This window comes from Salminus brasiliensis, chromosome 7, assembly GCF_030463535.1.
Source record: "Salminus brasiliensis chromosome 7, fSalBra1.hap2, whole genome shotgun sequence".
Taxonomy (NCBI): Eukaryota; Metazoa; Chordata; class Actinopteri; order Characiformes; family Bryconidae; genus Salminus; species Salminus brasiliensis.
Genome location: NC_132884.1, coordinates 9,556,488 through 9,685,434, shown reverse-complemented (window position 1 = coordinate 9,685,434; position 128,947 = coordinate 9,556,488). Strand labels below are relative to the sequence as shown.

The window sequence follows — 128,947 nt, the reverse complement described above, 5'->3', positions numbered from 1 at the left end:
GGTCTCCAGGGAAGGCAAAGCTTGGGCAACCCTGGTCAAAATGTGCCCCTGATACTGTAAATAGCTAAAAGAGTGGAAGCTAAATTATGACCAGACTTTCAAAAGTTAAACATTTATTTATTCATTTAATTAATTTTTTTATTTTATATTCTACAGTTTCAAAACAACAAAAAATGGTGAAATGCCAGGAGCAAATATTTGAGCACCCTAGTACCTAGTACCAGTACTTGGTAACATCACCTTTGGTAAGCATCACAGCTACTAAATGCATTTTGTAGCCAGTTAAGAGTTTTCTAGCTAGGGGTGGGCAATATTGCTTTGTGATACAGTTTGTGGAGAGTCTTTTGAGAGTCTTTGAAATTTGCATCACCTGGCCTTTCCTAATGAGAAACAAGTCATAGATCTAATTTTAAATAATTCTAAATAAAAGTCTGAGACCTTGGTAAAAGTTATACTATATGGACAAAAGTATTTGGACACCTGCTCATTCATTGTTTATTCCAAAATCAAGGGTATTGAAAAGAGTTTATTCTGCTTTTGTTGATACATTTTTAACCCTCGGCAGCCAATCAGTAACGTTATCCAACATATCCAACAATACACAGGAAGTATTATACTCATGGCCATTTGTTTTCTGACTGTACTATGTATTTTTGTAAAAGTAGGGAGCACCGATACCACTTTTTTCTTTCCAATACTAGATTTTTAAGTATCTGCTGAGACAGAGTACCGATATTAACTCTGATTGAAATACCTGGGTGGTCCAGGAGACTAAGGCGCTGTCACTGTGATCAGACCTGATTGCGCTGCTAGGGCGTGATCATACTGTGCTCTCTCGGGGTGGGTAGGTGGTGCTCTTCCCCACATCACACTAATGCAGTGCTGGCCGTCGCTGGCTTCTGCTAGCCGGTGTGTCATAGGAGTCGTGTGTTGGTCTCACCCTCACTAGTGTCGGGGGCATTGTATGTGATTGGGAGGGTGAGGGGTGATCTAAATTGAAGAGAAAATAGGTAACAAACCTGAAATAAATTTATATTAAAAAATAATTAAAGTACTCAGTAGATGGCTATTTTTATAGGTAGTACTTTTTTTTTATCTTATCTCAAATAAGATATTATAAGATCAAAAGAACAGCATGTACTGGTTGAGGAACTGCACATTTAAAAAGTAGAGAAGCATTATCTTGCTAAGATCAACCAAACAACTTATTTTATTGGTTTAAAGTGTTTATGCAGTAATATCACATTCAGGGACACATCTCTATGTAAAAAAAGGTACTAAACTTCAATGTGTGTTCTTTAAACAAGCTGCTTCCACTGAAGAGTCTTTCACTCTCAGTACTACTGCATGGGGCACTCAGGAAATCGTGTTTGGCTAGTTCTCTAGCACTCCTATGGATTGCTTGATCGAGACACTGTTCAGAAAGATAAGCATGGATCACCAACTGTAGCACTCATGCTTGTGTGGCAGGATTCTGGTTCATGCTGCTACAGGATTTAATCAAATAAGCCACCAAGACATTTTTTCCTCTGATTCCTGGCATCTACACGTGGCAGTTGCAGGACCTTTTTCTTCCATCCTCTCAACCATTTGTGTCAAAGCAATCTTTGCCTTTTGCAAGGAATCTGAGCTTGTGAAATACCTACAACAAACAATATATATATATATATATATATATATATATATATATATATATATATATATATATATATGTATTGCTAGGCCTATGCAAAATGGCAATTTGCATCTTATTAAAACAATGTTATCTATAGGCCAAAATCTAGATTGTAGGAATTGGGCAAAAATAATCGGTGAAAAAAACAACCTGTCTTTGAGTAACTGCACATTTGAAAAGCTTCAGAGAACAGCGAGTGTTTTCTCGAGCAGCCCCCAATGATTAGTGGTTCATGTGGCTGGCAGATCATGCTCATCTACATAAGCAACACAGCGGCTGTTTCTGTTCAGTCAAACTTTGGACCATGTAAAACGTGCTGTTCCACCTGGTATCTACCTATTTTAGGTTAGCCTGAATATTCCCTAGGTGGGTATATGCCAACAGGGAGTGTTTAAAATGGCCAATGATTTTCCTTCTGCTAGCTAGTGCATCACATATAGCATGTTGTGACAAGAGACCTTCGTGCACAGCGAGGTTTAGGTACCTCCAAATCCTTCATGGCCTTTACCATGTTCTTTGCTTTGTCTCTCCACACTACATGGTCCTGGTTCTTTGGAATATTTTGCTTTATATTGCTTAATATATTACTTAAGCATGTCCTCAAATTTGCTGCGATGGCAGTGTGTGATCCGCGGAGTGGTTTGGCTTGCAGAACTGTACCTTTTAGCATGAAAATCTTATGCACTCATGTAGCTGTCATACTTAATAAGGTCATCGGACACATGTCTGATGACCTTATTACACAACTCCAAATGTCTGAGGTGAAGTTAACCACGGAAACATCTTTCAAGCTCTCCTTCACATATTCATAGACTCGGGTGTATAGCTGTGGTAGAGCAGTCTCAGAAAGGTAGGGCTGATTAGGCAAGTTGTCCCTTGGTTCTAAATGTTCATTTAGTCATCGAAAACCTATAATAGCAAGCCTGATATGGACTGGTCATTCAGCGTGACAAATTCAACCAGTTCCTCAGTTATTGCTTTCGCTTTGACACTTCCTTTTTTGTGCTTGCTTTGAAAAAGTTGCTGTGTTTTTGGTGTGGTTTCACTTTAAATGCTGAATTAAATTTGTTGTATTGACGTCTTTGCTGGTTGTGCCACCCCTCAAAATACTGGTGTTACAGATTTTGCTACTGCCTGTCTCAACAAAAAAATGATCTCACACCTCGGACATGCTATCGGCTTCAGCATTTGTTGTTTTGTCCTTTGTGTTTCTTCTGTTTGCCTGTTTAGAATTTTGTAATTTAATGGCTAAACAGGGTCTTTCCTGCACAGTTCAATGTTAACTTATTAACAAATATAAACAAATGGTAGTGACGGGGTTGCTTACTTAATCGCCATTGTAATTCACTGTACAACAGAGAAAAGTAATTAAAGTTCGAAAAAACATTGTAACATGTATGCTAATAATATCTGTCCTGGTTTGTCCCTCTTAGTTTATATGTAGTGTTACAAATTGTTTATTTTAGAGAATTGAAGCTGGCAGTATGAACAAAAATACTCTAACTGCTCTAGACTGCGCACAGTTGACTTGTGTACTTGAACAGAGTCACTCACTAGGTTTTGAAATGACCCTGTAGCGAAATCTTGAAAAATATTAAAAATATTACATGATTTCTTTTTGTATTCTTACTTATGTATAATTAGTGGTGTCAATTGATTCTAAAAGTTATTTTGTATAATAACTTACACAAATAAATGTGTGGTATGCCTAAAAAACTGAATACTATCTTAATAAAGTCTTGAGAACTGCAGCTTCGAACACAACGAAGCTTTAATAGAGAATTTTTTTAACAACAACAGTTTTTTAGGGGATTAGTGGATGATCAGTCATTGGGCTGGATTAAGCCAGCCAAGAGAGGAGCAGTTGTGCGTGTGTATGTGTGTGTGTTTGAGAAGGAGAAAGAAACAAATGAGGGCGGGGTGAGACAATGAGAGTTAGTTATGAAACTTAATCCATATTTCAGCAAAAATAAAGTAAAATCTACCCTTAACAGGTAGCTCAACAGCATCGCCGCTGTTAAATCGCTACATAAAACCACTAATATGCCACTAGGCTCTGTAAATAGAGTGACCTACAGGAGGAAGTTGGGGCCAAACTTGATAAGATGGTGAAGATAAATTATTTTTTTGCGTTAACGCATTAACAGCACTACTCATAATACTTAAATGTCTTACCAGATTTAAAAGTATGTGCTTTCAGCCAGATCTGCCTCACTAGACAAGACTGCAGCCCAACGTTGCTCTGTACTCTCTATTCAGTGTTCTGTGTGAGTTGTTAAAACTTTGGCCTCTACATCCAAATAGTCTAGCAGGGACTTGTGAATGCATGTCTGAATCTTGAATGGCTTGTTTGACATATTACACTGTTAGGGTGCAGAGGAGGTTATTGTAAGACTTACACAGCATGTTGTTTAGAGAATGGGAAGCTTTGTGAGATTCTGCCCCAGTGTGAGAAAATTGACTTGACAGTTGACGTTGACAGATCCCACCTATTAGGTATGTCTTCTTGATCACATGATGCCACCAGCAGTGGCAAGGTGAAGGCTAGCACATGATTCTTCCGTAAAATGTAACGCACCACCATGGTGGTTTGCATGGAGAATGCTAACTGTCCAGTTCTGCTTTTGGGTAGTATTGTGCTGAGTAATGTAAGGGAGGAAGGGCTAGGTCTAATCTAAAGAAAGTTTCTATCACCATTCTCAATCTAAATGTACTATGCACAGATTTATATGACACAGGTGTACACTAAACTAACATTTTAGCTCTTATTTATCATGAAACTCTCCTTTTGAAGGCACCTGTGCCAAGGTCATTGTGCAGATGTCCGCCCCATATTTTAGTTGTGCCATGACATGAGTCTTTTTGGTTTTTTTTTATATCACATTGTAACTTTTATTTAAGTATTGTAATATTATTTTCACCCATTCAATATGTAACATATGTTTCAGCTTAGACTATTTTTGAATAAGGCACGATACAGGACAGCTAGTCAAAACAGAGATCATTTACATGTTACAGTCTTAAAACAACATTGTATCGTATGTAGCATTTGTGCCTTAAAACAGGGGCCTTAGAATCATGTTGATGCGTCACTGACTAATATGGAGAACGGCTTCTCTGTTATTCCCACTCTGGGCTCAGCACAGAAAAGTGGAATTTGACCCTGAACTAACAGTTGATTTTTGATGAAAAAGACTGGGTTTTGATCACCACTCAGTTAATCTTAAGAAATATACACAGATTATATATCATGCAGGCGTACTACTAAGTGGAACGTGACATTAAACTGACAGCTGTAAGTATAGTGTATATAGTTACACAGACGTCAGAGTAAGGTGAGTACTACTGACAAATGAGACAAAAGTGGAGAACAATTGGTCGGTGCTTCACTGCAGTTACGTTCCTAATGACCTGAGTTTCTTTGAATATCTGTTTAAACCATAGAAGACCTTCTAGTTTTGTAAATTATGGTGGATTGTTGATGGAATTTTGGGTAGAGTTGATTGGAAAAAAAAAATGACATTGGCTAATGTGTGCTGGACAGAACCTTCAGCCAGACCTGTAATAGGGTGTGTATTGAGGTGGGGCAGCAGTTTATGGTGTATGATCTTATTACGATATGTGTGTCTATTGTGTGTTGTTAGTGCTCTACTGCTTGTTTGTTGTGTTATTGGGCAGTTTGATCTATTTTAGGATTTTATGATCTGAGATGAAACAAAGCTGAGGTGCAGAATAAATTACAGGAATATGAAGTTTACATGTACATTAAGTTACGGTGACCTTGGCATCGAGTAGAGCAGGATTAGGCTGTATTTTGAAATGTACACACTGTAAAAAATAATCATTAATGCCATATTTTGGGTATATATGTTGTTTTCAATTATTTTATTTGTTAATCAACATTTCCGTTTCCATGTCAGTGTAAATGTGAGTTTGCTAATAAGCTAATTTCCAGTTGTAGTCCCTGGGCAGGTTGTTGCAGACTAAATGCCTAATGTCATCTCAATAAGCAATAAAAACACATGCAAAAGCAGCAATTACACATTTGATTTGCTTTAACCACATCTTTAGTTGATATTTGAGCATTTGGTAATAAGTACTTTTGTAGGTCGCTCTGGATAAGAACGTCTGCTAAATGCCGTAAATGAAAATGTAAGTGCTTTCTCTTTCTCTCTTAGTTTCTTTTAGTAAATAATTCCAGTAATGGGTTGCTCTACCTGAGAAGACAGTTTGCTCAAGCTGTCCCCCTCTGGTTGTAGTGTTATACAGATACTGGTAAATCATATTGATACTTCATCATTAAAAGTGGTACAGTATCCCATTTATTCAGTACCAGTATTAAATGAATGAGGACGTTTTAAAATAAGGTAAAAAGGTAAAGGTGCACATATTTGTCACTGTACTATGTACAGTGAAATGTGTCCTCCGCATTTAACCCATCTGTGGTAGTGAACACACACACACACACACTAGTGAACTAGGGGCAGTGAGTACACACACACACCCAGAGAGGTGGGCAGCCAACTCCAGTGCCCGGGGAGCAGAGAGAGTCAAGGACCTTGCTCAAGGGCCCAAAAGTGGCAGCTTGCCGAGCCCGGGAATCGAACCCACAACCCTGTTATCGATAGCCCGGCGCTCTAACTGCTATACTTGTGAAAAAGCCAAGATATGTTGCAAACTATGGAATCATTTTGCATACACAAAACAGTCAGAGCAACCCCATGGACACATCAAAACCACCACTTTAAACCTGTACAGACCAAAGAAGCCAACACCTCCAATCAAAGCATCTTTCTGACAGACATGCAGAGTTAAAATAATTCAAAGAATGTCAGGTTAGTGAATATAATCGAGCAATAACAATTACATCTCAAATACAAGCTCAAGTCAGAGCAGTAGGAGTCTTTTTGTGTTCAGGAGGCAGTTAAGGGTACTGATAACTGTTTTTAATGAACTGGCTTTTCTTTAATTATAACTACCAATGTGGCGAACATATAACATTATGTTTACCCAAACTTCCTTGATGCTAAATAGCAGGTGTTCACAAGTAGATCAGCACCAGGTATAAAAAGGCCTGTTGCTCTAATTACGTTATCAACTTATCGTATGATAAATGAATATGACCAAATACTTGTACTTAATACTTGTTTCGGTTTCTCGTTCTTGTTGTAGTCTGTACAAATATTGGGTTTTTGGGTTTTGGTCACCACTCAATTATTCCTTAGAAATATACACAGATCATGTACGTGTTTGAAGTGGAACTTGAGATTAAGCTAACTGCTGGCACTGTACTGTGCTGAAATACGTCATTTCTTCTGTTTGCACTTCACATTTGCAATAATCCCGTTTAGATCCAGGAAGCTCTGCGATGAGAAACAAAGCCAGAGTGAGGTAAGTAGGTGTACCCATCAACACTGGCTAATGCATTACTGACACTGACGAATGCATACTTCTGAGACAGTAAACAGGAAAATTACTGCACACTGACTAGCATGATGTAACCGTCAGCCACCAGCAGGGGCCAGGCCAGCACAGTAGGAAAGCTGGTGGAGCTGGAGCAAAGAATTCCAAGCCCTAGGAGCCCAAGCGGTAATCAATGCTGACCTGTGTGGCACGGTATGAATACACCCAGCCAAACACACTTCCCCATCACACCTTTGTAGAGGGCGAACGGTAACAGTGGTTCCAAGTTGTGAGCAGTGAAGAAAAGCTGGAGTTAAAAAGAAAGAGTTTAAGTTGTAAACAGCTGAAAAGAAAGTTTGTTGTAATCAGTGGAGAAAAGGAAAACTATAAAAAAAGAAAATGGTTTGAGTTGAAAAAGGGTTTAGATTGTCCTTTGTTTAAGTATACACCACTCCTGGTGTTTCCTTTGTTTGTTTTCCGCCCTTTTGTCTATATAGCTTTTAAACAGTTGTAATACTGCCACCTCTCTCATCTGTGGTGGTGCAGTGGAAATGGAATGGTGCACTGGGCTCCCATTTCCAGGGTGGGGAGTTCAAGCCCGCCACAGTCTCCCCAAGCACCAATCTTGTATTGACTTACGACCTTCACCATCTGTTACACGCACCATAAAAAAAGGTGAGTATCATTTAAATAAACTAACTGCACTTGAGTCCAAACCCCACACCACACCGTAACACATGACGCCTGATAAACTAAAAGCTGAGCTTACATTTGATAATACACTATTTATTCTTCATAATGGTACAGTACATTTGTTAAAAAAATCTAATTTACACAATTTTTGTATTTCCCCTGTAGTTGATTCGCCAAGACATCTTTGCTTTGTGAACTGTACTATTAAAGTTCTGGAGCTAATATGCTAATGGGAGAAGTCATTAAACCTTATACCTACCAATTAGTGAAAACCCAAAACAGGTAGACAGAATAGAATCTCTGTTTTGTTACTGTTTAGAAGAAGGCAGTTGGCTGATTATATAGAGCTGCGTGTCATCTGCATAATGATGGAAGTTGACACCATGTCTACATATAACTCTGTTTGTGGTTACATTGTATAATGTAAATAATAGCGGTCCTAAAATAGATCCTTGCAGAACTCCATATCTCACTTTTGTGTAATTTGAAGATAAGTCTAACTTACGAACTGGTAATGTTCAGTTAGATTTGAACCATGATAGGGCTGTTCCTGTGATTTCAAGCATGTTCTCTGACCTTTCTAAGAGAATAGTGTGATCTGTCGTATCAAAGACTGCACTGAGGTCGAGTAGAGCTAATAAGGATACATAGCCTTGATCATTGCTTGTAATCTTCACTAGGGCTGTCTCAGTGCTGTGATGGGGTCTGAATCCAGATTGGAATTTCTCATGGATATAACTGTTAAGTTCGTGAAAAGGGTCTATAATTAGACAGTACACTAGGATCAAGATTTGGTTCTTGATCAAAGGTTTTATGACTGCCTATTTAAGAGTTTTGGGTACATGCCCTAAGTAAGGGACGAATTTTCTGTTGTTAAAAGAGGTCTAATTTTCTGTAGTTCTGGCTGTGGGAGTGGGTAGAAGGTTTCTAGCCCTTGTTATGCTCTAAATCAGCTATACCAGGTAACCTGTATGATACATACACTATATGAACAAAAATATTGGGACACCAGTCTCTACTGTCCAGGGGAAGGCTCTCTACTAGAATGTGAAACATTACTGTGAGTATTTAATTGCATTCAGCGACAAGAGAGTAAAGTGGGGTCATGATATTGGATGATCACCACCCCACCTCATGGAGCACCATCATTCCAGAGACGTTCCACTCATTCCACAATTCCACAGTTCCACTGTTCCACAGCTCAATGTTGGGGGGCTTTATATCCTCTAGCCCATGCCTGCTATTAGGCATGGTGCCAATAGGTTAATGTTTATCTGCTCCAAAAAGTCATGTTATTTTGGTAATACTTCTCTTCAGGAGCTAGACAAGCTGTGTATGTATTTGCACATCTGTGTCAGCATAACATTTGGACATATAGGGTACCTTACATAACTTGTGTTGAAAACATCATTCCTGCTTCCTCACCACAAAAAAGGTCTTTGGATCAATAAAATTATTTATTTTTGTAGTTTGGAGAAAAAAAGGAACCGCAGTGTGCATCAGTCATGCTTGTGTTGCAACCAGTGGCATGAACATTGCACTAGTAGAGGGAAGAATGGATTGAATACCAGCAATTATTGGGAAGCAAAACATCACACCATTCTGTAAAAGAGGATGGCTACCATAGCAGGATAGTGATCTTAAATACAGCTCAACATTCACAATGGACAACCTCAAGAGGCACAAGCTCTCACAGTCCCCTGACCTAAACATCATGGAAATTTTGTGGATAGACCTCAAAGGAGCAATAAGGCAAGGCGGCTCAGGAACCTCACAGCCGTAGAAGCCTTCTAGAAGGAAAGGATGTTATTTTAGATGAAAATAAAAAAATAGTATAAAGTACTGTTGCTTAAAACTGCCCAACAGATGAATTGACTTGTTTGCTTTGGGCAGCCCCACAAATTCACACAGATTACAGATTACACACATCTGCCTATATTAATGCAAAATGATGAAGTGATTAAATCAGACCCGAAAACACATCAAAGGTGGTTGTGACCTCAAACTTTTCACAAATATGTGGACTGTGCTTAAAAGCCAGGCCTGTCCCCCAAAAAACAATCAAATTGAATTGAATTCAAACCAACTTGTTGATGGCTATCAAATCTGGTCAAGGTGCAACTTGCTAAGGGACATTTACCTAAATAGAGTAGGTATGCTGAGTGTGTGTTTTTAAATCTGTCTGTATAATTTTGATCATTTTGATTTGAGTGTTGAAATCAGAATGGTTGTGCAGCTAACGTGTTTTCAACTGGTAGCTATGGGATCCTGGGGGTTGCTGCGGCATTCTAGGTGCAATGGTGTTGCTAAGCAATTACTACTTGGTTGCTATGATGTTGCTAAGTGGTTGCTAGGTGCTTGCTATGGTACCCACACTGGTTGCTGCAGTGTGACAAGGCGATTGTTTTTGTAATTCAGTCAGTTGCCATGATGTTGCTTAGTGGTTGAATGGGTGTTGCAAGGTGGTAGCTAGGCAGTTGCTAATGTATTCCAGGTGGTTGTTATGGTGTATCTTGTGGTTGCTGTTGTGCCCCATGTTGATGGTTGTGTGTTACAAGTGTATTAGTATCATCATTACATTTGAAGTGTGCCAAAACTTTTGCCCCCTATTCTTTCCTATGGAAGAAATATTCTGTTTCAACATGGAAACTATGTGTCTAAACGGTCTTGAAATCTCAATCTCAAATCTTTAAAGCCTGATATTGCCATGTCATTATGTGTATGTAGACTTTTGCATGTCATGACTGATATGAAATATCTACACGTTTTGAATGATGTGTTGGTAAACAATGTTGTGATATGTGCTGCATCAGTGTGACTCTGAGAAGTTAGAGTGGACACTTTGAAGTAAACTGACCACCCTGTAGTCACGCAAGCAGCAGTTTTACCAGGGATATTTTTTGATTTGCTAAAGGGGGGAAATGTTTCTTTAAATCTTTACATCTGCCTTACTTTCATGATAGATTATTTATCAGGGGGAAAGATATACACGTTACTAATCCAGTCTAAATGACATATGATGTTTTGTGGAATAATTTGGGGAATCCAAGAGAATTAAATCTGCTTTGAGAGTAAAGGGAGGCCCTGCTCAGTTGTAGTAGTGTTCCTATTAAACCTGAACTCTTATAAACTGCTTTTATTGCAGATTGTCAGTTGTCACAACAGATAATGACTATTAATAAACCAGGTTCATGTAATCATTATTGGTGATTGTCATGAGAGATGTGCCTTGTTTGATATCATGTTAACTCCATGCTAACTCCAGTAATTCATGTACACTCCTGTAATGTTACCCTACCTGCTCATTCCACATGCTTCTCTCACTTTGTCAGCCGAGAAAAATGTGTGCAACAAAGCGTGATTTGTATTGAGTGGAGTAATTGTAAATTACACTCCCAGGAGGCCAGGAGCAAAAAATACCAATTCTTACATAATAGCCTTCTTCTATAATTAATTAACATATGTTGTAAAACTCATGACTGTGAGCTATGTGTCAGTGTTTTGTAGAAAGACTCAAATAAAGTGTGACAATTGTTTTTAGCACTTCTGCAACAAGTAGTTCAAGTAGTCATTTTTGCGTTTTGTGTTCCTAGCATTTTCCACAGTCTTTCTAGTTAAAATGCCTCTTACCTGTAGCTGCCATTATAATCAGCCCTTTAATCAGCCAGTGGTATCTTCATTTTGTTTTCTGATTAATTTTATTTTCTGCTAATAAGGCCCAGCAGCAAAGAACAAGCAAATTGTTGAGAGACTCTTCTTAAGCGCTTGTCAAATTTGGGAAGAGACTAAAAATGCTAGTCTGGATGGGATTAAAATGATCACAGCGTTTTGTGAAATGCAGCAGTTTGTTTGGACTGTAGGAGGAGGGCGATAAACACTGACGTGGCCGATGTGGATGGAAATCCGCTTAATTTGAATTTGGCTGCTCGTGAGATAAACGAGGACTCTCAGTGAACTCATAGTGTTCACGCATTGTCAGTTCACTCGTTTTGCTGACGACAGATCACTTTAGCTGTTTTCCATATAGTCTAGGTTAATTACGTCTTGATGAGCTTTGTGGCACACGTTAGCCCCAATTGTGTAATTTGAATGATGCAAATTGGTGCAAGAGTCAAGTAAAGGCACTTGTGTTAAGAACCTGTCCAGAAGGGGCATACCAAGTAGTTCTCCATATGTTGTGGGCGTAATCAAACCTTATATCTCCTTTTCTCTTGTAGAGCTGGCTGAGGTTTACTAAACCAGGCCCGGCAGAATGAAGCTGTGGGGTCAGGGGAAGCTGCTCTTGGTGGATCTGATGTCTTGGATGCTGGTCCTGTCTGTTTTACTCTTATGAGATAGCACTTCGGGCCATTCAGGTTGGAGAAGGATTTTCACCTCACCTGTCCAAACGTGGCGGTAGAAGTCACATTCTCTGACTGACTGAAGTCTTGTGATCCAGGCCTAGCAGAATGAGGACTTGGACTAGGTTTATCCTGATTTGTGTGCTTGGCTGGGTGCTGATCTTGTTAATCTATTTCTCCAGGCCAGACTTTCACTACAATAAAGCCCGCTCAGCCATACCTTCAATGCATGTCCTGGGCAGCATCAGGGCTGCTGCACCCTCCCAATCTCCCCTTATCAGGAAATCCAGTGGTACCGGCTCTGAACAGCTGGTGAAGGAGAAGGAACACAGCAAAAACAATGCAAGGAAAGCGAAAACTTTAATACACCTAACGAGCTCGCAGAAGAATTTACCAAATGACTGGGAGGAGTACTTCTCTAATGGCAGGAAGGTGGTCCATGGTCTGTGGAAGGGCAACGTTTCTTCCAGAATGCTGAGTTTACGCTTGCAGAAGGCCAAGAGCAAGTATACAACCAGCAATACATTTAACGTGACTTACAGAGAACAGCCAAAAAAGCGGCTGACCAGGAAGGAGCTTCTGTGTCAGCTGAAGGAGCAAGTCCAGGTCAGGACATTGAATGGGACAGAGGAGCCCTTCGCTAGCTTGGGCTGGGGGCAACTGGTGCCTTCTCAACCCCTGGACAGGCTGCACGGCACTCCGTTCAGGACATGTGCTGTGGTCAGCTCGGCTGGCTCCATTCTCAAGTCATCATTGGGAAAAGAAATTGGTGAGTTTAAGAAAGAACACAAACTGCCACACCACGTTTAACGAATGCATATTATTGGTTGCGGTTGTTGGAGCTATTTGGATATTGAATGATCTTAATAATATTTGGGGATTTTCATTTTAATCAGTGGCAAAGCTGCAGATCTGCATTGCTCATGTTTTTATTGTTATGGGGCAGAAATAATAAAGGAATAACATAAACAAAGAAATGTACATTGCACAAAAAGATCTAAGAACTTTACATTAATATTCACATTAATTATCCTGTAATAATAAAGCACTCCACTTTGTAGAGCCACAGGGTAGGGGTGCTGTGGATGATGCCCGGTCTGAAAACAAGCCCACCGTAGTTACAAGTTTAGGGACACTAAGTTCGGGCAAGGAAGCCTGGATGAAGTAGTCTACTAAATGTGCCTGAACACAGTGGTAAACATTTACTCATATTGTATGAGACTTTATCCTCTTTATACTTTTGTGACTTAAAGCCTGAGTCTGTGCTGTGATGTGGTGTTTAGTCTGCTGGCTAAGTCTATAGTATTTCTGACATTCTGACCTTTTTCATCTTATTTAAGCTAAAAATTGAAATTGTGGTGGATCAGACGAAGGCAGCGAGTCGATGTTGTTAGACAGTTGTAAGGAGTGTTTGTGGAAACACATCAAACATGATAACGTTTACTTTATACTGCTTAATTCACTACAGGCTGTACAGTTACATCAAAGTGGAACCATTACTCCACTCCCTTCTCAATACCCCATTACTCTGCATCAATTTCCCAACGCCCATTTGCTCCACCTTCATCTCTTCAACGCACCATTTCTTCACCCAATCTCTTCAACATCCATCTCATCTCCTCAAAGCCCCATTACTTCAACACCCCTTTACTCCACCCTTATCTCTTCAGTGAATCATCTCCTCAACACTTCATTAATCCACCTTTGTCTCTTCAACACCCCATTACTCCATCTCATGTCCTAAACTCCACCTAATCTCCTTGACGACCCATCACTCCATCTCATCTCCTCAACTTTACGTCATCTCCCCTATGCCCCATTACACCACCTCATCTCAACACCTCATTACCCCACCCTCATCTGCTCAGCACCCCATTACCCGATGTCCTCTCCTCAATGCCCCATTACTCCATCTCAATTCATCAGTGTTCTAATACTCTACCTCATCTTCTCAACACCCAATTACTCCATGTCATCTCTTTAACGCCCCATTACTCCACCCTATCACAAAATGGCCTTTACTTTACCTCATCTACTCAACAACCCATTTCTCTGTCCTATCTACACAATGCCCTATTACTTTACCTCATCTCCCCAATGCTCTATTACTCCCAGTTACTCCATCTAATTTCCTCAATGACCAATCACGCCATCTCATCTCCCTAACTCCACCACATCTCCCCAATGCTCCATTACTCCACCGCATCTCTTCAATGCCCCCTTACTCCACCTTAATTCCTCGACACCAAATTACTCCATGTCATCTCCTCAACGCCCCATAATTCCACCTCAACTCCTCAACGCCCCATTTCTTCGCCCTATCTACGCAAACATAAAGTCACCCGGGGAATTGAACCCAGGCCGCCGCGTCGCGAGGCGGATGCTCTGCTGCTTCACCAAAGTGGCAGTTATGGGTGTGGCCGACAAACGGGGTGGAACATAAACAAACGCAGCGTCTAACGCGGGGGAAAGGTGGGTAAAGCAAACAAGGAAAATGAAAACTAAAGATAAAAGGCAAAGACACTGCCCAGGCACAGGGAACTCGAGGGAAATAGTGGGGAGAACTTGGAGTTTAGACAGAGGAAAGAAAACACAGGAGGAACACATTAAGGAGCGTGAGACCCACTCAGCCTTCAACCCGAACGTGGCTGATATAAACACTCAAGACGAGTCAAAAGATCCAGCAGTCGGCAACTAGATCTGAGTGCTTATGTAGCTTTTTGCCCAGGTGTGGTACATTGGGCTTATGTGATTCGGGGCCTCCCCCTGGTGCCCTAGAGCTACCCCTTACACATCCTCTACTCAATGCTCTGTTACTCCACCTCATATCCTGAGTGCCTCGTTACTTCACCTCATCTCATCAATTACTCCATCTCATCTCCTCAACACCCCATTACTCCACCCCATCTCTTCAGTGCCCCATTACTCCACCCCTGTGCAACTATGCAACACTATGTGGAACCATTACTCCATCCCTATCCCCAATTCCTCAACACCCTATTACTGTACCTCAATTCCTCAACACCCTATTACTCCATCTCAATTCCTCAACACCCTATTACTCCATCTCAATTCCTCAACACCCTATTACTGTACCTCAATTCCTCAACACCCTATTACTCCATCTCAATTCCTCAACACCCTATTACTCCATCTCAATTCCTCAACACCCTATTACTGTACCTCAATTCCTCAACACCCTATTACTCCATCTCAATTCCTCAACACCCTATTACTCCATCTCAATTCCTCAATGCCCTATTACTATACCTCATCTCAAAACCCCATTATTCCACGCTCATCTTTCCAACACCCTTATCTCTTCAATTAATCATTACTCCACCTCATCTGCTCAACACTCCATTACTTGATATAATCTCCTCAGCAACCCATCACTCCATCTCATCTCCTCAACTCCACCTCATAACTCAACCTTAATTCCTAAACGCCCCATTTCTCCACCCTGTCTACGTAATGCCCCTTTACTTTACATCATCCATTCATCAACCCATTTCTCCGCCTTATCTCCACAATACCCCATTACTTTACCTCATCTCCCCAACACCCTATTACTCCATCCCACCTACTCAAAACCCCGTTATTTCATCTCATATCCTCAATATCTCATTACTCCACTCTCATCTCCATAAAGCTCCATTATTCCACCACATCAGACCGTTAACAGCCCGTTGCTCCACCCCATTTACTCAACACCCTCAATGCCTAATTACCCCGCCTCTTCTCCTAACCACCTCATTACCCCACATCCTCTCCTCACTGCCTCGTTATTTCAACTCATCTCATTAATGCCTCATTACTCCACCCTCATCTTCTCAATGACCCATTACTCCACCCCATCTCTTCAACGCCCCATTACTCCACACCATCTTTTCAACACTCCATTACTCCACCCCCCTTATCTTTTTAATGCATCATTATTCCACCTCCTCTACTCCACATCCTCTCCTCTATGCCTCGTTACACCTCCTCATATCATCAGTGCCTCATTATTGCATCTCATTTCCTCATTTCTATAATTCCTCAACACCCTATTACTCCACCTCACCTCTTCAATGCTCTATTACTCCACCTTATTTCTTCAATGCCCTATTACTCCACCATATCTCTAACGACCCATTAGTCCACCTCAATTCCTCAACGTCCCATTACTCCACCCCATCTCTTCAAAGCCCCATTATTCCCGGACATCTCTATAACGCCCATTACTCCAACCCATCTTTTCAACACTCCATTACTCCACCCCATCTTTTCAACACTCTGTTACTTCACCCCATCTTATCAGTGGCCATTACTGCACCCTATCTTTTTAACACCCTATTACTTCACCTCATTTCCTCATCGCCCCATTACTCCACCTCGTCTCCTTAACACCTCGTTACTCCATCTCAGTTCCTCAACACCATATTACTCAACGTCTGATTACTCTATCCCATCTTTTCAGTGTCCCATTACTCCACCCCATCCCTTCAAAGCCCCCCTACTCCACCCAAATCTCGTCCACATCCCATTACTCCACCTCAGCTGTTCAACATCCCATTACTCCACCCCTTATCTCCTCGACGTCTTATTACTCCACTACATCTCATTGACACCTCATTATTCCACCCTCATCTCCATAACACTTATTACTCTACCCCGTCTCTTCAGTGCCCATTACTCCACCAATCTTTTCAACACCGCATTACTCCACCTCATCTCCTCAATGCGCCTGTACACGACCCTTATCTCCTCAACACCCTATTACTCCACCTCAATTCTTTAAATGGAGTTATGAAAATAAAAGCAACTGAAAGTTTGGGAGACGGACCCCGCCCAAACTCCTCCCCTCTATTACCATGCACTATAAAACGCTGCCTCTCACTTCTCGTTCTCATGACGTCAAACCTCCAGCACGATCTGGCCGGACTGCCATCCCGCGATCTACTGGTCCCTTTTCCGGGAGTGGTTCCGCCGCTCCTCCTTTCACCCTCTCCACCGCTTCTCTGGATGTCCATCGGAGGAAGTTTCTGAGTGTTTCATAATTGGCCCTTTCACCCTCCCCCTTTTCGTCTTACCGGATCTTCCGCATCACCATTGCTACTCGTAAGTACTCTGGCAAGAAGCACCTCGTCATTGATCTTTCGGACCCCATGGATTCGCTGAGCTCTCAGCTCATGAGTCTCAGCTATTCCACCGTGGACCTCGCCATCGCCTTGATTAAACTGGCTGGTCGTGGTGCTTGGCTCTCCAAGGCCGATGTCGTCTCCGTTGTCTTCGTCATTACTCTACCTAATGTTAACACCCCACTACTCCGCCCTCATCTCCTTGACACCTCATTACTCCACTCTCATCTCCTTAACACCCTATTTCTCCATCTTATGTCCTTAACTCCCTATTACTCCATCTCATCTCCTCAACTCCCCATTATTCCATCCTCATTTCCATAATGGCCATTACTCCACCCCATCTCTTCAATGCATAATTACTACACCTCATCTCCTCAACACCCCATTACTCCATCTAATCTTCTCAGTAACCCGTCACTTCATCTCATCTCCTCAACACCCCATTACTCCCCCTTATGTTCTCAACGCCCAGTTACTCTGTCATCTCCTTAACTCCCCATTATTTTACCTCAACTCTTCAATGTCCCATTTCTCCTCCCTATCTACACAGTACCTCTCTACTTTGCCTCATGTACTCAGCACCCCGCTTCTCCACCCAATCTCCTCATCTCCCCAACGCTCCGTTATTCCGCCCCATCTCTCAAAGCCCCATCCATTCTCCTCAATGTCTCATACCCCACATCCTCTCCACAATGCCCCATTACTCCACCTCATCTGATCAGTGCCTCATTACTCCATCTAACCTCCTTAATGATCTCCCTGCATCACTGTGGGCAAAAAAATATGCTTTGCTTCAAAAAAACATGTTAAACAGGAGTTAACACTGGAGTTAAAGTTGAACACAGAATTACTGACCTTTCTCCTGGACAGGTCTGTAAATCTGTATAAGGCACTGAAGTGTTTGAATCACAACCTTTTATGAAGTTATGTTTTATATTATAGTAGACTATATGTTAATAACTTTATATATACTTATGTTTTGTAATATATACTATATGTATATACTATATGTTTTGTAAACACTAAGCCAAAAGAGCCATAAGGCAACATGGCCACTCTTCAGCAACATCACTCTGGTGTGTGAGTTTAGAGCAGATTTCTATTAGTTGGAGGCCTGGGAATCTAATATGGACACTGGCTGAGTGTAAAAAGGAGAAATCATCAGGTAAGTTAACTTTAGAACAATGGGTAAGATCCAATAAATAGCTCCACTCAACCGCAGCACCATATACAGACAGTGTCAAAATAAGAGTCTGTAACACAAACTAACAGTGTTAGAATAAAAGTTACTAATACAGACTGTTACTAATGCAGATGTCAAAATAAAAATCAGTAACGCAAACTAACAGTATCCAAATAGATCACTAATACAATAATACAATAACTAACAGAGCGTGTCAAAATAAAAGTCACTAATTCAAACAACGCAGTAATGCAAAACACCTTTAAACTAAACATTGCCGTCTCACATTTGTCTCCCTTTTTGTTTTTGCTGATTCAAAACATCCAATCCATGATTCAAAAACCATAATGCAATCTAAACTGTGAGTTTTGTGATCCATTACACCACTACTCAATTGTAAGAAAGTTGATTTAACTCAGAAGTAAAGAAAACGGTTGGCATCGCATGTTGCATATATTCAACATACTTAATTTATTTGGATTAAAACTAAAGGGAAGATTACAGTGCAGTTATGCAAAAATGAAACTAAAAATGGTTGATACTGTTTAAAATCTTTACAGATAAAATGAATATTGAGTGTGGTCTGCGGCAAACGAGGATCTTTATTAGTTTTGTAGTAGTGTGAAGAACCCAGAATAAATTGAAAGTTTGTTTCTGTTATGGTCGACTCATGAGGAATTTTATGAGCTCTGCTCTGATTGACTGGTTTACAGTGAGGCATTGTCATTGTATTTTGTAAATAACCCTGACAAAACCAGTCTTACCAAATAGTGCTGTCATCCTGTTGTGTGTAGATGAATAGCTAGAATTCTCTTAAGTTCTGTGGTTTCGGTTTCATATACACTTTCGACAGGTTTGCAGATACAATTGATACAATATGAAATTCATAATGTACCTGCTACACAGGTTACCATCTGTGTGCAATTAAATTCCAAATAAGATCATGCATGGGTCATTTGTTTGGAAATGGTTTGGTTTCTGGAAGGAATGACACTTGAATTATGTGTCGCAAACTAAAGGAGCAGCATGATGACTTTATTTCACCATCTCAAACTATATATTCCTGTGGAGTTTGCAGAGTCTTATAAATCTCAAAATCTTATATTCTTAAAAAATAGATAATTAACACTTAATTAATTAACACTTGTTATTTACTTATATTACTTTTTGGAGTTACAAATAAATACTGATACTTTAACATTGAACTTTGTTAAATTTTTCATCATATTGTGTTGTATATTGTCGTTTCTATCTTGTGCATGTTAGCATTAGCCATCTTCTCTCTGTTGTAAATAGTTACTATAATTTTTTTGCACTTTGCTAAAATGTTTGTTGTATATTTGTTTCTTAGTTTTCCCTTCCTCAGAATGAAAGTCTTCTCACTAATAAAGTTACATAGGTTTTCTAGTGGTTAAGAATAAGGCTGAATTTCAGCCCCATTGGTTGTCATTGGCCATTACCAGGTGTAGTCCACTGTTCTGTATCTTCTCTCTTCCCCCTTACTCCTTTTCTTTCACCCTGCACATTCATTCTCCCTCATTTGGACTGGATTTAGTCTGCTGTTGAATAGGGCTGTTAATTTGGCTTGCTCTTGAATAATAACAATGCCCAAGGCCTAATTGTCAAAACTGTTGCAGGATGAATATTGGGGCTGACAGCTAAATGTAGCGGTGTAGTATTGCCTGTTCACTCTTAACGTTCCCTTATTTGAATAACGTTGCCTTATACTGCCTTAGGGAGTGGAAGATCTTTCGCTGGAATAAGTATCTGACCAGCAAATACACCGTATTCATTCTCTAGAGAAGTGGTTGTTCCTTGTCAGGTGTTCGTCCTCTAGCTCTCCTCATTGGCACTCCCAGAACTCCGCCCTCTTCCCATAGAAGGAGCTGGGATTCCAGAAGTTTACAGCACGCACGCAGTGGTCGGCTTCCCCTGAATACTTACTCAGTTCACCTGTTACTGCGGCTTTATAACCATTCACTCTTGTGTCGACGCCATGAATTCTTAGCATTTTCCATGGTCTGTTCAAGGGGAAAACCTCACTATCAGTGTCTTGTGTTTCTCCTCCGTTTCTCTGGTAATCAGTATCTTTGTTCCGTTACTTGTTTGAATCCTGAATCGCTGAAGCACTGCTCTGTAGCGCTTGTTCTTTCCCCTCTTGTTTTCCCAAGCAGGGTTTTGTGGTTTTCCATTTCTCCCTGTTTATTCCTGTCCCGCTCCTTCCAAGTTTTAGACACCCAAGCACGGCTTGTGGTTTTCTGTTGTAGATTTTTACATGCCCCTGCTGAGTGCTGCTCAGTGGTTTTTGGTTTTCCTGTTAAGCCTTTCCAGTATTATTCTCCTATCATTGTACCAGCTCTCATCCTCCCAGATCCTGTTTAGTTTTGCCCAGTCCAGGCGCCACTCCGTGAATGCCTCATTCCTTGGGCTCACTCGTCTGTCCTCTGGCCACCCGGGCAAGACACACTTAATCTCCTCACCCCTAATTACACCTAAGTGGTTGGAGAGCATGTGTGCCAATGTCCATGCCATAGTGGCTTCCTGCAGCACATGTACTCAATGTAAGCCCCCCTAAAACACTCCCCTCTGACAAGCTCATACCTCTACCTGTACCTGAGCGTCCCTGGTCCCACTTAGCAGTAGATTTCATCACAAACCTGCCCAAGTCTGAGGGGTTCACTGTAATCCTGACTGAGCAACTCGAGAAGCTTGTACTGTATAAATCTTTTAAATGGTGTTATCGAAATAAAATTGGTGCGATATTTGAGGGCATATAGTCCAGCACTAGGCATAATTACTGGTAGTAGGCATGATATGTAGCCCTTATCTCATTTAGTGTATTTAGTGTCTTATTGAATTGAAAGTATATTTTTTGTCCACGATGCTTTTTCCTTTGCTTCTTTCTTGTGGGGGCAGTGGTTGGGTAAAATTTCTGTTGTTTACAATTGTCTTGTCTCTTGTGTTAGTCTACAAAATTAAACATATGAATGCCACGCTTGATAAATCAGTCTGATTTTTGATGGTTTGATTACTGTAGATTCCCACGATGCAGTGCTTCGCTTCAATGCTGCTCCAACTGTGGGCTTTGAGAAGGATGTAGGCAACAAGACCACCATCCGTATCATCAACTCACAGGTGAGCCTTAGCCTGCTTCCTTCTCTGTCTCAAACACTCTTGATGAGGATCATGACAGAACATTATAATGGCTTGTGAATTTGACCTCCCAATAGGTCGTGGGTAACCCAAATCATAAGTTTGCTGGAAATTCTTTTTATAAGAATATTACTCTGGTGATGTGGGACCCTCCCCCATATTCTTCTAACCTCCAGAAGGTGAGTCTAACTTACTGTCTAACTACTGATGCCAGTTAGCATAGTTTTCAGATGTCTACTTTTCATTTACAGTAGCTGTGTTACAAATTGTACTTTTACCAATCAGTAGTTATTGTAAACAAGAGTAAGTCTTATACTGCTATTAGTTATTTCCCTGCAGAAGCTGAAATATGCAATTTGTAAAAGTATTCCAGCCCTCCACATTATTATATGTAACTTTTAAATAGTGCTACAAAGGCAGGGAGTGAATTTAAGTGTGAGTAATCTCAAACTTCAGTATTGTAGCAAACATAACCAATTTTGCCTTTCTGGATTGCAACAGAGCAGTTAAGCTCACCTTTTTTGTAAAGCTGCTTAAATTCAGATATAATGGTATGGGTACAAAATGCATGTTTGAGGCCCTACCACTTCATCTCTTCAGGGTACGCATCAGGACGAGTATGATTTAGTTCAGCCCCTATGCTAAACTAAATGTATTTTTACATCTTTTTATTCACTCAATATAACTTATTCACTCTAACTCATTCACTTAACGATATAGCTAAAACACACTTAACTTGGACTAAGACATGGTACATGGGTCTTTCAGCATGACAATGATCCCAAGCACACTGCCAGGGCAATAAAGGAGTGGCTTCGTAAGAAGCATTTCAAGGTCCTGGAGTGGCCTAGCCAGTCTCCACTTAACTTGGACTAAGACATGGTACAAGACATGAACATATTAGAGTACACTTTCACCACTAAAATGTATGTAGGCACATTTCATACCTCTACATGACAAGGAACAAACCAACACACAGGTTAATGTCGTCAGCCTGTGGCAAACGGTTTATTCCGAACCCACTAACCTAGCCAGAGGCTGTAGTTCCCATTGCCACTGAGTGCCCTCTGCTTTGTGAAACAAATGACCTATTAGCCTTAGTCCAAACAAATATGGGTATAATAAAAATTATACTAAGGTTTAAAACAGACTAAATGTAATCCAATTAAATGAAATTAAAAAAAATAAAAGGGAAAATTAAGGGTCCCTCTTTATTTTTACTGAAAATTATTTAACCCTTTTTTTTAGTCCGCTACGCTGTCCCCTACTTTTTTAGATGGCTCTGTACATCTTGTCAAGCCTTCAGCCCCCAAGTGACTGCCCAGGGGTAGAAATGGAATTCTGGTGGGGTAGTGTAAACTAGCATGGTAGGCACAGTATAAATAGTATTTACTCCTGGTGTCCATGGCTGATAAGAGTGTTGGCCTAGGTGTTGGTATGTAAATAGTTATTTTGGTCTCACAGTGCTTGCAGACCTTTGCAAGCCAGGTTACTCTTCCTCTTGTCTGGTCTGTCAGCTCTGAAGAAATTCCAGCCAGCTGCTGCAGTCTCCGGAACAAATTCTCAGATTCCTGTCCCTGCTCATGGAGTCTCTCTGGATATCCTAAAACTGGGTGTGAAGTCGTGAAATAGTTTCTCCGCCGCCGTTTTACTTGACTTATTAAGGTGGAGGTAATCCACAGCAACCAGTTCAAACGGTGCAGAGGGGACAATGGACCCCATGGGTGCCTTTTCATGAACAGTAGACTGCTTTGTCTGCACCTACCTGTCCCATGTCATTATGCAATTTCTTTACCGCCTCTGTTCTCAATTTACTTGGTAAGAAGGTAAGGTTTGCGAACACCAGTCTGTCTAAAAAGAATTATCAATTATCGATTATCAGTTTGTTCCACTCATGTATGAGTCTCTTTGTCTTGACTCATTGTTCTTTTGTCTTTGCCATTTGGCTTCCAATTTCTTTCCTTGTTTCAGAACCTGCTTGATTGTCTCATCCTCTTGCTGTGCTGTTCTAATGTCATGGGGTATGACTGAGGACACAACCTGGTGAAAGGTCTTCATCCCCGGAAGTAAACAGCAGTGCATCAGCCCATGGCACTTCCTCTTCCTTGGCTGCCTTACTCCCCTTAAATACAGTTGAGGTCATCTCCAGTGATATAGTCTTCGTGTATTCACTTAGGTTGTCAGTAAGCATGACCAGATAGCGTGATAGGGCGCCTGCATCTACATTCATCTTTCCTGGCCTGTATTTAATATCAAAGTGAAAGTCAATCAGCTCTCCCACCCAATGATGGCCTGCTACATGAAATCTTGCTGTACTCAAAACATAGATTAGTGGGTTGTTATTGGTAAACACAGTAAATGTGGGTGCATAGTATAGGTAGTCCCTAAACTTATCACAAATGGCCCACTTAATAGCTAAAAACTCAGGTTATAATAAACCTTACCCCTCACTGGATGCATCAGTTAACAGCTTAACATATCCACAAGCTTTGCCACCACGGCTTGGTGTTCAGGGGTCCAATTGACTAGTGTTTTTGAAGGAAGCTGCCCAGAGCTGCTGTTCTTGGACCTGACTTCTGATCTTTTGGATTCATCTGTCTTATGAAGGAGTCCAAAGAGAGGCCTGGCCAACCTTGAAAAATCATAAATAATAATAAATAATAGCTTAGAAAGCCGACCAGAGCGCTAACATCTCCCAACTGTTCTGGGAGTCTTCTCTTTTAATTGCAGGACTGCCTCCTTAGGGTCAATTTGGACCCTATCGCCAGAAACCAAACGTCCTACATATCTGACTTGATGTTTAAATAATTTACACTTCTGTGGCCGCAGTTTTATCCCATGCTAACGCATTCTGCATCCTCCAAATACACATCGGAGATCTTCCACATGCTCATCGAATGTCTTGGAGAAGCAAAGCACATTATCTAAATACCGGTACCAACATTCTAGTAATCCTTTCATGCACTTCTGGAAAGCAGCATTTGTAAGCCCAAATGGAACCCTCACCAATTCATATAGACCCCAGGGTGTGCTTCTTTGAGTAAGGTAGATGTGTGGAGTTTTGAATAGGGGCTTTGACAATCTTAGTGAAACCAAAGGGAACATCAACAATAGCTGGAAATACTTCCAAGCCATCTGGATAGTGGATTTCCATTGCTGGTTCAAATGACATTGTCCTTCTCTTGCACACTCTCTCACTACATTTGATGTCACATCCGACCAGCAGAATTACAAGACCTCTCTTTCCCACTTTCACCAAGTAGCCAGGTAAGGGTGTTTCCAACAGATTCAATTTGGCGACAGAACAGTTGTCTCCAGTGTTTTTTCTTAGATTTAGCACCTTGCTGAGCAGTGCACTTGGAGCGATTGTGCCAGTCTGTCTTTTTTGCGAATAATCTCTTCAATGACATTAAATGTTAAGACTGGACAGTTAACACAGCTCAGACTAACTAATATAGGCGCTTGAATTGCTAGACAGCCATGTCTTTTGCTTGCTAGTTCCAAGGACACAACTCGGACTGGAGTGGGACTACTGTTTTTAGGTCACTGACTGTCCCTTTCCGGGGACCTCACCCGATTTCTCGATCCTGATCGCCTAAGACATCCAACAGCTCCATGCTCAGTCTGCCCAAGAGATAAAACAATGGATAAATGTTTCTTTTCTACTGACTATTCTGGTCAGTATTAACCTCCTGAGCTACGTTAACAGCCACTGGTCTCTGTTTACCTATGCGAACCAAGCATTTTCAAGCTGTTAAACATTGCTCAGAGCTCGGTACTACTCATGGTCTTGAATATGAGATTTGAGTAGGAGCTTTAATCTATCCACTGTAATGTCAACATTGTCTGGTAAACTCTCACCAGGTTTTGTGACTCGGACGGACCTAATTTCTAACGGACCTAACAGACCTAATTTCTGATGCTGTGAATCCATCTCTCAAACCTTCATCTATCTGTTTACAGATGCTATGGTAACTGCTTTCAGACCCTGAGTATGAAATCTGCCCCGCCTTGAATTTTTTACTTTTTACAGGAAAGGAAAGCTGCTACTTCAGTGAGTCTTACCACCTGATCTGACCCCACTGAGGTACTTCTCCTGCCCACAGATGCAGAATCTTTACCAGCTGTACCATGCATCAGTGTCTTTGTCCCTGTTGGCTGGTATGCTGTTCTCTTGAGTTGCCGTGGTTGAGTCTGAAGATGGGTAATCACCTTGAGTAGGAGTCTCAACTGGCTGTGGAAGAAGTGTAGAAGAACAGTTCTGGTTTGCGAAGTGTAAACACGTCTGGAGCCTCTTCTACTGGTTCACCTTCTAAGGCCGCAGCCAGAGATCGCAGCAGTCTCAGGTTTAGTGCAGGCAGTGTTTTGTGGATGTCCCAGACAAGCACCTGACGTGGTTTGGACGGCATCTTCTTGGTGGCCACTTCAGGTGCCGCTATACCGGACGAGCCCCTAATTGTTGCCGGCCTCAAGGCCTAGGGGCACAAAATGTAATCATCGCCATGGATGGCTGTATAATGGCTGTTATTGGTTCTCTTGTTTTTTCTCTCTCTCTACATGACGAGGAAGAAACCAACACAGGTTGTGTTGTCAGCCTGTGGTAAAAGGTTTATTCTGAACCCACTTTCTGATCTGGATCAGTTTACTGCATATTCTTAATGACATGCACATTTTAAATACATGAAATAGTTGGTCGCTTCTGCAGATGCATTTTACATCACGTTAACATTTTAAATATAGACTATGATGCTCTTAATTCCTTTAAGTGTACACAATCCCTCTATAGAAATTGACACTGTGTAATGTGAACATCACTATTCCAATTTTTCATATATAAAAATAACCAGCTTTCCAGTATAAAGCTCATTTGAGATTTTGTGGCTGACCTATATCTTATTAGAAACAAACACTTGTAACACAAACACAAAGCACAGTACAAAGAACTTCATTGTACCTCTGGCTGTACCAGAGTAGCTAAGCTGTGCAACTGGGCTATTGCTTAAGACAGAAGCTCAAAACACGTAGTTAAAATTCTTAAACTTGTGTTGTATCAAATGCTTTAGACTTTTTAGTAAAAACACTGGAATACAGAACATATAAAAGTACAGAGAGATTCTCCAATTTGAACAGCCACATTTCATAACTACATGACAAGGAAGAAACCAACACACAGGTTAATGTCATCAGCATGTGGCAAAAGGTTTATTCTGAACCCACTAACCTAGGGTCCCTATTTATTTTTACTGAAAATAATTGAATTATTTTAACACATACAGCAAATACAAAGACAACTTCCGTGATCTTTTGTGATACGTTTTACAGGACTACATGATTTGGTATCAGCATTAAGATCTTAATTCTGTTATCATAACCTTTGTACCCGCAGTGAGTTTAGCTAGGAAACTGGCAGGTTTGCAGCGTGGCAGCGTGTTGGTGGGTGTGGTACTGTTGGTGATATGTTGTCCTGTAATAATGTGTCCTGTTGTAATAAATGCTCTATTAGTTTTGAAGGTCATATTTAAAATAACTTCCTATGTGTTACACATAACTTTCACAGTGGTACAAAAGCCCAGATGTTGACTTTTTCATGGCGTACAAGGAACACAGGAAACGTTCTCCCAGACAGCCCTTCTATATCCTGCACCCAACCTTCATTTGGAGCCTTTGGAGCATGCTTCAGAACAATACTGATGAGAAAATCCAGTCCAATCCACCCTCCAGTGGATATACAGGTCAGTCTCACTTGCATTTTGACCAGTAATGTCAGTAATTGGATGTCAGTTACTCCAATCCTTTTTCAGTAATGAGTAATCTGAGTTACTGTTTCCAATCCAGTAATCAGATTACATTTACATTTAAGGCATTTAGCAGACACTCTTATCCAGAGCAACTTACAAAAGTGCTTTGCTATTTACCCAAGAAAAACCTCAGCTAGTTTGAATAGATTACTTATCTAAGTCACTAAGTGCGTTACTATTATTATCATTTTCCTTGCTTTCATCTTGCGTCTCAGGGAGTAACGTCTGGCCTATGCAATAATTAAGTCACGTTTTCAGCATGAGGACAACATTGTACACTCTGTGCTGGTGACAAAGTGCTATCTAGCTTCAGAAACACTACGTCAAATTTGAAGAAACAAATTTCGCAGCACAGTCAAACTTACAGAGCAAGTCCCACCAGGTGGTGCGAAGCAGAGAGCTGTGACTAATGCACAAGATCCCCCTCCACCCAAACAACAAAAGCTGGACTTCAGTGTAAAACCAGTAAGTGTATTTTTCAGGAAATAGTTTTTCAACTTTAAATGTCAGGAGATTGGTACTGTTAAAAATGCGCTTCCAGTAACGAAGGGGGGTGGGTGGGTGTCGGGGGGTGTTGTCGGCAGCCGCTAAATGTAACTCATAAAGTAACTTGTAATCTAACTTAGTTACTTTTAAAATAAAGTAACCAAGTTACATTTTCAAGGAGTAATCAGTAATCAGAAATCCAATTACTTTTTCAAGATAACTATGCCATCACTGATATTGACAGTTCCAAAAAGCTCCCATGACATCAGCGTCTGTATGTCTGGCTTATGCATTTCAAGCCATTTCAGCATATTAGGTGCAATGCAGCATCTTAATGACTTTTTATGCTGCATTTGCTAATGACAACAGCTTTGATCTAGTTCTCATATGTATGACTGCATGTATTTGTATGCATGTGTGTGTTTATAATTTTTACCATGTGACCGGCACTTTGACCCAGAATCACATTTTGAGTTTTTACATTTTAAGTGTTACCTGTCTTCTAACTTTTTTTGGTGGAAAAAGTATTTGAAGTTTGCTGAACATTTTGTACATGCTGGCGCATGTGAGCTACATTCCTGATGTATTAAATATGTCACAAAACAAAAGAAGAAAGAAAGAAGGAAGGAGGAAAAAGGCTTTGCAGTTTGCAAAACATTTTGTACATGCTGGCACATATGAATCTGACATCAGCAACAGCTTCAACCAGCGTATCAAACATTTGTATTGATAGGGGAGAACCCCCAGAACCTTGCAGGGCTCCAAAAGGTGTTTCTTGTGTTACAGAAATATAAAAAATTGCTTTAGCCAAGATTGTCATATTTGTTATGTATTGAGTTTTGAAACCTCTGCAACATTTTCAGAGTGAACCTACCGGGCTGAGGGAATTCCCACACTGCCGTTCTGATTTTAGCGCTATAATAGGGCATTTATAATATAAGGGGCATTTTTGACCGAGAACACAAAACAAATTATAATGTAATGAACACAACAGGAGGCAAGACATACAACCTCAGTCAGCTTCAACTCTAACCTAATCTCTATGTAATTCCAGCCTCACATTTTGTTTGATTACATGTCTGTGTCTAAAGTTTGCAAAAGAGCATATTACGCTCCACAACAGTACTGGCAAAATGTTTTGAGGACAGATTAAACTAAGTTTTGGAAAGAACATGCAGCGCAACATTTGGCGTAAAAAGACAGTGCACATCACCATGAAAACATTATCCCAACCATTTAATATGAATTATACACAAATAAGACATACACCAAGATCTGATACCCAGCTGTCGCATTAACTTTAGATGCAGAAAAGGCGTTTGACAGGGTAGGGAGGCCCTTTCTCTTTACCTCCCTCAACTATTTTGGCTTCAGCCCACATTTCACCAACTTGCTTAAAATGTTATATAACTCACCTTCAGCATCTGTTCACTAATGAATTAATATCCTAATCTTTCACCTTAAATAGCCCTATCACCACCCCTTTTTGCAGTTTGTATTAAACCACTCGCCTCAGCCATGATCTTAACTATTCAAACTGATGTTGAGGTTTGGGACTTACTCTATAAATGTACTATTCAATCCATCAATTACCTCAGAATCCATATCTCAACAAAAGTAAAGAACTTTTTTTAATTGAATTTTACGAAACTTTTAAAAATCGAATTTTATAAAACATCAAAGAGAATTTCAAACAATGGAACAAACTTCCACCATCTTTAATTGGCTTTATTGCATCTGTTAAAATGAACATTTTCCCTGAAGTCTATTTGCCATGACACCCATTAACCCACCCCTGGGCTGGTTTTCCTCTCTGAATTGACCAGTAAATTTATTCTACTGGAAAGGTAAAAAAAAAAAAAAAACACGGATCAAATTAACCACCCTTCAAAAAACAAAGTATGGTGGACTTGATGCCCTAAATATAAAATAAAATTAATCTTTATAATTTGTTTCTCTCTCATCAGTTTACAGTATTTGTCATTGGACCAACAATTAAAATCCTGCCTGGATAGATATAGTACAACATCTGCAAAGACTTGCCCACCTGAGACTATCTTTATAGACAAATTAATTCATATTACAAATTAATACAATAGATACTACTCTCTCTGCCTGGTGGAAAGCAATTGAAATTCTCCGCCTGCAATTCACCCCATGTAAATCCACCCCTATCTGGCACAATGTTTAAAATAAGTAATAAACCTATCATCTTTGCAACATGGAAAAGTAAAGGAATGAACAGCTAGGATACTTTTCAGCAATGGCTCTCATTAACTTCTGAAACAGACACCAAACTGCCAAAAGAGATTAATAAAAAGTCAGCATCCCTCTCTCCCCCACCAAAGCCCTGCTTGGTGCCCTTTCCTCACTATCAATCCCAAAATATCTGCAAACATTTATCCTCATTTCAACAGTCGCTAAAAAATAATTTCACTTAACCGGGAAAAAACAAAATGATCAATAAAGCACTGGTACAATTTGCTTATTGATTATTCAATTTACCATAAGAAAATATCAGTTACTACAACATCTGGTCCCAATTCTTGCGATTCATCCAGAGCTGATCCCTACACTTATTTGTTTATTTATTTACTTTTATTTTTCTACTATCGGTATGCCTGCTTAATACTTACTATTACAATGACCCCCTGTCCTGTCTTGTCGTATGTTAATTTGTTTTGTTTGTAATCAGTTGAATGAGTGTGTTCAATAAAGGTCTGCAAGATGATATTTGTTTATTATTTTAGGCACACTATATTTGTCAGTATGCTTGACTTCGATGAGGATCAGATCACATTTGGAGATGCAGAAAACCAATAAAATTCCAAAGGGTTCGCATACCTTTTCTTGCCACTGTATAAACAGTAAATGTGTGTGTTTTCAGGGTAAAATGTGGGTTTTCAAGCCTATTTACAACCCTTATTTTGTGCCTGAATGAATTAATGAATGCTGATATTCCTCGTATGGAAGGCTTGTGTTTGACTGGTTTACCTCACCGTGACAGATCACAGTAGCCACATAGCGCAGTATAGTCTAGCACTGTAACAGAACAATCTTTTTTTGTATTATCAGAAAGTGTTCTCTGTGTCCTTTTGGCATGGTTACCAGAGATACTAGCCTAGCACCCACCTCACTTCACCGACTTGCATGAGGCATGTGGCAGACCTCCGGCTTCCGCCAATATTTCTCCCTTCTCCCATCAGCCTAGCATTAGCGTATAACTCCCTCTTCCTCATTCTTCCGAAGTAGTTGTTGTATTTAGCCTCAAAAGGCTTTTGTTAGTGGGTGAATATAAAGACAGTTTAGCGATTAGTGATATTAATGATGTGTGACTCTTGTTTAGTCTTTTAAGAATAATTTATTCTAAGATGTTTTTTGGGGGGGGAACCCAGCCAGCATTGGTAGACATAGCAAAACAAACATGCACATAATAATAAACAGTGTAGCACAAACAAAGACACTAAAGTGACAATATGGGCATCCAAATGCTGGTTGGCACAGATAATTTGCAATAAAAAGTTTGGGGAAACACTGCTGATATGACAATGAGCTGCATGTCCACACGAGTCTTTGTGTTGTTTTGTGAAGAAATGTCTAAGAGTTGATAAATTCGGTTCATTTTGGACTTTAAACGCACAGTTTACCTTCATTTAAAAGTGCTAGTTTATGATCCCAATGCCATATTTACACCTCCAACTAGACATTTCACATTTCACCAGAAGCACACACGTATTCCAAACATACTGGCCTCATTCATGTAACGCGAGCAGAACACATTTGCACGTAAATTGTGTGTAAAACACGTCATTTAAGTGTTCGTTGACACACTTAGTGTGTGTAACATTCAGAAACTCTTAAAGTGTAATTTCACATGACTTTAATTAAACTGAACATTGTAAAAGATTGTTTATTATTGTGATAAATAATACAAATCAAATCAAACAATTTTCTGACTAGCCTGTGCAAGGCAACTGTTTGTATTTAGTCACATTTATTTATTTATACATATAGATTTATTAAATAATGTTATGATAATTATAATATTTCACTATAAAATAGTCTAGGGTCTATAATAGCCACCAGTGGAAATGGCTGGTCTTGCACTGTTGCTGGTTTTGGCAGACAGAGCTTTGTAGAGGGAATGAGAGAGACTCTGGTTAGTCACTTCAGACTACAAAGAACCTTTCTTTTGTATTTATGCAACACTTTAGAGCCAGCTTTGAGAAGGGAGTCCAAAAGATTCCATGCTATTTACTGCACCTGTACAGGTGCTACTCATGCTTGGCTCTATGGACACTGGAACATTACAGTGGGAGGTAGCTTGACAGCATCATCCCAGAAATTGCTAGCTAGGTCAAGCTAGGTTTATAATTGGCAGTGCAACTGTCGGGAAGGCGTGCTCTCCAAAGTTGCTGCCATTGCAGAGCGTGCACCCTGCACGTTGGCCCCGCTCACGGTCATGGCACGTGGCCATACACCCTTGGATTTTCTGTAATTTGAAAGAGCTCTCGCAGAGCAGGTACAACTCTACAGGCATTTGTTTGATCCTCCTATGTGAGACCATAGAGTTAATAGTCAAATGGCTCACAACTCAGGGAGGGAGGTTTTGCCAAATATAAATGCCCAGTGTTTGCGCAGGATTGTGCTGGATCAAGCGTGACAATCTGAGCAAAATAACTTGAACGCCTTTAGTCTGTATAATTAATCAAATGCCTTGCTATATCAGGTTCCCCTAAGTGAGTGATGGATGTATGACAGAATGAAAATAAAATGTGCTGATTTAAAGGCACTTCATTCAATCTTGATTTCCTCTCCAAAATGTTCCTAATCTTTGTTTTCTTTTGCTTTTTTGTTGAGAAGTCAAAAGACATTTTGCTCATGTTTCATGAATGAAGCTCATTGACTTCTTTAGCACTTTTTTTCTTTCCAATGAAATATACACAGTGCATTGCAGTACATTTGTCAGAACCACTCAAGGATGTTGCTACTGAAATTCTGGTATTTCAGGTAATGCTACAGTTGTTTCATGTGTTATGATCAAGGGGAAAGAGTATAGTGCCATGCTCAGTTAACATAGGCTCAGGTCCAACATTCCAGACAGATTTGTGATTGATACTGATACACACTTCTTATTCCACCCATTAGACAATGAGTGATTGTCTGAGCTTGCTTGGTCATGTCAGGGCATGATGGTTAAAAAGTGGTGAGCTGGGAATTCGGGGTGATTTGGGGGGGGTTGGTCCGTTCCGAGACAGGGGTGCTGTACTCGTTGTTGAGTCTGATGGAGGTGGGCACATTGCCCGTCACTGTGTTGCTGCAGAGCCTGCGGTTCAGCTGGATGACCGTGGTCCTGGAGGGCATGGAGTGGCCATTTTCATGCGAGCTTTGCTTGCAGTGGAACAGGATCAGGAAACATCTGTAGAACTACACCAAAACACACAAATCAGTTTTGCATGGTCAGTCAAGTGTACTATATAGTTTCCTAATGTCCAAAAGTTGAGGTCTCTATGTCTGTGTTTTTATTTTTTAATTTTATAACATTGGTTTATCACTAATTTGGTTGCGTGTAAGCTATTTAATCCTAAGATAACATGGTGCGTTTTTGAATGTTTGTGACATGCTCTTGGTTCCCTGTCTGAGAGTTCCCCCTTCAGTCCCTCCTTCAAATATATTCTTTTATACCAAGAAATTGTTTGCCACTCCAACATGCAATAATGGCACCTTATTTTTGTGTTTGCTGTTTGGGACATGTACCGCTAAAACTGAAATTCTGATTAGGTCTACTGATTGGCATGGTTCTGATTGTCTGTCTGTTTGTTCTTATTGGTCAGTGGCCCGTAGGGATGCCTGGACGTTTTTGAAAATTGGTGGGTCAAATGCCCATCCACCATTTGGTTCTGTCAGCAATGCATCTGATTAGTTTGGAATAAGCACAGGGAGTCTCAAACATACAGGCGTCATGGTTTGTAAAATGTCCCACCTCCTGGATGAAATAAAGATGAAGTTTTTTTAGAGATGAAATGGAGATTTAGTTTCCTCAAGTATGGTGGAGCATACAGCTCTGAAATCTGGTGTTTCTTAAAGATCAGTGAAATTGAATAAAAAAATGACACTATATATATATATATATATATATATATATATATATATATATATATATATATATATATATATATACATACACACACATACATACACACACATTTTGTCTGTATCCTGTCCATCTGTGCAGATAGAAAAGTGCTTGAGGAACCTGTTGTTGCACAATTGTTTTCCAAACGGCCCCAGTGGTATAAACAGAGTAGCTGTTTAGGACATCTAGGGATGTCCTAATCAGATCTAGTGGATCGCACTATGCATGTTTAAACACATATCAGATTTATTAGTCTCAATCCAGTTCTGAGTCTTTGTTTTAACCAGTGTTCAGCATGCCATCTGGTGTCCTCAGGGTGTTTAACAGGCATTATTTCGAGCATAGGTAAGCGAAAAAGAGTTTAGAATGTGCAGCGTGGAGCTAAAAACATTGCATAAGAATGAAGCACCTGTCTTTAAACCAGCACTAAGAAGTCTCTACTAAACTAAATCAGTCAGCCTAGAGTGTCTCATTATAGAAACTGCTACTAAAAACATTGGGTTTTTACCTCAGTATTTATTGGCAGCACATCCTATCTAAACTGTGTGCCTGTATTATTCATATAAGCACAAAGATCACATTTGATACAATAACCTGATTGGGACATCCCTAGTAGCTGTATAATGCTGTATATTTCTTCAATGCAGGAACTGAAAGTAATGTCTGCTCTATAATTTCTTAGATCTTGTGGTTGTCTTGACAACCTGTGGTAGTTTTAATAGGGCTAGCCTGTTTTAAGAGGGGTTTGGCTTTGATGTCCCATTGGTTTGGGCATTGGCTTGGTGTACCTAGAAAGCTGGCCTGTGAATAAAGTCATGCCAGCTAGTTAATATGCAGCTGTGTGTATATGTTCAAGAGTGTGTGTGTGTGTACACATGCAAGAGTGCTTTTTTCTCTGATCTTTGCAGGGTGTCCTGTGTGTAGGCCTCTGGGCTATCAGAATAAACAAATATGAACGGCTCCATATCTCCTTCTGCCCACATGGCAGACCAGAGAAGATGCATTCCTCCCACCTTAATTTTACTATATTCATATAATTTATTAATATAATTTGTAAACATGTACATATTTAATTTTATTCTCTGTTTTAAATTTTATAGAGTTTATTTGGACACAAACATTTGCAACTGTAACAACTGCAATTTCCCTTCTGTAATAAAGTATTTCTGATTCTAAATCAGAATTCAGAAGGGAAATTGCAGATGTTACAGGCTTAATTCTCCCATTGTTGGCATCACATCTAAATTGCTCCAACCCTGCTAGACCTGGCTGTTAGAATCGCGACTAACCCACTCCAACCCTGCTGAGCCTGACTGTAGTTCCAGTTAACATTGTGGCTCTGACCCTCCAGAGTCCAGCTGTTAACATCACGGCCAACCTGCTCCAACCCTGCGGATTCCTGTTAGCATTGCAGCTCCAAGTCCGGTAAGCCCGGCTGTTAGCAATGTGACTAGCCTGCTCCAACCCAACTGAGCCTGGCTTTGATCACAGTTTGCCACAGTCTGGTCTTCCAAATTGTTAGTCTCTATTTCTGCTTTTAAACTCCTCTTGCAGTGGTGGATTGTGATACCTTCACACCTGAGTTACTCAGCTGGATCCCAAATTTCCACATTTAAACACCATTAAGAACTTGTGGGACTATATTAATGTGTAAAGAATCTTCTAAAAAGATCTTCACACTGGACAAAAGTATAATACTGAATAGTATTATAGTCAATTGAGGCTTTTCTTGAGGCAGTTTCATCCTGCCTCTGCTCTAATCTCCAAATAATAAGCTCAGTTTTAGTGTTGATCTGTTAGTCCTCATTTAACTCCATGTGCTTTGTGTTTTATTCTAGGTATTGTACTGATGATGAATCTTTGTGAAAGCGTTGACGTCTACGAGTTCATCCCATCTAAAAGACATACGTCGCTGTGCCACTACTATGAGAAACACCGTGACATGGCCTGCACGCTGGGAGCGTATCACCCACTACTCTTTGAGAAACTCTTGGTCAGAAGGATGTCCCCAACCTTAAATACTGATCTTGTACAAAAAGGCAAGGTCACCTTGCCTGGACTCAGTAAGATTACCTGTCCCCCATGATGTATCATATTCAAATATCAAAAGAGCAGCTGCTTAATAATGACATAGTTACGGTTTTAGGAAATGCTAAAACACACTCGCTAAATAACGATAAATTCTTTAATTAGTAGCTTCCTTCTTTAGACAAATTTGGTGAATCCTTTTTCAATGTTTCAATGTTGACGAGTGCTAGCTGTGTACAATGGGTACAAGACAAGGATTTTTTTTTTCACCTGCTCTTTGAAAACCTGTACTGAAACCTTTAGTGTCATAAAGGTCATAATGACATTATGTCATAGTGTCATAATAGTGTGTGCTTGATGTGTTAAACATTGTACAGGCATTCTAATGGTTTAAAGGCCCCTTGTCTCTCATGGTTCTTTTATATTACATGATTATTTTCCTGCTCAGGAATTTAACTGTATGTTTCTGTAATCTTTAAGAACTGTATGGACCAATACATTTGGAAACTAACAACGTCTGTAGGCTAGTGCAGGCAGTATGTATTTAAAGAAAAGTGATGTGAATATGAATTACAGTTTTTCATGATATGGACACGTTTGGCAAAATATCAATCAAAATATATATATATTTTTTTAAGCTTACAACGGGAGATGCTAGACTACTATTGCTAAGAAACTCTGGACAAATGCTGGGTTCAAATCTATCTGAAGTAGGGTAAATACAAGTTTCCGGCTTGGAAGTTGCATACGAACAAGAGTTGTGGGAAATTCAGAGATCATTTGACCCAACTTTTAACACAACTAAGAAGACAGAATCACTATTGGGTGATACATAGTTTTTAACAGTGCAGCTTTTTAGTTTTTAACAGTGCAGCTGCTGTTAATGGTTGTTTTAAATACAGTAACGTGTTCAAACTGTTCAAATGTAAATATTAATAATAATAAATAGATAATAAATATAAATAATAAGATACATAATATTTAAATGTAAATAAAATAAAAGGCTGTGGTTCTGTAGTATAGAATGTATAGCCATATTATTACCGGGATGAGATTGGGGCCCTTGTAGTCCAGTGTTTAAGTTAGCCTAGCATCTCCGGTTCTGCTCTAAAGAAGCGCTTGTCAGATATTACATGTCTTGGCTGATCAACTACTCTAAGTCACATGGTAAATTATAATAGGATTTTATAATATTATATAATAGGATAATAGGATATTTATAATAGTATAGTTCCTACTGACTTCTGCAATTTCAGATTATGCTTTATTAAGAATATGCTTTTTGCTTAGCTTGCTTTCTCATGAAGGCACTGAATTCCCTTGATTCGAAAGTACAAAATGTAAAATAATTTTCACATCAATTAAATACTGTAAACTGCCAGCCACTGCCACCAACTGTGATTTGTAAAAATGCAGCTTTCTGCATTTATGGGCCCGTCAGAGGTACTAACTATCTACCCCATCTCTGACTGACCACTAGATGGAGGAGAATGAAGCGAGTAATAACCTGCTTGTTCATGAGGATGTAAATAATGGGGTTGAAGACAGTGCTGCTTTTGGCCAGCAGGGAGGGCACCACGCTCAGCACGGGAGTAACGAGGCCTGGGCGTCCGAATGTTGCCGTCATGGCAACCACACCATACGGCATCCAGCACACCAGATAACACACCACAGTGGTGATGACCATGAAGAGGATGTGATACTCTCTCCGGCGGGCAGCCGTCTTCCTGAAGCGTCCCACCTGTGGGGAAAACAACAAAACAAGATGCTCCAGGAGATGCTCCTACAAGATGATCCTTAAACAGAAATGATTTCATTTCCATTATAATTCCTGAATTTGATGAATGGGTCTAGACAAAAGTTTACTGAGGTTCTTGACATGTGCACGTCTCATTCTTCATTGGAAGGGATTAATTACTGGCATCACTTTTGGGCAGCTTTCCTTTGAAGAGTGTACTCAGTGTTCGAAAGTATCTAGACACCAGCTCATCCAACATTCCTTCTAAAATCGATAACATTGGTGGGGAATTTGTCCCTCATAGGCTAGAAGTTGGAACACTTCTTCGAGGATTTGATTGCATTCAGCCACAAGAGCATTAGTGAGTAATCTCCACCCAGATTTGACCACCAGTGAAGCATGAACTGATGTCCAAGAGGCATAAAGTTATTATTATTATATTATAAATATTATTTTCAACAGTACAAGCAGGATTAGTGTTTCGTACAATTCTAGAGTGAAAAAAGGAAAGGAGCACTGTGCAAGGGTTTGTGTTTTTACTAAGGTCTCAGACCTAAATTAGCTTGTTAGAGCTATGGCTTGTTCATAGTCACTGTTAGGAAAGGCCAGGTGATGCAAAGTTTAAAGCGTTATAAATCTGTGAGCTCTTCAAAACTTGTCCCAACAATCAGCCACTGATCCCCTGAGCGGCCGCAGGTCGCTGTTTCCTTAGTTCCACAGTAACAGTGGAGGTCAAGTGGAGGTCTGAAACACCAAGAAAACCTTTCAGGACAACTGTTCGTAGGATTGCTAGAAACATCCCTTTGAAAACAAAAGACCTGTGCACTGTTCTACTAACCCCTTCACAAATATGACCTTAATGGAACCATACGCATCAGCATCAGACGTTTTTTCTAAAACATAAAAGCATTTACTAGCTGTAACAGCTTGACAGGGGGTGTTACTGAGCATGCAGGGCGGCCACTTTTGCTTGTTCTGTTATTTTGATTATAAAACTATAAAACTAAAAAAGAGGAAACATCTTGCATTTTGCAAATCAGGTCATCTTTTACTTATCAGAAATTCTAACCAGGGGTGTCCAAACTTTTGTAGGTCAATATATGTCAGAATAAATGTGACAATAACATTAAGAATTGTTTTCTTACCATTAAAAGGGTAAAGAGAAGAGCACTGTTAGAAAAAATTGCATTTCACTGCTAGACACAATATCTTGCAGTTTTATCCATAATTCCACATTTTACACTTACTATGGACAAATGTTGTCCTTAATGTTCTTTTGTGCTCTTAAAAACCTTTTTGGCTTATAGAGTCAGACATTGGCTGTGTACATGACAAGAATCAACATGCAGAATTACTCTGGGCCTTTTTTGGCCACTGCTGGCAAACATCAGTCAGTTGTGCACAGCTGAAAACCTTTTTTACCCTTTCTTCCTGTGAATAACACTGCGTTCAATTAATGACGGTCCTCTACTAAGACCACAGAGTCACAGCAGCGCTTTCACTCAGGAAATATTCAGCTGACCCCACACTGTGTTTTCTGTATTTATAGGTTAACCCCAATATTCGGACTGTAAATATTCATTGGATAGTGGAGATGGAAAAAAATATGGACGAGAGTATGAGGAGCAAATCGCCACTTCCAGACAAAAACCTTGTATTTCCATAAAGGCAATTTTACAGGACAACTTCCAAAGGAAAATGTCATGTAAAAAGCTTTTCTATCGGTCAATTCATCATGAATTGAACATCTATCTAATTTATGAATATACAAAAAAATATATGATCCATTGGAAGGTTCTTTATTGGAAGTTATTCATTACTGGTATTTAAAAAAATGGCACAATATAAACAGCAACTGTCAGATTTACATTATGTCAAAAAGGGAAAAACGGCTAGCTCTTGAGTAGTCCACTGAGGTGCTACCACTCCGGGACATGTTTTACTGTTAATTAACAGCGCCTATGGAAGCTGAGTAGTCCGGCTTTCTTGGTTAAAAGGATTCTGGTCAGGCAGCAGCACAGAAATGTAGCTGACAGGAATTAGTAAGTAAACCTTTCATTCTGCTAAGTATAATTACTTACTGTTAAGTGAACCTACTCAAGGTACCTTAAATTGTTGATATGTGACTGATAAGATTAACTAGTGCTGTAAACTTAACTTGTACCATTTATTTTTTTTAGCTTGTTAAAATTAGCTTGCTAAAGTTGTAATTCCCGCTGTCTTACTGGATGCTTGTTGTATTTTATACAATACAATACAAAGGTTCACAGCATTAGTGCAGAAAGCTCAACAGAGAAACCCTGAAGCTTCAGCTGTACCCCTTCTGTACATCATTTCCAGTCGACATGCACCATACATCTCTCTTAATCAGGACAACTGTGTGGACCCCAGATAACACCAGCAACACCAAACAGAATTGTGTGTTTGTGTGTGTGTGTGTGTGTCCAAGTTGGAGTATTTTATTTTGAGAGGCTGACCCAGTTTGGACATTCCAGGTCTGTGCAGGGATAAGACTTCAGAGGCATAAGAAATAAGGAGAGCAAACAGCAAAATAAAATATGCATTCCAGGGACATGTGAGGCACTGGGCCGTGTTTCAAGGACAGATCCTATGATACACCCTAACAGACTGTTAACCCCTTCGGACAGACAGAAAGTAAGATACTCTTCATTAATGCACAGATTTTCCTCAAGAAACATCATTTTGAGAAGGTGAATGAATATATAATTACCTCTTAGACCTTAACACTACACTCTTAAAAATAAAGAGGCTTCATATGGCTCTTTAAGCACCGCCATTGAAGAACCACGTTGGGTTACGTTGAGAACCATGGGCCTCATTTACCAACTGTTCTTCAGAAGATTTTTTTATCTTAAAATCCACTTACACACTATTCATGAAATTTCTAACATTCACCAATGTTTTCTTACTTGGAATTTGTTCAATTTATGAAGATAATGGAATCAATCATCAAAAGAGCAACACTGCGAACAGTTCTTCATTAGTTTGACAGACTTCTTGTTAAGACTTTTCTAAAGACCTCATTAAAGACCCCATGTTTGTAGCAGAGATGTGTTTTACACCTTTACATCACATTCAAACATCTCTATTATAAACATAGTTCTTTATGGAACCAAAAGTGGTTCTTCTATGGCATTGCTCAAAAAAACATTTGAAGCACCTTTATTGTTAAGGGTGTACATAATTACAATGACAGCCTGTTTGGTATCTCCATGTAAAAATCTTTCTATGTAAAGATTTTTGTTATATCTTCCTTCTTTGGTGGGTTTACTGGCCAGCTATCAAAGCAACTGTAAAAGCAAGTGAATATATGATGTATTTACAAATATCTGATCTGATTACTTACAGAAGTATTACAGAATCAAAAAGGTTTTCCATTATTACATTACTGAAGTGGCAGTAAAGATATTTTACAACAGCAGCAGATCATTTAGGACTTTTTGATATTGTCACTTGCTTGCATTCAACAGCAGCGTTGTGGCACTGCTTCCTTTGAGGCCGTTTAAGGTCTGAACCAAAGTTTATGTTTTTGTTCCATTGCATACATTTGTTCAGTTAGTTTTGGTGCTACTTCTCCGTGTACTTGACACCGACTGGTTTGTAGAGGGCGTGCAACTGACTTCAGCAAGTTGTCAATTTGACAGGTAGACTTTTCCGGAAAAATGAATGAACAGATTAATTCATTGCCACTAAACTGCTAAAAATATTGGCATTACTACCAGCAGCACCAGCTTCAAGCACAACACTCGCAACTAGTTCCAGTTCACCAAATGAATGTGCTTATCATGCAACATCAGTTTTACTACTATTGTGGTTCTTTTTCTCTTTCTATTGTTTAGCGGTTGATGATAGCCTGCCTTAATTCCTGTACTTGGTCTGAAAGTCCAAAAATCCAAAAAACACTGCAAACGAACCGTACCATGAGTCCGAGGCTCATTTCACAAACTGAAAAGTCTGATGGTCCTGACCAAACAAGGTAGGTGCGAAAGCCTACATAGACACATTTAGTGAAGTGTAACCAAAATAAGGCATTTAACATTTATGTGGTGCATTATTATGCTATTATTTCAAGAAGTAGATGTTAGAAGATGGATACTGAAATAGGATGTGGCGTTCAAACGGTGATTAATTGGTATTAACAGGCCTAAAGTGTGCCAAGAAGACATTCCCCACACCATTACACCACCTCCACCAGCCTGGACCGTTGACACAAGGCAAGTTGGGTCCATGGATTCATTCTGTTGGCTCCAAATTCTGACCCTATCACATGTGTGCCTCAGCAGATATCAATACTCATCAGACCAGGCTACATCATACTAGTCTTTAGGTTTCCAGTTTTGGTGAGCCTGTTTTTACTGCAGCCTCAGCTTTCTGTTCTTGGCTGACATGCGTAAGTGGAACCGGAGGTGATCTTCTGCTGTTGTAGCTCACCTGCCTCAGTGATCCAGTCTGTCCAGTGTTGGCTAGTCTGTGCCAATAATGTGTTGCATTAGTGCATAACAAACGAGTTAACTTTTGACACCACAAGGCTTTATAATAATAATAATCAGTCTGTTTTTCCCTTTCTGATCTCTGTCTTGGTTCTGTCCTCTGTTTGTATTTTGTCCTTGCCTCCTCCCTAGTCTCTGCCTTTGTCCCGCCTTGTCATTTGTCATCCAGGTGTTGTCCATTGTAGCCCTGCCCCTTTGTCAACTCTTCTCAGGTGTTCCTCAATTGTTTCAGTGTATATGTAGTACCGTTGTTTCCTGTGGATCGGGTTAGTTATTGTGTGTTTGTGAGTGCGTGTAGTTTGTATTTCTCACTGCTGTCACGTTTGGTCTCATTTGTTTAATATCTCTTGCTTGTTTTGGTTTAAGTTTATTAAAAACCATTACCCCTGACATAAGTCCTCCTTATCTCTGCCTGCCACCCAAACATGACTGCTATTTACAACACTGTCACTCTGCTGCATTATATTTGTGGATAGTTCTGGTGAGACAGAAATTTACAGGGCATATTGTTAAACACATTTTAAGTATCATATTCTTAAAATGAACATTTAGCATACAATACTAATCAGATAACGGAAATGAGCAGTGCACCTCACAGCCCACTGCAAAGACACTACAACATTCATCATTAACTTTAGAGCTACTGGAACTGTGTGGCATGAGCAGTTTACCTGTTTAACAGCGTAGAGCAGCCGGCCATAGCAGTACACCATGACGAGCACTGGAATGCCCAGGCAGAATATGAACAGACAGATGATGTAGGAATGGGATTGCAGGGTTTTGGACGTCCAAGTGACTGAACAGCTTGTCCCTGCCCCTTCCAGTCCATAACTGCTCCAGCCCAGCAGAGGGGGCAGTGTCCATAACAGGGAATAAAGCCAGGAGCCCCCTACTGCCAGCAGGGGTTTTCTGTAGTCCGGGGCCTGCTTGTTGTAAACGGTTAAAGTGCTGTACCGCTCATATGAAAGGACCACCAGAGAGATCAGGGATACGATCCCTGTCGGAAAATAAGAGGAGAACTAAATTAGTCATGTTTTACTATCAAAAAACTAACCACTTCATGTTCTCTGTATTTAATATTTGTTCTTATTGTTTACTTTATTTGTCCCCGAGGGCCACATGTCGATGTGTTTAATTCTGGGTAGAGTAGTAGAAGTAGAGTTGCACAAAGTACCGAAATCCCAGTATTTTCATGTCTTCCAACACCTTAGTTTAATACGTTTGCCCCATGTTGTTAAAAAATAGTTAATAGGGGTAAATAGTTATTAAATGTTCACAATTTTTTAAAAAAGTACTAAAGTTTAACATCTACATGCATTAATGTTCAAGAATTTGAGAACCCCTGCTTAAGTTTCATTTCTAGTATTTTTTCATCTAGTATTTATATTATATAGTAAACCTTTTTTTTACTGTATATATATATATATCAATTCATTGTTGTCATAAAAGCAAAATTACACAAGTAAACAAATAATTACAAAAAAACATGGTGCACAGAATTGTACATTTAAAAAATAACAATAAATGAGGAGTACACGCAAGGTGGACCAGGTGCAAATAAGCGGCAAGTGGAAAGAATATGCTTCTCTCTATTACATATTCTAGAGGAAAACATGCTACCTGACTCTGTGAGCTGCTACATATCTTGTTTATATAACCATTTGTCAACAAAAATGGTTACTTGGGGATCATCTGGTTGGTATGGGGCAACAGATAACCTGCCAGTGAGCTACTACACCATATGGGAGACTAGGGTTCGAGTTCTTTCAAGGCACACTGGGAAGAACAGGTGTTTTAAACAGCTTGTCATAATAAGAACTTATTATTCTTCAATTAAACAGATTATAATTGCAAACGATGTCAAACTGAAGTCTTACTTTCTTCAGTAACAGAGTCACAGTTTGAACCTAAAAAACGTTCCCCCTATCTGGTGGAAAAGGGATTCCATACAAGCATAAGACTTTATATTGCACTGGCCACATGTTAATTGTGAAGTTGTGGCTGTTAGTAAATAGAATGCTAAACAAACCATGCATACACTGTTTTTTAGTGAATCTGCCACTTGGTATCTGTAATGAGATCATTGGTAACTCTACCAGTCACTCCCACTGTTTTCATATTTCTACATATACATCTTATCTGCTTCTTCCTGGTCCAGACCCTACCCAGGATCTCTGGGCACCAGGAAAACCCCTAGGAAAGAACGTCAGTCAGGAAAACCCCATGAAAAGGGCGCCAGCCCATTGCAGGGCACCACACATGCCAATTAACTCACACCTAGGGGGCAATATAGCATAACCAATTTGCCAATCATGTGTAGTTTTTTTTTTTTTTTTTTTGGAGGTGTGAGGAAACCGACGAGAGGAAACTCACATATACAAAGGGTTAAAGCAGAGCAGGGACCAAACCTACAACCCCGGGCCACTGGAGCTGTGCAGCACAAACACTATCGCTGCACCACTGCGTTAACCCGCTGTTATTTATCTTAAAATGTTCTTATTCAATAACAACTAGTCAAATAATATGGAGCCCTGGAAAAAATGTCAGAAAATAGATAAACTAATAGTTAATAAAGGGTCTGAGAAATGCTATGCAGCCAGCAAACGTATAATTTAAAACACCACAACATAATAACCTCCACTTAATGTGTCTATAAAGTAGAGGAAAAATAAATCAACAAAATAAACACATATTTATCCATTTTAAACATAAGTACTTTTTCTTCAGAACGTTGCTTTTTCATACATACCATTTGTGAAGACTTCCCATCAATATTCTGAGGTTGTAAAAGCCAGAAACGGTTATAAAAGCTAGTCCGTTTATGTTCATTTCCTGGAGAAGGTCCTAATGTCCAAACAATGTCATAAACTGAGGGGATAAAATGATTGCTTAAGGAAATTTAAAGACTGAAAAAGTACCATGGTCCTTTTCCAGAGATAAAACTGTCAGCTAGAATTATATATATTAATTGGAAATACTCCTCTGAAGATGCTTTGGGGGGAATGGGGGATTCAGCTGGCTGGTGCAACACACTCACCATTTTAAAAAATATGTCTGTGTTCATACATGCAACCTAATTTCCCACTAGGAGTGGCAGCTACAGTCCCACGGGGAAAGCCCCAGCTTAGGCAGAGTTAGCCGGCAAGTTAGCAAACCGGCAAGATTTTCTGTTGTTCACTAGCAGTGAGATTAGCAGTGAGAATGTACTTCCTCTTCCTCTGAAAGCCTGCTTCTGAAGTCAGTAACCCCCGGGCAAACCCATCTCCACTGATAAGCTAGTGCTTTTATATCTGCCTTGTGGTGTGTGCTGCCCTAGGAAACTGCTGCACTATGAAAGAGACGTAGTTTTCTCTACATTCCTTATACACAGGTCAGAGTATCAGTCTGCAAAGGCTGCCCTATATATTGTTGTTGTCACAAAAAATGTGTCTATATTTGCTGATTTTCACTTTTTGACATAATGTGAACCTGTGCGGTTGTCCTTTTGGGTCAGAATTTCATGAGGACTGGCGCAATAGAAATGCTCCAGAATTACAAATATTTTTACATTGACTTCCATTAAAAGTGAAGAGGTTTGTTCCTTCTTGTTGCCATTTTGGAGGTACAAGGTTAGGCTGGTCTGAATTATAATAATGGGCAACACCCTACATAACACCTTACATAACACTGAAGTAACTATGCCATAAACATGCCATGGCAGATTGTATGGTGTAATGTTACCATTAGCGACATTTGTAATGACAGACGCTTAAGCCATTAAAAGAAGAAGCCATTAAAGGTCAAAGGAACCTCCCCACAATGTGAAGGTTCTCAAAAAAGCCTTTACATTGGTCTAGAACATTATGTGAAATGTTCTTTACATAGTTAAGAAATAACATTGGGAGGAAGACCAAGCCTGAAGCTCCTCTCTTTTCCCATCTAACATCCCATAGATTTCCATTTCTACCTTACATGTACTTGTGATTAAGGTTTCACACTCCATTACCACCCCATCTTCTCCTGGTTTCAATCCTGATTCTTAGTCCTACACTGCAAAAAAATGCTGTGAAATATTTTGCATTTTTAACATTATTATCCTGTTATTCTTAAATAATAGTTCTGTGCTATAAAATAAATTTTGGCTGTAAATTAACAGTAACAGTTTCATCCCATTATTCAGAGAAAATACACAGCTTTTTCCTGTGAAATGAATGCCTTGTGATTTGGACTAGCGGCAGTAGTTTCAGTCAGAAGGTAGCAGTGAGAGCTGATGTTCCTGGTTAAAATTGTGTTTAATTTTCAACCACATCCATCACATAAATGATTTATACCCAGCTAGCAGAGAACATTACAGGACCGCACATTACCCCACCTTAAACCCTCGCTCACGGCAGCACGCTGTGGTTCCAGGTTTGGTCGGCCTAGCCGTTTTTGCTGAGTAGCTGGTCCCCCAGCTTTCCTCCCTTTGTCGTTATAGCACAGTTTACGTTAACCCCTGTTTAGCCCAGGCTCTGCCTGCAGGATTCCTTTCTGGTCCCCTTTTGATTTTGCCCACAGCGTTAGCCGCTCGCGCCAGCTCAGCTCCCAGTCCCGGGTTCGTTTTGTTTCGCCATCTTGTTTGTCACGTTTGTGTTGTGTTTCTGTTTGTACCTGTTATAGTATAATAGTATTTTTCTGTTCTTATTCTTTCATCATGTAACAGTAATGCCCTGTATTTTACCATATTTAGTACTAACAGTAGTATACTGTTAAAAGTAACAGTAACTTCCTGGCAACGTTTCTGCCAGTTCTTTAGCGTTTCTTTACAGTAAATCTTTTACGGTGTACCTCTGTTCATTAGTCTTTATCATCTGCTCATTCTGGCCTTATAGCTCATACATGAGCTATAGGGCCACCCAGCTCTCTAGCCCAAGTTTTCAGAGTTCTCTCCCCATCTAATTTTAACTGTACATTGAAGAAGTGTAGTTCATCCTGAAACCCCACAATAATGGTTATTGTCTTGGATACACAGCTGCAAAAAAAAAAAAAAAACACTCCCACTCCCAACTTCTGCAAACATGCACCTCAGTGTTATCCTCTCCCCTGGCAATCTTGCTTGTTAAATGAATGTGCTTGTACAAAGACAGAGCGTAATCCTGCATGAAGTCCTCTCAATCATATGCGTCATCTCATGTAATCTCTGTGGGAAACTGCTTAGAGACTGATCAAAGCATTCCTCCTTCTCATTAGGTGCAATGACACACAAAGACAATTCTTAATCAACATAAGAGCACGTCTTAGATTATGTATAGGGCATTTCAGAGATTAAAGATTTGCATGGAAGGCTTTAAATGTGCAAGAGTAAAGGACCTCCATTTAATGCAAATATTCTTTAAGCCATACTAGCAAATCAAAAGCAACATTTTAAGGCCTTTAAAGCCAACAAGATAAGATAAAGTGAGGCAGCTTCTTGTTGTTATGCACCAAACAATGTAGAAGATTAGACACTTACACTGGTTCCTCCAGGTATCTTAAACCTTTTACCAACGTCACTGGGCAGCTGACCGTGGCTGAAAGGCATACTTCAATTCTGTTATGACAGACGCCTGCACTGGCTAGCATCAGGAGGGCCATCCTGCCCTAGAGAGTGTCAGACTAATTATGCGCTGCGTGACTTCTGGCAACACATACATATATATACTGTATATAAAATGGCTCTCTACTAGCCAGAAATCTTGCTTGTTTGTGGGTGACCAAATACTAATTTTCCACCATAATTTACAAATAAATTCAATCTACAATGTGATTTCCTAGATTTTTTTTCTCATTTTGTCTCTCATAGTTGAAGTGTACCTATGAAGAAAATTACAGACCTCTCTCATCTTTCTAAGTAGGAGAACTTGCACAAACAGTGGCTGACTAAATACTTTTTTGCCCCACTTATGGTGGTCTCTTCAGTTTTCATTTTCCTGTCTCTTAAGGCTTATTATCTTATTATTATCTGACATTTGACATCTGTCTTATTATTTGATTTATATTCTTCTAATTATTATTTTTCTGTCTCATTTAGCAAAATATCAACACCTGAGCAACCACTAAAGACACCGTAACAACAATCTTTGATACCACAGCAACTGCCTAGCAGTCACTAAGCAACACCATAGCAGCCACATGAGAAAACATATCAGTAACCTTATAACTTTGCAGCGCCCATTAAGCAACCACTTCGGCTCACCATAACAACCACCAGTGATACCATAGCAACCACTTAGTAACAGTATAACAACCACTTAGCAATAACATCTAGCCAAGCCTAGCAACTGCCCAAAAGTGGAAACCACTTTAGCTATGCAACCACTCTGCTTTTCCTTCGGGACATGCTCTTCTCTGTAAAAGTTGTAACTGGAGTTATAATATCACAAATCTTTGACAAATCTTTGTACAGATAATCTTTACTATTATCTGTAGTTTTTGCCCTAGAGCCAACTTAAATACTGCTACTACTACTTCAAATTGTTTCACTCTGTAATTCACCAACACTAAATTCCAGCAAATCTCACTTTCAAAATCTAGCATGACTGAATCTTAACATTATTACATTTCTTTTTTTCTCTGCCGATCTCACTGCACGTTTCTTCTTCCTTGATTAAAGTAGCAGGTAAAGATGACTGTGATTGGCTGGGAGATGCACTAATCATTCTGCAAACCATCAGTTCTAAAGCAATCTGTCACATAAGTAACTCGCCTTGTTTCCCTGCTTTGTTTGCCATGGACTACACTGAATAGCGCTTGTATGACTTGCATACATAATCATTCATAACTAGCTGAATTAGTGTCCATGTTATGTTTACTTAAATGTGAAAATGTGTTTACATAATCTGAATATTCTTTTTTTTTTGCTGTATTTTCTGATGGTTTATATATGTGATTTGGGAATCAACACTCAACATCCTTTTTGACAAATGTGTAGGTGTGTTGATAGGAGTGTGGTAGGGGTGCCAAGACAGAATTAGCCCCAGGCTCCGGTACATCTTAATATGGCTTGGTAGTGGCATGTCATTTTCTGTTTTGCTGGTACAAATGTAGCAGTGGTATTTATACATCTCAGTGTCACTGCTAGGTTAAAATTGTCAGAAACTGAGCATAGATGAAGGGTTACAAGATGACTAACACAATGGTGAAATAAAGGGGAGCTATAGTGCCTAACTATACAACTCAGTATAAGATGTAGCAATAAGACAGCTGTGTCTAATACTCACTAGTAATTGACCAATATTATGAGTAATTCTACACTCAGGTCTTTAATTTAGCCCTGTATGTAAGCCAACATTACTCATTAAAAACAGCAGTTTCAGAGGGCCCAAAATAGAACTATGTGGGACTCCACAAGATATGCTTAACAATTCATCTTGGTTTCTTCTTGAAGATTAATAGCTGAACAATAGACCTGGAGTTCAAGGGGTTAAAACATCTCACCCTATGTCAAAAAGCCAAAAACATTTTTACTTTAAGTGGTAACAGGTTTATTCTAAATCCAAACTTGAAACACAGCAAAGTAAATGATACTTCAGATGACTTCTTCAAAAGCAACATTTTACATCCAAATTATACCACCACTTTCACCTTCTGCCCTTTTCCACCGGTTCCTATCTCTGAGCCTTCTGAGTCAACGTTCACACCTTTGCTAGTTTCACTCAAACCACCTCGACACCTCTGCCTTCTGGCTTCTCCATGTAGAGAGGGGAACACTCCACTGGTGATGACATGGACAGGGTTAGATAACTGTGAGTCTGCCTGAGGCAGCACCAGAGTACATGCAAGAAGGACGACCATATACTCCATCATGTGCTGCAGAGGCTGGAAGGGAGAAATAGAATATGCTGGGTGATGGACAATGTGGAAGGTTAATTCCAGTTAATTCCAGCCCTTCGAGCTTCGAGTACGGCTCGACTCGACCCGCCATCCCTCAAAATCCACGGAAGACGAGGGTCTAGGCTTTTTTCTGTTCTGGCACCAAAGTGGTGGAACGAGCTTCCCCTGGGTGTCCGAACAGCAGAGTCGCTCGCTGTCTTCAAATGCAGAGTGAAGACCCACCTCTTCTGAGAGTACTTGGGCGAATAATACAGTGGTCACCTTACTGACTTGTGTTTAGTAATGTCTAAGCTTAGAGGATCTTTAAATTATTAGTCTATTCAAACTAGCTGAGGTTTTTCTTGGGTAAATAGCAAAGCACTTTTGTAAGTTGCTCTGGATAAGAGTGTCTGCTAAATGCCTTAAATGTAAATGTTTATTAGGCACACATTTCATGGTTTCATGTAAAATGGAGGAATCAATTTTAGAATTAAGAAGAATCCACCGTCTGTTTTTTTTATTATCCATTTAAAGCAGCATTATGTGTATTGGTATTTCATGCCTTTGGGCTCCCCCCTACAATCAGTAAGTGTAATTTGCACTTTAAACCAGGACACAAATTTCTGGACAAGCTCAAAGGCACAAATCTGTCTCTGAAACTGCAAGAAGCACGTGGATTGGGGTGGTAGAGTAATATTGCAAGATATTACATAGTTATGCAGCATTATACAGTTTCACCTAATAGTTGTCCTGATGGCTCCACAGTGCATAGAGTTACACAGTGTAGTTAGCAGCGTGGCAGGCCAGGAGTAGCAATGGTAAAGATGCTACTTTATTACAGGTCAATGGAGAATCAACATGATTTCAAAGCTGATAGTCAAAATGCTACAATATTGTTGCTTTAGTTGTTGCATGGAGTTCATGTGAAAGCTTCTGATAAATATTCAGAGAGATTAATCTGCATATGAGCTTTAAAGGAGGTGATGAGACTGTCTGACCTTTTTATAAAGGTCTTAACATGGTCAGTGTCACAGATTGCATTAAATATGAATAGGCATAGTACAGAATTCTTAATAAATTACTGTATCATCTTTATTTTATTATTATTATTTATTTATATACATTTCATTATATAAAGGTTTCTAACCTTTAAAATCTAAAACATCCATGTTTTTGATGTGGTCTTAGTGCTCCCTGATTGTAGATGCATATTGTAGTATACTTTACACATCAGTGAGGGACTACCACCAGACCACTGCTGATCATATTTTCAGAAGTGGATCATTCCTAGCACAGCAGTGAGGCAAATGGTTGCAATGGTAGTGTGTGTTGAGCGGGTTGAAGCGTATCCAGCTCAGGTTAAACACATTTATAGGAAGTATCTGTACCTTGTAGGCCCCTAGGAAAATAGTGGTGTGAGATTGTCCTACAGTGGGTTCTCTCCATTGATGAATGTTCTACAGTGACAGAAGTGTAAAATTGTAACTTTAATTGTAAGACTTTAACTGTAAGAAGCTTTGGATAACCTTCATCAGCGCAGCAGCAGCAACATACACATTTGATGATTACTGTGTAGAATAGCTATAGATCAATAATTGATTATAATGGATTTACACATTCACACACAGCTTCAACATTCATGTTAATGTAAATTACTGCAGCAGTAATTAGGCACATACATTTCATTAAATCCAGTGCTTCACATCTACACTGTAAATGTAACAAGTTTTACTCCCACACACAAATAAAGGCTGTGGATATTAATAATAAAAAAAAGACATGACTCAGTTTCATTTCATTTCTGTTTGTCTGAATCAGTTGTCAGTATCCTGTTGTGAGGAGCTCAGCTCTATTAAGCTTAATTTGTCACAGATCAGATGCTGAATAAATACAAATAATCTGAATAAATACAAATACACAACACATTGCAACTGTGCATGTGAACTTTCCTGAAAGAAGGCCAGTATTCACGGCTCGCCTTCAATAACTAGTTTATCTAATCTCTAAACAAATTAGTGAAGCTGAACTAATCCATCCAGTGTTTGGAGTTTACTCCTCTAACTCTGTCCTGTACTGACTACTACATTATTTGTATTTCTTCTACTGTCATGTAGCAAGACATACCTATGTGCAAATATATATATATGTATATTTTTTTATAGCAGAAAATTATATAGCAGGGGATTATAGCAGGAAAAAATAAGACATATACATATTAGTCATAGTTATATAGATAAATAGGTAAATAGTAAATATTAACATATGTGGCTGGCAATCAATTAAAAAGTTTAATCGTGTGAATTTATGATTAATGATTAAGATCTCAGTGTAGTTTTGAGAACTTTAGCCTTGAACATGACACAAAAGCTTTAATACAGAAAATGCCTTAACAACTTTTTAAGAGATTTATTGGATGGATCAGTCATTGGGCTGGATTGAGCAAGTTTAGAGAGCAGTGGCTGTGTGTTTGTGTATAAGAGGGAGGGGTAAGAGAATGAGAGTTAGTTATGAGATTTAATCCATATTTCAGCATTAATAAAGTGAAATCTACCCTCTGAGCTCATCAGTAGGGCTGCTGCCTTTACATCGCTAAATAAAACTATGGGAGGAAGTTGGGGCCAAACTTGGTAAGATGATTAATTTGCATGAAACAAAAGATTAATGCGTTACAGTTTGCAGATTAGTTATGTGCGTTAACGTAAACATAGAGGTATAAAATTGACCTGTGATATGACGATAATTAACTGACAGCACTGATAGTACTGACAGTACTGAAATCTACAGCGGTTCTTTACCATTGCCACTGAAATATATGGGAAATTACCATATTTTTGGTTTAACTGTTTTATTAATTATTAATTATTATTCATTCCTATTTCCAGAATTACAACAACAATAATCTGTGTACCAAACACACTGTGTACATGAGACATTAGTGCAGTTACATCTACAAAAGCTAATTCTGTCAGTGTGAAACTACAGGAAAGACAAGTTATCTAAACCACAAAAAACACCACTATGGTTAAAATCAACAAAAGTGGGAAATGCATCTGTCATTTCTATGGGGTAAGAACAGGGCTGCCAACCTTCCCACTTTGGCTTAGAGACGTAATTGGCTCTAATCTCACTTCTCACACATTTCTGATGATGCTTTGTTTCTCTTGCTGGGGATTTCACTGATTAAACACACTCTGGGCCGGCAGAGGCGCAGACTGAAGGAGTTAAGCTCAGCCAGCCAACTGCATAATAAACAACCGATACCACCAGGGGCGTCGTGTGGGGGAGGGGGTGTTAAGACTAAGCGCCTGTTAATGACAGGGTTCCTTCCTGGGGTGGGTAATTGCACCTAACACTTCATCAGATTTCCTAAAAGTACACATTAGACTTCAGGTCATTTATTTAACTTCAACAAATGTTCATCTGAGGTCCTTAGAAATCTCATTTGTTCGTGCCATGATAAACTTTGTAGCACATGCGTAGTAAATTAAAAATGACACCCACTCCTACCTGATTGGCAATCCATTGATTGATGATACCTCATTCTAATTTTACCTGATGGGCTCATCCTCAAGGTTTACATACTTTTGCCACTCACATATGTGATACACGCGTGGACAAAATGATTGGTACCCCTCGGTTAATGAAAGAAAAACCCACAATGGTCACAGAAAGAATCTGACAAAAGTAATAATAAATAACAGTTCTAAAATGAACAATGATGAACCATGCTTCAACAGAATTATTTCAAAAAATAAACTCATGAAACAGGCCTGGACACAAATAATGGTAATGCCTCCGACTGATTAACAAAAAGAGCACAGGTAGGTGCCTGATAAAACACACTGTCATTTACTGACAGGACGTAATTGTCATGATTGCAGTGTCGTTGTGTGATGCTCCTCGCTTTCTCAGTTTTCAGACAGTAAAAGAAGCTGTTAAAGAAACAGACAAAACTCATGGAGTTAAAACTACACATTTTTCACACTAAATCTAATGATGAGAAGTTTCTCTTTTTTCAGCATCATGATGAAAGAACCTGAAATGTGAGCAGTAGTTTTCCGGCTTCGACCCTGGATTTGCATCTGAGGGCTTTTTTTCAGTAGAGACGGGTTAGGTAACAAACCTTCTCATGTCAGTGAATGATTCCTCAGACCACCTAAAGCCACACATGCCTCCGGACAGCATGTTCCAACCTTCAAAGCTGTTGGATCATGGTTTTGTGTGCACCAGATCATGCCTTGGGACTGCAGGATGGGAGGGAATTCTAAGAAGAAAGCTAGAAGGTTGGACTGCCGTTGAAGGACTGAGAGAAGAGTGTAGAAGTAAGGCGATGTATTGGGAAATTTACCACTAAGAGATGGGTATGTTTCATTACAATAAAGAGGTGCAGAGGCGGAGGTGTAGGGCACTGATCATTTCACCTTACCAATCATGTGATCAGTGATAAGACAAAAAGAGAGAAAGAGAGAGATGTTGCAGGAGGCTAGAAAAGCACTCTATGTGCCTCAAAAAATATAAAACCTTCAGAGTTTTAGACATTTTGCACTAAACAACAGATCTCAAAACCATACACCGTAAACACTTGACAACTTAACAAGTTATACTGTTATTTATACACTAGTTATACTAGTTCTACATGTTTATATATATATATATATAGTCTTTCTACATGCAAAGCATCCTTGTGGGTTGTGAAAGGTGCTATATAAATTTATTATTATTATTATTATTATTATTATTATTTATATATTTGTGCCATTTGTTTTACTTTTTGGCATTATGTGAATCTGGCAGTTTATGAATATACCAATAGAAATGTTTAACATCACCTGGAAAGCATTTTTCCCATTGACTTCCATTAAAAGTTTTAAAAGGTTTAAAGGTTTAAAAGGTTTTTTCTTTCTTATGTAAACTTGCTGTTTTTTCATTACGGCAATTGCATGTAAGTGTCATGCATACACAAAGGCCGAAAGCAGCATAGGTGCATGCCTTACACTGCAAAACAGATGGAGTAGTTAGTTGTAACAGTTTCTAAAAAATCTGTCAAATTGATGCAAAACACAGTGAACATTGTCTAAAGCCATGTAACCTAAACACATACAATTTTAGATGCTACATACAGTTTTAAGTGTATCTCAAGCCTTGCCATAGATGAACCACTTTTGCATGCAAAAAAGAATCATGTTTGTTAAAGAGATATGTGAGTATGTAGAACATAAAACCTTCTATCAAGAGAACTTTATTAAATATATTTATATATATTTGTTATATATCAATATTATATCAATATTAATCTGCAAACTGGTAACCTTTTTTTAAAGCAAATTGATCATCTTAACCCCACCCTCATTTCTCTCTCTCTCACACACACACACACACACACACACACAGCTGCTTTTGTCTTAGCTCGCTTAATCCAGCCCAGTCAGTGATCCATTTATCTCTTGAAAAGTTCTCAAAGCTACACTGAGGAACATGGAGAATGTATTCCTCTAGCCAGTTTATTAGACATACCACACATTTATTAGTTCTCCCGCTCAAAAATTCAAGGGTGTGCTAGCAAGCATTCCAACTTGTGATTAACCACAGAATATTGTTATATCCACTTTTTAATGGACACCACTACTATGAACTACTAACTACTAAACTACTTGTCTGATTGAGTTGGGTTCGGCCCCTTAGTTACAGTCTAAAAACTGTTAAAATTCAGTGATGATTTTGCTTTGAGAATATGAGATGACCAAATGCATGTTGTTGTTAAAGCAAAGCTTTTGGGGGCAGTGGTGGTTTCATGGTTAAAGCACTAGGTTATTAATATCAGGGTTGTGGGTTTGATACCCGGGGTTACCAGACTGCCACTGTTGGGCCCCTGAGCATGTGTGAGCATGGTGCATTTACCCCCTGTTAGTTTGTGGCCTGCTTTCCCGCAAACTTTGAAATTTCTAACTGCCATGTATTGCATGCACTTCACATACATACACTTACTGAACAATTTATTGGAAAGGCCTGTGCTACTACTCATTTATTCAGTTATTCAAAAATCCAATCATGTGGCAGCAGTGCTATACATCAAATTATGCACACAGGCCAGCAGCTTTAGATAATGTCCTTATCAACCATCAGAATTGTCGATTCCAGACAGGCTGGTTTGAGCATTTCTATAACTGCTGATCTCCTGGGTTTTTCGGCATAACAATATCTAGAGTTTACTCTGAAGGGTGCAATCAAGAAAACACATCCAGTGAGCAGTTCTGCAGACGTAAACATCTTGTTGATGACAAAGGTCAATAGAGAATGGTCAGACTGACAAGCTTAAACTGACAGAAAGGCTGTGGTCACTCAGCCCTCTGTACAACTGTGGCCATGCATGGCACAGAAGGTTCCCCTGCTTAAATCAGCACACGTCCCGGTTTGTCTTAAGTTTTCCCATGACCATTTGGATGATCCAGAGGAGTCATGGGAGAAAGTTCTGTGGTCAGATGAGATCAAAATAGAATTTTTTGGTCTTAATTCCACTTGCCGTGTTTGGAGGACGAAGAATGATGAGTACCATCCCAAAACACCATCCCTACTGTGAAGCATGGGGGTGGAAGCATCATGCTTTGGGGGTGCCCTCTGTATAACTATGGAGAGCAGAAAAGATTTCTCAGAATGCACAACACGTCAAAGCTTGAGGTGGAGGGGCAACATCAGCAGACTACCGCGTCTGGTTGCACTTCTGTCAGCCAAGAGCAGAAAGTTGAGGCTCCAGTGGGCACAGGCTTCCCAGTACTCGACAGCTAAAGATTGGAAAAACGTAGCCTGGTCTCATGAGCCTCGATTTCTACTGAGGCATACAGATGGTAGGGTCAGAATCTGGTGCGACAACATGAATCCATAAATCCGATCTGCTTTTCTTCCAATCTGCTTTGGGTCTATTAATACCAATCATCGCTGTTCTGACCATGTGCATTCCTCCATGGCCACAATCTACCCATCCTGGTGCACCAAGTCATAAAGCACAGAACACCTTTAGGATGTGGTAGAACAGGAGAAAGTGCACTTTTTCTTTCTGGAACTGTAGAAAATGTCCAGCACTGCAATTTCACCTTTTTCCAGACAAGACTCTCTGCATATTGCCTGTCATTTGTCATAGCAGTAAAGAAAATCACACGTTGGGCCACTGTCCATTACCGTCCATTACTGTCCTGCCAGCTTCCAGATATAGCACTCCTGTATGACCTCCTTTAATAATGCAACACTGGGGGAAAATCACTTAATTATTAAACGTGTGATTATGCAAGGTACATCCGTGTCCACTTTGCTGAGCTTTAGGTGACCAGGTTGCTGTGGGCAGACAGTCAGCAGCCTGTAGAAAACCCCGGGCGAAACACCCAGTGCTCTGAGTCACCTGTGGCGCAGGACTCTGCCTAATCAAAAAGCATTAGGCCAGGTCGATTCAAAAAGCATTCAGGAGCAATTGGCTCATGCTGTGCTGGCCGGGAAATTACAATTAGCTTGGTTAGCATACATCTTCTTTCATAATTTGGGTAAGTTTTGCAACACACAGCTTCACAATCTGATATCTGACATTTCCCACACGGCCGTAATGGCTGTATGTCAATATTTTGGATGAAATAAATAATACTTGTCAGTGGGTCACACACTGTAGCATCAGATCTGAGACCTGCCAAAAGTATTCACTCACCCATCCAAAACACTGAATTCAGGTGTTTCAATCAATTCCATGGCCACAGGTGTATAAAACCAAGCTCAGTGAATTCCAGCATGGTACCATTATAGGATGCCACCTGTGCAACAAGTCCAGTCGTGAAATTTCCTCGCTACTAAATATTCCACCGTCAGCTGTCAGTGGTATTGTAACAAAGAGGAAGTAATTGGGAACGACAGCAACTCAGCCACAAAGTGGTAGACCATGTAACATGACAGCGCAGGGTCAGCAGATGCTGAAGTGCATTGTACAAACTTTCTGCAGAGTCAATCGCTACAGACCTCCAAACTTCAGTGTTGGATGCAGTGATATAAAGCACGGCGCCATTGAACTCTAGAGCAGTGGACACGCTTTCCGGAGTGACGAATTATGCTTCTCAAATGAAATCAAATAAAATTTTATTTGTTACATACATAGTCATACACAGTATAACGCAGTGAAATGCTTTTTTGACAGTCTGCCCACATCAAGCTATACAATAAAAATCTACATTTAAACTTAACTAAACCTTAACTTAATGAAGTAAAGTGCAAAAGTGCAAAAGAAAAATTAAATAAAAATGAAGAAAATAAAAATAGAATAAGTTACATTTAAGTTAAAGAATAAAATATAAAAATATGAAAAGATAGAAATATAAGCAAAAAAAAATACAGAATACAAATATACAAATATATATACAGAGATGAAATAGTGCGTCTGTGTGTGTGTGTATATATATATATATATATATATATATATACATATGTACATATTTATCTGTATGTGAGTGTATGTGTGAGTTAAAAAGAAATATTTTCATTATTGTCCGTAGTGTGTTTTCCGTGAGCCATGGTTGTGTATTGTAGTGAGTGAGGGTTTGTGTATGTAGATACTTTGATTTAGTGTCCTAGTCCCTGTCCCCATTCAAGGCACGGATGGCTTGTGGAAAGAAGCTCCTCCTCATTCTCTCTGTGAAAAAGCCTTCAGGGTTCTTAAGCGTTTCCCCGAGGGCAACAGAGAAAACAGTCCATTGTTGGGATGACTGGGGTCCTTCACAATCTTCTTGGCCTTGGTCCAACACCGCTTCTTGTAGATGGACTGCAGGTCAGGAAACTCCATCCTAGTGATTCGCTCTGCTGAACGTCTCACTCGTCGTAGCGCTTGCCTGTCCTGCTTGGTGCTGTTCCCAAACCAGACTGTGATGTTCCCCGTGAGGATGCTCTCGATGGTGCAGGAGTAGAAGGATCGTAGTACCTTGGAGGGCAGTCTGAAGTCCCTCAGTCGTCTCAGGTGGTATAGGCGCTGACGAGCCTTCTTCGTTATGGTGTTGATGTGGCAACTCCATGACAGGTCCTGAGAGATGGTCACTCCAAGGTATTTGAAGCTTCCTACCCTATCCACCGCCGTTCCACTGATGTGGACAGGTTGGTAGCTCCTCTGCTGTTTCCTGCTAAAGTCCACAATCAGCTCCTTCGTTTTGCTGGCATTTAGCTGGAGATTATTATCCTGGCACCAGTTCTCCAGGGTTCTAATCTCTTCCAGGTAGGCCTTCTCGTTATTTCCTGAGATCAGGCCCACCACAACTGTGTCGTCAGCAAACTTAATGATGTTGGTGGAGCTGGAAGTGGCTTTGCAGTCTGAGGTGTACAGCGAGTACAGCAGAGGGCTAAGGACACAGCCCTGAGGGGCTCCGGTACTGAGGGTGAGGGTGGGTGAGACATGCTTGCCTACCCGAACAGCTTGTGGTCTGTTAGTCAGGAAGTTGGAGATCCAGTCACAGATGGATGGGTGGAGACCTAGATCTTCCAGCTTTGTGGTGAGTCTTGAGGGAATAATAGTGTTAAATGCTGAACTGTAGTCCACAAACAGCATTTTAACATAATTACCCCTCCCAGCATCCAGATGTGTCATCGATGTGTGGAGAAGGTGAGCGATGGCATCATCTGTGGAACGGTTTGGACGGTATGCAAACTGAAACGGGTCCAGGGTGTCGGGCAGCGTGGATGTGATGAAGTCTCTCACCAGCTTCTCGAAGCACTTCATCACGACTGATGTGAGGGCGACTGGGCGGTAATCGTTGAGGCAGGCTGGCTGTGGTTTCTTCGGGACAGGAACGATGATGGACTGTTTGAAGCACGATGGAACAATCCCCTGCGTCAGTGAGAGATTGAAGATGTCCGTGAATACCGGGGCTAGCTGATCTGCACAGGCTTTTAGGACTCGACCACAGATGCCATCGGGTCCCGCAGCCTTCCTGGTATTCACTCTTCTGAACACCCGCCGTACATCTCTCTCTGTGATGGTGAAGGCTCTTTGTTCTCTGACGTGCTCCTCTATATCAGCTGTGCCGGTGTTACTGTAGTTAACGTTGCCGGCTGCAGCATCAAAGCGAGCATAAAAGGTGTTTAGCTCGTTCGCCAGAGATAAGTCTGCACTTCCCAGTCCACAGGGTGGGCTCCTATAGTCCGTTATTGTTCTCAGTCCCTGCCACAGGCTCCTAGAGTCGTTTTGCTGGAACTGGGACTCTAGTTTCCTTCCGTAGCGCTGCTTCGCCTCCTTTACCGCCTTCCTTACTCCATATGACGCAGACTTGTATTCCTGCATATCTCCGCTGATCAGTCCCGTGTTGTAGGCAGCAGTGCGGGCATTCAGAGCCTCCCGGATGCTTTTATCCACCCAGGGCTTCTGATTGGGAAATGTTTTGATTGTAGATTTCTGGACGGTGTCGTCCGCTACTTTCCTGATAAAACCCACGACCGCTTCCGTAAACATGTTGACGTCATCGGAGCTGCGCCGGAACATGTCCCAGTCCGCGTCATCAAGAGCATCCTGCAGCGCGGCCACTGATTGGTCCGTCCAGCGCTCGACCTCTCTCACCACCGGAAGCTCTTGCTTCAGCCTTTGTTTATATTTTGGTAGGAGAAAGATGGCGGCATGGTCTGACTTTCCAAACGGTGGTACTGACTGCGCTTTGTAGCTGTCTTTGTGTGTGGTGTAGCAGTGATCTAAAGTCTGGTGGCCCCGGGTGGGGCAGGTGATGTGTTGGTGAAAGTTCGCTGCCACACTTTTGAGGTTGGCGTTGTTAAAATCCCCAACAACAGTGAGTGCAGCGTCCTTATGGTGGGTTTGGAGCTGTGTGAGTGTGTCATGAAGCTCACACAGCGCGGTGTCCTTCTGTACATCGGGTGGAATGTACACTGTACAGACGATGACCGAGGTGAACTCCCGAGGAAGATAGAAGGGACGAAACTTTAGGGCGAGCAGCTCCAGGTTTGGTGTGCAGGAGCGTACGAGGGTCACAACATTAGCACTGTCGCACCACTTATTGTTCACCATGATACATACTCCACCACCTCTTGACTTCCCCGACTCCACGGTTCTGTCCATGCGATGTACCGAGAAGAACAACCGGCTGGCTGGCGTGGTCCGGTATCGCTGGGTTCAGCCATGTCTCGGTGAAACAGAGGAGGTTGCAGTCCCGAATGTCTCTCTGGAACTTGATTCTGGCCCGGAGGTCGTCGAGTTTGTTGTCTAGAGACTGGACGTTGGCTAGGAGAATACTAGGCAGAGGTGCCCTGTGTGCCCTGGCTCTCAGTCTGTCTCTGACGCCGGCTCGCTTTCCTCTGTGTCACTTCTTGTGGAGTTCGGCGTCCCGTCCTTTGTCCTCCTTCAGGATTTCTCTCGGCCAGCTTGGATCCGGAGTTAGCAGCGATTTAAGGTGAGTGAATTGTAAATTAACAGAAAGAAGAGTCTCTCGGTCGTATACAATACGAGCCATGATGAAAAGGGTTGAATAAAATAGCTAAAAACACTAAATTTAACTAAAAAAAAGCTAGATGTGGTCAGAGCAGTCGTTACGGCGGCCGTCGTCAGCGGCGCCATCTTGCCGCTTCTCCTGCTGGAAATCCGATGGACGAGTCTTGGCAGTTGCCAGGAGAACGATACTTGTCTGACTGCACTGTGCCAAGTGTAAAGTTTGGTAAAGGGGGGATTATGGTGTGGGGTTGTTTTTCAGGAGTTGGGTTCGGCCCCTTAGTTCCAGTGAAAGGAACCATTAATGCTTCAGCACCCCAAGAGTGCACATCAGTGCACAACGGTCCACAAAGACATGGATGAGCGAGTTTGGTGTAGAAGAACTTGACTTGAGTCCTGACCTCACCCCGATAGAACACCTTTGGGATGAATTAAAGTGGAGACTGCAAGCCAGGCCTCCTCGCCCAACATCAGTGCCTGACCTCACAAATGCACTTCTGGAAGAATGGTCAAAATTACCAGAAACACACTCCTAAACCTTCTGGAAAGCCTTCTCAGAAGAGTTGAAGCTGTTATAGCTGCAAAAGGGTGACTCGACATCATATTAAACCCTATGAATTAAGAATGGGCAGTCACTCGAGTTCATATGCGTGCGAAGGCAGGTGGGTGAATAAGTTTGGCAATATAGTGTATTTCCCATCTCATTTTTCTCCTCTCAACTGTCTTTTTTCTCTAGTGCCTAATTCCAAAAGTTCTGCTTAATCATAAGAAGGTGAGGTTACACTTAGGAATAAAGTGACTGGATTGGCTGATCCTGTCTGCAGGATCTGCATCATGCCATTTCTATTCACTATTAACTGAGTTGGGGTGAATTTTAGCACTTTTACTGTTGAAGCATTACACTTACTAGACAAACTGATTATCCAGCGTAAAATCTGCTTTGCTTGTGAATTGTAAACTCAGTGAAGGCGGTCTGGGCAACATGTGACAGGGTGAGTTGTAAACTGCTGATGGGGATTAGCACTATGTTATTTTAATTACACTTGACTTTACTTCCTGCATCAATGTATTGAGAAAAATCATCACCTTTGGGAAATATGTTTTACATAATGGGAAAACACCATCCGACGTTTATATTTAATGACCAACCAGAAAAAAAAATTCATGTCATTTAACATTAAGAGAAGTTACCATTGTGGCTATACACTGTCAGGGCAGCAAAGATACACTATATTCTTAAAAACCATTACTGCTTAGTACACATCTCCTAACAAGCATTTTGGATTCCAGCTTCATAAAAGCTTTTCATAATGTGTGTGTGTGTGTGTGTGTGTGTTTTTGTGTGAGCCCTGCCATTTTTCAAGTCCATTTACAAGTGTACAGACAGAGAGTGTAGCTCATGTGTTGATGCACAATTTATGCTATGCCATGTCTGCATATTTCTGGGTGCTGTACTCTCTGGACACAGCAGTGACAGTGAGGTGTGTACAAACCCAAGCAACACCAAAACTGTAATATTTAAGTCAGGAGTGAAAAAGATTGAGTCACAACTGAGACCAGGAGTTAATGAGGCTAAGTCAAGACAGAGACCAGGTGTGAATGAGAACAAATAAAGACTGAATCTGGGTGTAAAGAACATTAAAATCTTAATGTTGGGATGTATATAATCAGTCATTTTCACTAATTGGCTGCTGACTGGGAGGAGCAGTGACCTGTTTTTCTTCTGTGTTTCTCTTGTGTTTCATCAATTGATGTTAATGCATTGAACAGGTCTGTGTGTGTATTTGTGTGTGTGTGTGTGTGTGTGTGTGTGTGTGTGTGTGTAATTGATGATGTATTCTAGATGGCAACTATTGTGGAAAAAGTCTTGTTAGTAATAAAAAAAATTAAATTTTTTTTGGGATGTTTTGCACTGCTGCCACATGATTGGATTTTTGAATAACTGAATAAATGAGTAGTAGCACAGGCCTTTCCACAAATTGTTCAGTAAGTGTATGTATGTGAAGTGCATGCAAAATATGGCAAAAAAAACAACGGATCCTACTTCCAGTCCTCAGAAATTTCTGTGGTTTTCGACTTGGGTCGACTTCTCCCAGATCTGTAAACCACACTTAATATATAGTCTGCTATGAGTATGTTGGAATAGCAGCATCAATTATTTTAAAGAAATCAAAAGATGGATATTAGACAATAGAGCAGGATTTTAGCTTTTGATTCCTGGTATTTATTAGTAAAGACTGCATTTGTTAAAAACTATAAATCAACATGCAAACCACAGAACAGACAAAAAAAAACAACAGGGCTTAACAACCAGGCACTGAACAAGTCGGCCAAGGAAAACAACAGCAGTCGATGACAGAAACCAAAAACAACAGTCAGCCACATTACCAACAACCTCCTCAAAGAAGGGAAGACATATCAAATGTATCATATCCACCCTTCAAAGCAGAAATTTGAACCAGAAATATAGAGGTCATACCAAAAAACGATACAGATCATTTGGCCAGATTGGAATTTGCAAATTCCAATGGATGATATGGATGATGATAAGAACAAGATTAAGCTCTACCAAAGTGGCATAAAAGCTGAAATGTTGAGATCTAAAACATACAAGCTCGTCAGTCAAGCATGGCGAGGGTCTTCAGGAACAGGCTCTCCAAGCTTTATTGAAGATGTAACAGGTGAACCAACTGGCAGCAAAGTAAATTCAGAAGCCCACAGAAACACTGTCTGCCAATTCACCAGTGAATGCATTGAATTTTCTCTGAAGGAACCTCACCATGCAGCAAGACAATGACCCCAAACACACTACCAACATAACACAGCAAAGGACTTTATCAGAGCTTAACCCAATGAAATATATTTCTCCTCTTTAAAAGGAGACTGAGCCACTGTTCAGAGCTGCTCTCATAAGAGGCTGGATTTTCATTTAGTTATTTGTTTGTGTTGAACATTTAATTTGAAAGGACAGCTGGAAACAGCTATTCTGTCTTTATTATCATCATCTTTTCTTCTCCTTTTTCTCATTATTATTATTTTAGTGAAATCTGGTGAAAAAAGAGTTTTAAAAGTTTTGCTATTGACATTTTAGAAATCACATTTCTTTTTTAATAGTATTTATTGTATTAAAACTACTGGAAACTACTTTATATATAACTGTTTTCCTTTTTTATTTTACTTTTAATTGTGTTTTTGCTGTTTAAAATGTATTATTATTCGTAGTATAATCTCGTTATTTATTTAACGTCATTTTAGTTTATTAAGTATTTTTATTTTATTTTTATTAAACTCGTTTCAGTAGAATTGTACTTGTATTTGTTTGTTTGTTTGTTTGTTTGTTTAGTTAAAATGCCTGAGGACTGTTTTCCTTTTGTGTGACGTTTTTTGTCGTTTTCATCTTAACTGAAAAGGAGTTGTCAGTAAAGCACATGGCGCGCGGATTTGCGCGAGCTTCACCCTCGCAAAGACCTCGCTAATCCAGTGTGTGTGTGTGCATGCGTGTGTGTGTTGTGAACCGTACCCCCCCTGTCCCGTACTCACCGAAGCAGGAGTTGACGAAGCCGTACCACATGCAGCCCCTCCTGCCCACCAGCCAGCGGCCGCGCACGCTCGCGGCGAAGCTGAGCGAGGTGCCGAACACACACACCAGCATGTCGCTGACGCTGATGTTGAGCAGCAGCAGGTTGACGGGCGTGCGCAGCGTCTTAAACCTGCAGAACAGCACGAGCACGACCGCGTTATTCAGGAAGCCGAACACCATGATGAAGCCCAGGATGACGGCCACCACGCTGTGGCCGGTGCGGGTCAGCCTCTCCTCGGGAGTGTCACTCCAGTCTTTGTCCAGCGCGGACAGCGCATCCTCCTCCTCCTCCTGCTGGGCTGTCCAGTTGGAGCTGTAGTTGGAGGGCTCCAGCTCATAGAACATCTTCGCTCGGTCCGCTCACTTCACATGGTGACGGAGTTTTCTCCATCGGTTCGGCAGCGCTCGCCTCGACCACCGGGGGTCATTTAAGAACGTTGACCTCAAAGCTCACACGCGCGTTAACAGGTGTTGCTGCGAATCATGCCGCGAGACATTTCAGAACTGCGGACGTGCGTGCGTGCGTGCCAGGTGGGTCATCCCCCGGCTAGTGCGCTGTTGGAGCGTGGTAATGCCTTCCTCTCAGGTCCAGCGGTTTTTCTGTGACAGTACTTTTAATGCTCTGAATTCTGAGTTCTACTGACCACTGACTAAGTTCTACAGAATATTTGGTTCTATTGAACCCTGAATGATAAAAACAATTAACAAGAGAAAAGCCAAATCCAGTGTGTAGAACTAAGCTGCTGCTACATCAAGCATTAGAGAAGAAGTGTCCGGAATGGTAAAAGGATGTAAAGTCCGTGCGCAGGCACGCGCTGTAGCCCGCGGAGCAGACAGTGTTTGACTGCGAGTCTCTGTGAGCTCGAGCTCGGTCTGTTTCAGTCTGCTCCCCTTCAGAGAGTAGGAGAGGTTTGACCACCGCGATGACGTCGATCAGCTCATGGTGCCCATCTGGAGAAGAGAGAGAGAGAGAGAGAGAGAGAGAGAGAGCTGAGGAGGTGAGAGTGGGTAAGAAGAGAGAAAGAGAAAGGAGAGAAGCTAAAGGAAAGGAAGAGAGGGGGAGAGAAAGGGGAGAAGGAAAAGAGAGGAGAGGGGTGAGAGAGAAGTGAAGAGAGGGGAAAGAGAGGAGAGGGAGAAAAAGGAGAGAAAAGGAGGAGGAGGAGAGAGGGGAGAATATAGAGAGGGTGGGAGGACAGAGAGAGAAAGGGAACGAGGGAAAAGGAGGAGAAAGGAAGAGAGGGGAGAGAGGAGGAGAAGGTAAGGGAGAGAGATTAGGAGAAGGTGGAGGGGTGAGAGGAGGAGAAGGTGGAGGGGGAGAGAGGAGGAGAAGGTAGGGGAGAGAGGAGGAGAAGGTGGAGGGGGAGTGAGGAGGAGAAGGTAGGGGAGAGAGGAGGAGAAGGTAGGGGATAGAGAGGAGGAGAGGGTAGGGGAGAGAGAGGAGGAGAAGGTAGGGGATAGAGAGGAGGAGAGGGTAGGGGAGAGAGAGGAGGAGAAGGTGGAGGGGGAGATAGGAGGAGAAGGTAGGGGAGAGAGAGGAGGAGAAGGTGGAGGGGGAGAGAGGAGGAGAAGGTGGAGGGGGAGAGAGGAGGAGAAGGTAGGGGATAGAGAGGAGGAGAAGGTAGGGGAGAGAGAGGAGGAGAAGGTAGGGGATAGAGAGGAGGAGAAGGTGGAGGGGGAGAGAGGAGGAGAAGGTAGGGGAGAGAGGAGGAGAAGGTGGAGGGGGAGAGAGGAGGAGAAGGAAGGGGAGAGAGAGGAGGGGAAGGTAGAGGAGAGAGAGGAGGAGAAGGTATCGGAGAGTGGAGGAGAAGGTAGGGGAGAGAGGAGGAGAAGGTAGGGGATAGAGAGGAGGAGAAGGTGGAGGGGGAGAGAGGAGGAGAAGGTGGAGGGGGAGAGAGGAGGAGAAGGTAGTGGAGAGAGAGGAGGAGAAGGTAGAGGGGGAGATAGGAGGAGAAGGTAGGGGATAGAGAGGAGGAGAAGGTGAGGGGAGAGGGAAATGAAGGGGAAAGAGAGAGCAAATACTGGCAAGCTGTGCCAGAATTCCAGGATGTTTGTAGCTCAGCAAAGTTGCACAATTCCTTTCTCGTCTTTTCATCTGGAGGAGCAACCGCAGAGGAAATGCAGCATGGCCTTTCGTCTTCCTCCTGCTTCTTCTTTCTTGCCCTCCAGAGATAGGATTAATGGCAGTTCAGTGCCATTCAGCCATGGATTCTCTTCATCACCCATAAGGAATGCAGGTCAGAACCTGAGCTGCCCCAGTGCACACATTTCCCACCTGCATGATACGAGTGTGACTGCTTCAGCTACCTAAAACAATGCATTCAACTTATTTGATGTCTTGCTGTAATGAATGCATACAGAGCTTGAACCTGTATATGAATAAACTGGGCTCTCTCAGTGTGGCGGCGGTGGCGTGGAGATAGAGCACGACTCTTTGCTTTGCTTTGATGTCAGACAGATTAAAGTGAATTAAGTTAAGGAACATGCAGAGAGCACTGTCGTGTCGCTTGTTTCAGGGATGGGATGGCAGCGCCCTGGGGACAGGAGGACGCCTACGCTTGTGCCTTTGTGTTTCTTTCAAAGAAACCAGTGGAACGTGTAAATGAGCCACTGCATTTCCAAAGAGTGTTGATGACCAGCCGTCCCATGTCTGAATGCGACCTCTTTACATACAGTACACTTACTAATAAAGGTGCTGCAAATGATTTGAGGTTTCTAGTGAACGTTCTACTAGGAGACACTAATGCTGTGTCACTTTCACCTCGGCCAATCACCAGTTCCTAACTGTCTATAACATAACTCATAAGCTTATCTTACTGCTTTTGGATCCCCCCGCCACCAGTTTGCCTTGTTTGTGGGTTTGTGATCATGGATTTGTCTGTTTTGTACCTGCCTGCATGTGCCAGTGAGTGTTGGTTTAGCCCTACTTAAGATGCTCTCCCACTCACCCACGTTGCTACAAGTATACGTGGGTGTAGCCAAACATCTGAAGGAGTTTGGAGCTGGGTAAAAGTCCCCACATACTTAGCTAGTTTGTGTCGGCTAGGATCCAAAAGAAACCACTAAGCTTAGATGCTACTAAATACAAAAGTCAGTATGGGGACCATAGTACTCAGCACACTTTGCCCAAGCACTGTCTGCAAGTACCTGGGTGTCCTCACTGGAGAAGAAAGGTTGAATTCTCTGGATGTTGCAGAGGAGAAATCTGCATGACTGAGTCAAGGTAACGTTTCATTTCAGTATCAGGTTGGCTTTTAATGAAGCCACCAATTCAGAAGGTTGTTTCAGCACATATAAAAATTATTAGGACTCAAAAACTTCAAGTGTTTGAAATGAAGGTGACCTATCAGCAAGCTCATGGGCCCTTGTTCAGTGTGTTATCCTTAGCTACACAATCCTCCCATCTCCTAGCGTTCTAGCTTTGATTATGAAGGGGAGACTTGAAACCCCCATGTCCTTGTCTAAGCACTTTAGATGTACCAAATCCTGTTAGTCATGGATTAAGGCTCACACTGACCCCAGTCTTCAATGCCCAGTCATGCTCCAGCAATTATACCCATACTTATGGGTAAACTCCTGTGTTGACAGGCTATAAATTCCCACTGTGTTGATTTACCTGGCTATGAGTCTTCGTTACATCTGATGTCCAGCAGAAATGCAGAACCCAGAAGATATGCAGGATTGCATCCCATCACATTAACAAGCTGCACCTCCAAGGGGCAAAAAGGCAGAAGGTCAGTATAAGGCTTTGAGATTTTTTAATATATATAAAGGGCTTATAAAGGGCTCTCTGGACATCATGATAGACCACATAAACAATCAATACAAACATTTATAATTAAAAAATGCTAATCAGGGATCAACATTTAGTTTGTATTGAATTCAGTCACCATTTGACTTTACTTGTTACCCTGCCTCTCCAAGATAGAAGGTCACGAAGAGGGACTAATAGTACAGAATTTGATATGTTTAACAAACCAAATACACTGAGTAGACACTGACGAACCTTTGTAATTTAATTTTTGAACAAAATTATTGCTAAGGGCAATTCAATAGTCGCTGGATATTGGTAGGTCCCTAGCGTCCATACCAAATTCTACGACCCTTCTCATAAGTATCATCAGTTTTATAGACCCTAAAACAGAACCCTGTGGGACACCACAAAATATGCTAATGTGCCTGATGTTTTTTTAGCTTGCAGCTTAACCATGCAAAGTAACCAAGAGAAGCATATAGTTCAAGCCTCAAAAGGAGTATATTTTACATTAAGGTGATGTAATAAAAATTGACTACAACAACAAAGTGCTGATATCACTGATTGATCATGCCAAATACACACTCTGCCAAATAAACTTGGATATATTCAGGAAATCTGGGGAAAAACTTGGAACATACAGCAAGGCTGTCTGACTCAGCAGCTAATGTGCATCAGTGACCACAGTGCAAAAACATCCACAAAACCTCCCACATGCCCTCCTCAGTCACTGAGATTACGGTTAAAATTGATTATGTCCAAAATTGCATACTAACATGCAACATAGTGTACCACCATTAGTAGCACATTCATCATAGTATGCTTAGTATAGCACTTAATTAGTGTAGCACACTTAATTGTTTAAAGCGCTTTACAGATTAGTGCAGTGATTGTGTGGTGATTGGTCAAAATTGTGAGTAAATTTATCAAATTAAAAACATGCCATATTGACATCTACAAGACCTTCATGACAGTTATGTTTTTACATTTTCTACAATTCCTCTTAAGAGAGCAGCTAGGCATTTAAGAATATGTAACATTGGATCTGTGACACTAAATGGCTATTTATGGCTCTTTACTTCAAAAAAGTAAACACCAATCAGGAGAGGTTCCGGGTTCAAATCTCCGACGAGCCCCCAAATCTCACAAGTCCTCTTAACATGGCAACTGGGGGTTTAAGAGGATGTAACATGGGATGTGTGAGGCCTGAAAGGCAGTGAAGATGCAAATGCTTTTATGTTTGAAAAAGTAATCACCAATCAGGTGTATATGAACAAACAACAGGGCAAAGGAAACAACATTTGAACTTATGTATATTATAATTTACAGATCAACCAAAAATGTCGAAAAAATGAAATAAACTTACCTTCCAAAATCACTAACCTGGCAAAAGTACAGAAACAGCACTCGCCCCTTAGTGTGTGGCATATGACTACAATGCTTATGTAAGGCACCTGTCCTTACCTGTCAAGTTGCCAGGTTGAAAAAGCTGCAGTGATAAGACAACGAGTAAAACACTGATAAAGCTAAAGTGAGACATAAGACTAAGACATCCTTTAAAACAACTCATAAGACTGAAAACCAGACATTCTGACCAATGTTTGCAATGTAGCAAACAGACTGTAGCAGCAAAATTAAAAAGGTGGTCACAGCCATATCAAACAGAGCCTCGCATCTCCCCAGTCCGCCATGTTTCTGTCCACATGATGCCGCTTATGGACCCGAAGACCAATGGCAGAAGGAAAGAATACATTGCATGCAGGGAACATGTCCAATGTTGGAGACGTTTGCCATCTGTAGCAGAATAGAGTCAGGATAAAATAGGGAAAAGAGAAACCCGCGGTGAAGGAACACAGGCTTTATTTTTGCTTTAATGTGACATACATCTGAGCTGAATGGAGACACAAATCCGATTTTTAATCGGATCTGAGGCACTGTCCCATGGCGTCCTAGATCAGATACATACCACATTCCTGACAATGTGACCGTATTGTAAAGGTTCAGGTTGGAATTTATTTGGCAGTGGCAGTAGCATCAGACTTATTATTACCAACATTATTACCAGTGTTTGCTGCAAAAACATTATTGCATATGACCACCCACCGTCTCCTTATTGTAACAGTGACTTGTTGACTTTGTGTGTCTGTTTCTTTGACTGCCCCTGACATTACTAAAAACTAACTTTCCCGAATGCTTTTCTTGATTCTGCCTGATCTGCAGCCCCCAGCCCCAGTATATATACTGCCAGAGCTGACTAACTTAAGGATCCACATGGCCACCTCATCAGAAATTAATATTCCACTAAATTATTGATGCAGTCAACCTTACTGGCCCCCAAATAAACAAAAATATACTTTAAATTTTGTACCTCCTTATTGAAATATGATTTCAGTTTAAGATAGATAGATTAGAACACACTCGGCACCATGCACTGTGCACAAGACATATACGATCTCTGCAAGAGGTCTAATAAATAAATAAATAAATAAATAAATAAATAAATAAATATCCAAGTAATAACTGGACAGACAATTTTGAAACTTGCAATCTCTCAGTTTACTTTTTTTTTTTTTTTTTTACTGCATTTACTGAAGAATTTTGAGTTTGGAGACCACTTGTGTAATAACAAGCACTGCAGGGTTAAGTGTGGGTTGTTGGAAACCCAGACTTTTGTATTTCATAGAAGTAATTGCAATTTTGGGTTGTAAGACCATACCCCCACTATTTCTTGCAATCATGCAACTGAACAAAGGCAACACCTTTGAATCGACCACAGAGCAAAAGTTTTAACAGCTTTGTTGTGAACTGAAAAAGCATCATGCTGTTATTGATTGTGTAGTTCTGTGGGCTCTGATAGTTAGTTGATTAAGACTCTGATTTCTCTGGTTTAAACCCATTCCCATTTTGTGCAAACACACACAGAGATACATACATACATGATGTTTGCATATCATTCATGTCACGCAAAACCCCTTGTTTTTTTTTTTACTTTTTGACATATTTTTATCAAAATTCAGGCAGTTGTTCTTTGCATTGTATCAGAATGAGTGATGAATGGATCAATAAAAGGCTCCAGAATTAGAATTAGATCTTTTTACATTGAATGCTTTTTTTTCTTGTAAATTTGGCATTTTGGAGGTTTTTGTGTGACAGCAACATTCTTCAACGCAACATTACTGCTCCTCTGACTTGCAGAAAAAGTGTCTGTATCATTGTTCCAGGCTCTATAACTTTGGGAAAATAGGCAGAACCAGTGTTGCCAAGTTGCCAAGTACTTAATTTACTGTAATTTTATTATTTATTTATTTTAACTTAAAGATGTTAAACAAAACCAACTGGTCAACAAAAAAAATAATTCAATGAATAAATAAATCAGAGAAAATGAAAGTAAAGATGAACTGTCCAAGTATTTTTATTGGTAATAGCCCACTAGGCCTTTGACTGGCCATTTCAATTAATGCATTTAACTAATTATTCAATTCATTATTTAATTAAAATGTATTTAATGCTCATCAGTGCCAGCATTGTGAACATGATGCGCATGATGCGCACATATTTCATCACTTACAAAATTTGTACACTGACTTGAGGTCAAATCCAGTCTTTTAATCTACACTCAGAATTTCTGAATTTTATCCCCTTATATCATTGATGGACCATCAGTGGCACAGTGTTGATTTGAATGGAGAAGGTGAGGAAGGATAAGGGTTGTGGACGGAACATGCAACAGGACTTCATTAGACAGGTATAGAGGAGAGAGACATGCTTCTTTCACTTTCTAACTTGCTCCAGGACAGATTAACCACTTAACGCAGCAAGGCTTATTACACACTGTGACTACAGGGACTTCTGTACAAACTGGTGGGTCTATTCTTTTTTGAGAATACTTTTTGCCACAGGCTTTTTAAGGGGTTAAGTTAATCATTTCAGAACATAAGCAACTCCTCAGCCAGTCATGGCTGAGTGTCTGATGGAGGAAGTCCCTTCAGTCCTTTTGTTTTCTTTGTGATATTTGTGGAGTCAACTACGTGATCAATCTAGTGCTTTTCAGTAAAGAGAATGACTCATGTGATACTAATTAATAACATAATTGTTGCTCCAGGCAACGCTGACACAGTGACATTGGTGAGGGTTGCTTGTTACAGCTATGACTGTGTTGCTTTCTACTGCGTAAGTATTACAAAAACATGCTTCTTCTTTGAAAAAACAGCCTCCTTATCTTTCAGGTGATTAGCTTTTTGACCTAAATGTGCACATGCACATGATTAATCACAACCAGAGGTCTTAAAGCCTTGGTTAACAGAAAGCTATAAACTGATTTTGTTACACTAGTTAACTGTGGCTGAATTAGTTTTAGTTAAGCTAAACATTCAATTTTACTTGAACTTACATCATATGACAGGCCCCTATAGTCTCTTGGGGCTTTGTGGTTGTAATGGTTCCTTGTGTACTCTCATGCCTCCACCCTAGCCTCGCCTTGTCATTAGTTTTCCCGGCTGTGTTTAATTTTTGGTACCTTTGTTTCAGCATTCTTTTGTCTGATCCTGTGCCAACCTCTGAGTCATCCTGTCCCTGTCTGCAATCGTTATTTGCTTGGATTATGTTCAGTCTTTATTTTTTGTTTTAATTAAAGTCTCAACTCACACTAACCTCCTGCCTCCAATTGTCCATTTGTGTTATGGAACCATGCTGATGCTATGCCTCTGAGCAGAATTCCTCTCCTACCAAGATGATACATATTTTCTCTCTCATATATATTTATATATATATTTTTATTCTGAATAATTTAGCACTATTCATTGTTATTCTTAGTGCATCACCCCCCATTGTGTAACTCAAATCATTTGAGGGTGAAATAAAGGAGCAACACAACACGTCCATCTGTATTTGTATCTGTGTAGTGCTGAAAATATCCATGTGGCACAGTTTCACTCTTCCCGAAAAACAGCAGCACATGGACGTTGTGTCTCTAAAATGTGGTCTCAGAGCTTGACCTAAACATTTTTGGATAATAGTAGCATTCTTCGGAATGCTAAAATGGATGATAGATTAGCAGAAGTGTCATTGACTGCCTTCAAAAAGAACGAAGGAAAGTATTTTCAGATGCTTTTTGCATTCCGTTTTGCATTTTGAGTTAAGTGCCTAACACATCTAGCATTCCTAAGTGAGACATTAAGCATAGCTCATTCTTTTATATAAAATGTCATTAAAAAGCACAGACAACCACACGTTTGAATACTGAAATATACTGCCATTGACAGAAAAACAGGGTAGGTTTCTTTGAGGCAGTGGGGGATCAGTGGTTAAAGCACCGGGTTATCGATGACTGTCGGATATGGATTCAGAACCTGGATTCACCAAGCCACCACTTTTAGGCCCTTAACCTTCAGTGCTCCCCAGGCACTGCAGTGGAGGCTGTTCACTGCTCTGGGCACGTGTGCTCACATTCCACTGTGTGTGTTTGCTCACTGGTGTATATGTGGCAGGTGCATCCCACTTGCCATTTCAGCCTTTTTTTCCCAGATTGTTACATTATCATTATGACTACTACTACTACTACTACTAATAATAATAATAATACATTGATACTAAGCCCAGTGCAATCATGCCAACTCAACACAGTGCTGCTCACCTCCTTCCTCAGTTGGGGAAGAACTTTTACCAACTGAGTAGTTGCAATGGTGGCATCCTATTAAAGTACAAGAACAACAAGACTGACCTTAGAGCTTAGGTCAACTTGAATTAGTGTATATAATGCTGAATGCTGTATGAGACAAAAATTTGTTTAGCTGGAACGTATACCAGAGACAGTCAGCAAATTCTTAATTAGCTGGAAGAGACCAGCCGCTTGCACAAGATCACGATTTGTTTCAGTGTGCTCCTGTGTCTGTGTTACCTTCCTGCTCTCTCCTTTTAGTTAGGCTGTTACAGTCAGTCACTGGCCTCACTCTTATAATGTTCACATTCTCGGTACTCCATAAATTCAACAAAAACTAATCCTATCTCTTTACCTTTTTCAGAGTTCAGGACTGCCTATCTGTTCAGCCTGACACAGATGGGCTCTCCTGTTACCTGCAACAGACCAGCTTACAGTACCTACATTAAAGTTTATATGGACTCTAAATACTAATGTTCTAATTGCTGCTATTATTATAATTACCATAACATCATTAACCATTATTACCATTACTAACCACCCATATTACTTTAATAATTGATGCAGCCATGATGAGTCAAAAGTTGAATGTGGAACATATAGAGATGTGCATCCATGCTTTTACCAAAAAGGACTTTCCAAAGTACATCCACCACATTAAGCAGTACAAGCTATCCCATTCATTTCCCAACCAGTACCCAGACTCTACTTGTAGCAGTGAACTGCAGTGACAGGCCATCAATCAATCGATAAGCTAATTGGACTAATTCTGGACACTGTGTCCAGATCACAGGCAATTCAGAGAAGGTTTAAAAAGCTGCCAGGAAGCCTGAAGCAAGCAGAACTTCTACAGACACATTCCCTCCTTAAAGAAGAAGGCTCATCATTAGCACTACTTCCTTTAATTCCTACTTCCTTTAATTCCTAAAGCAGCATTTAGGGCTCCCCTTTCTGCCAGGAAGTGTAATCCGTGCTTTGAGCCACCAACATTCATTTCTGGATAAGCTGAGAGAAAGTGAAAGAAGCATGTGGACTGAGGCGGCAGAGCAATATAGGATTTTACACAAACATGACCTGGGTTACACAGGAAGAGCTACATAGTATAGAGTGCAGTAACCAGCGTTCCGAGACTGGAGTAGTAACAACAGAGATGCCATTATTCTTATCACAAGTCAGTACAGCATCATGATTTTAAAGCTGTTTAAAGTTTAAAACTGCACGTCATTCAGTCATTCAGTCATTCAGCTTCTTATCTGCTTCTTCCTGGTCAGGGTTGTGGTGGGCCCGGATCCTTCCCAGTATCGCTGGACACAAGAAAGGAATACCCTCTGCACAGGGTGCAAGTCTTTTGCAGGGTACCACAGACCTATTTACCTACACCCTTATACCTAAGAGGGAATTTAGCAATTTTAGCCAATTTACCTACCATCTTTTTGGGGAAGTGAGAAGAAACCAGGGCACCCAGGGGACATTTACAGGAGGAATACACCAGACTCCTTGCACACAGAAACCAAAGTAAGGAACAAATCCATCAGCCCAGGCCTCTGGAGCTGTGTGCCACATGCACTCTCTGCATTGCAGACGTAATTACACTTAACAGCATGTAGTGCAACATCAGTAGACACCTATAAAGTCCTACTAGCAGTCTGAAAGAACATGACAGAAGAAGCCTTACCTATCAGAAAGAGTAAGTGGACCAAGTAACAGCCCTTGTTGGCTCTGCTCCTTCCGTCTTGTAAGTCTTGAAATAAATGCCTGTGACACTCCTGCTGTGCCACCGTACCACTCTGTCGCTATCACTGTCCAACAGTATCCCCCCCCATCCTAACATCCCAACATTTCTGTGGTGAGAAGAAAGAACAGAGATTACTCTGGCAGTAACAAAGGTATTTGATCTTAATCCATGTTTGCCCGAGTAAAAATGAAAAAAAAAATATCATGCTGATGCATACTATGCATTTTTAGACACAGTACATGCATATATCTTGATATGTTACTTCCATTAACCTAAAACCTAACCTTAACTTTGGCCATAATCCTAACCACAACCCAAACCTAATCATAACCTTTATCCTGGCCCCTTAATCCTAACGTAATCCAGCTCTGATCGTAATCTTAACTTCAACCCAAAACCTAGTTCTCACCTTCACCCTGGCCCTAATCCTAACCTCAATGCAAGATCTAATCCTAACCTTCATCCTGACTCTAATCTTCACCTTAACCTCAATCTAAAATCTAATTTTAACCCTCATCTTGACCCTAATCCTAACCTCAAACCAAAACCTAATCTAACCTTCATCCTGGCCCCTTAATCCTAACGTAATCCAGTTAAGCTCCAGTTCCAGACTGGTGTCAGCAGCAGGTCTATAACGACTGGTTGAAGATGCTGAGATGGTCTGTGTTAGACCAGTGATTTCTCAGATGAATATCTACAGATCTGCCCTTGAACTCTCCAAATAAAGTGAACAGCTGAAAGAAAGTCTGTTTAGTGTTTATTTCTAAAAATCTAAAAGGACCACTCCAAATAAAGGGCTTTTAGCACTTGAGCAACAAAACACAATCAGATAAGTGACGGCATTGTCCCACATCACTGCAGGGATGTCCAAATATGGGGTTGTTTTGCCCAATGCTGGACTTATTACATGCTCAACACATCTGATACATCATTGCTGTGACATTGCTTTTGGCTAGAAATCTTTATTTCCTCCTGGTTGCAGAAATTTCTGTGGCATTCCCAAACTTGCAGACATGGGTGGTCAAGGGAGGGGAAGAGTACTCCTAGGGGTTTGTGGCACTGCAGGGGGTGGTGGCATTGCAGTTTTTACATCCATCCATTTTCTTATCTACCATGCACACCCTTTCATCTGCACTCATTCCTAGGTGCAATTTAGCTTAGCCAATTCACCTACCACCTGTTTCTCTGAAGTGGGAGGCAACTTAGCCAAATCCCTCACAGACAATGAGCTGAGTGAAGATCAAAACCACAAGCCCAGGCCCCTGGAGCTGTGCAGCACCCATGTGCTGCTACACAGGTTTTATAAGAATTGAGAACCCCATTATATAAATAACCCCATCAATACAAAAAGGGAAATATTTAATATTTCAACATATTATTCCACATCAACTGTAAATCGAATGATTAACTCAGAGGGGCACAATTGCTTGTTTCATTGCCTCAGCTAGCGGATTCTGTAGAGGTAGGGCATGGCAGATGTAATTACATTGAACAGCATCCAGTCCAACACCAGCAAACACTGTTACAGTCCCGCTAGCAGCCTGAAAGAACATGACAAGAGAAGCCTTATACATCAGAAGAAGTAAACGGATGGTGTGACCACCAAGGCGCCTTGTTGGATCCTGTCCTCGAGTCTTGTTCACTCTATTCCTGTTTGTAAGTCCTGTAATAAATGCCTACGACACACTTTTGGTCGTTCCCTTATCTGGACACCTTCCAAGATAACCCTCTGAGATGATTTAGCATGCTGTTTCTGTGGTTTGAGGCAGAATCCTTTGCTGGCGCTTCAGCCTGATCGCGCCTTTCTTCCACCAAGCACATGTCAGACTGACTTATCTGATGCACACTGCCCTGCGTGAGAATGAAATTAGTTTCAGACTCTGCTGTAGGAAATCAGAAGCAGTGCTGGGCAGAGCACTGTGTGTGTTCTTCAGTAGTTCACTGATTTGTTTCATCAGTCTTGGCTAAAGAAAACATGCACCTTGCTGGAAACTGGAAGCTTTATTAGGGGGGCAAAAGTGATGTTAATCCAGAAGGCCTTTTTGTCAAATTCAGTGAATATGTCTGTATGGCCTGCTAGCTGTAGCTCTGTAACTTGCAAACATTGAAAGGGGGTTGGACAGAATGGCACAACAGCCAATCAGCAACAGAGGACAATCGTATTGATCCCCTTTTCCAATGTTTGTGATAGCTAATCTCAACCGGTTAGTTTGGCAGCAGCGATTGTAGAGACAGTTTGCTAACTCACAATCTTACTAACATTAGCTACATTACTTGCTGTGTTGTTATTTGCTTTAATGTATCATCCTGTAATTTGCCTGTAAAGCGTTTACAAAGAATGTTTACAGTCCCACTTTGTCTAAATGCATCTGCATCAAATTTGTTATATATATATATGCATCAAGTTATCTATATGCACCTTTTGTCAAAATGCTTCCTAGAGACAGACAGAGAGAGAGAGAGAGAGAGAGAGAGAGAGAGAGAGAAAGAGAAGGTGATCTTTAAAACAACAGGCAGCACAAGGTGATTTACCACAGTCTATGAAAAGCTGATATTAGGGTCTGAATTTAGTGCTTTTTTAAGTGCAGCTATACACTCATCCCTTTTTCTCAAAAGCTGCCTTGTTGACTTACAACTCCCCTTCAGAATCCCAGTCAGTTTTGTAAGGATGTGCGTCATGCAGCAGTACGAGGGAGACACATTACGCTCTTAAATGGGAATTGGATTCTGGTGTTTTTCTGCACTCTACTTATCACCTTCTGGGCAGGTGATGCTCACCTGTTAAAGTCAAGAAATGGTAATACTGCCTGTCTGTGGCAATGCTCCAGAAAGAGCAGGGATGTCAGCTATCAAGTGGAGTGTTTACACCACACAAAACAGTACACACATGCATAAAAAAGAGATATTATGGTATTAATCTATTTTATATTATTGTTAGATATATAAGATATATAATTTTTTTATATTCACTGTAAAAATAAGTTTTCACTTTTTTAACGTCATTTTTTTGATCGCCTAATTTTGTCTCTGACACTATTACATTTTCACAATGAATGTTGTCACAGAGCAGCTTTACAGAGATCCAGGTTCCAGCCTCTTTTGAGGCAGCCAAGGGCGACAGTGGCAAGGAAAAACTCCCTCAGACCTCAAAAGGGGAACCCATCCTCCTCTGGTCGACACCGGACAGCACTGCAAATACCACAGCAAGAATAATAACACAAATAAAAAACAATAGGGAGTTAGGAGATTAGGAGAGGCAAATGTAACATCAAGCCATTAATTATAAAATTGTAATTGAAATATGAAAGCCCATGCAAGTAAACAAGTAATATGCACAACTATGCAGTAAGGCGAGGAAGAATCAATGTAAAGATCCAGAGCAGGACAGTGTCGCTGTGATCAGTAGGGTAGTGGAGAGCCAGGTCTGGCAACACCGGGACAGAACAGACGGAACATGATATAAAAGAGAGAGAGAGAGAGAGAGAGAGAGAGAGAGAGAGAGAGAGGGAGAGAGAGAGAAAAGGGAAACACATCATGATGTAGTATTTACACTGAATTTTAGTAAGCCTTGTTAGCTATCATACAGCATTATATTAAGTCATGTAAATAACCAGGTTAAAGTACAGCCTCCAGACGACTAGTTAGTTAGTTTTAAGACAGTGTTGTACAGCAGCAATTTCAGTCACATTTAGTACCTTTTTCCAGTGTGGTTATAACAGCATTGTCCTGTAGCTTTGGAAGGTACAGTAGAAAATAGACATGCTGAAGAAGGTACTGGATGGTACTGGATGTGACTGTAGTGTGCTTCTGTGTGTAATATGGAAAGACATATTTCCCAGACCCTTGCTGTTGTCTGTATGATCAGCTCAGTTTAGGCATTGTAAACTCTGTTGTTGTTGTTTTTTTCTTTTTGCAGTTTTCCAAGTAAATCTGACAAAGGCATTTTGGTATTTATTTGTGGCCCAAGCATCCAATTTCTTACAGAGATGAGATCAGCTACTTGTTACTCTGTGTGTATGCAGTTACTGGCTGCTGCACAAGCCCTCTATAATTGATATAAATCTGTCTTTTATTAAACAGATCAAAGCTGTTGTTAAATGCACACATCAGTGGAACTCAGCACTAATGCACAAAGTAATTAAAATCCATTGTTCGGTTCATAGAATAAGCTTTGAATCTTATGTTGCTTGGAAATCATTTCCTAGTGTTAACGAACCACACTGCTTTAAAGATGAATTATTAGTTGTTATTCATCTTTGTCTACTTCTTATTTTTCTGATGAATTTCGTCTGCTACCTGCTCCACCTGTGCATTCTTTCTGCATGTTTTCTTTTCTGCAGAATTTGTTTCTGTTAACCATTTTGCCGGATAGCAACACTAAACCAACTAAAGGGCTCTGGTCTCCTATGCGTGGAGTAGTATGTTGTTACTAGACAGTTGTGCCACCTACGAGCTCACCATTTACACTACTACCAGAAAACTCTGGAGGGATACAAGACATTTGAATCTTGACCAATTATTTCAAAATACGATGTTGTGCAATGTTTTCAAGATTTGAGTCTTTGGTGTAGGTTAAAGGCCCGGTCCTTGGCCCAGGTCTTGTTAAATCTGGACCTAGCAGATTCTGCCGTACGTGGATGGATGGAGCCAGTACTGTACGCAGTACTGTATGAAGTATGAAGTACTGTGGGTTTTCATGTACATTTCTGGCTCTAGATGGCATTAGGAAATCAGCTGTAGTGAAAAAAACACACACCTCTAAATTAGTAACTTCTGGAAATTTCATATTAATTCATATATATATATATATATATATATATATATATATATATTAATTATCATATTTCATATTAACGGAAATCAATTTGGGATAGAGTGTGTCCCTCGACTCGGCAGTATGCTGTGGCACTGGACGCACCTCATGGGTAGCATCGGGCAAGCTTTTTAAAAAGTTATTTTACGTTTCATCTTCTAAAACACTGTCTTTACGAAAATGCTGTCTATAAGTCTCTGGGTTGATCAGAAACAAAACGAAGACAAAACAAAGATAGTTTAAACAGCTATGAGACTGTTTCACCAATGACTGCAAAGTCATCTAGGTCTTTCACCTAGTATCATATCGCAGTTGATCTGTGATCTGTATGGATCCGCCCTACGGTTTGGCACACACATGAACCAAAATGAATTTAATTAATGGCCTATGTTTAATCATGATAATGTGGAATACAGTCTTGGCATGTCATTCTAATGCTAGATGAAAACAAGCATGGCTGCAGAAACTCCATATCGGATATTTCTGATGTTGTAAGTCTGGCAGTCTTTTGCCTTATCTGACTCTGAGCTATTAGTAAAATGTGTCACATGTCTTACTGCACTAACCTGGTCTTTATACATATGACAATGTATACTTTATACAATGAGCAAAGGTATATTTGTCTCCCATTTTTTCTTAATCTGAAAATTATTTGATTTGTGACAAAAAAAACAGTGATCCTCACCATGGGTTTTCTGATCTTTGATTCCTATCTTTTAATATTCCACCACTGCTCTTTTAATAAACTACAGTCATTAATATCATTTATTTGGTCTATGCATGGAAAAGGTCACGACTGAAAAAGACATGCAAGACTGTGATCAGAAATATCACAAAATCACAATATTGCCCACCCCTAAGGCAGTCATAATGAATGTGACCTGTAAATAATTAGTTTTATCTGGCTGAACCGAACCTCTCTAGGATCATGGTAAATGCAGGATGATGCACGAGAAAGGAGAGACGTCTGACTTTGTAGAAATTTCCTGTTTCGCATTAAGCTGTTTTTGGCCGGTTTTACAGCTTTTGCAGAGATTTCACAATGTTGCCATTCTATTGAAACGTTCATGTTAAGCCAGCATGAATGTGTGATTCATCAAAGCCCGTTAAGTACTTTATTGAGTGTGCAATATCGTGCACTCTCTTTCCCTGCCCCGCTTTATAGCAGGGATAAAATGAAAAGCTGTGCTGCTTAGATGAGCACCTGTTTCTGATAGTGTGGGCTTAAGGAGTATCTAGTCACTGGACACTGTCAAATAGAATATTTGTGGTGCAGTGTAGGATGAACATAACATTATCTGTTAGGATCCTCTGGGATGGAGACAAAACGCAAAGGAGGCGCAGAGAAACTGCGAGAAAAAAGACATTTGCTCTTTAAGCAAACACTGCCAAATGTGCAAAATTACAGACATATTTGCCACAGCAGGGCCTTCATCAGCTCCCATGGCTGATGACAGTAGTGGTGGTGGTGGCGGTGGTGGCGGCGGCAACAGCGGCGGTTCTGGTAGTGGCATTTACAAACGTCAAAATATTATTATAATATTTTTTATAATAAATTATAAAATAATTTTGGTTTGGTTTTTAGTAGATCTGTAGCCAAGCAAGCAAGTAAGGCACAGATCAGTTACCACGGGAAAAGCCAGCACCACAAACGCACATTGTAGGTGAGTTGGCTATGCTATGATGCCCCCTAGGCTATAGGTGTGTGAGTGGTAACCTGCTATGGACTGGCCCTATGTTCAGGGGGTATTCCTGCCCTATTCTCAAAAATGAGTCCAATACCCAATAGCTCTGGACCCATCACGACCCTGACAAGGACGACTAAGAAGCATTTTTATTAGTAAACATCACCTGGTGACCTGTGTTGGTCCTCTCCCCCACAAGTATGATCCCTAGTGATGCTACAGCCATCCAGGGCAGGAGGTGTATAATAAACACAACTGATGTCACTCTCTGTGGACAGAAGGATGACTCTCTCTCATTTCCTGCATCACTCAGCATGATGCTAGCTGTAATAATAGGACTATAGGATATATATGTGTGTGTGTGTGTGTGTATGTGTGTGTGTGTATTTTGCTACCTGGCCACTTTTGCTCAAGAGCATTGCATTTGGTTAGATGCTGATTAGCATGTTACCTAGCATGTCTGATACAGTTAATTAACACATTAATCACAGGCTGAGGCATAATTGAAAATCATTATCCTGATTGGGAATGCCTGCCCTAAAGATGGACTATTTAGCCAGTTAATTTGGCTTGGATGGATAATGCCTTTCTGTTTAGCATTCTTACCAAAACATTTTCACTCCCTTTTGCTCATTAGCACTCTTAGACCGTTTGTCTGTTTTTGGTCTAGGGCGTTTGTCAGTCGCACTGCTTTGATTTATAACCACAAGTGCATTGGACTCGATTTGCAGCAATGTCATGCCACAGCAGAATGGAGCACTTCCAAAAATCTGTTTCCATGAAAAGCAGCAGGTCAAAACACTAGCAGATTGAGTAAACACAGACAGATCGGAGGCTAATGGGTCATGACAAATCACAATGATATCTCAAACAGCCTCCTACTTAATTCATAGCGGTTACATCAGGAAAAGATTCTGTTATTAGCTGATGAGTATATTTTAAGGGGCGCCTCACCTCAACTGCAAATATTTAAACAATAGTGATGGTTGTTAATAAGAGTTCTATTTTAAAAGTCTTTGAGAAAAACATATTTAACCACAGTCCACGTTATGAATGTTCTGATGTTTTTGGACATCCATGGATGTCTACAATTTTTAATGAAAAGGTCTAGAACAAAATTCACTGGTGGTCTAAAATCCATCCATCACATTTTTTTGTGACACATGTATTTGGCTTGTAGTTCAATTAACATTAACACTTAGCATTAACATTAATACTACTACTAATGTTTGTCTCCGCTCTTGTCCAATCTTGGACATTAAATTGTTTCTAGCCCCATCCCTTGTAATCGCTATCAGGTGTGCCTCGTTCTGTCACTGTGCAGATGTAGTCCCTCTGTTTCACTGTGGCTTCATCTGGTGGAGGTTTAATTAAATGTTTTGGTTTTCTGTGCACTAACCCAGCTTTTAAGCACAATCCACATATTCTGTGGAAATTGGTTCGGAAGGTTAGGAACAAACTATGAACCACTAATGCACAGGCCTGCCATGAACTAGAGGACTGTGTAACTGTCAGTCCTGTGATTACTGCTGTAATAACAGTTACAGTATTGTGATTAAATGTACAGTATGCATACTGTGAAACTTCCTATAGACACGTACTAGCGATTTGCTTCCAGCAAGGTACTGTACGTTTCACAGTGCTCTTTTAACACTTGTAGTTAATCCACTAACCCTAGAAATATTGGGAAATAAATCCAAGGAATTCTCTCTAAAATTTCAGATTTTGGTTGGACCACAACGATTCAGGATTTGTTTGTTTTTTTAGATTAGATTTGGCATAATTGTATTATCCAAGGTGGTTAAGTTTTGCTGCATGTAATATTGTATTCATTGACTTCCCTTTCAGTGCAGTACTGACTGTAAGAATGATACTGGGAATCATAGTAAAATGGTTATCATAATTATCATGAGATTAATACACTTATGTCATACTGCCATTCGTGTAGTCAATAATATATTCATGACCCCACAGCTTTACTCTGAATTAGTTTAGAAACTATGCTACACCCCATGTGCAATCAGCAAGTCATGCTAGTAGGAATGGTTCTGATTTGTACAAAAAGAAGAAAAAAGCTTTTCTCTGAGGCCCAACACACAGCATGACAGGACTGATTTGTTAGTCAGTGTTTCATAAGCACACTCCAGATCATAGATCACCTGCATTTAGTTAGTGCAGTGAGCCATCAGGATGAAACGGATGAAAGAATGTACTGCCTCTGGAGAGAGAAAGAATTTAGGTTCATGGCCTGTGGGTAAGCTAAGCCCACAGGGATGAGTGTCTTCCCACTCATATTGTTCACATAATGAATCCATTACACATCCTAAGCATGACCTTGCATGGTAATCAGATCTTGCCTAAAAAACAGATTATTTTTAGAGTCAGGCTTTATGTGGTAATCATAGATCTTACATTCTTTCCCTTCTTTAACCAACCTACCTTTACCCTTTCAGCCTGGTACTGCATATATGAGTAGGTAAACCATGCACATCTTTCAGATATGTGACAGGATTTGTTGGTCTGGGTTTGTTTTTAATAGCACATTCCGATCATGACATGACATGAGATTTCATTTTGGGTGGTCAATAATCGGATAATAGCTCAAATATTAATTTCATTCCGGCTTGGAAACTAATAAAATGTATGCTAGTTTAGGGTGACATGACTTCCATTATCATTGGAGTATGCAAAGGTTTTCACTGTTCTGTTGATTTTAAGTAAAACTAGGTGAACAAATCTTCGACAGGAAACATGTAGATGCAAATTGTTAAGCATAATTTCTATTAAACATATTAAAAATAAGATGTGTATGGTGAGAGCAGATGCTATTGCTTAAAATACCACAACATAAATAGTGTACAGTGATCAAATAACTGATTAGCACAGTGATTTATCAGTCTACTCAGGCTTTAGCAGAGCTCAGTTACACTGAGATAAATAACTGATCAGCTCAGTGATTTATGAGTCTACTCATGCTTTAGCTGAGCTCAGTAACACTGAGATAAATAACTGATCAGCACAGTGATTTATCAGTCTACTCAAGCTTTAGTAGAGCTCAGTAACACTGATATAAATAACTGATCAGCACAGTGATTTATCAGTCTACTCATGCTTTAGTAGAGCTCAGTAACACTGAGATAAATAACTGATCAGCACAGTGATTTATGAGTCTACTCATGCTTTAGCTGAGCTCAGTAACACTGAGATAAATAACTGATCAGCGCAGTGATTTATCAGTCTACTCAGGCTTTAGTAGAGCTCTGTAACACTGAGATAAATAACTGATCAGCACAGTGATTTATGAGTCTACTCATGCTTTAGCTGAGCTCAGTAACACTGAGATAAATAACTGATCAGCACAGTGATTTATCAGTTTACTCAGGCTTTAATAGAGTTCAGTAACACTGAGATAAATAACTGATCAGCACAGTGATTTAACAGTCTACTCAGGCTTTAGTAGAGCTGTTTAGAAGAGGTGTGTGGGTTTTAGCCATTTTTCCAAGCTGGGTTACTTGATGAGAGTCGATGAGGGCATCACCCCGGATATGGTAAGTCTGGCTGTTTGCTGTGATATGTGTATGGTGTCTGAAGCCTAGATCACCAGCATTGCGGGAATCAGGTTCAGTGAATGGGTCGGTCCCGTGGATCTGCCTAATTATCTGGTACCCGATCCAGCTGATTTTGTTAGAGTCGGGACTGATATCCACTAGCTGATCAGCTTGATTCTCTGTTAACTATTATGTTTGTTTATTATTATTTATCATTATTAAATGCTCTGAGTATAGTATTATGTCTGTTGTGTGATTTGGAGGTAGGTCTTTTTGTGTATAATCAGTGTTCAGTTAGAAATCAAGAGTTAAAATCATGATGCATTGATGAAACATTATAGAATAAAACTTTGTCACTTCAGGATGTTCGAGTGGGAAAGTTTACTTATGGGCAAACAGAGATGGTCTGCCTGGAAGCGATCCAAAAAGAGACTGGAGACTTAACCTCAGATTTATTGGTCATATCATATCCCCGGATCAAAGAAGCAGCTTTATCCCTTTTTATCTCTTCAGTCTGGCACAAAAAAAAACCTCTCCCCAAAACTCTGCATGCACGCAGTAGTGACTGCCTGTCCTCTGTGGAAATACAGTGGGGAAAAAAAGTATTTAGTCAGTCACTAATTGTGCAAGTTCTCCCACTTAAAAAGATGAGAGAGGCCTGTAATTGACATCATAGGTAGACCTCAACTATGAGAGACAAAATGAGAAAAAAAAAAATCAGAAAATCAGATTGTCTGATTTTTAAAGAATGTATTTGCAAATAATGGTGGAAAATAAGTATTTGGTCAATAACAAGTTCATCTCAATACTTTGTTATATATCCTTTGTTGGCAATGACAGAGGTCAAATGTTTTCTGTAAGTCTTCACAAGGTTGGCACACACCGTTGCTGGTATGTTGGCCCATTCCTCCATGCAGTTCTCCTCTAGAGCAGTGATGTTTTGGGGCTGTCGGCGGGCAACACGGAATTTCAACTCCCTCCAAAGGTTTTCTATGGGGTTGAGATCTGGAGACTGGCTAGGCCACTCCAGGACCTTGAAATGCTTCTTCCGAAGCCACTCCTTTGTTGCCCTGGCAGTGTGCTTGGGATCATTGTCATGCTGAAAGACACAGCCAAGTTTCATCTTCAATGCCCTTGCTGATAGAAGGAGGTTTGCACTCAAAATCTCACAATACATGGCCCCATTCATTCTTTCATGTACACGGACCAGTCGTCCTAGTCCCTTTGCAGAAAAACAGCCCCAAAGCATGATGTTGCCACCCCCATGCTTCACAGTTGGTATGGTGTTCTTTGGATGCAACTCAACAACGAGTTGTGTTTGTACCAAACAGTTCTACTTTGGTTTCATCTGACCATAAGACATTCTCCCAATACTCTTCCGGAACATTCAAATGCTCTCTAGCAAACTTCAGACGCGCCCGGATATGTACTGGCTTAAGCAGGGGAACACGTCTGGCACTGCAAGATCTGAGTCCCTGGTGGCGTAGTGTGTTACTGACGGTAGCCTTTGTAATGTTGGTCCCAGCTTTCTGCAGGTCATTCACTAGGTCCCCCCGTGTGGTTCTGGGATTTTTGCTCACCGTTCTTGTGATCATTTTGACCCCACGGGCTGAGATCTTGCGTGGAGCCCCTGATCGAGGGAAATTAGCAGAGGTCTTGTAGGTCTCCCATTTTCTGATTATTGCTCCCACAGTAGATTTCTTCACACCAAGCTGCTTGCCTATTGCAGATTCAGTCTTCCCAGCCTGGTGCAGGTCTACAATTTTGTTTCTGGTGTCCTTCGACAGCTCTTTGGTCTTCACCATAGTGGAGTTTGGAGTGTGATTGTTTGAGGTTGTGGGCAGGTGTCTTTTATACTGTTAACGAATTCAAACAGGTGCCATTAATACAGGTAATGAGTGGAGGACAGAGAAGCCTCTTAAAGACGAAGTTACAGGTCTGTGACAGCCAGAAATCTTGCTTGTTTGTAATTGACCAAATACTTATTTTCCACCATTATTTGCAAATAAATTCTTTAAAAATCAGAGAATGTGATTTTCTCATTTTCTCGTGATTTTTCTCATTTTGTCTCTCATAGTTGAGGTCTACCTATGATGTCAATTACATGCATCTCTCATTTTTTTAAGTGGGAGAACTTGCACAATTGGTGACTGACTAAATACTTTTTTTCCCCACTGTATCTTAGCTGGTGCTGGTTAAGAGGCTAGGAAACATGCAATTGCAAACTTTCCAAACCATTAAATTAAATGTGATGCTCAACAAGCACATGTGGATGTGATATTTGCAATCTCCTGACAGTAGAGCTAACAATCAGATGGTTGCTGCACTTGGTTTCCCCCTTGTGTTTTTTTTTGGTCTGCTGGCCTCAAAATGTGCATGGAAGTGGGTGAAATCTTCCTGTTGGCAGGGAAATCTTCATAAAAAAAAATGAAGAGCATCAACATTAGATGGTTCATAAGACGTCCACAACCCTGCTCTGAGCCTGTCTAGTAAAAATGGAGCGCTGTCTCTGGCAGAATAGCTGCTCCCACATAGCTCAGCAGGACAACAGCCTGAGCCCACTGTGACAGACCACCTTACATGCCTGAAGTGTCAAACGCATAAACCCACTTGGGCTAGGAGAGATGCTTATTGACCCTGGCAGCCAGCCAACTTAAATTATTGCACACTGTCGTGGTGGTATACTTGTCCCCCTGCCTGATTCAATACATATTTTTGGGTGTATTTTGTGATGCAGCGAGTGGGAGTGTCTATTTACTGAATGGACAGAAAAAAATGCACAGAATATCATCCATATTCATGCTTTTTCTTGAATGGGGGCAGCTTTCAATGGAAAAAAATGAATGCAGATGAATTTCACCAGAATAATGGAAAATATAATGGACGAAAGCAAAACAGGACTTTTATGTCTTTCAATCATATTCTACCGGTTGCACCAGTGAGTATAGACTAAAGGCTGGACGTTCTCCTATTCATGATTTATAAGGTGGCTTTATATTGCAAATGAAGGAAGGTCTTTCATCTGCCAAATCAAAATCTGACCTGCATAATTGAAACAGCTTCTGCTAATCATATGTTCTTTACTGCTTCATTGTTGTATGTCTTATCCCTAAAGATTCACAACATGTGAAATACTGTACATCTGTTGTTGTGCAGGCTGGCTTTGAAGCTATTTATTGGGACATTTAGTGTTAATTTGTTGAAAATAACATGTGAAATAAATGCATATTATCAATTGGGGTGGAACATTTTGGATAAATTTCCAGTAAATTACTGCTGACTTTCCATGGGAACTTTATCTGGGGAACTTTGGAAATATTCCAAAATATAAACATGGAAATTTTGGGGAATTATTGGACGTAATAGAAAATATTGGATAATTTAAAGGAACTATTTCATATGTTTTTTGTTTGTTTGTTTGTTTGCTTGTTTTGTTTTGTTTTTTTTGGTCAACAGCATTGTGAAGGCATAACTAACTACGACACATAATTAGTGGCAAGCAGAACCATATAAGTGCTTAATTCTTTCATTGAACAAGCAAACGTTTGTCTGTAACTCTCAAAAGCCGGTAAATTGATGCAGTGTTTAAAAGACATGCCTGTCATGGCAAGTATGCTAGCTGGCCAGCCAGCATAATAGCTCATCTAACTTAAATTACAGATTACAGTGCTTTAAAACATTAAAACTACAGCTAGAGTAGCTATTATGCGAGCTAGTTAGCAAACATGCCAAGCATTAAAGCGGTATGTGAGAATTGGTATTTCCTACTCCTGGGCTCCCCCTACAGTCAGGAAGTGTAATTTGCTGAGCGATAAGGAACTGTCACTGAAAGTAAAGGAACATGGTGGAGTAATATTAATGGATTTTACAAACTGAGGTTGCTCAGCTTCATACTGTTTTTGCAAGCGCTATCCTGCGGTTGCGGTTGCCCAAATGAGGCTGTAATAGCAATGATTGAGCTTCTTTTCTCTCTTTTACCAGACAGTGGAGCTTTACAGTGATTCTGAAGATGAGATTTTAAGATAAAAATGTTGCATAATGTTGCTTTAAGGCTAAAGGTTTCTCTGTGGTGAAATACACATTATTTCTAGTAAATAATATGTAAAGCTTCTCCTGAGAGGTTGCAGTTGCAGTGCCTACACTTGATAAATGAACTTTTCAGTCTGTTCTAACTATTCTACTATTCCTAGCAATTTTAACATCGTAAATGCAGAACATAGATTCAAGACTTGGCTTGGCCTTGCACCCCAGAGACCTAACGCAACACCTGCAGTACAGACTAAGGCGCTACTCATGATTAAGATTACTCATGATTTAAAGGCTAGCACAAATTAGTATTAGGGCCACTGTGCAAGAACCAAATAATTTCATCGCATTCATCACTGACAAACAGATGATGATTGCGGTTAAGACTGAGGTTAGGTCTTTGATACTCTGCTCAATATGCAGATCCTGATTATGCAAAAAAAATAGCCCATTCATTCACTATATGAATGGCTCCTGTGATTCACTGGGGAACATTAAATCATTAGACTAATGACATTTTTGAGGACAGTTCCACTGATACTGAATTCCTTGCCCCTAATGAACGGTTAAAAATGTTTGAGACAGATGATGTTGTCACAGTTCAGCAACAGCACTGAAAATTGTGATGAGGAGGTTGTGCAAGAACACACATTTTCGCCCATAGTTGCTATTTGAACATTCACTGTGCATCTCTTTTTTCAATATACCTCACTTTGCCTCCTGCCCTCTGCATGCGGACCTCCACAGGCCGGCATGTGGAAGCTACTAAAATAGCCTGTCATTGGTATTATTTTAAATTTTATTTTTAAGGAGATTTTCAACCCCCTGGATTGTTTCAGCTTTCTTGGGGAGTAATTACAGTAAGCTAAATTAACAATTGCATTTCCATTGCAGCCGCTGGAAAGCTTGTCCTTACTGAGATCACTGAAAAGAAGCCCTCAGGGTATGTCCACATACAAAATTGAGTTCTCAGATGGGGTTCACAGGAGCACTTCTGGAAATGTAGCCATAGGTCATATTACACTAAATGATCGCTTTCTCAGCCCGTTTCAGGCACACATTCTAAATTGGCACAGTGCTACTCATGATTGATTCTTTCTGGGAATGCAGGATGGCATCAACAATCATGGTGCTTTGGTCTACAATCTTGCACATCTTTGTAGTGTATGTATCTTTATAGTTGCTTACGATAGGATAAGATAATCCTTTATTAGTCCCACAGTGGGGAAATTCTCCATGTCACAGCAGAAAAGGGATAGCAAGACATTCAGATGCGAAAACCAATATATACACAATATAAATAATAGAAGTAAAAAAAAAAGCAAAAACAATATTATTTACAGATTATTTACAGATAATTGCAAATTGCCTCTTAATTGCACATGTAGGGGGTGGTACTGCGCATTGCAATATTTTTATATTGAGGGACCTCTGTTCCTTGAACGTGTGTAGTTTAAGTGTGTGTGTATGTGGTCCGTTGGAAGCTGTGCTAGTTGTGGAATAAGTTATGATACAGGTGCTCTTGAAAGGCAAATGAGAGTTTGGGACATGAAACTGACATACCATGAAGCCCATACACTGTAGTCCTCTTCATTGCAAAGAAACCCCAGCATATGCAAAACGGAACTGTAAAACACCTTCGGTTGAAGCATGCCGGCCACATTCAGTGATGTTCAGGTCTGATATGATCTATGACACCTTCTTTGTTTGCATCTTCCTTGTTCTGCTCCACATCATTTCAAAAGAACATGGAGCCGTGGGTTTATAAGGTTTGCAATAAACCAGTCAAACAAGACCAGAAGTATGTTCTCTCTTCACCTTCCCTGCATCTTCACCTGAGAGAGTTCCTGGTTGCATGATCTTTTTTTGAATAGATCGGCACCTTTGAAGAGTTTATGCTCTTAAAGCAGCCAGAAGCTTTGATTTCCTCACTAGTACCCTGGGAGTGAATGCACTGTTGTGTTATAAACAGCTTTAGGGGAAATCAATTTTCATATATACAAGGTAGCCTATGAATTTAGACACAGTTAGTCACATCTGAACCATCCACAACTGGAGGTCCAAAAATCCTGAGGGTATTAGAGCTCAATATAATGTGCCACTTGCACTGCATGATGTCCCTTAAAACCTTCGCACTTGTGTTGTCAGTCAGTCAGCCTAGAGCAATTGACTTTTCTTATACTGTATGCCATTAAAAAAAGTCTGTATGTACGTATGTCAAGTCAAGTCAGATTTATTTGTATAGCGCTTTTTACAACTGTTGTCATCACAAAGCAGCTTTACATAATTAGTAATTAATAAAAGACAGAGAAAATAACGTAAGGCATGATGGATCAAAGACCCCCAGTGAGCAAGCCAACGGCAACGTATGTGTGCGTGTGTGTGTGTGTATATATATGTGGAGGAAATAAATATTTGACACCCCACTGACCCCCGACTGAAGTTTTAATACAAAAAAATTAATGAAATGTCTTTTATGCCAGCTTTATTTTAACAGTGACACTTAAAACTTAAAAAATTACATGAAATGAGTAATAAAACTTAGTAGTAAAACATAATTTAATACTTGGTGGCAAAACCCTTGTTGGCAAGCACAGCAGTCAGACGTTTCTTGTAGTTTTTTATAAGGTTTGCACACACTTCAGGACTAATTTTGGCCCACTCCTCTCTGCTGATCATCTCCAAATCCTTAAGGTTTTTAGGCGTGCATTTGGAAACGCGAAGCTTCAGCTCTCTCTATAGATTTTCTATGGGATTGAGGTCAGGAGACTGGCTAGGCCATTCCATGACCTTGATATGCTTCTTATGGAACAACTCCTTTGTTTCCTTGGCTGTATGTTTTGGGTCGTTGTCGTGCTGGAAGACCCGTTCCACGACCCATTTTCAGTGTCCTGGCAGAGGCAAGGAGGTTGTCACCCAGGATTTTGCGATACATGGCACCATTTATCTTCCCGTCGAGGCGGTGAAGTTGGCCTGTGCCCTTAAAAGAAAAACACCCCCAAAACATAATACTTCCACCACCATGCTTGACGGTGGGGATGGTGTTCTTAGGGCCATATTCAGTATTTGTCTTCCTCCAAACACGTTGAGTTGAGTTGAGGCCAAAGAGCTCAATTTTGGTCTCATCTGACCACAGCACCTTCTCCCAGTCCCTATCGGAGTCATTAATATGTTCATTGGCGAACTTGAGGCGGGCCTGGACATGAGCCTTCTTGAGCAGAGGAACCTTGCGTGCACTGCAGGATTTTAAACCATTACGTCTCAGTGTATTACCAATGTTTTTTTTTTGGAGACTGTGGTCCCAGCTGCCTTGAGATCATTAACCAGCTCCTCCTGTGTAGTTCTTGGCTGATTTTTAACCTTTTTCATGATCAATGAGACTCCACGAGGTGATATCTTGCATGGATTGACAGTAATTGACACTTCCGAATAATTGCATCAACAGTTGTCACCTTCTCATCCAGCTTCTTACTTATAACTTTGTAGCCCATTCCAGCCTTGTGTAGGTCAACAATTTTGTCCCTGACATATTTAGACAGCTCTTTAGTCTTGCCCATGGTGGAGATGTTGGAGTGTCACTGAGTCTCTTGGCAGGTGGCCTTTTACACAGATGACAATTTGGGACAGGTGTCACTAATGCAGGTAACGACTTCACTGAGATTAGGGTGTGTCAGTGGTCGGTGGGACCCAACATTAGTCATGGTTTTTAGGGGATCAAATACTTAGTTCCCTTAATGAAATGCAAATTATTTTCTATTTAAATATTATCTTTTATATTATATCTTTTCATGGGACAACACTGACAAAATGATACTTTGACACAATGAAACATAGTCTGTGTGCAGCTTATATAACAGTGTAAATGTATTCTTCCCTCAAAATAGCCATATACAGCAATTAATGTCTAAACCAGTGGCAACGAAAGTGAGTACACCCCTTAGTGAAAGTTCCTGAAGTGTCAATATTTTGTGTGGCCACCATTATTTTCCAGAACTGCCTTAACTCTCCTGAGCATGGAGTTTACCAGAGCTTCACAGGTTGCCACTGGAATGCTTTTCCACTCCTCCATGACGACATCACGAAGCTGGAGGATATTTGAGACTTTGCGCTCCTCCACCTTCCATTTGAGGATGACCCAAAGATGGTCTATTGGATTTAGGTCTGGAGACATGCTTGGCCAGTCCATCACCTTTACCCTCAGCCTCTTCAATAAAGCAGTGGTCGTCTTAGAGGTGTGTTTGGGGTCATTATCATGCTGGAACACTGCCCTGCGACCCAGTTTCTGGAGGGAGGGGATCATGCTCTGCTTCAGTATTTCACAGTACATATTGGAGTTCATGTGTCCCTCAATGAATTGTAACTCCCCAACACCTGCTGCACTCATGCAGCCCCACCACAATGCTGGATTCCCACCACAATGCTGGACTGCAGGCATGACACACTTATCTTTGTACTCCTCACCTAATTGCCGCCACACATGCTTGAGACCATCTAAACCAAACAAATTAATCTTGGTCTCATCAGACCATAGGACATGGTTCCAGTAATCCATATCCTTTGTTGACATGTCTTCAGCAAACTGTTTGCGGGCTTTCTGGTGTACAGACTTCAGAAGAGGCTTCCTTCTGGGGTGACAGCCATGCAGACCAATTTGATGTAGTGTGCGGCGTATGGTCTGAGCACTGACAGGCTGACCCCCCACCTCTTCAATCTCTGCAGCAATGCTGACAGCACTTCTGCACCTATCTTTCAAAGACAACATTTGGATGTGACGCTGAGCACGTGCACTGAGCTTCTTTGGACGACCAACGCCAAGTCTGTTCTGAGTGGACCCTGCTCTTTTAAAACGCTGGATGATCTTGGACACTGTGCTGCAGCTCAGTCTTAGGGTGTTGGCAATCTTCTTGTAGCCTTGGCCATTTTCATGTAGCGCAACAATTCGTCTTTTAAGATCCTCAGAGAGTTCTTTGCCATGAGGTGCCATTTTGGAACTTTCAGTGACCAGTATGAGAGAGTGTGAGAGCTGTACTACAAAATTGAACACACCTGCTCCCTATGCAGACCTGAGACCTAGTACACTAACGAGTCACATGACATTTTGGTGGGAAAATGACAAGCAGTGCTCAATTTGGACATTTAGGGGTGTAGTCTCTTAGGGGTGTACTTACTTCCATTGCTGGTGGTTTAGACATTAATGGCTGTATATTGAGTTATTTTGAGGGAAGAATAAATTCACACTGTTATATAAGCTGCACACAGACTACTTTTCATTGTGTCAAAGTGTCGTTTTGTCAGTGTTGTCCCATGAAAAGATATACTTAAATATCTGCAGAAATGTGAGGGGTGTACTCACTTTTGTGATACACTGTGTGTGTATATAATCATTTATTTATTCCTTCCTTCCTTCAAAGGACAAAAACAGCACATTGCATGTATACAAAGCAAAGAGCAGCAAAGCTAAAACATAAAGACCAGTAAAAATTTTCAGTGCTTCATCATTTGAAAGTATAAAAAATACATGCAGTGGAATTGGGGTGTGGCACAACTCCAGTGTACTTTGGATTGTGAGTTCAATCCTTGCGGTGGTCACTGTCTGTGAGGAGTTTATCCTGTGTCTGTGCAGGTTTCCTCCATATCTTCAGTTTCCTCCTGCCTCCCAAAAATACTGTGTGGGTAGCCCAACTGGGAACCAGAAAGTTTTGTCCTCTGGTTCCATGTTGTCCTCACATAGGGATGCCCACCAGTGTCAGTGATTGACACTTTTAAACATGGACCCCATCTAGGTTGTACACTGTTAATGGGGGCCAGATGGGACCCGTGTGAGATTAAGGTGGGCTGTAAGGCTGTGGCCCATTTGGAATACCCAACTGGTTCCCAGTAACAACACATGTATAAACCCACTCAGAGCCCATGCCCATCTAGAACCTACCTGGAACCCACCTAGCACCACATCCCACCCATGTGTGAGCTCCACATGAGCATGTTTGCTGGGTTGTCTTACTACCACCGCCATGTTTGACTATTGGTGTGATGGTCTTGTGGAAAGCTGTGCCGTCATGTAACATCCATCTTCCAAAAGGTTTCACTTTTGACTTATTGCTCAATAGAAAGAGCAGTTTTCCAAAAGACTTGGGCTTATCTTGTCCAGTATTCTTTTTTTTTATTGTGGTGTGCTGCTTGTTGAACAACCTTTAAGTTGCACCAATTATTGCTAATAAACTCTGTGGCACAGTGGAACTGAGTTCTCTGGAAAGATACTGCTTCATCCAATACTTTTGTTATGAGTCAGAGATGAGGTGGGACAGTGACCATTCACCATCCTGACTTCACTGACATTCTTGTCAGTTACCACAATCAGATTCTCATAGTACTGCTCTAAAAGCTAGTAGAAAGCCTTCATTGGACAGTAGAGACAATTACTCCAATAAAATCAGGATAAACTCTTTTTGTAATACCCTTGATGTTGGAAGATGATAATGTCCCATTATTTCTGTCAATATAGTGTATATATGATCTTAACTAGGTTAAATTAGGCATTAAGTGGGCATAAAGTATTTATGCAGAATAACATGAAATCTACTGGACTGCACTGCATCACCTCAGTCACTCATGATGTTCCATGACCACCTAATTAGATTTTATTTGAATCTTCAAAACTGTCTATTTTATTAGTTCTATTGGGGCAGCATTTTACTCTGATCCAGAAGCCTGGCTTGTGGAGGTGAGGGAACCACTGCTATCTTCACAGCCAATCAGAATTCTTCCATTTTCTTTAGCGTATGTCTGTTATTAAATGTAATAACTGAGTGTGTCTGGCAGAGCAGATTTCTTCTTTCTCTTGATTAAACATCAGTTACACTGTCTACATGTGGGGATGTGTATGCCTTGCCCAATCTAAAACATGGAAGCATGCAGTAAGGCAGAATTTTATTCCCTGTGGTTATGCTTCAGTCCAGAGAAGGCTTGAAAAGGGATATGCTGAATTCATTACAGGTCTTCAATATCTGCTGTTTTTGTGATATAGAATACCAAGCTTCAATATCAAACCACTGCAAAGAGAAACCAAAGGTTCCAGGAATGCAGTTTTACCTAGGTTCATTTCTAATCCGATCTGTAACCTAAGATGAGATAAAATAAGAATTTATTGTCATTGTAGTTGTTTGGTAACTCACAGAGAGACCAGCAGCAATAATAAAATAAAATATCATAGCATTTGCAATTACCATAGCAATACCTGTAAACCACTACGATTCCCAGAATACCATGCAAACCCAACATGGTACACACACTGGTGAAATTTCTGTATACTTATGCGTATATAATTACATAATATTGACCCTAATAATACACTTACCCTGCATTCTCAGTGAGACTGTGTGCACTATAAGTAAAGTCTGATGGGGACCCTTTTGGGAGGTCTGGTCTCTTCTACTGTCATTGCAAACTTTGCACATCACAGCTGCTGTAGTTTAAAGTTTGTCAGCCCTCGGGGGGGCTATACGTTACCATCATAACGTATGATAGCCGTATTATGATCGAATCACTAAAACCACATTCAGAGGTGATCAGAGACAATATTTGTCTACATTATTTACAAGAGTAAATGGAATGCGTTTTCGGACATAAATCTGCCGAAAAAACTTTAAGATGTGTAATAACTGTGAACCCGGTCTTCTTTATCTCTCTTTCTAGCTCTATCTGCCTTGCTCGTGCTTAGTTACTGTTAGATGACTGCAGTATTAAAGTTTGTTCCTATGTGGTTTAAACAGTCCATTGCATTTTATGTTCAAGCCGTTACAGAAATCCAAAACCATCTATTGTTTCACAGTGTTGTAGAACTCCCCAGTCCCTCTGCACTGTACACAATCTCCCAAAGCAGGACAATTTTGAAGAGAAAGCATTGTTTACTGGAAATGATGTATGTGTTGGTGTGCTTTTTACACGGGAAAGTAAAATCGGATCTTATCTGGTCACGCAGGACACATTTTAATAACAAATGTGAACAGAATCAGGCCAAAGTATATCCAGACACTATCCATGGTAATGGCAGGTGTAAACAGGCCCTATGGTGTGTCTGTGGATAGGTTGCAGCTCAGGGGGTAGAAGCTGTCCTTCAGTCTGTTAGTGTCTTGATTGTCCTGTATCTTTTGCCCAATGGGAGGGGGACAAACAGTCTCTCTTAAAGTCTACGACAATCTCCTTTGTCTAATTAGTGCTCAGGACCAGGGTACAGGTCAGACCCGCCCAGTTTTGGAATCTCCTCTCTATAGTGACTCTCTTCGTTTCGTTGTGATATCAGTCTGACTGTGGTGGTGTTGTCAGCAAACTTCACTAGACTGTTAGCAGAGTGATGTGCAGTCCTTTTTAAATAGAGTGAAGAGGTATGGGCTGAAGATTCAACTTGGAGGCGTTTCTGTGTTCAGTGTGTGCTGCTGTACGCCCTGACGTTCTGTGGTCTGCTGATGAGGACATCCAGAATCCATGAGCAGAATGTGGCGCCTAAGTCAAGGTTGCTCAGAGCTAAAATAGACAAATATCATAGGAACAATAGTAGTGGATTTGGGGCTCCTTTGTGACTGGGGTCCCTGGGCATGGGCCAGTAGGCCTGGTTGTTTATCATAGCGCACATGGCTCAGATCATAACCTCCTCATCCTCCTGTTTTCCCATTCTTCTCTTCACCATTGCAACACCCATCTTTCATCACTCCCTGTTCAACAAGGCGGGATAGCAACTTGCTGCCACATTGTCAGCTATTAGCTGTGTTTTAGCTCTCATAGCCACTAATATGGATCGGCTACTGGTCACATGTCTAGAAATGTGAAGTATACAAATGTGCCATGAATCTGTTTGGAAAATTTGAATGTGCGGACAAGCTGCAACAAAACGCATGCTTAATGATGGCACAGCAGTGAAGTTCCCAGATTATGTCAGGGTCACATGTTACTTTGATGGGCAGTGGTAGTTAAGCGGTTAGTCAGTACCCGGGCTCGGCAAGCTTCCACTGTTGGGCCCTTGACCCTTTCTGTTCCCCGGGTGCTGCAGTGATGGCTGCCCACTGCTTTGGGCATGTGTGCTCACTGTCCACTGTGTGTTTACTGCTATGGTATTACAGGCAGTTGCTATGGTGTTGCTAAGGGGTTGCTATGTGGTTGCAATGCTATTGGTAGGTGGTTGCAGCATTATCTATGGTGTCACTAAGGAGGTAATGTGCTTTTGCTAGGTGGTTGCTGTAGTGTTGCTTTGGTATCTCAGGTGATTGCCACGATGTCTCAAACGGTTTCTCTGGCACTGCTTAGGTGTTTCTGCAGTACCCCATGTGGTTGGTTGGGTGTTATTAGTATTTGTTCCATCATGACATTTAAAGGGTGCACAAACTTTAGCACCCCTCTCCTTCCTACACAGCATGGTTCTTTCTAACTGCTCAGATCACACAGTAGCTGCTCTGTCTGATTACCGATTGAAGTGGAGCATCTAGCATGTTAACCTCCCATCCAGAAAGACTTGCTGTAGTGTCTCTATATGAATTGCTGTGCTGACATATGGAGAAAATGTCTCCATCTGGTGGGTAAAGGGGATGACCTGGATATTCATTTCTCCCAAGATTCCAAGCCTTAACCCTTTTAATCTCAATTATTTACCCAGTTATGTGAGTACAGAAACTCATTTTGTTTTTGATTAAAAGGTTTTGCTCTTGGTCACCACTGTAAGACAAAAGTCTCAAATACATTATAAATAAACGAAGTAAAAAAGGCTGATTAATTACAATTTTCATAAACGGCAAACCATGTAAAAAAAAAAATAAAAAAAAAAAACAGAGGCAGAGGAATACAATGTAAATGATGGAAGTATTAAAAAATGCATTCTTTAAAAATGTGATTTCTCTAAGAGTACTTTAGTATAAAAGCAATAGTATAGTATAGCATGCAATTCTTACAAGCTTTTACACAGGCATTAAAAGCATTGTTTGATTAGAGGTTTGGATATTTAAAAAGTGGATGGATGTAAAGTGGCATTTGTATGGCATTTCTAGCATTCAGATCCCAAAAATATAGTGCAATTTAAAGTCTAGACATAGAATGATTGATATGAGTTGAGGATGAGGTGGGCTGGTGATTATCCAACATCTTGACCTCACCAATGTTGTTGTCACTGAATGCAATCAAATCTTCACAGCAGTGCTTCTACAAATACTTTTGTCAATGTAGTGTATGTAAGGCATATTTATTGGAGCATTTCTATGGGTCCATTAATCATAACATTTTGATACATTGTAAAGAACAACTGTTAGATTTACAGTAAACTACACACCACTATGAACTATAGACTATTTACCAATCTTAATAGTGCAGGTTAGTACCAAAAAATATACATTTTGTACTAAGAGAACCAACGTCGCGTTCGACAAGTTTTCTAATAATAGTTCCAAGTGGGATTAGCTCCTCCCTTTCCACTTTGCATTACATTGTGGGACAATAGTGTTAATTTAACCACTCAAAAATCAACTGGTTCTAAGTATGTATCTTAGATATTTGAGCATATTCAACTTTTCTTTAATCTATACTATATACACACTAAAAAATCCATTAGTATTAGTAATTAGTAAGCAATTGGGACACACCCAAGATGACAGCATGACAGCAATGATATATAAGGTCTTCACTAGAACAGCAGCCAACCTCAAATAACAAGTAGCGTCTTCTTCCATGAACTCTACACTCACACTATGACTGGATGTGGTTGATTCTTTTTGGAAACATATAGAGCACTGATTCGGTATGAGGCCGATTCCCACTAATGCTACGCTCACTATCAACTTTATTAGAAGCATCAACCTACCAAGCACTGTTTGGAAATGAATTAGGATAAAGGGTGTTCTCTGACTTCAGTAGGGTGATAGCTGTACAAAACAGCAGTATGAGATTTGATGACTGACATTTTTCCATTTGCTCAAGACCGCCTCATAGATGAGGTGACAAAAGGTTTTTGTACAATTCATGTCTTGATATATTTTTCAATATAAATTCTCCAAATCTACATAAGACTGTGGGTCATTTAAATATTTATATTGCTGACTCTCTCGTTCACATTTCTGAAATGATGGTGCAGGGACGTACTGTTTTATAAAAGAATCCTGCAGCAGTACGTAAAAAGATGAGAGGGGGAGAAGAACTGACTAAAACCAACTCCATCAGTGATGACGGTAGAATTATCTTTGTGAGATTATTAAGTTTTAAGAACTTATGTGGCTCCTTACAGAGAGGTTTAGAGGATTTTATACTGCGTGATCTGAATAAAATCTACCTTAGTAGATCAGAACAAGATGCACAACTTTGCTTCATCACCTTGGCTCCTTCTAAAGTCCGAGAGTTTCTGTAAAGCAAGGGATGACTTTGTGTCCTAATTTTAGGGGTTAGCTCCAACTCCTGTTCCAGGTAATAAAGGCCTTGAGGGGCATGTAAGTAATAGGGCTATGTGTGTGGAATCTGAACTCTCCAGGGTACAGTACTGTACCAAATCAGAGTTCATCCCTTAATTCTTTTTATTTTAATAATTTATTGTTAAGCATCAACAAAAATGCATAAGACAGTCCTGACCCAAGCTCCGCCCTTTGCCTTTGCTTCATTCTTTCTCCTCCAGATATACCCCTTATCCAAACATATAAGAAAGGTCCAGTTTCGGATTGTTCGGATGCTGAAGATGTTCAGATGCTCAGAGTGTCGGGGGATGTGTTCATGTGGGACAAACCTGGAACCTATTTTGGATGTTTTATGTATGTTGTTGATTCTGATCTCTTCACCGTCTGTAGCTCATGTCATATGTGGCTGTTTTTCTACTTTGTAGAATTGAATGAGCCCTACAGTCTAGCAGTAAATTTAAAAACCTACACAAACCACATGTATTTTGTGATTTTTTTTCCATACTTCCTCTTTTTCACTTATGAACTGCTAAACTCATTAGAAGACACCAAAAAGTAAAAGCTAGAAACACATGACCGTGCACAGATCTTGTTGGTTTGGCCACAGCCAAGAGTGCCTGCAGACACAGGCATCTAATGAACTGCCATCAACATCAGGATGAAGGCACAGAAGTTGGCTTACACACTATTCCTTAGCTTGGATCCTAACCGGGCATGGCTTTGATCTCAGCGGTAGTCGCAGGGCCAAGGGAAAGCTGTAAAAATTGCACTTGCCTTGAGGAGCCCTGTTCCTGAGCCAGAATGTGCAGGGAATACGGTACCTTTCTGGGGTGCAAAATAAAACCCAGGCTCGTTCAGCATGTTTATGCTTGTTGAGCGTTGGGTTTGTAATGTGCTAATTTACTTTTTTGATTCATATCAGTATCTATAATAATATAATAAATCACAGGTTAGCTCCACATGAACCGACACTAATGAGCTACTGTAAAGGTTTTTAGTGTACCAGTTTCTGCTGCTCAGTCCTTTTTTCAACATCAAATCTGCTTAAATTATTGGCGAGCCATCACTAACAGCTTTGAGACTACACTTGTCTCAATGTCTGTAAGATTTAATTTCCGTAGACTCTCATAGCAAAGCTCTAGCTGAATATGCAGAGGATTATCCTTGTTGCGGTCCTCACTTGGACTTGACTACTACAAAGTCTTGGGGTGCGTCCCAAGTGTGTAGTAATACTAACTAGTTTCTGAGTATGTAGTATGGAAAAAAGAGGTTACGATTGGCACTAATATCCCACAATGCAATGCGAAACAGAAAAGAGAAGAACTACTTTCGTCTGGAATTAGACAAATTTATAGAAACAAATGGTGGATAACGATGCAAATGCAATAACGATGGTGGCTGAAGAACTTGACTAACTGACATTTGTTGACATAGCAACGCTTAATCACTTCCTTGGTATAAAAACAGGTTAGTACATTAATATGTTGTCTACTAACGTGCCAAACCGCACATTATTAAGAATAGTATATAGCATTTATCTTGTTGCATTAGTGTGTAGTACACACCTGGGACGCAACCTTGGTCTTTATTCAGACTCAATGTGTCCAAGTCTTGACCCTGACCAGGTCTTGCCTCTAATTGTCTTGACTACAACGTTACTGGATCCCTTTTACCCCAGGAGCATATGTAAATTTAATTCCATCTGACTATGAGAAAAAACAATACGGAAATATTACCATAACAGAATTCCATATCTATATCATAAAGCAAGACTGTATATGGACAGTTGTCCACATATCATCTGGTCTGGTCCTGACTTTGCCTTACAAGTTGAAGAAGCTCATTTTCATTCCACCTACAGCAGATTTCAGCTCAGCACTGAAAAAAGACACAAGACAAGCAGGCACATTGACACTTTGCAGTTTTCACAGCTTTCCATCTCTTCACCTCTGCTGGAGAAGATAAGTTACTGAAATCGCCTAAGTGCTTCAATACTTTCCACACTTCCTAAGCCTATTATATGCCACACACATACACTATATTGTCTTGACCTCCCGAACAGGAATTAATGAAATTCCTACTGCTTGATATCTTTTCATAGCAAGGTCTTGGTCATGGCACTGGGGTTAAGGCTGATGAAAAAAAATGAAACTTTAATAACAACACCTCCATCAATGAGCTATTCACAAGAAATTCCATGGGTGCACTTTTAGTAATAACAGGACCAAAAAGTTAGTCTGTCCAGGTCATAACTTGGGGTTATGTTGGTGAGCTTAAACATGCAAAATAAAAAAAAAGAATAAAAAGGCTTATTACTAGCATCAATTGCATAGATAAATATACCTCTATATTTCTAATGAAGAATATCAGCTTCTTTATTTAAATTTGAGCAATTCATGCTTAGGCAACTGTTGATGACCAAGACATTAGACATATAGCATAATGGTTTTAATAATCAGAATCATGCATAAATGACTGATTATGTGACTATTAATACTACACAAATTTGGTGAAAATTGTTTGATTGCACTAGTGGATTTTGTGGATTTGACCTCTCCAATATGGCGGATGCACAAATGCATCCCCCACAAGCCCTAAGTACTACAATCACAGGTACTGCCAAAATAATGTTAGCTAATGTTAGTCTCTGCCTCAGCTGGAGTGATTCCTACTGTGTACGGACAGTAAAATGTATACGCTATATTTTTATTGTAGTGCAGGATTCACCACACCATTCAAATGCCTCATCTCACTTCAATCTAGTGGTGTTCATCCCTGCCCCTGGAGAGTCACGAACCTTCCTGCAGACTTCGTGGATTCAACCCTAATCCACCCCACCTGCTCCAGCTAATTACTGCCTTCAGAGGTCCATGACTGGGTTGAACGGGGTGTGTAAGCTTTGGGTTGGAGTTGAAATGTGCCAGGAGCTCTGCAGGAGGAGAGTTGGAGACCACTGCTTTATACAATATTTGAAAATCTATTCTAAATACGTGCTGGTTGGGGTTGTATCCCTGAGTTAGCATTATTGAAGAGATCATGACCACAACCTGAAAATGTCTGCCACTATTATTACCACTATTAACCACCATTACTCTTATTACTCTTACCATCTTTCCTATGATTGTATTATGATATTATGATTATTTTGCAGACGTGAGCAGTAAAAGAGTTTTATGTGGTATGATATGATATGGTTCTGACCAGCTGAGGATGGATTCCCTTTTGTGAATCTTGGTTCCTCCGAAAGTTTCTTCTTCCAGCTCTGAGGTAGTTCTTCCTTGCCACTGTCACCTCTAGCTTGCTTACTGGGGGAGCAAGCTCATTCATGTCTTGCTGATCTTTTTACACTGGAATCACTGAGGAATGCAAAGGAATACCATCCACTTGCTTCTATGGATTGATAAGAACAATTACAAGGTTACAAGGCCTAGGTAGGTGAATGTAGTGTTAGGAGTATTGCCCAAGTATTGCCTTGTATGTTTGTCCAGCTTGGGAATCGAACCCTACTCTACAGTACATTTCAGTGTTTTTTATAGACCCATTCATTGAAAAGTTCTTTAGGGAATTGCTTTAAATAAACATTTTGGTGCCTTATGTTTACACTGGAATCAAACACTGAAGAATGCAAAAGAAGTACCATCCACATGTTGATTAATGACAACATTAAAGTCTGTGGTTACAGCTGAAAGGGAAACAGCTAGCAGGCAATAGAGACATGAGCTACTTTGAGGGAGGGATTTTAAAGCAATAATGTGAGGATCAAAGTCAATCCATGGGCCTAATCCACTGCGGTTATATGTTTTACCAACAGAAGTATCCCTACTGGAAAAGACACACACACACAGAATGGGAGATGCATTTACCCCCTGATACACTACTCAAGGTCTGCATATTTATTTCTAAGCTCTTAAAGCAGCATAATGTAGCTGCATTTTGTAGTTTTATGTTAAAATAACAGCTTAAAAATCAAGTTGATTCTTCAAGAAGTCAAGTCAAGAGGCTTTTATTGTCATTCCATCAGAGTACAAGTAAACAGTGGGCCGAAATCCTGTTCCTCCAGGACTGTGGCGAACATGGAACATTAGACACAGTAAACAGGCAAGACCGTTCAACCTCAACACAGCGGGTTATGCACTGAATGTGTGTGTTGGGGATAAAGTGCAGAGGTATGTAATGTAATGCTATGAAAGTCAGCTTACAACATATGTGAACACAGCAGTTACTGAGGTACTGTATGTGGCTGCAGTAACCCGATAGGCGGGCAAGTAGGCAAATGGTGGGAGCATCAGTAGAGATGTGTATGTAAGTGCATATAAAGTGTAAAGTGTGTTGTGTGCAAGTCTGCATGAAGTGAGAGGGGGTCTCGGCTCAGTCCTTGTGTGTTGAGAAGTCTGACAGCTTAAGGGTAGAAGCTGTTGCAGAGTCTGTGGCGATGGCTTGAATGTTCCAGTACCTTCTGCCAGATGGCAGCAGTGAGAAGAATATGTGTGAGGGGTGGGTGGTCATCCACAATGCTGGTGGCTTTGCGGATGCAGCAGGTGAAGTAAATGTTTATGATGGAGGGCCAAAAACCCCTGATTATCTTCTCAGCTGTCTTCACTATTCGGCTATATAAAGTCTCACAGTCAAAGACGTCACAATTCCCAAACCTGTAGAACATGGTGAGGATGGGAGGGTGGAGATGAACATTTCTCAGTCTCTTTAGGAAGTAGTGGTGCTGCTGGACTCCCTGACTTGTAATAGGTAGAATAGTGTCTCTATTGTTACTTCAGTTTCTTTGCTGAGAAAGAGCAGCATGTGACTTTGGTGAAGTGGGCAGGAAAATGCCTGGGAGAAGTGCTTAATGCTGCATAACATATTTGTGTAAAATCCTGTAATATTACTCTACTATCTCAGTATACATGCTTCTTTCAGTGCCAGTGTTGTATACCTATAGTTATAGTTATTATAAATCAAATCAAATCAAATCAAATTTTATTTGTCACATACATAGTCATACACAGTATAACTTGCAGTGAAATGCTTTTATGACAGACTGCCCACATCAAGCTATACAATAAAGATCTACATTTAAACTTAACTAAACCTTAACTTAATGAAGTAAAGTGCAAAAGTGCAAAAGAAAAATAAAATAAAAAACATAAAAATAGAATAAGTTACATTTAAGTAAAAAAATAAAATATAAAAATATGAAAATATAGAAATATAAGCAAAAAAAAACAAATAAAAATACAAATATATATACACAGATGAAATAGTGCATGTGTGTGTGTGTGTGTGTGTGTGTATATATATATATATATATATATATATATATATATATATATGTACAGTGAGTCCAAGAAGTATTTGATCCCTTGCTGATTTTCTTTGTTTGCCCACTAATAAAGACACTATCCTTCTGCACTTTTAATGGTAGATATATTCTAACATGGAGAGACAGAATATCAAGACAAAAATCCAGAATATAATTTTAAAGAATATATTTTAATTAATTTGTATTTCAATGAGGAAAATAAGTATTTGATCCCTCTTGCCAAACACACTCAATACTTAGTGGCAAAGCCTTTGTTTGCAAGCACAGCGGTGAGACGTTTGTTGTAGTTAACCACAAGTTTAGCACACACACCAGGGGGAATTTTGGCCCACTCTTCTTTGCAGATCCTCTCTAAATCATGAAGGTTGGTGGGCTGTCGCTTGGCAACTCTGACCTTCAGCTCCCTCCATAGATTTTCGATCGGATTGAGGTCTGGCGACTGGCTGGGCCACTCCATGACCTTAATGTGATTTTTCTTGAGCCAATCCTTTGTTGCCTTTGCTGTATGTTTAGGGTTGTTATCATGTTGGAAGACCCAACCACGGCCCATTTTCAGATCCCTGGCAGAGGGGAGGAGGTTGTCCCTCAGGATTGTGCGGTACATGGCTCCATCCATCTTCCCAGTGATGCGGTGAAGTAGCCCTGTACCCTTGGCAGAGAAACACCCCCAAAACATTATGCTTCCACCTCCATGCTTGACGGTGGGCACAGTGTTCTTGGGGTCATAGGCAGCATTTTTCTTCCTCCACACATGGCGGGTGGAGTTGAGGCCAAAAAGTTCAATTTTGGTCTCGTCTGACCACAAAACCTTCTCCCAATAACTTGGTTCATCTTTCAAATGATCATTGGCATACTTGAGGCGCGCCTCCACATGTGCTCTCTTCAGCAGGGGTACCTTTCGGGCACTGCAGGATGTGAATCCATTGTTGCGCAAAGTGTTGCCAATTGTTTCCTTGCAAACTGTGGTCCCAGCTGCCTTCAGGTCATTTGCTAACTCCTGCCGAGTGGTTGCAGGACGATTTCTGACTGTTCTCAGCATCATTGCCACCCCACGAGGCGAAATCTTCTTTGGAGCACCGGGCCGAGGTCTGTTGATTGTCATGTTATACTCTTTAAACTTTCTGATAATTGCACCAATAGTTGTTACTTTCACATCCAACACCTTACTAATCTTTTTGTAGCCCATTCCAGCTTTGTGAAGGTCAACAATTCTGACTCTGAGGTCCTGTGACAGCTCTTTGGTTTTACCCATGTTGGAGACTTGAAATCTGTGTGATCTGTCTGATTCTGTGGACAGGTGTTTTTCACACAAGTGATTAGTGAGAACAGGTGGCTTCAGGTCAGGTAACAAGTTGATTGGGAGTGTCTAACTGGTCTGTAAAAGCCAGAACTGCTAATGAATACTAAGGGATCAAATACTTATTTCACTCCATGAAATACAAATCAATTAATATATATTCCTTAGATTTATTTTCTGGATTTTCTTTTTAATATTCTGTCTCTCCATGTAAGAATACATCTACCATTAAAAGTATAGAATGATCATGTCTTTATTAGTGGGCCAACGAAGAAAATCAGCAAGGGATCAAATACTTCTTGGACTCACTGTATACATATGTACATATTTATCTGTCTGTGAGTGTATGTGTGAGTTAAAAATAAATATTTTCGTTATTGTCCGTAGTGTGTTTTCCGCGAGCCATGGTTGTGTATTGTAGTGAGTGAGGTTCCAGTTTGTGTATGTAGATACTTTAATTTAGTGTCCTAGTCCCTGTCCCCATTCAGGGCACGGATGGCTTGTGGAAAGAAGCTCCTCCTCATTCTCTCTGTGTTAGCCTTCAGGGTTCTTAAGCGTTTCCCCGAGGGCAACAGAGAAAACAGTCCATTGTTGGGATGACTGGGGTCCTTCACAATCTTCTTGGCCTTGGTCCAACACCGCTTCTTGTAGATGGACTGCAGGTCAGGAAACTCCATCCTAGTGATTCGCTCTGCTGAACGTCTCACTCGTCGTAGCGCTTGCCTGTCCTGCTTGGTGCTGTTCCCAAACCAGACTGTGATGTTCCCCGTGAGGATGCTCTCGATGGTGCAGGAGTAGAAGGATCGTAGTACCTTGGAGGGCAGTCTGAAGTCCCTCAGTCATCTCAGGTGGTATAGGCGCTGACGAGCCTTCTTCGTTATGGTGTTGATGTGGCAACTCCATGACAAGTCCTGAGAGATGGTCACTCCAAGGTATTTGAAGCTTTCTACCCTATCCACTGCCGTTCCACTGATGTGGACAGGTTGGTAGCTCCTCTGCTGTTTCCTGCTAAAGTCCACAATCAGCTCCTTCGTTTTGCTGGCATTTAGCTGGAGATTATTATCCTGGCACCAGTTCTCCAGGGTTCTAATCTCTTCCAGGTAGGCCTTCTCGTTATTTCCTGAGATCAGGCCCACCACAACTGTGTCGTCAGCAAACTTAATGATGTTGGTGGAGCTGGAAGTGGCTTTGCAGTCTGAGGTGTACAGCGAGTACAGCAGAGGGCTAAGGACACAGCCCTGAGGGGCTCCGGTACTGAGGGTGAGGGTGGGTGAGACATGCTTGCCTACCCGAACAGCTTGTGGTCTGTTTGTGAGGAAGTTGGAGATCCAGTCACAGATGGATGGGTGGAGACCTAGATCTTCCAGCTTTGTGGTGAGTCTTGAGGGAATAATAGTGTTAAATGCTGAACTGTAGTCCACAAACAGCATTTTAACATAATTACCCCTCCCAGCATCCAGATGTGTCATCGATGTGTGGAGAAGGTGAGCGATGGCATCATCTGTGGAACGGTTTGGCAGTATGCAAACTGAAACGGGTCCAGGGTGTCAGGCAGCGTGGATGTGATGAAGTCTCTCACCAGCTTCTCGAAGCACTTCATCACGACTGATGTGAGGGCGACTGGGCGGTAGTCGTTGAGGCAGGCTGGCTGTGGTTTCTTCGGGACAGGAACGATGATGGACTGTTTGAAGTACGATGGAACAATCCCCTGCGTCAGTGAGAGATTAAAGATGTCCGTGAATACCGGGGCTAGCTGATCTGCACAGGCTTTTAGGACTCGACCACAGATGCCATCGGGTCCCGCAGCCTTCCTAGTATTCACTCTCCTGAACACTGAACTATATATTTATAGTTATTGTATAGTTATAAATCATATCATTATAATTATAGTTTTGAAATTAAAATGTAAAATAATTTAATTCAAATTTTATCTAATGTTCTGCCTAACTTGTGTAATTTGTGCCATTAACCCACCCCTGAGAGAGCAAGGCCTATTGTATCATCTTACACAGGTAGGTGAATGTAGTGTTAGGAGTCTTGCCCAAGGATTCTTATTGATGTAGCCTTGTGTGCTGGTCAGCTAGGGAATCGAACACTAGTCTGGTTAGAGGTTCAATACTGCATGGGTTGCGAAATCTCTTGTAATCCCTAGTTATAAGATATTTCAATATGCCCTAACTATGCCAACTTAATGGTTGGTTAATGCAGTTTAGTTAGACTGAATTGATTACTGAGAAAAATAATATTTACAACATACAGTATCTCCTCTTAGAAAATGTGGTCCAACCAACATCTAAGACAAACACAATCTTACTAAACTAAACTTGCACACACTGCCATCCTCATACTAAAGCATCTCTTAATAGGATTAAGGAGTCGGACTTGGCCGTTCCAAAACAACAAAAGCATCTTGTTTTTAACCAACATAAAGTTGATGTGCTTGTGTGCTTTGGGTCATTGTCTTGTTCCATAACCCAACATCTCTTCAGTTTGAGGTCATGAACTGCTGTGACCATAATTGTGACTTGGATAATGGTCAAACCACATTTTTAATCAGTGAATCAAACATTTTTCCAGTTACTACCTATGATTTAGTTGAACTTCAAAAGAACTTCAAAGCTTAAGAGACTGTAAAAGAAAATGAATAATATTTTAATGATTGAGTTTTTTTTATGGTTTAGTGTAGGAAAAAGATCATTCACCTTATTAAAGTCGAATAAAATGTATTCACATGTCACAGTAGTGAGACAAAGTTCAGGACAATACAAGGAGGACAATTTGACAATGACAAAGGTTACAATATAGCTAGAAGCCAAAAGTTCCAAATTCTACCGAAGCCCTTTAATTACAACTGATACAGACCTACATAAACATTTACTGAGGCTGACTCCAACCATGTGCAAAGATCAGGAGATACAGCAAAGCACTTTTTGAAATGTCCAACAATGTAGCAAACAATGGAATCTGCCATCATAAATGGTTGTATATGTTTGCCAGTCATCATGAAGGGCCTATCTATGTTATGAGTCTAGAAGCCATTCTAAAGCAGTATTACATGACATTCATAAGAAAGCATAGGTTTATAGATCCTGCACTGATTACAGTAACAAAGCAGGCAGAGGAAAGCGTTACCAGAGTTCCAAGAAGTCCAGTATTTTAGACTCCATATAAAAATAATCAGTCATAAACACTTAATAGTAACTTAGTAGTAATCGTAATTGACATTGGCGCCATGTCTGTAGGCGCTGGAATCCCGCGGCCCCATTGCAGCATTCTCATCATAATGATGCTGCCTCCCTTGATCGTTTGCTCTTGCGTGGTCCATCCAGTGAGCGAGGTCGGTCTCCAGCCTCTGGAAATACATTAAGGAGAGTAAGGTAGAATACTGTATCATTCTGTGATATGACGTTCATCAATCATTCATAGGAGGAAATGTCCTTGAAATGTCCCCTGACTGCTTTTTCTTTCAGATGAAATAAAGGTAGAAGCAGCTGGTGGAAGAACAGAGGCTGGAGAAAAACCTTCTAATAACCTTAATAAATGTTAGCTCAACCACAGACACACTACGATACAAAAAATAACAATGGGCTTCATTCACCACAACATTCCTAAAAAAAAAACCTAAGAATAATCTATATTATGAATCTGAACACAGAATTGTTCACAGCTCTGCTCCTACAATGATAGAGCCTTGCGTTGTCCTCATTAACTGATCAAATCCCCCCTACCCCCAAAACAAAAAAAATCACACACAAGGAACTTGTTTCCAGCTGTTAGTGAAAACTGCGTAAGGACGGTTTGAGAATGAGGCCCAATGTTCTCTTCACTGCAGACACTAGAGGTGGCATGATACCACTTATTTATGTCCGATACCCCTACTGTTTGTGAGATTTCTGAGGTAGATTTGAGACTGTCACACATGTCATGTTATTTTCAGGATTCTAGGCTCCTTCAATATGTCTGAATTTGATGTCTGAAAAGCTTAGGTCAGTCTTCACCCATTAACAGAAAACATCATGTCCTTTTGGGGGCTCTGTAGCAAAAACATCTCCCAACCCAGTTTAACCATATACTGCAGTTATTTAACTTTCTGTCCAGTTACCTGAATAGCAGACATGTTTCCTTATTTAGTGCGCTCTGTCTAGGGTAGGATGAATTTTTTCTAAGAACGGTAAGATTTCTAGATCATCTTTAATACACTAACTGAGTGAATTACTGGGTTTTTGCATTTGCATATTCATTACCACTATTCATTTCTTTCCAGCACTCATTTTACTAAGGGCAAAATTAGAATGAGAAAAATATGGGATGTACCCCTGTCCCCTTTTTACAGGCTGAACTCTGTGCCTATAATAAACTAAATATGGGTAGGTTACCTAGGCAACATTGTACAATCAAGGGACATGTCCGGTAACTGAGTCAGTGCTCTTTATTTCCACTCCATGTGCTTGGACCCAAACATACACCCACCCATAGACTATTCATGTCTGAGAGGACACAGATGGTGGTGTGGCCAGTCATGCTTCCATCAATAAGTTGTCAAGGCTCAATAACCACAGCCACAGTAATTACACACTTTGTGGATAGGCCTGGACTCAAGCAGACAGCTGACCATCTCTTCTTCTTGGACTGACACACGATAAATTATACACCTCTGTTAAATTTAGAGACTCCCACTCAGCCAGTCATTCATTTTCTACCTTTCAAATCCTGTTACAGGCCAGCATTTTCAGGTAATGTTGACCGAAACCATCAGAATGCAGAGGGTAAGGGTGTGATTTTGAGCGTGGCATGATTGTTTGTGCCAGATGTGTTGGGTTTAAGGTTTAACTATTTCTCTAACTTCTGATCTCCTGGGATCTCCAGAGTTTACTCAGAGTGGAGTAGTGAAGAGACATCGTCTAGTGAGCAGCAGTTCTGCAGACGGAAACACCTTGTTGATGGGAGAGGTCAGTAGAGAATGGCCAGACTAGTCAGAAAGTACAGTAATTCAGATAAGCACTCTGTACAATTGTGATGAGCATCTCTGAATTCATAACATGTCTGACCTTTTTGGGCAGATGGACTACAGCAGCAGATGATCACATCTCATGAAATTTTCTTCATGACCACAATCTTCTAATTGCTTCTCCTAGCATGATAATGCACCATGTCCCAAAGCAACAGGCATCTCAAACTGCTTTCATGAGCATAATAATGAGTTCAGTGTTCCTCAAAGGCCTTTAGTGGTCTTTCCAGTCACTGGATCTGAATCCAGTAAATTATCAGAGCAGTGTTGGCTCAGTGGTTAGAGCACCGGGATATTGATAACAGGGTTGTGGGTTCGATTCCCGGGCTCGGCAAGCTGCCACTGTTGGGCCCTTGAGCAATGCCCTTTACCCTCTCTGCTCCCCGGGCGCTGGAGTTGGCTGCCCACCGCTCTGGGTGTGTGTGTGTGTGTGTACTCACTGCCCCTAACACATGTGTGTGTGTTCACTACCAGATGGGTTAAATGCGGAGGACACATTTCGCTGTACAGTGTACACTGTATACGTGCACGTTTACCTTTACTTTATCTTTGTAATGCAGAAAAACAGGAGATTTATACTATGAAAGTTTCCCTGAATACTCTGCAGTGAACAAAAAATGTGTGGCACAATCATATCAACATGGCCCAGAACCTCAAATGAATGTTTCCACCATCTTATGGCTGTTTGGAGAGCAAAAGGAGGACCTACCCAGTATTAGTGTAGCATTCAATGTAAAAGCATGGAATCTGTTTGCGTTTAATAGGTTGGAAACTAAAATATTACCAAAGAACCACTGGCGGACGATACCCATGATTACTCTGAAAAGCATAAAAAAATTAATCATAACAATATGTCGCCAGCCCTACCCAACCAGTCACAACTAGTAAACCAACTGTAAACCTACAAAATGGTTTACCTACCTACATGGCAGGTCTACTCGTTAAAATAGTTAAATGAGTGCATATTCATAAAAACATTGAACTCACAGCCTCATCGTAGCCCATTTGCATGAACTGCTGGATCCACTGTTGCACATCTGGACGGCTGCGGTCCCACAGGTTCCTCCTGGGCCTCCGAGGGGCTGAGAGGAATTCTTTAGCTTTGACCTGAGAAACGACTACCTCAGCTGCAGGCTGGCTCTGGACTAGCACTGTGGAAGAATGACAGTTGGTGCCACACCAGTCGGTTTTTTGGCTAAAGGTTCTGACCAGGAGCATAGTGGAAAATGACCCAAAGCATGCTGCAAAAGCAGCTTCAGATTCTGTAAGGCAAAGACGTTTTGCTCAGCAAAGGCCATGTAAATGCAAGACTATGCATTTCATGTCCTGAAGGCACATATGCCCGAACACCAAATACCCCAAGAACAAGCAGCAATTGCTGACAGCTGCAGTATAGGACTTGCATAACCAGGGAAGAAACTTGCCATCTGGTGATATCTACGGTTCAAAATTTCAGTCCATCATCAAATTTATGGTATGTACTGACTTTCAGATTTTGGTCTAAGTACATACTAATAACAGGGTATAGATAACCAATGTAAGCATAGAAACAAACAATACTGATATACAGTAGATAGACACGTCACCTTCCCTTTTCTTGAGCAGCTTGCGGAGTGTATTTGCACTAGAACCATCTGGAAAAGACAAAAGATTATTTTCATATGGTGAATTAAATAGAAAATAAAAAACTATTTCTGCAATCTATTGCTGTATTGGGAAACATACTGGTAGAAGCCAGTATGAAAGACTTTTACAACCTCAAAATATTTGGATGTCAACATCAAAGTCATTTTTATTTTATCTGTCTACAACATATTCAAAGTGCATCTGTTTGAGAGTATTTGCATCCAAATCAGGTTTAGGGTGGAATGGTTACAACCATAATCATGCATAATACTTTTTCTAATACAAATCCTTTTGCAGTTAATTACTGCCTGAAGTCTGGAACACAGACATCACCAGACGCCAGGTTTCTTGCCTGGTGATGGTCTGCCAGGTTTTTATTCCAGCTGTCTTTAGTTTCTTCTTGTTCGTCTTGTTTTTTATGGTTGCTTTAGAATTCAGTACGTGAAATGCATTCTAGACTGGATTGAGGTTGAGTGATTGACCTGGCCCTCGCAGGATCTTTTTAGTAAATCCTGGGTTGCTTTTGATTTATGCCCTGGGCCAATTTCCATCGTTACCTGTGAAGCGCAGTCCACTGAGTTTTTTGCATTTGGCTGAATCTGAGATCATGTAGCTCAAGCAGATCATATATCCTTATACACTTCATCTTTCTGCTTCTGTCAGCAGTCACATCATCAATTACTACAAAGAAACCATTTCAACCGGCAGCCATACATGCCCTTGCCATCGCACTACCTCCACCATGTTTGACAGATCATGAGCAATCCCTTTTTTTCTCCATACTTTTCTCCTCTCATCATTTTGGTACAATTACATCTGGAGGTGTTCTTGATCTGTTGTTGTCTGTGATCCTCCAGGTTTTTGGCATTTCTGAGTTGAGTCACTGTTTTGACCTGTTTCACTGTCAATGTGGTTTAGATTTTTCAGATTTTAGGACATCACATTCCAAATGCTATTTCTACATTTGACCTCTAAATGAGCTCTAAATCTTTTAACTGCTTACATGTATGGGAAACGGTGTATAACACGCACTTGGCCAGAGAACAATGGATCAGTGATCAGTGATCACTAACATTTGTCCAATTACTTTTAAACCCCAAAAATGTTATGCATGAAAATATATTTTCACAAATCCTACACTATTTACTCAAGTTGGCTATGCATACTTTCATATTATACCCTTAAACTGATTTTCATTTCTGTGGTACACAACTAAAATATCAACAATGTTGTAGACATACAAATATTTCCAGACCCAGTGGCCCATCAATGCATGCAACCACATTTTGTATGGTGTATAATATTTTGTATTTTGTAATGAACTATATTAGCATGAAATACAGACTTTTATATACAGTTAGAAGGGGTTGCTCACCTTGGCTCTGTTCAGCCCCTAAAAAGAAAAGAAAAAGTGAAATTTAACACATTTGAACCTGAAGTTATGTACTATGTGGTAGATAAGCTTAAGTCATGACCCATAACCAGATAAAGCATGCAGCTGAAAAAGGGTTAAGAATGGGGTGAAATGAAAAACAAGCCAAAATTACAAAACGAGGTAGGTCGCACTGAAGTAAACAGCATCTCTTATTCATTATCAGCCTTGTTGTGAAGTATTGCCTTCACCTAATATACAGTTTTCACAAAATAGCCTATTTTTTCCAAGGCTGATTCATGCAGAAATACCTTTTGAGCCCTACATTTTTCTCTCTGCATTAACCTTGATTAGCCCTGCTTAAGTGAGCTGACCTTTTACACATGAACAAAAGTGTTTAAGAACAATGCAGCTTTCCCAGTCTCTTTGAGATCCTGCCCATAGAAATATACAGAAGAAGCAAAACCCAAAGAGTGACATACCTGAGGGGCTGTAGATGTTCAGAAAAACAAGGAAAAGCAGAACATTAAGACAGAAGCTGTGGAGCTCCATGGCTGTGGTCCGTTAGGCTAGATGCTGACTATGCTGAATGAGGCGAGATTCACATTGCTTGCTAGAGGGGGTTAGGAGCCCTCAGGACGAAGGCTAACATTCCTGCTGGGAACTTGCTGGTGCGTGTGGAGGAATGCGCCTGAAAGCCAAACCAGCCACTAGAAAGCTCTGTAGAATCCTACAACCCATGTGCAGAGGAGCAATCCCAGGTTTTATAGCTTAAGCTCTTCCAGCTGTATCTACAGGATGCCGTTGATTCCTACAGAACAATAATTTTGTTCCCTGTATGTTTCCCTGTACTAAGTAACAAAACAGAAAATATCAGCACCAGACGTCATATGGACGTTGTTTTCTGGGATAAATCTGGTTGGCCCGTCCGGTTGATTGGACTTTATTTAGTCCAAAAAGAGACGTTGAACATTGGGCTGTTTTTAGTCTGTCTGATTTGGTTCAAATTTAGCCTAAAATGGTCATCTTTTCTGGACCACATGTAGCCCTAACATAGCCATGAAAATAATTTGATGAATTTGAACGCCAATGTACGAACCCAAACTAGACTATCTGATTAAAATTGCTGCTGTTCAAAAACATATGTTGAGGTCTTAGAAAAGAAAGAGATTCACGCTTTTGACAGTTGCTCTTGCAGCAGTGAAGCATCACTTGAAGCAGTGTTGTTAAGACATCATGCAAAGCCATCTTTCAACAGATTTCTGCTGAGTGGGATTTCTGCTTGACCAAGTTTCCAGATGAAGTATTTCAGAATTTTCAGTAAGGGCTGGTTGTTTGCAGATGTAGGTTGTCTTGTTCAGTGTTTTCTTATAGAGGTTGGAATGGGGAGTTGCTCAAAAATATTGAACCATGTTCTCTACCATGCACGCTCTTTTTACGGAGAAACATATTTTCACGTATCACTCTGTAACCTGGTTCAGTCCCATACTTGTGACCAGCTGTAAATGTTCCTGGTCACGTCATGAGTCTTGAGTATCAGAATTAGATCCAGGTAATCCTGAGCCACATAAAAATGCAACAGTAAACACACCCAAGAAGCATTTCAACCAGATACAAATCTGATCACATTTGCATAGTTCTAGAGGTATTTAACTCCCTCCCATCCTCACACATACACACTGCCATGGTGGTACAACAGAGGCTTACTTGAAGCTCCCAGAATAGTGTCCCCCAGTGTCCTTTTTTTTTTTTTTTTTTTTTTTTTTTTAAAATATGGTTACCCTACTATTGAAATGAAATGAATCCAACTGAAACAACAGGATCATGAAATTTAACACCCGTAATATAAAAGATACCAGCAGTTTAGAAATATTTATGGCACGCAATGTGACGTCTCATACATCTACTATACAAGTCCCACAATTAAAAGTTCACTAAAAGGGATCAATCAAATAAAAATGGCATTTCAACTAATGAGGTAAAGACGATTTATGTTATGAATGCAGAAAGTAATTAGCAGCTGGTTTACACCTCTTAATTTCAGGAGGCATAATTCTGTGCAGGAATAGGAAAAACAGCTAGAGGTTAGGCAGATGTTTTCCTGCATGTTAATTTTCTCTGTTTGACTAGCATTTCCTGCCTCAGCTTTGAAGTGACAGTAAACCATGAAGTATGAACACAGACGTCTTGCAACAAACCTGTGGAGGATATAGAAAGTTACTGATGCAAACTGAGGTAGCCCGGACCTGCAGCTACAGAATGTATCGCATATACATTCTACCATCTACAGAAGTCAGAACCAATGCTAAATGCATTTTTAACCAGGCGAACTCTTTCCAGTTTTTCCTCTAAGGGAAAATTAACGTTGCAGACCTAATGCATTTTCTCCTGAATGCCATATGACATATGTAATCTCTCTGGACAAAAGAATTAGTCACCATGTGTGTTTAAGGTGGTAAAAACTTCAGGCTCTTACAGGGCTATAAATACCTGCAAGGTGTGTGACAAGATTCATAGATTAAGAAGAGGTTGTACAGTGCAGTAAATGACCCGTTCCATGTGTGGAGATATGGGTCGCTAAGCAGATGTTCATGATTGTGTATTGGCTTTAATGTGAAGGAAGTAGCTAAATTTGCAGGTGTATAGAAGCATACGGTCATACAGGTCTACCAGCAGTGGCAGAAGTCCCAGTCTACAGCATAACCTTGACCATACTAGCACCATGCCCAAATTCCAGGTGTGGGCTAGAGGGATATAAAGCCCCCCACATTGAGCTGGGATGACTGTGCTCAATCACAAACGCTCATGTCACGGTTTTAAATACCCTCGATTTTGCAAGAAACAATGAATGAGCAGATGTCCCAAAACTTTTGGCCATATAATGTATGTTAAAAGGCCTTTTATTCTGCAAGACAATAATCCTACCCTAATGACTACCGTTATTAAAAAAGACAGCAGATATGTCAAACAGAGGGGAGAGGGCAAACAAAAAAAAATATGAAGCTCACTTATTGGTTTCACATTTTGCTTCCGAACACATCTAGCCACATGATAAGACTCGTTCTGACAGGTGACAGCAGTTGGGACAGCAGCAATCACAACATGCAGGATTTATTTTTAAAAAAATTAAAAAAAAAGGCTTCACTCCTCAGGAGCAGGGGGGTCGTAGCCCAGGCGGCTGGCTGAGGGGAAGTGGGCCCAGAAGGTTTTGGCCAGCTCCTCGATCTTATCATAACCAGCGTGAGAGCGCAGCTCCTCAATCCAGCCGAAGAAGTCTGATGACGTCATCGCCCAGTTAGGCACGCCCCTTTTCTCACGGGACTCCGCTGACAAAAATGAACAACAGTAAATGAAAGTTAATTAGAAGGAGGCATACAGAAACGTATAGTGGTACAGAGACAATCAAAAGTTTAGACACATCATCTTATCTCTAAGAGACTTCTCAGGGACTGTTTAACCTATTACGCTCTGTGCCTTATTACACCCTAAGGATCACTAATCGGTAACTACATGCAAATCAAGGCAAACTACTGTTGTTCCCATTGAGTTGTTCCTTGTGTGTAGTGTGTGTACAGTGTACAACATTTAATCAACAACTTAAAACTTAATACTCCTAACACTCCTAATTTATCATTTGAGAAACATTGTTTAAGCATTTCAAGCCCCACAGCAATGCAGAAGTAAAGTTGTCAGTAAGCAGTTGACTATGTGTGTGTTGTTTCTACTGGGCTTTTTAAAGAAAATGATAGTCTTAAACTGCTACCAAATAAATCTGAACTAAAACAGGGGCGTGCATATCACCCCAGGAAGCTTTTTTTAGGGCTTTTAGGATTTTTAAGCTATTAAGTATTTCAAGTTATCAGAAAATATTTTATTTACACATATTAAAACACATATGGCCTAATACACATTTTCACACTGAACATTAATCAGTTATTATTGTAAATAATAAGATTATAGTAAGAATAATATTAAGAATATTAGCTTTTTTCTAATGGCTTTAGAAACATTAAGAACATAAGCCCAAGCCTATGCGTGAAAATGTCTTAGGATTATTAATGCATTTAGGCAGGTCTGATCATTTGAGTGGAAATGTATAGGATTACTCAAAATTCTATATTTGAGAGAAAATATAAGTCTACTCTACTGTGCACAGGTGCATTTTGCAGTGTGTGTGTGTGTGTGTGTGTGTGTGTGTGTACGGTTAAGAATTACTGCTCACCTTGGTTTTCTTCAGCCCCTGAAAAGAAAGTTAGAGAGTAAAATTCAGCCCATTTAGACAAGATAAACGATCCTGGTTGAGAAAGCGCCCAGAAGGAAGAGAGTTTATGATGGAGCCAAGTAACTAGTCATTCACTACTAGTTCTTTTTAAAATGAGGCCTGTGTTGAGTAGGCGAAGAACCACTATGATTTCCACAAACACAGTATTTACACAGAGGAACACAACAGTGACACCTGACAATAGTTCTTAGCCCATAGACTGAACAAGCTATGCGTTACTTAAACTACAACAGCCTACAATAAGATAAAATAAATATATGAGAATCCTGATAAACAATTTAGTTCATTTAAAGTGTTACTTTTGCAAAGCAACCATACATAGACCACTGGAGGAAATGGAGGGAAAAAAATAATAATGAAAATGTCATAATATATTAGTTATATGCTAAAAGTGATGCTTTTAATGTATTCCCACTACAATAATGCTTCTAATCTAATCAGTGTCTCTAAGTGTTTGTTTGTCTCTAAAGCCCAGCAAGCCTAAATGTAATGCTTTCAAAGACAGTTTCAATAGTTGAATGAAGGTATTTGCAAAGACATTTCCAAAGTCTTTCATGATGATATGGTCATAGTCTTTTACTTTTGCTTTAATAAAAATACCTAGGACACTGTATCCTTCAGTCAGAAAGGCTTTTTTTGAACGTTTCTGTTGGCGGATGGTCTCCCACATGCTACTGATGCAACAGGAGAAAGTGAACCAAAGTAATTTTGATGCCTTGTCAAATCAGGACAGGTTACATGCTCTAAAAAGCAGCATGCATGCATGAGGTAAGCCAGAGGTGCGTACCAAACACAGACACAGAGTTTCAGGCCTGTCTGTCTGCAGCTAAAATTGTCCCTTAGTGTCCCAGGAAAAAAAGCAGGAATGTTATGGGGCTTATCTTGTAAAACTCCTGGCCCAGACAAAAATCTGATAACTGGATCTATACAGTAAAGTTGATTCACTACAAAACATGATTTCACTTGCCAAATTTCTCATTCTGAAAGAATAGTTTAACAGATTATTTTATCTTCACTTGTTGGAAGTCACTTTATCTAGTAAAAAATCCCTAGAAAACAGGTTAGAGCAGCTTGTGTGGTGGTTTTAAACAGGGGTTACCAGCAGTGGAAGCTGAGATACTATCAAAAGTAGCAGCAAAACCAGCATATGTTGTGTTTTGGATGCATATGTTGTGTTTTGAAGCTTAATCAACCCGAGTGAAACAAGTTTAGACAATCCTCAAATCCATGTTGGTCTTTGAGTGTTTGTTTGTTTGTTTTCCCCCAGAAGGGAAGAAGAAATAATGCTTAAAATGTAATTCAGCTTATATTGGATATATATGTTGGATATTTTGACTAGCTGTCAAAGTGTCTCCAGTCAGAATTATTCACAGTGGTGTTGGTGGTGAGGAACCAGACAGCTGTAAAGTTTAATGGCTCTAAAAGCTACATAGTTATTACATTAAAATGTTTACAAAACGTGGTGACTGATACCTGCAGCATCATACCCTTAAATTCAGGTGATGTTAGGTGAGCGGGTGTCTACAAACTTTTGGATATTCAGTACAGAGTCCATTTAATCTATTTATCCCCGTAATAAGAGTGTTTTTGTTTTTTTGCTTGTGAAACCAGATCATCTAAAAAATACAGTAAAAGTAACAAGAATTTCTGATTTCTAATTAAACTAGTTAAAGAACAAAGTTTGGGTCCAGAATTCTCCAGGATGCCCCAGCCAGCACATAGATTTGTTCAATTCAATACTGTATAAGTACTGTATAATGTAGATTCACACAGTTATTCACTTTGACATAATTGAATTGGGCAGTTATTCTTTAGATAGTCTGTCATCTAGACCAATAGAAATTATCCAAAATGACATGGAATAAAATCTTTTTACACTGACAGGTTTTTCCTTCTCCTGTAAAGTTGCCATTTTGGAGTTACAAGATTTTCCCTTTTTTTTCTTTTTCCATGTATAATATACAGCAAACCTAATATATTTTATTTAAATAACAAAAGAACCAACATTAGTGCTCAAATTTTGTTACATTAGCATACATAGAAGGTCTATTACCTGTGAGGCAGAAGAGTCCAAGCACAAGTGCACAGAGAATCAGTGGTACACACAGCCGAGGCATGGTCTCTCTGTCTGAAGGTGATGGGGAAATAGAAAGTAAGCCCAGTAAGCCATGTTTATATAAATCTCCGTCTATTGACATGTTGAAGTCAACGCACAACAATAAGTGATTAACTACAAACTAGAGAACTGAATTTCACAATTAAGAAGAACATTAAGAGCATTACAGCAATCCTAACCGTTTGTATGGCTGAGATTACCTGCAGCTCTCTGCCCTGCTCCTGTTGCGTCTGCTTGTGTCCCAAGAACCTAAAGAAGAACAGGCGAAGGTCAGGAATGCGCTGTGTGCTTTTCACATGACCCCTCTACATGTCGTACCTCCATAACTGTGGGCTTTACGGCCTTGTTGCTGTTTGTTGTGTGATCTTGCACCTTGGTCAGTGTGTTGGTCAGCTCAAAGATCTCTTTGTATTGCCGTAGGCCCACCACTCTGGTCCAAAGCAGGAGGCCCTGTACACATCTCGGTTCCCTCACTGGTATCTGGGTCTGAAGACCATTCTAATCTAAATAAGAGCTAAAGAGCTTTCAGCGTTAGTCGAGTTACGTTCCTCTGCATCATATGAGGTTTTGTAGAGGAGTACATTGAAACAAACACAAAGACACACTTTAACTTGTGACATGAACTAGTTTCAGAAGCCCACCCATTCGTAACTTTCCCTAGCACTAGCAACGCTCCCAACACTAGGAGGATAAGGTCTCTTAACATGTCTACCGCCGGTGCATATAAAACTGGCCACAGCCTTTAAAAAAAAGAAATAAATAAAAGAAATAAACAAAAACGCAGATGAGGTTTTGTCAGGCTGTTGACGTGCTCGAAGGAAAGCACCAATCCTCAGCCTATGCTGGCAAACATCGATTTAGGAGTGATGAGGAGAAAGGGTGTCATCTAACCACCCAGAGAGAACATGGCCAATTGTGCTTTCTCAGACTCTTGCTGCTGATGGCAGATCGGCATGGCTCCCGATTTAAACTCACAACCCCTGGTCTGCTGAGCTTGCCCTTATTCATGTTGCATGGTGGGTTTGTTCAGTCAGGAAGTCGGCGTGTCCGTCCACGCGTAAATGAATATTTCATCCAGCATTTCGGCCTCCTGTCCAAACGAAAACACCAAAAAGTGTTCTTTGTAAACGCTCTTCAAGATGGTGGTGATAGTGTGGATAGGGAAACCGGAGCTTTATAAAAATGCTAGCGTCACAACACGTTCATGTTTCCTCCTTACTCTATATATAGTGAACAACATAAAACTACAGTAAACTACAAGGCTGTCTTTAATGTTGCCAAGTTCAACCATGTCACTCCACTGCTGCGTTCTCTTCACTGGCTTCCTGTAGCTGCTGCCCGCATCAGATTCAAACCCCTCACGCTGGCCTACACAGCCAAGAATGGACCAGCCTCTCTATACCCGATGGCAATGGTTAAAAGACAATGTGTACCAAGAACCCTTCAAGCTTCAAGTTCAGCCAGGCCTGACCCACCATCCTTTAAGATCCAGCGAAGAAAAGCATCCAGACTTTTTTCTGTCCTGGCAGCAAAGTGGTGGAATTAACTTCCCCTGGAAGGCCAGAGTGTCTTGCGGTCTTACATTTACATTTAAGGCATTTAGCAGACGTTCTTATCCAGAGCGACTTACAAAAGTGCTTTGCTATTTACCCAAGAAAAACCTCAGCTAGTTTAAATAGACTAATAATTCAAAGATACTTCTAAGTTTTAGACTTTACTAAACACAAGACAATAAGGTGACCATAGTACTCTACTATTCGTCCGAGTACTCTCTGAAGAGCTGTGTCCGTGTTTGAAGACAGCGAGTGACTCGGGCGTTCGGACACCCAGGGGAAGCTCGTTCCACCACTTTGGTGCAGGACAGAAAAAAGCCTGGACACTTGTCTTCTGCGGATTTTGAGGGATGGCGGGTCGAGACGAGCCGTACTTGAAGCTTGAAGGGCTCTTGGTGTGGATCGGCTTTTGACCATCGCCATCAAGTATGGAGGGGCTGGTCCGTTCTTGGCTTTGTAGGCCAGAGTCAGGGTTTAGAATCTGATGCGGGCAGCTACAGGAAGCCAGTGAAGAGAACGCAGCAGTGGAGTGACATGGCTGAATTTTGGAACGTTGAAGACGACCCGTGCCGCTGCATTCTGGATGAGTTGCAGGGGCCTGATGGTGCGCAGAGGGAGAGCAGCCAGAAGATGTCCTTTATTAAGTGCAAAATGTGTCGATTTGAGTACTCTTAAAAGAGATGGGTCTTCGGATGGGTTTGAAGACCCATCTCTTTTAAGAGTACTCAAATCGACAAATTTTGCACTTAATAAAGGACATACTCAACTTGACAGTCAGATAAGGTGTAGTAAGCTCATTATTTAAAAGCATTTATCTCTGCAATAAGATCTTCAGCTCATACAAACACCAGACCACACTACAACAGATGCAGGTAAACATAAATACAGTAAAACGGAACAAGAATTTCTGGCTTTGCTCTTGTGAGCTAGAAATTGCAGCTCCACACATCATTCTGGTTAGATGCATATAGCCCAGTAAATAATCACAGGCCATTAACATTAGACTGTCCAATCTTGCCTTAACAACTAAGGACTGTTTTGAGAGCAAATTTGCCGACATTTGGAGCAGAGATCATGCCTGGCACGGTCACAAACACTTTGTCAGGAGCTCAGTACAGGAGTAACGGGTAGCTACTCTCCATGTTCTTATCTTTCTCTGCAATAGGTTGAAATGAATGACAAACAAACAGGCGTATCTGCAGGGGATTGGGATGGAGGTTGGGGGAGTCATGCAGAGAGCACCGAGCAAATGCATCCCAGGTACAACAATGAAATATTTCAGCTAGAGGAAGGAGTATCAAGTAAAATGAAAATGAAACATAAAATAAAAACATCAGGTTATTTAAATGTCCAGACATGAACGCCACTTTTGGTCATTGAAAACAGGGCGAAACTACTTTCCAAGGTGGAGAGCTCTGTTTTCAGTGTAGCTTTATGAAAATGCTCACATTCATGTTCATGGCTGAATCTTAAATACCTCCTTCCTCTCTGTAGTCTACACTAAACTGTAAGGTCAGCACTAGATTCCAGATTTCCACATTTGAATTAAAGTAAATACTGTCATTCATATAAAGTATACAAATATAAATGTCCTCTCTAGAAAGGCCACCCAGGTGCTTGTTCAGTCACTCATCATTTCAATACTTGACTACAGCAACTCCCTTCTGGCTGGTCTTCCTTTGCGTACAGTCAGACCCCTGCAACTGATTCAGAACATGAAAACGTTTCAGTTCAGCCATGTGACTCCTCTTCTGTGCTCTCTTCACTGGCTTCCTGTAGCTGCTCCCACCAGATTTAAGACCCTAATGCTGGCCTACAAAGCTAACAAGAGCCCTGGCCCCTCCGTACTTGATGGCAATGGTCAAAAGCCGGTCTGTACCAAGAGCCCTTCAAGCTTTAAGTATTGCTCAGCTCGACCCTCCATCCTTTTTAAATCCACAGGAGACAAGTGTCCAGATTTTTGTGTTATTTGTCAAACTCGGCGGAGGAAAAAGGCAGAACACATTTCACAGACAAAGCTTTTTTACGTATAGAAACAATATATAGAAATTTAAATGTCATAGGTTGTTAATATCAACAATTAAGTAATAAGTCTGTTATTGATAGCCATATTAATAAATGCTACTACTAAATGAAAGGTTTATGCATCACAAAATAGCAAGATGAGATAACTAAACAAATGATTAACTTATTCATAATGAACAAATTGTTTTAAGTCAACCAAGTAAAATCTTGGAGTTATGATTATTAAAGACACAATTGTTAAACTAAATTGCTTTTGACAGTACGTTAATGGTTATTAAAAGAAATTCTACAAACAGTAAACAGTTATTAATTATTGTCTCCATTTTTGACATTGTTTTTTTCTTTTTGACAATGGTTTCTTACATTGTGTCACAATTTAATGATGAACCAATAGAAATGGTGTTAAACTGTTATACACTGGTGAAGTTGCTGTTTAATAGGGCCTTGCCATCCAACAGTGCAGCAATCAAGGCAAACCCAGAACAGGGATCTACTACTGAGGCGACTGAGCCCTCTAGAGGTCAGATGAAAAATGTCCAGGCACTACTGTCACAGAGATGTTGACGTGTTGTCCCACCAGGGGTGCCCTAAAAATGTAATAATTGAGTATTTTGGCGGATTAGTTAGAGTTGTGGATATCTTTTCATGGGCCCAAAATCCCTGACAACTCTGTGTCCCACTGAAAATAATAATCAAATGTACAAATGCGAGTTACAGTCATTAAAATCTGGCTATAAAATATGATTATTATCATTTTATTGATTATTCTCCAGCTCTTTGTTGTTCCGTGACCGAGATTGACAAAGAAGATGCCATGACCAGGACCTGGCTGATTATGAACACGCTGCATGTGTCTTACTGTGATGCAGAAAATGGAGGTACAATCACCCTCCACTACTACATGTGGGCTTGTGTTTGAGGGGTAAGTAGTCACTTCTGGTGAATTAATATTTTTATTGATCAACATTTTCATCTTCTAAGGTTTTGGTGGTAATTTCAATGAATCACACCCCAGTAGATGCTATGCTGCATAAATATAAATCAGTTAGTGTTTTAGTTTGCTTTAACAGTAAAATGATCGCATGGTGGATAACACCAGAACCTTGAAAGTCTCAATCTAGCAGTCTGATGGACGAGTCTTGTGTTTGCAGAATGCCAGAACAACATTACCTGCCTGACTTTGAAGTTTGGTGGAGGAGGGATAATGCCATGGGGTTGTTTTTCAGTGGTTGGCTTTTAGGCCCCCTAGTTCCAGGGAAGAGAAACCTTAATGCTTTAGCATACCAAGAGATTTTAGACTGTTGTATGCTTCCACCTGTGTGGATAGAGTTTGGAGAGGGTCTTTACTGTTCCAGCATTGCTGTGCATTAGTGCACAAAGCAAGATCCATAAGGGCATGGCTGGGTGAATCTGGTGTGGAAGAACTTGACTGATCCACACAGAGCCCTGACCTCAACCCCATCGACCACCATTGGAATGAACTAGAACAGAGATTGCGAGCCAGGCCCTCTCTCATGTTAATGCCTATGGATGAAGAGCAAGAGGTCATAAAGGTTGCTAAGGTCTCCCAACACTTTTGGCCATATAGTGTACTTTATTTTATCATTTGCTCACTTTCTGTTCCCTTTTTGTCGGACATCGGATGACCATGATATGTCCCTAAAATCTAAATTCAACCACTTTATCATTGATTTCAGTGTACCTGACTGCATCACATAGCCTAGAAGGGTGGCCATGTGCTGCCTCCTGGTGGAAAACTGGGACAGAGCAGACATAATGCCAAGGAAGCTGAGTGGCAGCTTAATGAGAAAATGGCCTGTCATATATTAGGGACTTACCTCGGGCAGTCCCTTGCTAGAGACATTTGCAACACTGTTTCCCTACTTGTTAACATGGACTGATGAGGAGGGGAGAGAATGACAGACTAAAGCAGCGAGCAAAATTGATCGTGTCTTCTTATAGGGTTAATTATAACATGCTAGTCCCCTACCATAACATTAACATTGGCTAAGCACATTAAATCACAGAGTAACCAGGCAAAAAAAAAGGTGGGATTCATTGTAACATAAGGCAAATAGTGTGAAAAGACCAATAACCTAAAGATCAAGCGCATTTGGGTTATGTAACAAGACAATACTCTGAAGCACAAGAGCAAATCCACCTTTGATTGGCTTAAAACAAACAATACTAAGGTGTTGGAATCACAAAGTTAAACCTTTCCCCTATTAAACTTAAACTCCACTACAGCTGTGTAAAGTTTAGGTGATTTCTTATGAACTCCAGACAAAAGGGAGTTACCGTAATGAAGCCTAGTGGTAATGGAAGTATTTAAGAAAGACTGCTTTCTTGTTCTTTGTTAAAAACTTATTATTATAACAAATATTAAGTAATATTTAAAGACTGTATTTAGCTAATGTAATTTCTAACTTAATGCAGATCCTAGGAAACTTTAAGATGTCATGGAGATACTGTATCAACTTAACTGTATAGATTATGCTTGAACGTAAAAGATATTCACCACTGCGATGTAAAAGAATGATGTCCAATAATAGGAAGGTCTTTATCTACTGTGATCAGTTACTTTTACTGTCACATTTGATGATAGTCATTTTTTCATA

The 128,947-nt window shown here is 40.4% G+C and overlaps 4 protein-coding genes across 4 annotated transcripts; 1 reads left to right on the top strand and 3 right to left on the bottom strand.

Moving 5' to 3' along the window:
* Positions 1 to 12,106: 12,106 nt before the first annotated feature.
* On the top strand, positions 12,107 to 35,909 carry st6gal2b (ST6 beta-galactosamide alpha-2,6-sialyltranferase 2b). The gene is made up of 6 exons (XM_072683767.1): positions 12,107 to 12,880; positions 21,458 to 21,555; positions 21,651 to 21,752; positions 27,131 to 27,305; positions 27,587 to 27,836; positions 35,832 to 35,909. The coding sequence occupies exons 1-5, from the start codon at positions 12,220 to 12,222 to the stop codon at positions 27,610 to 27,612; spliced, it is 1,062 nt and encodes a 353-aa protein (XP_072539868.1). The 5' UTR covers positions 12,107 to 12,219; the 3' UTR covers positions 27,613 to 27,836; positions 35,832 to 35,909.
* Positions 33,054 to 65,550, bottom strand: tmtops2a (teleost multiple tissue opsin 2a). Its single transcript, XM_072682976.1, has 4 exons — positions 65,063 to 65,550; positions 42,942 to 43,267; positions 37,529 to 37,762; positions 33,054 to 33,284 (listed from the first exon to the last, which is right to left on the bottom strand). Exons 1-4 carry the CDS (start codon positions 65,445 to 65,447, stop codon positions 33,054 to 33,056), a joined length of 1,176 nt encoding a protein of 391 aa, XP_072539077.1. The 5' UTR covers positions 65,448 to 65,550.
* A 45,999-nt stretch (positions 65,551 to 111,549) lies between these two features.
* Positions 111,550 to 116,905, bottom strand: ecrg4b (ECRG4 augurin precursor b). Its single transcript, XM_072682917.1, has 5 exons — positions 116,836 to 116,905; positions 116,357 to 116,374; positions 114,942 to 114,989; positions 114,343 to 114,500; positions 111,550 to 111,699 (listed from the first exon to the last, which is right to left on the bottom strand). The coding sequence occupies exons 1-5, from the start codon at positions 116,903 to 116,905 to the stop codon at positions 111,550 to 111,552; spliced, it is 444 nt and encodes a 147-aa protein (XP_072539018.1).
* A 2,589-nt stretch (positions 116,906 to 119,494) lies between these two features.
* Positions 119,495 to 122,752, bottom strand: otos2 (otospiralin 2). Its single transcript, XM_072682916.1, has 3 exons — positions 122,689 to 122,752; positions 120,576 to 120,593; positions 119,495 to 119,679 (listed from the first exon to the last, which is right to left on the bottom strand). Exons 1-3 carry the CDS (start codon positions 122,750 to 122,752, stop codon positions 119,495 to 119,497), a joined length of 267 nt encoding a protein of 88 aa, XP_072539017.1.
* Between the last annotated feature and the right edge of the window lie 6,195 nt (positions 122,753 to 128,947).

Bases quoted from the DNA above. Each gene is read 5' to 3' on its own strand.
- tmtops2a (XM_072682976.1), bottom strand. From the start codon at position 65,447: ATGTTCTATGAGCTGGAGCCCTCCAACTACAGCTCCAACTGGACAGCC. The intron at 43,268-65,062 runs GTGAGTACGGGA...ATTTTCCGACAG, and splicing joins CTTCGTCAACTCCTGCTTCG to GGATCGTATCCCTGATCTCT. The intron at 37,763-42,941 runs GTAAACTGCTCA...TTTTCCCCACAG, and splicing joins TGCTCTACGCTGTTAAACAG to GTGGGACGCTTCAGGAAGAC.
- st6gal2b (XM_072683767.1), top strand. From the start codon at position 12,220: ATGAGGACTTGGACTAGGTTTATCCTGATTTGTGTGCTTGGCTGGGTG. The intron at 12,881-21,457 runs GTGAGTTTAAGA...TGATTACTGTAG, and splicing joins ATCATTGGGAAAAGAAATTG to ATTCCCACGATGCAGTGCTT. The intron at 21,556-21,650 runs GTGAGCCTTAGC...ACCTCCCAATAG, and splicing joins TCCGTATCATCAACTCACAG to GTCGTGGGTAACCCAAATCA.
- otos2 (XM_072682916.1), bottom strand. From the start codon at position 122,752: ATGCCTCGGCTGTGTGTACCACTGATTCTCTGTGCACTTGTGCTTGGA.
- ecrg4b (XM_072682917.1), bottom strand. From the start codon at position 116,905: ATGGAGCTCCACAGCTTCTGTCTTAATGTTCTGCTTTTCCTTGTTTTT. The intron at 114,501-114,941 runs GTGACGTGTCTA...CCACAGTGCTAG, and splicing joins GCTGCTCAAGAAAAGGGAAG to TCCAGAGCCAGCCTGCAGCT. The intron at 111,700-114,342 runs GTGAGTTCAATG...ATGTATTTCCAG, and splicing joins AAATGGGCTACGATGAGGCT to AGGCTGGAGACCGACCTCGC.